The sequence below is a fragment of the Notechis scutatus genome, chromosome 1 (assembly GCF_049901735.1).
Source record: "Notechis scutatus isolate UNSWTSFEM ecotype Mainland chromosome 1, rNotScu1.2, whole genome shotgun sequence".
NCBI lineage: Eukaryota > Metazoa > Chordata > Lepidosauria > Squamata > Elapidae > Notechis > Notechis scutatus.
In genome coordinates, this window is record NC_142009.1 from 160,540,147 (window position 1) to 160,657,538 (window position 117,392).

A 117,392-nucleotide genomic window follows, 5' to 3' on the forward strand; every position below is an offset into this window, starting at 1 on the left:
GATATATTTTAGCTACAGTTGCCCATTTGATCCTCTTAAAATTAAAGATAGAATATTCTAACGTATATGTAAAGAACATCTCTTTTGGTTATTATAGGGCACTTGAAAAGATGAAAAAGGTATAGTTGAGAAAATAAATTTAAAATATTTTTAGAATTGAATATGATTTAAAATTCATTCCCAAATTTTAAATATATGCCATCCTAGATAATTTTTATTTCATGTTCTTTTCCTAGTCCTTTTAAAAGCATCTGTTTGGCTACAGCAGAGATAGCATACTTTATTTATAACATTAAATATGAATTTAAACTCTGCCATTTTAATATTCTGTCCTCTAATTTAGTTTTCAACAGTGTTAACACTTGTGATCTTCAAACACTACATAAATCTGAATGTGATCCTCAAAACAGATCTCCCTCCACTGCATGACTGGAAGTCTGGGAACATGTTTTGGGATTTAACTTATTCCATATCTTCAATAGCGTATTTATTGAACATTTCATTTATTACCTGTCAATATTAAAGTTTTTACAAACCATTCTTCACATTTTCTGAATGTAGGCTTTCAAAGTAGATTGTTGCTTGTGTACTCTCTAATAAAATCAGCTTTAAAAATCTGTAGAACTGCCTCAAAACCTTCAAATTACAATCATGATCTGGACAGTCACATCTTGATAAAACTGGTTTTACAGTTCCTCGATTGAGTAGGATACATCTAATTAGCTATTAAATCAAGGAGAGAAACAACAATTTAATAGAATAACAGTTGGAAGGGACCTTGGAGGTCTTCTAGTCCAACCCCCTGGTCAGGCCTAAAGACACATTTCCTGACAGAACAATCAGTAGAACAACTTGCCTCCAGAAGTTATAAATGCTCCAAATTTTAAAGAACAGATTGGACAACCATTTATCTAAAATGGTACAGGGCTTCCTGCCTGAGCAGGGTGTTGGATAGAAGACTTCCAAGGTCCCTTCCATGTGTATTCTGTTGTTACATCTCTTTTCAACAAGCTTTCAGGATGTAGATTCCAGCATTTTGTTCTTACCAGACTTATTAGAAAAAAAGGAGATTCAATTTTAAGATTTGTATTCATAAGGCCAAAATATAAACACTTAATCCTCTCCAGATTTGGAGTACAGCTACTTCATCAGATGACTATTTGCTGCATTCTGTATCTTGACTAAAGAACTGAGGCAAATTAGAAACAGACATTTCTCATTCTGAAAGAATAGATTCTGGGATGTTGTATACTACACCATGTTAGTTCTAAAACAGCCATTCCAGGATAATATAAGCAGTCCTCAACTTGTGACCATAATGGAGCCCAAAATTTCATTGTAAGTAATGGAAATTGAAAGGCATCCATGTGACTGATTCAATATTATGGCTTTTGGGGAGCAGTCATTAAATAATGCCATAGTTCTTCAGTGAACCCATTCCTAAAAGCATTTTTTGCTAGAAAAGGCTGAAAAGGCTGAAAACAGTAGAAAAAAAAGTACACTGCAGTCTTAGGACTGCAGAACACTGCAACCAGCCATAAAGGTGAGCTGGTTGCAAAGTTCCCAAAATGCAATCATGTGACCATGAGGAAGAGCCATCTTTGGTGTCCCAGAATTGTGTTGTAAGAAGCTTGGGGGAGGGAATCTGTTATAACTTTGAACGATCACTAAATGGCTAATTGTTAAGGGAGGACTACCTGTACAGAGATATATCAGTTAACTCTACTGGTTTGTTTGGAGAGCCAGTCTGGTCTAATTATTAAGTGCTGGTTTGTGAGTTCTAGTCCCACCTTAGGCATGAAAGCCAGCTAGGTAACTGGGCTAGGCAGTCACTCTTAACCCAATTCACCTCACAGGGTTATTATGAGAAAAATAGGAGGAGGAAGGAGTATTAGGTACATTTGCCACGAAAATAAAGGCAGGATATAAATAACATAAAAGTAAATATTAGCCAGAAAACAACATTATTCTCTAGAAAATTAATAAACCAAAAGATTTTAGAATTACTGTATATCACTGCTAGTTGTTCAACTATCTTCCTGCAACTAGCGTGGCTGCAGTTGACTGATAGGTATTATGATTTTCACAGTCCAGAAAGAGTCTCTTGGAGATTGATTGTGAGAGCATGGCTTTCAAGATAACCGAAAACTTTAAAAAATCAGTTCCTGGACACAGCCAATCTTTGATAAATGTAATTAACCTAAAAGAACAGCAATCATAATCATAAAAATATCTGTACATTTTCCTTCAAAGAACCTCATCCACATCTTTGGTATAGTTTTATCTTTTACTGCCATCCCATGGTTGTCTGGATGTTAGCTAAACAAATGAGGGAGCCTTATTTCTGTGTACAATAGTTGAAAATCTGAAAAAAAAAAAAAATAGTCCAGATGGTGCTTTGAGGGACCACCTCTCCCTAGGTATCTCTACCCATCCCACCAGGGCTGGGTTTCTACTGGTTCTGTCCACCTCTGTAGAACCGGTTGCTCCAAAGAGCAGCAGACATACATCCAGTTCTATGTCTGCTGCTGTTTTGGGCTCTTACCTGACCTTTATTTCCTGCTTTTTCAACTTCAGCTGCTTTGCACGACACAGCTGCGGTTGAAAAAGCAGGAAAACAGGGCTTTCCCAACCACTGCGCACTTGCATGCAGCACTGCTCAGCTGTCCGGGCAGCTTAGCAGGTTGTAAATTGCACTCGCACGACTTGCACATGCACGCATGACGCTAATAGACAGAGATTAGATTAGCCCTGATTCCTGGTTTGTAAGAATCTTTTGCAAGACCTTGAAGATGTGGCTGTGTTTCTGCATTGGGGGTTTGGAAACCAAGCCCACAAGGTGATTTAAGTTGATTGCTCTTTTATCTTGGCAGCTGATTATTGCTTTTTCAGTTTTTAACTGTTGTTAGCCACCCATAGTCACTGTGAAGAGATGGGCAGTTATATAAATTAAAATATATTTTAAACTGTTTGAACTGCAGCAATTAAGATCGTAATTTTATTAGGTGACAAATATCTCTTGGCAAGATTTTGAAAGCAATATTAAATCATGCAAAGAAGGAAAACCACACTTTGAGGATGCTAATATCACTATCATTAAATCAACAGAAATCCCTTAGGATCTACCAGTTTCCAAGGATGGATGGTCCTAATCCTCCATTTGCACTAAGTATGCAAATCTAAGTTTCAGTTTTAAAAAAAACGTCTTATCTTGGTATTTGGATCAGAGCAAATTTCTACACTTTCCCTTTTTATTGCAAACATAAACCCATAAGCCCACAGTCATATCTCAGGCATGGCTGTCCTATGGGGCAACCTCATGCCAGAGCATGAAGAATGAATTTATTTATCCAAGGCAAAAACGCCTTGTGATCCCCAACGTAGATTTTGAAATGGTCACATCATGGCTGTTGACCCATGGGATTCTTTAATAGGCTTCCGAATATTGCCATGTATCCCAATATGAGGGGCAAAGACTAATTCCATTTCCAACTCTATTGAATACTGTATTCATGGGGGAGGAAAAATGAAGTCTTACAAAATTTGTGGTTGAGCACAGCATTACTTGCAGTGAACGTTTTTAATTGTTGCTTTATATGGCAAACTAAACAACCAGAAACATCAAATATATTTGTTTAGCCACGGTTTCTTCAATAAGACAAAATTAGTCGGGTTCCTACCTTGGCGACAAGTGATCGCCCTCGACTTATAAGACACAACGACTAGATTCACCAAGTCTATATAACTGCTTCGCACTCTGCTGACCCCTCAAAGCCCACCGCCCGTCCCTTTAGGGCGGCTGCTAGCTAAGCTCTTCCCTGGGAGCCTCAGTGAACTCCAGACCACTTAGCGGACTTCGGCCGGGTTAAGAGGAAAACTGAGCAACTCCTTTCCCTTCAGCCTCTACTTTCCCGCTTATTCAGCCCGGCGCCAACCCTCCATTCCTGCGCCGCACGTGGGCAGCTGTCATTTCCGCTCAGAAAAGCGAGTGGAAGCCACCCTAGCAAAGCCCGGCTCAGCCTCCCGGCCACTGGCGCCTCGGAATACCTCTCTGCTCCAGCAACAGGCCGGGCGGCCGAGCGCATGCGCCGCCCTCCGCCGTTTCCCGTTTGTTTCGTCACTGAGCGTCTGCCTGCCCGTTCCGCCCCCCTCCCCTTTCGCGCGCGCGCGCTGTCGTCGCTGCTTCAGCCGAGAGCCGCTGCCGCTGCTGCCGCCGTCGCTGCCGCCGCCGTCGTCATGGCTGACAACGCCGCCGCCGGCCTGGAGAACCACCGCTTCAAGAGCTTCAAGAATAAGGGCCGCGACGTGGAGGTCTGTGCCGGCCTGGGACACTCCTTTTCCGTCTGGTGGGGGAGTGGCCGGGTTTTACTTTCTCAGCCCGCGGGAGGCTTGGTGGCTGTGCGCCCGGTGGTGGGACCGTGGAGGCAGACGCACCGACACACGCACCGCCTCCGCCATCTGCTCTTGGGCCCGGCCTGCTTCCCTCGGCTCACCTCGACCGGCCCGGCATGGGGGAATCCGGCCCTTAAGTGGGCGGGCGGGCCGGCAGCGGGGTTTCTCAGGCTCCCTTTGTGATTCGGCTCTTTCCCCAGCCCAGACGGTGGAAGGGAGCCCGGGCTGATCGGGCTGCCTTTCAATGCTTGTCCATGAGGCACAAATAATAATGCTGGCGGGGCGAGAGCCTGATGAATCCTATCAGTCTTGCCCACCTTCTGGTGGTGGGGAAGCAGGTCGTAATCTTTATTCTGACTCTTCACCAAGGACGCTGAAATGTGGGGCTTGGCCGATCTTCTTTGTCCTTTTTATCATTCCCCCAGAATAGTGTACATACTGGATGGATTCCGAATGAGATATTTAGGAGAGCTCTGACAGCCTATTTCTGTCACTTCTTTAGCTTCCTTATTAATAGTAAGGCTTTGGGAAGAGATTTACAATTTACTGTTTGCTTTCCTAATTACTTCTGATGAACCCGCTATACATCTCTGTGGAATTCCTATCAAATTTGATCTTGCTTTTAACTGTGTTGTAGCTCTGGATACATATATAGCCCATTGGGTTGGTTTGGGTCATTCTTATTTTCTGAAGAAAACGTAATTTTACCCCATAAACACATGCTTAATTCACAATATGAGCCACAGAACACCATTTTATGTTGGTGGTATCACTTGCTGCTTAACAAAAGTGAGCTTTTGTATTTTTTACCTGGCAGCAGTGCTTCACAGTTAATTACAAATGTAAGAAGAAAGAAAAAAATCAAGTTCCTTGTAAGTTCAATTTTCTGAGACTGTATTCTGATTTAAAGAATAGCTCGAGGAATATGCAATATGGTAATATAGTCATAGGCTGAGTTCTTTGGTTTTGACAGTTTATGCACAAATAACCAGTGCTTAATATATCGTAGTAGTCGCTGGTCAGTTGTGGCTTGTTTAAAAAAAATGGTTAAGCAAACCACAGCAGGAGCATTACACACATTCAGTTCTTTTCTTACACAAACATATTATGTATTTTTTATTTTATACTTTATCTTATGAACTAGCTACTTTGGAGATCACTGGTCCAATCCTTCAGAGATAATTATTTTTAAGGTCTCCTATTAGTAGATATTGATATTTCCCATATTTGTTGATTCTGAATCTTCCTGATTAGAAATTATAGATTCCTATAATAGTTAACAATTTTAGTATCAAAATAAGTAATGACATGACTCAGAGTTCAGAATACCCCTTTCCTTTCATTATTTGGTAACTTCAGATATAATATTGATTGATCAGTACTTTTCTCTGGGCTCTAATAATATATAAAGTTTCTATTTTTTTTCCAGTTATAGTTGTGGTGGCTAGCTAATCAAACCTTTAAAGAAATTATTGCATTTTCACATCTTAAAAAGAAGTAAAATTCTGCTTCATGCTTATATATATGTTTCCCAAGTTAATCAAATTTCACTAGGACAACTAGATGGTGCTATTCCATTTAGTGTTACAGTTTATGTGCTTAAAACATGTCCCCATTTCATTCAAAAAGCTTGACAGGGAAGATTAAAGGAGCAACTAGAAACGTTTATCCCTAAAATAGTTGAAGAATATTGGCATAAATAAAAGAAAGGTGTATCAGTAATGTTTCTAGTGTTGTAGAGACAGCAGTAAATGATATATTTTTATTGATAGTGTTTCATACTACTTAGGTATTTGGAAAATGTTTTTTTCTTATTGTATCAGTCTTATTTCGATTGATTCATACTTTGTGGGCTTAAAATGTAAAATGTTGATTCTTTTAACCCATTGAGATTTCTCCTCTCCCAAGATTTGGATTATATATCAGTGATGAGATTGTAATAGGCAATCCATGATAATTTTTTTAAAAATAGATAGCTTTAAACTCCAAACCAGTGTTAGGTAATGAAGTTAAAGAAAGCCTGAAACAAATCAAATTTTGCCTTGGAAGGAAAAAAAAGACAATTTGGAAGGATAGAAAATATAGAAATTAATTTCTTACTGCACTCTGGGCAGAGTGATTTAAATTATATAGTTTTCAGTAATGTTCATCATATAAGCACTTTATTTAATTTAAATACATTTGCTACAGCCACTCATTCCATTAGGCTCTAGGTGGCTTGCAAAATCCAGAAACAGTACTAATGTAACAGTACTAATACATAAACAGGCACAGTAAAACAACCAAAATAATAAACTATACAGATTATGACTGGGGACCACAAATATCTCAAACATATTAACCCAGTCCTAGGATCAGAGCTGAGTTTTAAGAGCTTTCCAAAACCCCAGGGAAGTAGATATTATTCATATTTTTCATATTTTAGGGAGTGGGAACACTGTTCCAGAAGTCAGGGGTACTGATAGGAGACATAGTTCCTTGATTCCAATAGTTGACAACATTTGATAAAGGGAACCTGGAATGCATCTAAAGGGCTTTATAGAAGATGACTTTCACCTTGAATTGCACCTGGAAGCCTACTGGCAATCCATGCAGCTCATCTAGTGCCTGTTATACTGTTCACACGACTGTAATTTGCAGCAGCTGTAGCTTCCAGGTGATCTCCAAGGGTAACATCATACATTGCAATAGTCCAATCATGAAGGAGTTGAGGGCATGAACAACTATCTGAAGGGCTTCTCAGTTGAGAATAAGACACAGTTGGTATATTTTCAAGCAGGAGTTGCTTACAAAGGAAGATCCCCGAGTTGCTATTTTGAATTGGAAAGTACAACCCATCCAAGACCAGTGATAAAAATATTCCCACCTCAATGAGATCGAATAGCTATAGTCTTGTCAGAATTGAGCCAGACTATTCTTCCCCATGTAAATCAGTACAGCCTGCAGAGACTGGGTCAGTACGTTGACAGCTTCATCTATGGAACCCATGGGTAAGATGTACAGCTGGATATCAACATACTGATGCCAAAGCCCAATAGTTTCATGTAGTTGTTAAACAGAAGAGGGAAGAGCATTGAGCCATCAGACACTCCACAAGTGATGGGACCAGGGCACAATCTCCTCTCCCCGATCAACACCAACTGAGACTGATCACTGAGGAGTAAGGCAAACCATTCAGTACGGTGTCTCCCTTTTCCAGCCCTTGCAACCAGTTCAGAAGGATACCATGGTCAATGGTATCAAAAGCCAACCCAATTTTCAGGAAACAGACCAAATATAAATTATTGCAACAAGAATATTGTTCATTGGAAAAAGCAAACTTAAGAAGTATCCTACTGGTGCTTCCAAGTTGTAAATAATTCTGTTTTGTCACTGTGTACGTGAAAAGTGATTTGGAATCTTTCTTATTGGTTCAGGAAGTCAGGTCATATTTTTAAATAAAGTAAATTTTTAAGAATATTGATGATACAACTGGGAAATGTTTATCAATTCCCCAGTGTATTCCCCTTTTGTCCTAATTATGATATAATAAACACTATTGGATAGGAAATTGGGGTACTGTTTATGTTCAGAAAAAGAAAAGCAGTGTATTAAATTAAAAAAATCCTAAGTATCTTGGCATTCACATTATATACATACATATATACAGTACCTATGTGGAAGATTAGTGTACAACAAGGAAGTTCATACTGTATAATAGAGATCCTTTAAGTATTTTTACTAACTTTTCTTCTGCATTCAGAATACTTAGTGTAAGGATATATTAACTCTGAAACCATCAGATTATTGGCTCATTTCACACATTTTGTCCAGTAATACCGTAGTTATCTGGAACCAGAGGCAGAGCTTTGTGGAATGATACCTACTGAAGATGCCAACAATCAGATGAGGATTCTTTTCCTAAATATCCTGTTTTTTTCTTCATCATGTATTTGCTTTTAGTACACAATTATTTAGGGGGAAGAGGGCTTTTGTAAATCAGTGACATTTCCTTGTTGCCCTAGTTAAGAGAAGAGTAGTACAGAGTGCTGCTTTTGAACTGATGAGAAAAGAAAGGTTGAAAAATACTTTTTCCTTTTCATCTTATCTCTTCTAGGGTAGATCACTTGTTAGTATAGTTCTTGCCTGAATATACCAAGAAACAATTAGCAGTACAGAGTGTAGTGCATTTAATTATAGAATTTCAATCCTAGTATTTCCCAAAAAAATGTTGTTTTTTTTGCATATTTTTGCCTTTTAATGTGAGTCCTAATGATATATGTAAAGGGAGTCTAAGTGGAAAAAAAATAGCACCAAATGTGTAGTTCTCATTGCATTTGTTTCATACTGAAGGTTAACAACATTTGTGAAAAAGTAGTCATCCTCTTAGTGCAGTTAAAGAGATAAGCAATCCCAGCTGGGTCAGTATTTCATTATTGTAAACAATCAGAATCATAACCTCGGTGACGCAGTGGTTAGAGTGCAGTACTGCAGGCTACTTCTGCTGATTGCCTGTTGCCTGCAATTTGTCACTTCAAATCCCACCAGGTTCAAGGTTGACTCTGCCTTCCATCCTTCCGAGGTGGGTAAAATGACCCAAATTGTTGGGGGCAATATGCTGACTTTGTAAACTGCTTAGAGAGGGATGTAAAGCGCTATAAAGTGGTCTATTAATTTAAGTGCTATTGCTATTTTGATAAGTCCTGCCCAAACTTTGGTTTTCCTCATCACAGTAAAGTTTTCATTGCAACATGCCTAATTATTCAGAAGGAATCTTTGAAAATCTCAATAAAATAGTCATTGATACATAAGGTGTTGGCCTCGAGACCAGGAGGCTGTGAGTCTCACCTTCGGCATGAAAGCCAACTGGGTGACTTGGAGCCAGTTGCTCCGTCTCAGCCCAACCCACCTCACAGGGTTGCTATTGGTAAAATGTTTGTTTGCTGCCTTGAGTTACTTATAAAAGTAATAAAAGTAGAATAAAAACAATCTAATAAATAAAGCAAGCAAGCAAGCAAGCTCTGATCCACAGTGGCAGTGTCTTGTAATAGGGAAAATTTGAGATAATAATGAGCAAAAGAGAAATACGAAAATATTGGCCTTCTCCCGTTTGGCCTCTAGATCTTTCATTTAGCTGCCATAGTTAAAATGACTGATTTATTGTCTAGGAATGTGTCCAGTCAAATTTAACTTGTCATCCTCATTAGCATCTTTTAATTACAATACATTACTTTGAATGTTATTATTTAATATAGTTCATTGGCAACTTCCACCCATATATAAATTTTAACAAACTTAGCAAACTCCTGAAGTTTGGCAGATGTGTTTTCATTACTTTGGACTTCTGATAATAGTTGGTTAGGGTTACGGTTTTAGCAACAATTTTCTTAATTATTTTTAAACTCCATTTTACTTATTCTGTTTCTCTTATACATATATACAAATATATACAAAACGATGTAATACTTCTTTTATTCAATATCTTGTCTGTATCTGGTCTCAGGGCTGTGATGAATAAATTTGAATTTGATATGTTTCAGAAGAGAGGAGAAAATATAAGCAAATGTAATTCATTATTACCATACTGCAAGTTGGAAGATCCTATGACTTGAAAAAGAAATGTATTATGATAGTTATGAACTGCAGGTTAGGTTCTGCAATATTGCTGCATTTTTTGTGAATATAGTGTATATGTGCATGTATAGGCATGCATGTGTATTTTATACTTATGCGTATAGCTTAATATGTATTAAGGTTCTATTGCAGCAAGCTGAAATTACAGTTTACAACATTTTCCAGTAACTACCCTTTGTTATGTCCGATAGATGGGTTAGGCTGATTCCCAACCAGCATAATATTTTGAAGTTGAAATCACAAAACGTCTCGAGAGTACCAGATTGAAAAAGATTGGCCCATTTATTTCCACATTGTGAATCAGGGTAGGAGAATAATACATAATAATTCCATTCCATAAGCATTTTCAATAGGAAATCCATCTTACTTCAGGATGCTTAATTTTTTTCTTCTGCAGCATCAAATTCTTGCATGCAGAAGGACTATGCTCCATTAATTATATCCCAACTGATTACACTCTTGGATGTTCAGAAATAATAACAATAAACATCTCCTCATATGGTTTCAGCTCTTGAAACTTAACCTCAGTTATTACAACTGCAGTGACAAAGATTGTTTTGCACATCATTAAATTGATACAACCTTCTTATTCACAAGAAAGAAGTCAACAGATATGCAGCATCCCAGAAGTTTGCATCTGTACCCTCCCAGCCAAAAATATTCTGTAATTCTGTATTTTGCTGTGGCTGAATGCATTCAAATTGAACAATAGAGTACAGAATAACAGAAGGGATCTTGGAGGTCTCCTAGGCCAACCCCCCTGCTCAAGCAAAAGAACCTATACCATTCCAGACAAATGGTTCTCCAATCGCTTAAAAACCTACAGTGATGGAGCACCACCTTCTGGTGGCAAGCTGTTCCTCTGATTAATCGTTCTCACTGACAGGAAATTTCTCATTCTGGATTGGATCTCACTTTGTTAAGCATTCATCTGTTACTTCTTGTCTTGCTCTCAGGTGCTTTGAAGAATACTTTGAGCCCTCTCCTCCCTGTCTTCAAATATTGGAAGACTGCTATCATGTCACCTGCGTTCATTCACTTCATTAGACTAGACATTCCCAATTCCCGCAACTGTTCGTCATACGGTTTAGCATCCAGTCCCCTAATCATGTTTGTTGCTCTTCTCTACACTCTTTGCAGAGTCTCAACATCTTTTTTGTATCATGACCAAAACTGGACTCAATATAAGAACTAGATCAAATGTATAGAAGTTGACTAATTGACTCAAAGAGGACTCTGAGATTTTGTTGTAAAACATATATACAAATGGTAATGCAATAAATACCGTAACATTTCACAAAACTGTACACTTTTTCATAAAATTAATTTTACACCATTTGTGACTAATTCAAGATCAAAATAAATATTTGCTTAGCTATTCGATAATAATATTGTAATATACTACTCATGCATTGCTATAAGTAGCAGTTTTTATTTTGTTTAAATGGTGGCCTCCATGCAAAGAGGAAAATCAAATCCATAGGACCTTTTGCCATAGAAGAACTTCAGGACAACTCAAAAAAAGCAGAGCATGTCTAGTTATCACAAAATGGTGACTTTTTTCTAGGGTAGAGGGAAATAAATGAAATTGGAATGCCATATTCAATAGAAGAGCACATTTATATTGCAACATATTGAGCTAGTGCATATTATTGGCTTTTGTGACAATGAATTTTGTAAATTAATTATGTGTTGGTAGAAGAATTACATCTTCTTGTCAATCAGGAACATAGTGTCATATAAATCTTATTTAATTCTAATATTGCAGGGTACAGAAGCCCCTTCAACATGCTGTTTTATAAAATACTACTAATATAAATGCATGTATATCTCTCTTTAGATATCTTTTCTTATTTGTAAGACAATCCCAAATATATCATCTTGACCTCTTGGCACTTTCATTGTTTATCGTAGTTATATACTAGAATTAATATTTATTTTTAACAAAATAAAAAAGTTCTCACAGCAGTTAACAATCTATATCAAAATAAATACAGAAAAAGTGGCATTGGGAAATTCATTGCAGATTATTTAAAAATTACAATCTATAAAAATGATCATTAAAGGAAGTCCTGTCAAAACAAGTCCTCATCATTTCTAGGTAATCATTGGCTCCACTATCAAGCTGTTTTTAGGATTTTTTTCTGGTATTTAGTTGGAACCATCTTTCCTGTTAACTGAAGTTCATTATTCTATACTGTAGGTCTTGGCTGCCATCTGTGTGATATTTCTTAATACTCTGCTGTTGTATGCCTTTTCTATATAACTCAATTCCTTTATCCAATACTTTTATATTTGTTCCAGTTTGTTTAAATTAAACTATGTATATACATGTTTCAAAGTGATTGTCCATTCCAAAGTGCATGAGAATGTTCAGGAATATGAACACAGGACATCTTTAAAGGAACCACAGAATTAATGTGATTCATTAAAACAGCAGCAAGCATGGAAAAGACGTGGCTCATTTAAAGAGCTCCTGCATAACATGTGTTCAGTGTGTGTTTCTGAGCTCTTATTGTCAATAGTTTATATTGAATCCTATGGGACTGGAGACAAAAACCTTGAAGAACTTCAAATAAATATTTTGTATTGTAGAAGAAAATAAGAGTAGCTATATGAAGTCTATTAAATCTCCCCAATGAAAAATTAAGAAAAAATATTGATTCAAAAAAGTAATGGTCTTCATGGTGTATATAATAGTGCTCAGAGTACAAGATGTTTTAGTACAAGAAAATAGATACTGTTTTAACACATACAAGGAGATCTGGTAGAATTATTACTACGACAGGAATACAGCAACTATAGTGTATTTCAAGGAAGAAGTATAACAATAGAAAGGGAGATGGAATCTACAATACATTGTTGTTAAAAGTATTTGGATTAAAATAAATAAAAGTACAAGTAGTACTTGTAATTGAGCTTGGCAATTATGTTCATGACAGTCGTAAAGCATCATGTGATTGAACTAGTTTTTACCTTTTTTGTGCGAGTCATTAATTGAACACATGGTTGTTAAGTGAACCCATTGTTTGCTATGGGCTAGGTTTTGCCAAAAAGAGAAGTATACACCTGTTTGTGGCAAAACCATCATAAATCATGGTCATGTGACTGTGAGCTGCTGCCAGTTCCCCAAAATGTAGTCAAACAACTGCCAGAGGCATCCAACATCAGAACTTCAAAACTGGGTTGTAAGTAGCCTTTTGGGGAGTCTGTCATAATTTTGAATGCTTGTTAAATCAAAGACAATCTGTATATTATCAACCCCCCCAATCAAGAAAAATATGGATGATGTATCTGATGATTTTTGGAAGAAAAATTTCAGGCATTTGGCAAGTGGCTTGCATTTATGACTGATTGCAGCATTCCAAAGTTACATGACCATGACTTGTAAAGTTTTTTGGCCAGATTCTGGTGGGGTTTTTGCCAGTTTCTCACAAAAATGGCAATTCAGTAGAATGCATTCATGTAACAACCACATGATTCATTGTTCAGTGAGGACAACCTATACCATAAAAAAAAATAGTAACTATGGGAATTTCAGAGGTAACATAAGACAGTAATGAAATATACAATGCCATTTTTAAAAAAAGAAATTGATGGCTTGGCATATCTGTATAATCAAAAACATGGCTTATTTTTCATTACTAAACTGAAACATACTGGCAACAAAAATGTAGTCTGCTTTACAAATGAATAGGAATGCATTCACGGTCAGCAAGAATCTCAGCTTATAATACGCAGAAACATTGTATCAAAATTATACTTCCATAATTTGTTTTGCTTCCCATTGAGTAGTCCAGTAGAAAATTATAAGCAAGACACAGGGCTACTAACCTTTTTTGCTATTTTTAAATTTTTTTATTTAATTTTTTTAATGTTTTGTTACTTTCAGTTTTTTTAAACGAATGAAATTTCTTTTGAAATGGATGAAAATCTTCTGATTTCTTGCAATTGCTCTGTAGCATTTCTTTTCTGTTATATAGGTATATTTTATGTTGTTTCCTGTAGTTGCATATATACTATTGATCTCAACTTAAAGTTGCACTGTCACAATGAGTGTTTAAAATACAGGCTGTTTCCATCAGGTTTTGTGCAGTAAGTACATGTCATTGCTTGAGTAGGACAGATACCAAGGCTTGCTTTGTACCTTTTTTTTTCTCAAAACAAGCTTTTTTATCTTTGTTAGGGAATCAAGTCTCCATGTATTGATTCTTTGTCAGAACAATTTTTTCTCAGGTTTCTGGAGAGAGAAGCATAGGTAGTTCTTGTCTTATGACTACTGTTGGGATCAGAATCTTGGTCATTCAGCAAAGCAGTTGTTAAGTGAGACTCTCACATGACTGTTTGCTCAACAACCTCAATGCCAGCACTCCTGATTGCGGTTGTTCAGCTATCTCCTTGGTGGACAGAATGAAAGAGTTGCCTGCCAGGTTCAACTCTCTTTCATGTGCAGAACCCGAACTCTTCTGAAGAGCTTCAGGCAAGGAGGTCAGATCTTGGGATCTGATTTCTACTTCTGCAGCTCAGTGGGCGGGCTCATTCGCTCTTGAAGGGCTCCCTGTGGGAAAGCAGAATCAGTTCAACTGGAGAACTGAGATTACCCCCTGGCTGAAATTTCCCCCCTCCTTTTTATTCCCAAAGAAATGCCTGTCCTGAGGGAATTTCACTTCTGTGGTAGGCAACGGCAGCTTGCCACCTTCCTTGCTCACTTATTGAATTTCTGGGGAAACCGACAGGGAAGATTGCCAATAGCAATCACACAATTGCGAGTCACTTGGCAACTGGTCATAAGTGAGAACAGGTTGCCAAGTACCCAGCTTACCTGCGTGTGACTATGGGGGTTGTACAGTAATTTGGCCAGAAGTGCTTTATGGGCTGTAAAGCACCCATTCCGTGACTGTCATAATTTTGGATTGTTGTTAAACAAGCAAAAGTCTGTATAGAGTAGAGCAAAGGTTTTGAAACTTCCAGACTGCAGAATCTGTTGTTAAAAGAATCCCAGAACCCACAATCAAGAAGGAAAACTGTACTGATTGAAAATAGGTTTAATTCTTATGGAGTCTTGTCAGGTTCTTGGGATACCTTAGAGTCCAATGGAACAGAGTTTGAAAAATCCTTGATTAAAGGATTTGCACTTTAAATCATTTTCCATTTCACCATTCAAGAAAATCAACATACCTATATACTATAGCATGTAGTTTGATCATATGTAGTGCAATTGTGAATTTTCTAACTTTTCCAAAGGATTACATTGAGTAATTTGTATCCTCTGAGTCTGAAGGATTACTTTAGACACTGGCCTTATGGAAGTTAATTCACCCAGAGCTGCTTCTGAGAGCTTTTGGAGAGTAAATAGCCTGTTGTATTATGATACAATTGTATTTTATCTTGATTTTAGTTTTTTAAAGTGTTTCATGTTTTTGTGATATAAATCACTAAGAGGCATTTTTCTATCTGATGTTTTTTTTTACCGTGCAATTGTGTTGAATTCTCAGAGACTGTGTGGCAAAGTTTTTTGGAAGTGATTTGCTCTTGCATACATTCTAGGGCCAAGAGAGAGGGACTGATCCAAGGTCACCCAAGCAGGCTTTGTGCCAAGCCAGGACTAGAACTCACAGTCTCACGGCCTGATGTCTTAACCACTATACCAAACTGACTCCCATCTGATGGTTTACAAATATAGCAAACATACAAGTGCCTTAATTTCTGTACTTCATGTTAGTGACTTTATTTTTCTTTTCCAGACCATGCGAAGACATAGAAATGAAGTGACAATTGAACTTAGGAAAGTAAGTATATAATAAATTCTACACTGGGTGCATTTTCATGTTATTGTGTTGTAGAAATATATCATTGTGTTGTAGAAATATTTCACAGATAGTGTTATTTTTTTCTAATCATGGATTATTTTCCACTTAGCTAAAATTGTTCACATAGCTCTAAATATTGGCAGAGCCTTAGCTGAACCTTTGAGGTTACTGGAGAAATAGGGTAAGGAAATGCCTTCATATTTTTCCCAGTGGTGCTAAGAACACTAATAGTGTCTCCTCAAAAAATAGTTTATTTTCCGTAGGTTTTAATTACAGCTTCTTCAGGAGTCAGTATTAGTACGTTTAACTGCAGCATTTCTTAACCCTTTATATGATAGTGTTGATGTTTATTCTAACTGTGTTTTTTACAAGTTATTAATGAGATCAATACCTAAAGTTTACAATACCAATCAGTCACTGTTCTGGTCACTCTTGGAGTTTGCTTTTTTCAATCTTTGTTTTTACACCACCACCATTTCTGCTAGGGAATTGCGAAAATTAGGTTCCTAATGCTAACTGTTTTCAAAGCTCTGGACTGAAACACATTATTTTTCTGAAAATTTTCTGAATAAAATTTGAACTGCTAACCTGACCTAAACATTAAATATTTTCTGAATAAAATTTGAACTGCTAACCTGACCTAAACATTAAATATGCTAACCTGACCTAATGGTGTTGGTGAACCTTTTCAGCACTGAGTGCCGAAACGGGACCATGCGTGGGTGGGAGTGCCGAAAACCAGAAGAGCTAGTCTTCATGCACATGGGAGCACCAAAAACTGGAACAGCAGCTCCCCCACACATGTGTGTGCTGGGAAGCTGAGCTTCCCGTTTCTGGCATGTGCATGCCTGGTGGCCAACTGGTCTTCTGGTTTCTGGCATGCATGCGCATGCAAAGACCAGCTGGCTGGCACACATGCGCATGCCAAAAACAAGAAACTCAGCTTCACGGCGTGCACATGCATGTTAGGGAGCTGCTCTTCCAGTTTCTGGCGTTCCTATACAACCAAAGATCAGCTAGCCAGGTTGCATGCACACGCCGGAACCCGAAAGAGCAACGGGCGACGGTTGGCGTGCTCAGAGAGATGGCTCTGCACGCCACTTCCAACATGTGTGCAATGTTCGCCATCATGGGCATAGATGAAATGCAGGTAAAAGCACTTTGTTAAACTAAGTAATTTAATGTCAAGAGTAGAAAAGGATGAGGTAGTATATGAATAATCTGATGACCTGATATTTGTTTGAACACAAAATAAATTAAGAAGGGAGCAGAACTGTAAGACAGCAACCATTTGTAAGTCAAAGCTATAACTAAGAGAATCAGAAAAGCTTAGGCCTAGATTGATCTTGCTTCCCAATATAAAACAGCTTGCAAGTTTAGTGCCAGTGGAGACAACACACTTGGTCATTCTCAGTTGAAACTGCATTGTTCTCCAGATTCATCTTAGAAGCCTTGAGAAAAACTTTGTGCATGAATTAACCCAGTAAAGCAACTCATGAATTTTATTTTGTACAGTGCTCCTTCTTCTATGCCAAAGACACACTTTTTAAAAACAGTTTGGTTATTTATTTATTTAGTGTATGGCACGTGTTAGCCAGGGATCACCGAGGTGGCTGGCTGCCTCTGTGAAAGGAATTTGGGGATGGCGATGTTATCTTTACCCGCGGGATGCCTGAATGCCAGTAGGCAATTGGGGGAGGCTCCTTTCTTGTCCTGCCGAAGTTTATTTTCTCACGGGAATCGAGCCACCGAGATGCCTACCTCAGCGGTACACAGGCCCAGTATGTTAGCACGTGAGTCACCACAGCCCCTAATACAGTTGGTAATTTTAGTGGAAGCACTAGAGTAGAGGAGAAAGGCGCCTTTTCCTAAATAAGTAAAAGGCAAAAAAATGCTGAGGAAGAATAGGAAAATTGACTCAATAGATTTGCCAGTTAGTCTGTACTAACAACCATTAGAAAGAAAAGGAACACAGGTCAGTTGAGAAAAGGGTTAATGAGACAGGGTTAGAGCAGCTACAGTTGGGCTACTTACCTCATTCATAACACCAGATTGGAAAAAAGCTTCTTCATCTGCTTTGTGGTGCTAAGATCAAATAGAAATAATAGAAGAAAGAGTGTGGAACTCTTTTTTAATTTTCTATGCATTGTTAAAATTTGAGATGAGAGAATTATACAAAGTATTAAACTAGCAATTGGTTCAATTACGCATATATACAGTCCCCACTTCAGCATTTTCAAGGATTATTTTCTTGCCATTATTTACTACTACTTGGTTTTTTTTATTTTGAACTGGGCAATTCTGTATAAATGCACTTGGAAGTAAACCCTATTGAAGTCACAGATACTTATTTCTAAGTAATGTATTTAGAGTTTAGTACAGAAATAGTGAAAAACACACAAAGTCCCCAAGTGCTGTTTTAAGTAGCAGCTGTTGCTTATACTCAGTATATTAAAAATATAAGTGTGTTAAAATATGTTTATAATTAAATAGAAGAACAAAACATTCAGAGTACAAACTATTCAGACACAAAACGGGTGTTTGTAGCCTCACTAAAACTATTCTAACCCTAATTAGAATGATTTTGATCTCAGAACAGTCCTGTAAGATCTGTTTGGCTATTTCAAGATTGGAACACTTCTGGTAAAGGTAGAATAGTGTTGAAACAGTTCTAGTGAGACTCAAAACTTTATTGGAGCTATGGACTATTTAGTCTTGAAATATAATTGTTTCTACAATAAATGCAAACTTAGCTTAGAAATGCTCCAATTTGTAAATTGATTTAAATCTATTGTAATCATTTCATTACTGTCTAAGAATGTTTAAAAAGATCTTGTTTTAACTGAATTTTTATCATCAACAAATGAAGACTCTTTATTAGCAAATCTGATAATAAAGGCAAACCTTTGGGTGCTTTAGCTCAGTGGTCGCCAACTGGTGGGCCACGGCCCACTGGTAGTCCGCGAGAAAATTTTGGTGGTCCGCAGAGAAATGTCCTCCCCAGAGCACCCCCCAAAGCAATTAATCCAGGCTGCATGGGAACACAAGGCTGCGCCGCCCACATGGCCCGCGGGAACCATCCCTGCCCACTCACTCCTTACCTGGCAAACTTGCCTGCTAAGTTGCTATTTTTCCTTTTTTCTTTTCTTCCGACCATCAGCTGTTCTGCTGTGCTGGGAGATTTAGATTAGCTGGAAAGCAGGAAACCAGAGGGAGGAGCTGGGGGGAGCCAGCTGCCGGAGCGTGCTGCAGCAGCTCCTCTTGGTTTTATTTTATTTTACAATTTTTAGTACTCCCACTGGATCCTTTTTATTTAAATAATATTTTCCGGAGAAGATAACAGCATAGACCATAACACAGACAAAAGTTTTTGTTTTACTGAGGACTAACAAGGCATGGGGAAAAGGAAGAAGCTCCATGGCACTAGCCCAGGATCTCTCCCACCAGTGAAGACTGCAAAACAACCAAGAATTGAGGAGCACTTTGCTGGCAAGAGATCTGTAAGTAAAAGTAACCCCCCTCCATTTCCAACAATCCTGAGAAGTTAGAATGGGACCTGCAAAGAGATCTGACAAAACAGCAGTATTAGACTTTCCCTATCTAGTGGGGGAGGAGCAAAATGACTGCCAGATTTTTTCACAAACAACTAAGCCAGTTACAGCTGATATGGAGACTGTGATAGAGACTAAAAAGATTAACAATAATCTAATTCAAAGTGAGGAGAGCTTACCCTGGGAGAATACAACAGAGTTTATGGCAAAACAATGCCTTCTCACAGCGCAAACTGTTGTCTCAATATTTGAACAATTAATGACCATCCAACACGATGTAGAGACACTAAGAAAAGATATCGCTGTCTTTCTGCAAGCACAGCATCGGGCTACACACCCCACCTCCAACGTGCTTATAGCAGACCTGGGTAAATCCCATACTCAGGATATGGAAGAAGAAAAAGAGCAAAGACTCAGGGAAACAGTTAAAAAACCTGTTAAAAAGTGGCAGCCCTCTCAAAAAAACAGCCCTTCTCCAGACAAGGCAACAAGAGGAGGAGGTATCAAGAGAGAAGTTTCATTGGAAGCCAGGAAAGCATCTCCCCTACAATCACATTGCTCATTGCAAACACAACAGATTGCTTTGAGAATCCATATGAACAGACTTAATTACAGATGCTGGATTACTAAGAGTGCTATACTAAATTCCCTAAGTCAGCTTCTTCACTGCCATCGGGGGCAGATTGATCTTTGTGCTGTGGGGTGGCTTCCTGAGGTCCCAAATTGGAAGCGGGTATTCTTGTCTTTCAAGCAGCCCACCATACCACTGATGCTGTTGAAGATGAAGGCGCATCTAGCCTCCTTCCAAATTTTTCCCATCAGAGTTTTCTGTGAAGAAAAGGTTAAACATTTAATTGTTAACATGCAAGCTCCCACCGGCTGCTGTCTCTTCTGCATTCTCAACCATGGAAAAAAGAGAGAAAGAAAGTGGGAGTCAGCCAGCCTTGGTCGGTGAAGATCTACTTAACAGTACAGAAACGGGCCTCATTAATGCTTTTGGGGTTCTCCCAAGAAAAGAACAAGATAACATATTATTCAAGCTAGAAAATTTAAAGAAATCTTTGTTGGTCACAGTGGACACTGCTGAACCGCTTATAGATCTGGTCTCCCCAATAATTGAACCTCTTCTCCCCCAGAGGGCAAGGGACTGCACAAATATGAGATGGAAAACAGAAGCCAAGATACACAGGGACCACTAGAGGCTCCAGTAGAGATGGAGATACTATCATCCTTATGTGAATATCCTATGACACCTTCAGCACCACAACAAGAGATTGGGAGAGGTCCCACGACAGTATCATCATCTTAAAGTCGAATGAAGCATGACCTAATAACCCCTTGCCCTATACCTAGAGAAGAAGCATAGGAACGGCAAGCTCTGCTAGCTGGTGCTAAAACCCCTTACTCCGAACAATTTTCTCAGGAGTCTACACAGGATTCAGATGGGTCTCCCTTCCTTTTAGAGAAAGCCAATTTCGTGCGCGATGACACCTCAGTCCATTGCAACAACCCTTCAACTTCCCTTTGTATAAATCAAATTTCCTGATGAGCAGCAAAAGATAATCCCCTCTCCATTATAACCTGGAATATAGCAGGCTGGACTGTCCCATCAAAAAACCAACTCTTTTTTTGACTATATATCACAATTTGACATCCTCTTACAGGAAACCTGGACCCACTCTATCCCGGCTGCCCCAAGTAAGGTGGGTGGGAGAGCTAAAGGAGGTATTGTGACACTAGTTAATACAGACCTGCAATTTAAATGTGTATCACTGCCACCTTTTCAGCCATGGGTTGTGACTACCTTACTTTTATATAAACAGGTGGAGATTTTGCTTTTTAATATCTATATTCCTCCACTCAATAAGAAGGATTTGATCAACAAGATTTGGGATGGCATAGAAGATTTTATCCTTGGTTGTTCAGACAAATACCCCACAACAGCAATAATTATTGGAGGGGACTTAAATGCTAGGATGGGTCCAAATGATCAAGCATTATTTAATCAATTTAAGATCCATTATGATGAGAATGTACCAGAAGAACCCCTGCATTCCAGACAGTTTAAAGACCCTAAAGCAAATTGGGCAGGTTTATGTGTAAGACAGATGACTTTACGTTTGGACCTTTCTATCCTTAATGGTTTCACAAAAGGCGACTACTCAGGTACCAATTCATGCCTGGGAAGAATATTTTAGAGAGCTATATACAGACCCTGACTATGTAACTAAGGAGAGCCAAATTAGTCTGGACCAAACTCCTTACTGGCCCCCTGTTACACCAGGAGAGATATCCCGGTTAATCGGAACCCTCAAGGCTAATAAGGCACCAGGTGCTGATAACGTCCTGCCAGAAATAATAAAAAAGAATGCGATTTGGTGGGCTCTACTCATCTCTGTTTACATTTATAGATAAAACGGGCCGTATGCCAAGAGATTGGGGATTAGCAATTATTATACCAATTTATTAAAAAGGTAATAGAAATGACCCAGGTAATTATAGACCTATTAGCCTTCTGAGTGTTATTAGTAAATTGTAGGCCAAACACCTAAACTATAAACTTCAGGATTGGCTAATTTCCGGGGGGATAATCAAAGATGAGCAAGCTGGTTTTAGAGAAGGAAGATCTATGGTGAATCATATCTTGGTACTTCACCATCTGGTTCAAAAATACATGAACAAAAAAAAAATCCTCTCTTTTCGTGACCTTCCTTGATTTTAAGCAGACCTTTGATTCAATATCCAGGAACACCCTCTGGGAGAAATTAAAACGCACTACCATCGATAAACGCCTCCTTTTCCTCATATAAAAATTGTATGCTAATTCCACCTTGAAAGTGAGGTGCAATCCTCAAGGGACTTTAACGGGCCCAATAAGGGTACAAAAAGGGGTATGGCAGGGTTGCATCCTATCCCCCTCCCTTTTTAACTTCTACATTAACCCTCTGATCAACCTCTTACAGAACCCTGATTTACATCCTCCTAACATAGCACAATGTAAAATTCCGATTCTCCTATATGCCGACGATGCTGCTATAATTTCACAAACTCCAATAGGACTGAAGAGAGCAATTACGGCAACACTTGAATTTTGTAAACAGAATAAGCTGGTGCTTAACTTTGATAAATCAAAAGTCTTAGTTTTTGCTAAAAGACCTAGACAACACTCCTGGAAAATAGAAGGGTATAGTTCAGAACAGGTTAGGACATTCAGATATCTTGGGGTGGGTTTCCACTCACGAGGGACATGGAAGGCACACCTGGATCCCACATTGCAAATAGCCTATAGGTCCTCAAATGCAATGAAAAAAAAATTTTACACCGGTGGAAGGCAGTTAGTACCTGCAGCCTTAAAACTTTTTGAGGCCAAAACATGGGCACAAAATTCTATATGGGGCACAAACAAAAATCCTTGCAAAAAAAGACTTGCTAGAACCTATACAAACCAAATTCCTGTGAGCCATCTTAGCTGCACCCAAAGGAACTCCAAATGTCCAGGTAAGAATTGAGACAGGCATGCCTCAAATTCAGGTAAGGGCCTGGAAGATGATGATCATTCATTGGTTAAAAATGCATTTCTTCCCAGAGGACTGACCTCTCTAGTACTGACTGATAACTACCCCTCCCTCTGGAAACAGGCAATAGACCACAAACTGGGCTTTTATGGGCTCTCATCAGTGTTCTTAATGTCCCTAGGCTTTGACCAAGCAAAGCAAGTAGTAATCAATAGAATGAAGGACATGGAGTTCCAAGAAGAATTAAATGGGTTGGCTCGCCACAGCAGGGACAGAATTAAACAGGGAGTATGGGAATCAGCAAGATATCTAAATGGTCTGATCTTCCCAAAACAAAGAATAGAATTCTTCAGAGCCAGATTTAATATTCTCCCATCAGCACTGCTTCAGGGCAGGTATAAGAAAACACCAATAGCAGAACGGGTATGTATATGTGGTAAAGGAGAAGTTGAAGATAACTCACATGTTTTATTGTACTGTGAGTTATACAGAATTTATAGGTCATTGTATATTCTCTAACTAGAGAGATTGCCAAGGAGGACAGAAAATTTTTATTTGATTTTCTCCTCCAGGATTCAAACCCAGCTATTACGCGTGCAGTGGCAAAATTCCATGTTGCTGCAATGTCTACCAGAAAAAAATTGGTTACAGAATTATAGCTGTCAGTTTGTGACAATTTTTGGAGATAGAACAAACTTTGGAAAATGATATTTACACACATACTTTTTGGCTGTCCACTCATATAAACTAGGGCGTGCCCCTAACTGTTTGAGAACATGTATTTTCTTAACATATGTTTTTATCCACTATTAATGTATTATAATGTGTCAGTATTTTTTATATATATTAATAGTGATGTCTATTGCTGGTCTAAGACCGTAATAAAGTTCTGTTCTATTCTATTCTATTCTATTCTATTCTATTCTATTCTATTCTATTCTATTCTATTCTACTCTACTCTCTACTCTACTCTACTCTACTCTACTCTACTCTACTCTGTTCTTGCTTGCTAGCTAATCTTTAGATTTTCGGCTCTGCTTTTAAGCAGAGCCTAACCTTCCTTAGGACTGAAGCTTCTATTATTCAGTGCAGGCTCAGGTAGCTGATGGCAGAAAGATAGATCTCTGAATGAATCTGTGATTCTGTGAGCAACTCAATCTGCCTGTATTTAAGATATTTACATACAAGTCATGCCCAACCAGTCACATAACTACCAAGCCACACTTACAAATTAGGCCATGCCCACATGTTAAGAAATTTGAATCCCACACCTGCCTCTGTATGTTTGTGTGTGTGTGTGTGTGAGAGAGAGAGAGAGAGAGTTAGATCTGGTTGAGGCTGGTTGTGGCCATGCATAGTTACTATAGTAATGTGGCCCCACAATATAAATACATACATTCTCTCCCTCTCTCCCCCCTCCCAATGTCAGCAAGCCACCATCAGTCAAAATTCATATTAGTGGATTTAACATTATGAGTTTGATGGTCCCTGAGGTCCAAAATTTGGCAACCCCTGTTTTAGCTTGTCAGCAAAGGTCAAAAGAGAGGAGTAAACAACAACCTTATTTCTTATCACTTTGAGTAGTAACAACTTTTACATAAAACAGTGAGAATCTTTACCTTCTGTCATTAACTTTTACAGTGACCAAAAGTGAAAAATCTTGTCTTTTTCATTTTTACACACTTGTGATGGCTTCTCCAGATGTGGACTGAAACATGTGCTTTATCATCATTTCATCCAATATATTGCTGAATTAGTTTTGATAACATTAATGTAGGACTTGATCATCATTTTCTGTTCAGTTATAGCTCTTGCAGTAATGTAATGCAATTTTTTGAGTTCTTCTCTCTCCACTCAGAGCTACTAATTGAGTACTGAATTGTATTAAATTCAAAAAATATCCCAGACTGTCTAGATTTTTCCTACCTGCTTGTATGAAAGTACACAGAAGGTAACATCTTAAGCATCTGCTAATATAAGTTCTTCTCCAGAATATTTGTCAAGAAATATGCTGCGAGCCAGCCCTTGATAAAGCAGCCATGAAGGCTTTGGAAATTAGATATAAGTACATTCTATACTCTACCTATAAAAATCAGAAAAGTACAAGTAATGGTATTCTATGTTATACTCAATTAAAGTGAAAGATGGACATTGAAAATGCAGGCTAGGAAGACTATTGACACTTTTGTGTCAATAGTCTTCGAACTTTTGTCTTGTGTCAATAGTCTTTGAACTATTGAACTTTGAACTTGTGTCAATAGTCTTTGAACTTTTGTCTTGGAGAAGACTCTTGAGAATATTGTGGACAGTCAAGAAAACTAACAAATGTGTATGCATGCTCGCCTACCGTTTCCACAGCCCAGTTGTAAACACCTCACAGCCCACTGAGGAACCATGGCCCAGAGGTTGGGGACTCCTGGTCTAAGCTACAGTGGGAATAGGTACACCATTGAAAGACCTCAAGGACAACATTAGGAACAAATTGTCATGGAGGAGATCTCTTTATGTTGTTGCTAAGAATTGAAATCACCCTTGATGGCACATAATCAATCAATGCACCCATTCACAATACTTGTTTATATATTTCACATTACTTACATAGGTAACTTTTCAGTCATAGATATAAATATATAATCCTTTGTATTTAAAGGATTTATCAACTACAAAACTTTTCATGACTAATATTAACGCATGCAAAGCTTATTTAAAATTTACTTTGAAGAATACATAAACATTAAAAAGGATTAAAATATTCATTCATTACAGAACAAAAGAGATGAACATCTGTTAAAAAAAAGAAATGTGCCCCAAGAAGAAAGTTTAGAAGATTCAGATGTTGATGCTGACTTCAAAGCAGTAAGTTATTTAATTAATGGAAACACTATTTCTAATTGTCCTTCCTTTACTCTTTCAAACTGGTCTTGATGGATTTCCTTTTGCTTATTTCAATTATATAATCAATCAATCATACAATTATATTAACAAGTTAATTCTATTAAATGAATCACTGCCTCTTTTCCATGGTGTCCAGTGCTTCATAAAGTTTAATTCATTATACCCCCACAGTCACATGATTATGATTTGAGTGCTTGCCAACTAGTTCGTATTTATAGTTGCAGTTCCTTGCAGTCACGATTGTAATTTGTAACTTTCCCCAACTGGCTTCTGACAGGCAAAAACAATGGGGAAATCAAATTTGCTTAATGACTGTGATTCACTTAATGACTATAGTTTGCTTAAATCACCATGGTAAAAATGGTCAAAAAATGGTTCTGGTTATGTGAAATTTGCTTAAAAACCACATCTCTTAGCAAGCAAAAGTCTCAATTGTGATAGTAAATCAAGGACTATCTATTTTCCACTCCCAGATTTTATCCCCTTTTGACTATATTTCACAATATTATAACATTGTTTATCATGCTGGCCAATCATGAATAATATTCTCTTCAATCCAGTTTCTCTCACTGAGAGAAGGATGCTGTAATCTTCCTAGAATAAAGAACACTTTTTGAAACCTATAAAGGAAAGGGGAGAAATATGTGGAAGACTCACTAAAGACCACATTGGTAATATTTCCTTTCTCCTTTTTTCCTTCATAAGTTATATACTGAGCTTATATTTCTTATTTTGTTAATTTAGATTGAAATAGAGTGACAAAATACCTGCTAGATGTTTTGGACAACCCTCTGAATTCTCACAATTGGACACATAAAACGTATAGTGGTTGTCATCCAGAATGATCAGCAAGGCCACATTTTGTATATCTGAGTCTAGATTATATTGCCATTAATACTTACATTGTATTGACGTTATTTCTTTTTATGTTTCATTCATTTTTGATATGATTAATAAGGAAAATGGAAACATTCATTCTGGGGTCTTGAGATACCGGTAACATTAAAATTAAACATTAACATTAAAATTAAACATTAACATTAAAATTAAACATTAACATTAAAATTCATGGGCTGGTTATTTTTCTAAGAATACTGAATTCTAATGAAAGTTGGAACTAAACAATTTCTTTCTCTTTTTTAAGCAAAATGTTACACTAGAAACTATATTACAGGTAAGTTGATAACAATTATTATTAATTTCAGCTGGATTTGTTTAATACTTGATCTAATTTTTTGAAATCTGTTTGTTGCTATAGAATGCTACTAGTGATAACCCTATTATCCAGCTGAGTGCTGTTCAGGCTGCAAGGTAGGCATTTATTTTATTTGAAAGATTTAAAGCATTATTAAACTTTTCCTCATATTTTATTTTTATTGATTAGCTTTGTTTTAATTTCACAGAAAATTATTATCAAGTGATAGAAATCCTCCTATTGATGATTTAATAAAATCTGGAATTTTACCAATATTGGTTAAATGTCTAGAAAGGGATGACAAGTAAGTAGTGCTTTTTTCTGAATGTTTATAATATAAATTGAAGGGTTTTTTTTCTTGAAGGATTGTAGTTAAGAATCCTAAAACATTACTCTTCCTAATTTATTTTTTATTTTGAACAATTGTCTGTATTAGTAATAATATTATTTCACTTGTTTAAACACATCTTAACATTAATACATTTAAAGATTATGATGGTTGTTTTTATTTGTTACATTACACAGTCATTCTACAAATTCTGTACAAATTGTGCTCTTTCAGCACAGTCTACATGTAGTTATAAATATCTGTATTCTTTTCTCAGTATTTTCTTTTTATTCTTGTCAGTTTTTGTTTCATGTAATAGGGCTGTCCTAATTCTAGTAGGTAAAAGTGCCTTTGGCTTCTTTTTCTCTTTGATTTATATTCTTGGAATACTGTTTTTTTTCCTCAGTATAATCCTTTGTCAAGACTGCGTGTTTGTGATAGACTGTTTGACATTCTTGCAGGGTTGGTTTTGGCATTCTTACATCTTTCAGTCTTGGAGAATTCAATTTACCTTTCTTGGAGAGGGGAAAGGCAGGTTGAACATTCACAACCAGTATGTCAACTATGGGCCTAGATGATCATGTTCTAACTTATTTAATAAACAAGAATGCCCTCCTCCTAGGTCCCACCATACTGCCCTGTCCACATACTGTGGTATCTAGAGCAGTGGTCGCCAACTGGTGGTCGGCAGCCCACTGGTGGTCCATGAGAAAATTTTGGTGGTCTGCAGAGTACCCCCAAAGCAATTAATCCAGGCTGCATGGGATCACAAGGCTGCGCCACCCACATGGCCTGCAGGAACCCTCTCCGCCCACTCACCTGGCAAACTTGCCTGCTAAGTTGTTATTTTTCCTTTTTTTCCTGACCATCAGCTGTTCTGCTGTTCCAGGAGATTTAGATTAGCTAGAAAGCAAGAAACCGTTGGATTTCTTGCTTTCTAGCTAATCTTTAGATCTTTGGCTCTGCTTTTAAGCAGAGCCGAACCTTCCTTAGGACTGAAGCTTCTATTATTCAGTGCAGGTAGCCGATGGCAGAATCATAGATCTCTAAGTGAATCTGTGATTCTGTGAGCAACTCAATCTACCTGCCTGCTTTGCCTGATTTTTAATAGTAAATTTTTAATAGTAAAATTTAATTATAGAGAAATGAATTAATGCTTTCATAATAACCAAGCACCTCTTTGTTGCATTTTGTAGATGTCATTGCTACTATGTTGTATTTTTGTCTTTTTATAAACAGTCCTTCCTTACAGTTTGAAGCTGCTTGGGCCTTGACTAACATAGCATCAGGCACTTCTTTACAGACTCAAGCTGTTGTACAGTCTAGTAAGTGTTTTAAATATTTAATATTCAGATGAAGTACCTTTTAGCAATATAATAAACATATATAATTTCCTCTTCATCTGCATATGTAGCACATACTGTATGCAAACTTTGCATGCCATATACTGTATAACTTGTATATATTTAAGTTATCTGGGAGTAGTTTATTGGTTCTGGTGGAAAGAATCCTTGGAGTTGTGGACTGAACCATCTGTGTTTTTGATCCATATTGTCTTGGTTAGTTAAGGCCTCCTGGGAGGTACCATTTATTGGGTCCATGAAATCATTATTATTTCTTTGGAAAATGGGATGCTGCTGCCTGTTTTAAACAATTTCAGATCTGATTATGTTAAAGAGCTCCATCATTTATGAAACCTGCCTATATCTTTATATCTTAATTATTGTGTTTCTTTATATTTGCTCCCATAATGTTTAGATTTGATTGGGAAAATGAATCCTACTCCCACCATGGCAGTAGTCACAATGGTAGTTATTATTTGAGGCCATTCCTGTGAATTAAGGCATATCTCAGTGCTCAGGTTGACATTGCCTTGCAGAAATGTTGATTATGAATGATTTTATCTATTACCCCAACCAAGAAAATGTTAATACAAATATGAATAAATGTTCACACAACCTTGAAATTAGCTCCTGCGTTAGGTGAAACCGAAATATTTTAAATGCACAATTCCCATGTAGTGACAGAAAATGAAAACGTGTATAGTCAGTTAGAAATTATTGTTCCAAGAAGATTGCAAATGTTTATATTATCCTTCGGTCCATTTCAAGGAAAGGAGTTTGGGAACTATCCTCTATAAATAAATAAATTCTTTTTTTGCAAAGCATAATTTCTTGTGTTATAGAGCAAATAGTTATTTCTGGATGGTTAAAATAGCTTATATCTTACTATAAAAATTCACTCATTTTCCTCCTGAAATAGCATGGAATCTAGTTCCCAGTTAACATTAGATGAATTTCAACTACCAGTATTACTTTTGTGTTATTTTTGTTTCTGTTAAGTACCAAAATGCAATATGTGTCTTGAAGATCACATTTCACTGAAGCATTCCTCTGTTACAGATGCAGTACCTCTCTTCTTAAGATTGCTCCATTCACCGCATCAAAATGTTTGTGAACAAGCTGTTTGGGCCCTTGGGAATATTATTGGTAAGTAATAGTATTTTAAAAAATAAATTCATAGGCATTGAAGGCTTTAAACTCTAATCTTATACATTGGCATTACCTAATGATACTATGTTTCTCCAAGTTTTATTTTTTGTTTTCTACTGCTGCAGCAGAAGAAAGCATGTTTTGGAGAATTGAGCTTCACTTGTCATAAATAAATGCAAAATTGTGCAATAAGATTTTTGCTGAGCAGTTTCTAATGGAGAAACATAGAATCTGTGTCACAGAACATCAGTGCCCATACATGTCACTGCATACATTCCAAGAATTTGCCATTATGAATATAATTTTCTTTAAATTTTCACTTCTATAGGTGATGGTCCTCAGTGTAGAGATTATGTCATATCACTGGGAGTTGTCAAACCGCTTCTATCCTTCATCAACCCCTCCATTCCCATCACTTTTCTCCGGAACGTCACATGGGTCATTGTAAATCTCTGCAGGAATAAGGATCCCCCACCACCTATGGAGACAGTTCAGGAGGTAAATAAAGAACTACCACTGTGTACTTTTGCAGCCCAGCTGCACTGCAAGTCACTTTCCCCATAATATATGATACATTGTCTTAAGGCCTATTCATCTGAGCCTTGTTTCAATAACTAGTTATTCATTAGGTTTGTTTTCTATTTTATGTAACTGACTTCCAAGACTAATTTTGTTAATGAAGGAAATACTGACTGCTAAGGCATATTCAGGGAAATTTCTGCAATTACTTGAGGAAATTTTCAAGCTTTGAATCCAGAGCTGTCTGGACCTAAGATAGAAGTGTGAAAACTGTGCCTCTAAAAATTGAATCCACTGCTGTGTACTTTCTATATTATTTGAGAAATGTCCTTAACCACAGTAAGTAAGATAACCTCACTAACTTGGCCTTTGGAGATTATATAGATAGTCTCCAACTTATGGCCACAATTGAACCCAAAATTTCTATTGCTTAACGAGACACTTGTTAGGTGAGTTTTGCCCCATTTTATGACTTTTATTGCCACAGGTGTTAAGTGAAGTTTGTAACACAGGTGTTAAGTGAATCTGGCTTCCCCATTGACTTTGCTTATCAGAAGGTCACAAAAGACGATCACATGACCCCAGGACACTGCAACTATCATAAATACATGCCAGTTGCCAAGCATCTGAACTTTGGTCACATGACCAAGAGGATGCTACAAATATTGTAAGTGTGAAAAACGGTCATAAGTCTCTTTTTTCAGTACCGTTGTAACTTCAAATGGTCACTAAACGAGTGGGTGTAGGTCAAGGACTGTGTATAGTATTTTTGCTTTCCAAATATTAATTGCCCTTGGTAATCCTTTTTTCTCAACAGATTTTACCAGCCTTGTGTGTTCTAATATACCATACAGATATAAATGTAAGTAACTCTTAAAGGAATATTCTTTCTCCTGGAGATTACTATTTATTAAGCGAATAGCTGTATTCCTTACATTTTGCCTAATTGCTGCTGTAAAAAATTACTTGCCAAACATGTTTACTTTTTCATAAATATTGCAACCTGCAGACACTTACCTAGAAATCAGTGGCAATGTGCAGGGATGCATGTGAGTCTATTTATATGTTAATTTTCTGTTGCTGGTGATCTATAAGTGGTCCTTAAATGATAGAAGCTATGATGTAGTCAAATGACTTGTACATAAAATAACATACCATACTGATTCCTGCTGTGGGTGATGCTTTTTGTATTGCTTTTGTTCGGTTCATACAATACTTATTAGTCAGAAATTCAGCTTGTAGTCATGTGTTTGGGATTACTGAGCTGTTAGCACAGTTTGGTTTCATGCAAAAGTAGGGGTCAAAATTAGGAAAAATAAATTTGTAGTGGATAGACTAAATATTTTCTCTTTGCTTGATTTCATTTAAATGCTAGTAAAATCGCCATCACTTCAAATGTTTTGGGGGTATTTCGGATAGAATTTTTTAATATTCCTTGATGAATAGAAAAAACAGCAAAGAAAATCATAGAAAGCAATTTAGAGAATACAAATAAAATCTGTACTAAATGTGAAGCTCTTGAGCATAGAAAATCTGATTCAGAAGTTAATTCTCATCTTACATTAATATATAACCTGTCCTTCTTGCACAGATTCTTGTGGACACTGTTTGGGCTTTGTCCTATCTCACAGATGGTGGGAATGAACAAATACAGATGGTGATAGATTCAGGTGTAGTACCATTTTTAGTCCCCTTGCTGAGCCATCAGGAAGTAAAAGTTCAGGTAAGCTTGGAGTATTGTACAATGTGATATGTCATTACAAAAATATATTATTATGTCAGTGACAAAAAAATTAGACATCTTTATTGGATAACATCTCTGTTTATTTGTATGTTAAATCCACTTATTTAAAGGCAAATATATTAAATAAACATTGAAGAGTGTTTTGAATATACTTCCTCAATAAACATCATCATCATCATCTCCTTTTAACAACCCATTAATTGCTTGCAGGGTGCAATCTGGGCAACTGAATGGAGCTGAGTGTTTACTGGCCGGATGCCCTTCCTGTCACCAATGCGTAGTTATATTCAACAGATACATACTCAACGTGCCCAGAGAGAGAAATATCTGACTCTACCTAGGATCGAACTCACAGCCTCCTGATTGTGAGGCGAGAGCTCCACCACTAGGCCACCGTACCACTCATCTTCCTTTTTTATAAACATTTTGTTTGTTTCACTTGAAATAAAGCATGTTTATTGACTTCCTCAATAAACATGCTTCATTTCAATTGAAACAAACAAAATGTTAAAAAATTATGATATTTGTGTAGTTACTTATCAAGTACATCTAAATCAGGGGTCTCAAACTCGCAGCCCGCAGGCCAATTGCGGCCCGCAGGACGATATCCTGTAGCCCCCACTGTGATATGAAAGTATAATATTAGTGCGGCCCGCAGGGGGAATGGACCTCTGAAGGAAGTCCCGCCCGCCGTTCCTCATCGTGGCTTCTTCTCCACCCTGAACTTTAACAAGTCCAAGTACAGGTCCAGACTTACTGATGATCATCTTCAAGCCATACTGAGGGTCTCAAGTGCCTCCTCTCTCAAGCCAAATGTGGCTCAGATATGTGAGAGGAAGCGTTGTCAAGTCTCTGGCAGCAAGGAGTAAGCTGGAGAAGCCATGTTCTGAGGAACTGTTCATGATCTTCATTCAATCTTCCATTCATGTGTTCAGGACAGTTCATGTATTGGAGAAATCATTAACTGTTGATGACATTTGAGGATATTTTTTTAACAACGTTTTTTGTGGAATCCCTTATGTGGCCCAGCCTCACTCAGACTCTGCCTCCAGCGGCCCCCAGGTAAACTGAGTTTGAGACCCCTGATCTAAATTATATTAAAGTAACCAAAATATCTTAATAATCCCCAAGGCATGTCAGCACCTTTGACCACCCCTAATATTTGAAAAATTTGACATGCCCTAAATATGCTCTTGACTTAAGCTCAATTTCTGCTGTCCCTTAGACACATTCATGCAGTGTTTCATGGCAATAATCTTCTTCCAGGATAGTTTTACTTCCTGGTAATCAGTATTGCTCTGGGATGACCTGGTGGTTTCTCATCCCAATGCTAATCAGGTTTAACCCTGTTTAGTTTCTGAGCCCAAATCAAGGTCAGCCAGGTGCTGAGAAAGTATTTAATGCTGATTTACATATACTTTTTCAAACTTAACAGTTTAATGTATGCTTATTAAAGTTATACTCCATCTTTTAGACAAATAATTTTCTTAAGGCATAAGTGTTTTCTGATTACGTATTACATAATTTATGGATTGTGTTGGTACAAAACTGAGTAATTGTATGGTTGTTCCAAATGAAAGAAGATACAAAGTTATGTCCACAAAAGCTTGTTAGCAAATTACTATAGTCATTCCTTATTTAGTAACTACCTCAACTAGCAACTATTCACAAATAGGGTGGTAATAAACAATAATTTTAAAAAAATCATTTGGGACTAATCCATACATTTACAACAAATTTTGTGTGCTGAAAACAGTGCATGCTGGAGCCAGCATAGCTGGTGTAGTTATGTGAGAAAACTTCATCTGAATGAAACAGCAGCAATTATTGTTGTTCCCTGCATATATACATACATACATACATACATACATACATACATACATACATACATGTATCCCCCCGCCCTCTCTCTCTCACACACACACACACACACATTCGTCCAGTTAGAGACTATTTTGCTTAAGGACCTGATTGTCGGAACAGAATTCAATCACTAAATGAGGAGTGGGTGTATTGATATAACAACAATAATATTAAGTATTTTCCTATTCTGCTTGTGTACCTTTTTCTTGATTCAAAAAAGTAGCAGTAGTTTTATCAGCTGTATACCTCAAGTGCTTTCTGTAGCTTCTATCAGCTTCAAAAAAGTTTCAGACTCTTACTGTATAAATGTTTAAGTTTTAGAGTCTCTCATAGTCTGATCAAGAATACTGAAATAGCAGAATAGAGAGCTTAACAGGTCCCTAAGAAGCACAAAAGTTGCAATTTCTGAACAAAAGAAGCGCAGGCATTTTAGTGTAATGTTTATACTAAGGCAAAACAAAATCACTTGAATACCATGATGTTTGTAGAACTACACAAATTAACTGAAAGATTGCATTCATGAGTATTTCTTGGTTTATTGCAGATTTTTAAAAATACATATGAAACACATATTAATGTTATTAATTAGCTAAGATTTTAATAAGGTTTCTGTAATTGGGAAAAGAAATATACATGACTGTAATAAGCTGTGGGAGCTATAATTTTTTATCCATTCCTACACAGAGCAAGCTTGTTTAGCAAATTTATCAACTGAAACAAACAGATGGCAGATATCCAATCTCTTTAGGCTTTGAAAGAAATTACAGTAGACATTCAAAAATGACTGCCATTAAGGTTGCAAAATGAGTACAATGGACTGAATTTACACTGTGATAAAATTACAGGTATTCTTCGACTTACAGCAGTTCATTTAGTGACTGTTCAAAGTTACGGCACTAAAACGTGACATGACCATTTTTCACACTTATGACCATTGCAGCATCCATCTGGTTATGTGATTTACACTGGGACGCTTAACAATTGGTTCATATTTATGATGGTTGCACTGTTATGATCCCCTTTTGAGATCTTCTGACAAGTAAAGTCAATGGGGAAGCCAGATTCACTTAACAACCATTTTCCTAACTTAACAATTAAAGTGATTCACTTAACAAGTGTAGCAAGAAAAGTTGCAAAATAGGGCAAAATTCACTTAACAAATGTTTCACTTAGCAACATAAATGATGGACTCAATTGTCATAACGCAAGTTCCTTTGTTAGTTTCTTCTCTGAATTTGTACCAGATTAGCTTCTTAATCCTAAATCTGTATTTCTGAAACTTCTAAGAATTGTAATTTATTGGACCAAAAAATATAAATACAAACGTGTATTTCTTAGTGGTGGTACACTAAAATAATTTGAGCCTTATCTAGTTCATTGTAGGATTTGTTACTTTTTTAATTATATTGCTAGGTGTCTTTCACCATTACTTCTGCCTGCGCTCAGTCAATAATTGTAGCTTCCATGAAAATGGTTGTCACAATTCAGTAAGATGCCTGTGTGTGGACATAGAATGTTTTTAAATTAAATACCACATTTTTCATTGGCATAAAGCCTAAGATTAGGTATTTTAATAGCATATTTCTTGAGCAATCTGTTCTTGTATTGATTTGACATTGTACATATGATTTGAATTTGGCATTGATTATGATTACTAACAAATCCGAAACTAACATTTTAAAAAGAGAGGGGCAGTTCTTATATGAGCATAGAGCCAGTCAATGTTCTTTGCGAGCTTGAGGAAGGGCATGTATTTTTGAGTATCTCTGTAGTCCAATGTATGTTCAACCTGTATGCATGTAGCACATTTGAACTAGCTCTTAAGAATGAAATAAGACCCTTTAAAGTACAGAGAATGTTAATTGTATCATTTCTTTAATTAAAGACTGCAGCACTAAGAGCAGTTGGCAATATAGTAACGGGTACTGATGAACAGACACAAGTTGTTCTCAATTGTGATGTCCTCTCCCATTTCCCAAATCTTTTGACACATCCTAAAGAGAAGATAAATAAGGTTAGTGCTCAATTTTTTTTTGTTAATCTTGTTTCATTTTTTTAAAATTTTAATGGTATGATTTATTTCCCTAATGCTAAAAGAAGTGCAAAGATTTCACACCTAGAGTAGTCCAATATTGTGCTTCTAGTCAATTTCTAACTTTGATTAGAGAAATAGTGGTATGTATTATGTAAAAAAATTAACTGTGTAAGGATTGCATTTTATTTTTAGCTTGAGCAAGACAAGTACTATTTATATATTCACAAATTATAAGTTTGGTCTTCATTATTAACATCTAATAAGAGTGGATTTATTTACTGGATCCAAATGATTAATACCTATTTTTAAGAGGAAAGTCCTAACAACCTTGAAGAAACCATCATACATTAACTCTTTAAAATGCATCTTTGGAGTGTAGATAGAGTCTCAGCCAATTATGAATATCCTGTTGATAAGATGGTAGGACAGGTGTTAACTGAGCAGAATCCCCAGGATTATTGTTAGACCTATTTCAATTTTCTTTTGGTATGAAATCCTCTTGATCCTCATAAGAAAAAGAAACAAAACTACTCCTAGCTATCAGTGGCTTTTGATGCCTTTCTTCATTGTAGTCTCTTGGACTTAGCTTTGTAAAAGAGATACAGTGGGTTCACCTCTATTGGTATGAGCAATCCCACAGGGTAATTGAGAAATTTCAGTTGTCTCTTTTAACGTCCTAGGAGGCATTATCTAGGTTTTTATAATTAAGTAGTATACAGTGAGGCAAAAAGATGTAAAGCACAGAATATTGCTGAAATATTTTGTATTTCATTTTTTTTCTAGTTCACAGTAAACTAAGTTAAAGCTAGGAAAGACCCTATACCTGGATGGAAGTGATCCAAGTTCCAAAGATCAGCCTATGACATATTTTGGTCCATCTAAGTTAGTTTCAAATATTTTAAGCAACTTTTGTTTTCATTGTAGGAAGCTGTTTGGTTCCTATCCAATATTACTGCAGGAAATCAGCAACAGGTTCAAGCTGTAATTGATGCTGGACTTATCCCTATGATAATTCACCAATTGGCTAAGGTCAGTCAAATACCAGATTTCCCTATTTTTATGTTTTGTTAAGCTAACATAAGATGTTAAGTTGCTAATGCAAATCATTTTTATATTGTTTAGGGTGACTTTGGCACTCAGAAAGAAGCTGCTTGGGCAATTAGTAATTTAACGATAAGTGGTAGAAAAGATCAGGTTTGTCTATCTTACGAAATTCATACAGATTTTTTTTAGAATGATTTATATCTAATGCCACAAATAATTGTAAATATCTTTTGCATTGCTCAGGTTGAATATCTTGTACAGCAGAATGTAATCCCACCATTCTGTAACTTGCTGTCAGTGAAAGATTCCCAAGTAGTGCAGGTGGTTCTGGATGGCCTAAAAAATATTCTAATAATGGCTGGTGATGAGGCAAGCACAATAGCAGAAATTATAGAAGAAAGTGGAGGTAAGGTTTCATTTGGTAAGATGAACTTTGACCCCCTATCTAGCGGCAGTCTCACATCTGTCATAATTGACTTATTGTGATATTTAATTGATATTGTTATTCTGATGAAAATATTGTGAGTGGAGAGTAGAGATGTACTTTTTAAATTTAATCTTTTTTTTTATTTGCATGTCATGGTTAGATCACTTTTTCTGATTACTGGATCCTCTAAAATAGAATAAAAATCCTTCAGGGATTGCTCAAATGTCAGCATGTCTGACATTTCTCCATTGTTCTGTATGTTCTGCAGGTACTTAAGATTCTAGATATAATTGTTACTGTAAAAACCAGATCCTCGTCTATTGGTTCTGTTTCACTTCTCAGTTTAGAATACAGCATCAGTCTTGGTGATGACTGGACTAGTATCTCACCTTTTCTGAAAGACTCCTGGATTGACAATTTATGAGAAAGTACTGTATGTGAAAACATGATATGGAAATTTTGGCTTATCTTGGTAAGCTTATGCTAGGTAGCCCTCAGAGAGCCCTCAGAGTTCAAAGCCTACAATATTTCAGAGGATCCCATTTTGTCCCAAGAATTTACATCCCAAGAATTTACATTTAAAAGTGATCTTTTCAAAGTTGCTGTGTATTGTGCAGAGTATAGCCTAGTCATGATTGTATCTGTATACTATTAAAACTGCCAGTGTCATGACTTTAACTGGGCAAAAAGGTGCATCACAGGGCAACAGTTTTGAACCAAGGTATGTCAGATGAGCTAACTTACAGAATGCATCAAAAATCCAGGACTCGGGACTGCCAAGGGAATCAAATTTGAAAAAGTTATGGTTGCCACAGTGCGATTGGCAGCTGCTACACTGCTGCTATGGTCACCTAACCTTCATTTTGAGCAAACCATGATAATTTTCAAATTTTAGAGTTTCTGTAAAATTTTACAGGTTTTACACATTTTTACAGGTTTTTTAAATTTTACCTCAATCTCTTACTCCCGCCCCCACTCTGCAACAGCCACTCCACCTGTCTGCAGGAAAGGAAGAGAGGAAGCGCTCCCTGACCTTGCTGGTCCCCAGCCTATGTAGCTTTCCCAACCTATGTAGCGCCTCTTGCACAACCTCACACACTGTTCTTGATCAGCACCGCTCCCCCATGCAGTACTTCCTGTACAATCCCATGCACCCTGGGCCCTAATGGGGTGCAATATGTTGGAGGTAGTGGGTTGGTGGAAAACCTCCCCCCCCCCCCAATCACTCTTGGCTTTTAGTCTTTAATTAATTGTTAGCTTTTATATTTATGATTTTATGGGATTGTGAACCATTTAAAGTCATGTTGGATAGTGAGATGGGCAGCATATAAATGTAATAAATAATAAAGAATGAAGTGGATAGGAGGGGAAAGGGGAAAGGAAGTTCCCAGCCAGCTTCCCACAAGGAAACTCAATGGGGAAGTCAGCAGGAAGTCAGAAGACACTCCCGCTTTCTTGCCCACCTGTGATCATTCTGTTTCTCTGTTTAGGTAAGGAAATATCTCTAACAATTACCTAACAGGTCATGGGTTGTCTAATAATAAAGGTAAAAATGTTACAGAGTTGGACTCAAAGAAAATGTGTGGGTCATTGAAGTACACACATACTATTTGCACACACTGATCCAGTGAGCCCTAAAGAAAACTAGGCCAGTCTGAGATATTTTCTCAAATTCCATTCCTGCTTCGAACTCGGATTGCTCTTATCGGACCATTGCCTTGGCTATGACTTTTCTCCTCTTCCATAAAAGCTTTGCTCAGTAGTGCATTACTCCACATTTCTACTGCTTTTTAAAATGGATTTTATTCATTTGAGGGGCAATCTTAAACACTCTTAGATCAGGGTCAGCCCAGGTTGAATTTCACTACTGTGTAAATACATGCATTTGTGTGTGTGTGTGTGTGTGTAGGGGTCAAAATAAGAAAAGCAATGTCATGCCAGGAGCCATACTCACTTGTTACAGGTATTACAAGGTTGCTTATATGCATACACAAAAGGGGTGGTGCTGCAGTGTGACCAAAGCATTTCATCATTTGACCAAAGCAGCAAGATACAATGGATACCTATATTTGCATTCAAAATATTCAAACTGTCTTAGGGCATGTGCCAAAACCACATGAATTGAAAATAGTAATTTGTAAAGCTAATTGTATTTTCATTTCCTTTGCTAGGTTTAGAAAAAATAGAGGCACTGCAACAACATGAGAATGAAGACATTTATAAACTAGCATTTGAGATAATAGATCAGTATTTTTCTGGTGATGATGTAAGTATCTCTGACACTTCAGAATATTATAAAATAGTATGATTATAAAAAGTTTTGCATAATATTCTGTGCCAAAATCAAGTCCTTTTATTCCCATTGAAGATACGTTAACTTTCCATATACTGCATCTAGGGCTGAGCTAGGGCACTTAGTCAGTCAGTGCAGAAGTAATCTGGCCACCTACAAAAGCAAAATATATGGCTGAGAACTGCAAATCCCAGTCATTGTGAGATGACTGCTACTTGCAAGTCAGATCCCTGTCCTCCTCATGTTTTTCAAGAGCCTTTAAAATGCCTGAATGACACTGTGGAACAGATACATCAACTTGGACATGTGCAGAGAGTTGCTGGAAAAACTCTTTCTTACTGGATGGTGTATGCCTGTTACTAGAGGGTAGTTCTTGTCTTTATAACAAGCCTTCTTGTTAGTTTATAGGGCAAGAATATTTTCAATAGAAAATAGGGTGTTTTTTTTTAAAAAAAAAATGAAACGTATGGAGCTTGTTTTGTCTTTTTTATTTCTCACTTTATCCTCTTCTTCCATACATCTCGCAGAATTACTTATTTAACGTAAGGGAAAATTGTCATTGTAGCTTTTCAAACGCTATGGCAACATTTCAACACTTAATATGTTTGAAGACTGACTGTAATGCCCAGATCTGAGTGAAGTTGGACCAGATGTTAGATCAGCATGTTTTCCTACTTGTATAGTGAAGATTATTACAATTACTCTAGGCTGTACTTTCTTTGCAGATTGACGAGGACCCCAGCCTCATTCCTGAAGCAACACAAGGAGGTACTTACAATTTTGATCCAACGGCCAATCTTCAAACAAAAGAATTTAATTTTTAAGCTCACGACAATGCAGCTTGACTACCCTGCATCAGTAAAATACACAACCAGATATCTACCATTGGAAAAACAGGCTCCAAGCACATGCCCCTTTGTCTGATGCTTCTAAAAGCAAGTTGTATATCAGTCATTTTGCAGTTGCCAAAAGTACCTGTCACATGGACTGTAAATGCATATGCATGGTCTCGTACACTGTTCAATTTTTTTAACAGTTTCTGCTACCTTTCCCCTGATTTTTTTTCCTTTTCCCATGAGGCCACAAGCTGATAACTGCAGTCTACAGTTTTAAGAATACCTTTTCGTGGTGGCACATTGACTCCCCACACAAGAATAGCTTTCTATGGAAATAGCGTGCTATGGATCAAGACTCTTTAGTATGATTTTGGAAGACTTCTGAGAGGCCCACTCTATTTTAATTTTTTTTGAGCCTCAACTGTTGTCCTCTACAAACATATTTTCATATATTTAATGTGGAAGATAAATAAAGGAAAAGCAAGTCAAATTATTTTCATTGGTGATACTGACATTTAAAAAAACTTCTTAAAAACTTGGTAATTAATTGGTTTAAAAACAGACTACATATATCAGTAATTGTGTTCATTACTGCCTTAGAAGCTTGGGCTTGAAGAATGAACATTGTATTTGGACTAATAAAAAGGTGACCATTATTCCTAATTTCTAAGAACAGCAAGCTGTACTTGACCACTCTTCAGCCTGTGTGTTCGTGCTTTTTTTGAAATAATGAAATGCTGTGCATGGTATTTTACCTGAGCTACCACCTATTATGGACTTGAACTTTTGTTTTTAAGCTGAAAGCAAGAGTCCAGCATTAAAGTAACAAAGCTATTCCAAATCAGCATTGGTTGACAAGAATCTTGCTTTCATCTTTCAGTAGTCAATATATTTTGGGTTTAAATTGATAACTGAATAATGTTGATTTATATTGGTTTAAACTGTGGAGCTTTCATGTTTACTGTAATTTAGTCTTAAACTATTTTTTTACTTACCAGTGCTTACGATGACGTGGTTGGCAACAAACTAGCAACTATTTTAGAAGCACCATAATAGCTTCTTTTTGGAGTATTTGGAAGAGTTATAGAAAAAAATAGTCTATAAACTTATTCATATAGTTAAAATACATACTAGTTGTGTGAGGCTTTGTGGAAGCTGCAATTATTCAGCATAAGCATACATGTACAGCTCACAATGAAGACATTTACTTGAGCTGGTAATTTGGAAGTAATGGGGAAATTATCCATCCTGGCTCTAAAGAGGATTTAGGATTGCTGTGGGTAAACATGAAATTTAAACTGTGTAACTATCAGACAAACTGATATTGTTGCTGTTGTTCACTGGATGTACTTTGCTCCCAATGCCTTGATGTGAAGGGATACAAAACGTAAAAGTAACGTAGTTATTGGATGTGGGTTGTATTTACTGTGATGAAGATAACAGACAGATGCCATGAAGAAAGTTTGTTGATCAGCTGTTTTTCCACAATTAAGCAAGACATTGCAGGTGTTCATTCTTTTACTATATCTGCCAAGGTAGAGCCACTTTAAAGAGTGATCTTGTATCGCAAAGGATACAAGTATGTGTTTTAAAGTGCAAGATTTTTACTTGCTAGATAATCTGTTTTAATACAGTGTTTTGGCCTCTATTTATAGATTTTATAAATTTTAAAATCAATTTCTCTTTAAGGTGGCTCAGACTTTTCAACTCCTGTGCACATAAAATTGAGTTGAAATTCATTGTGCCTTTTTTCTTTACCCAGACATTAAATTAATTTGGTAACTGTATCCTATTAACATTATAGTCTAAAATCCTGAAATTGTGCTGTTTTTGCTGAAAACTAAGTAAAAAGAAAATCAAAATTAGATTTTTGTCAATTTTGGGAATTTCAAAGCAGATATGCAGTTAATAATGTGAACAAATCTCTTTGTAAACAGTATCCTCTATGCCTATAATCTTGTCTTAGATACTTCACTCAAAATAAGACTGATGATTTTTCACTACTGTGAATAATGATTTTATTTCTTGCACTCAGTGCATCAACTTATAAACATAGGAAAATCAATTTAGAACAGTAACTTGCCTTTTTCTCAGTTCATTATCACCTTATCAGCTCTTGATAGAGATTCAACCATTTTGTATTTTTCAAAAAGGGATAAAGGCTTGGATTTAATTATCCTGCTGCACAAGAGCAGAAGTTACTTGAAACTGTGTTGAGACAATTGCTGTTTTTATTTTCACTTGTTCTTTCCCCTCTCCTTCCATCTACACTCCCCAGAAAGTGGTTGCTGGAGGGGCCGGAGACCCTCCAAAGCCGCTTTTGATAGGAGATGTCAGTAGTGGGAATGGGCAATACGATCTTTAACCCCATGTGTGAGTTTCTTCCATTTATGCCATGAAATGGGGTCTTTATATTCAAGCTAAAATATATTGCTGCACTTTTAAGTTTTCAGAAGTGTTAAAATTGCATTGTGTTTTTTTTAACTCTCAGTTAACAGAGTAAATTGTTCCTTCAACAGAGGCATCTAAATGTGTTCTTAATTTTGTATTTGGGCTTAGGTTTTATAACCAATAAAAAGCTGCTATCGAATATTATAAATATGGAAGATCTTATTTTGAAAACAGTGAAAATTCATCACTGTTTAGTCTGTTGAAGGGTTTCATTTCTTTGACAATGCAGTATTTGAGTTAAAAGATGCCTTCAATGACCTGATACGATCTTTTAATTTTTTTAAATTAGTAGTTGAAGTGAGCATTTGTTTTGAATGTTCATCACAAAGAACGTTTCATATTTGATCCAGATCTTTGCTCAGTGTCGTCTTAAGATTATGAGTCCATTGATGGAAACAAAATATTATGTGATGTTTATAAAACATATCATTTTTGATGCATTATAAATTACTTAAGCCTCAGAGTTGATTTTAGAATGACAATAGCAGATACTTTTTTAAAAATTTTCCTTATATTAATATTGTTTTCATTTTGCCCTACAAGTTTATAAATTATAGTAAGATTTAAATTTAATTAATTTAACGGAGTTGCCTTGGGCTGCATGTAAAATATATAACGTAGGCAAGGTATATAAATAACAACTTTACTATACAGACAGTCCTCAACTTACAACAACAGTTGAGTCCAAAATTTATGTTGCTAAATTAAACATTTGTTAATTGAATTTTGCTCCATTTTACAACCTTTCTTGCCACAGTTGTTAAGTGAATCACTGCAGTTATTAGGTTAGTAACATGATTGTTAAATGAATCTGCCTTCCCCATTGACTTTGCTTGTCAGAAGGTTGCAAAAGATGATCAATCACAACAGGACATTGCAACCATCATAAATATGAACCAATTGCCAAGTATCTGAAATCTGATCATATGGCCATGGGGATGCTGCAACCGTCATAAGTGTGAAAAATGGTCATAAGTCACTCTTCAGTGGTGTAATTAATGAACTGTTGTAAGTTATGGACTATTTACACACACAGAGAGAGAGGAGAGAGAGAGAGAGAATATGTATGTATGTATGTATGTATGTATGTATGTATGTATGTATGTATTTATATTGTGGGGCCACATTACTACAGTAGCTATGCATGGCCACAACCAGCCTGTGGGCTGGATGTGCCTCCTCTAGGCCAGTGGCCCCCAACCTTTTGGGCACCAGGGATTAGTTCCATGAAGAGAGGTTTTTCCGTGGATCTGAGGCGGCATGATTTCACGTGCTGCCTGCATCCCGTTACTGGGGCTTCACTTGTTTGCATGGCGCAGCTTCTGGCACGCCACGGCCCAGTGCTGGTCAGTGGAACAGGGGTTAGGGACCCCTGCTCTGGGTAGTTTAGCTCACATAAAACATATCATAAAATTAAGCCCTGAATAAAAAATGTGCTAATTAAAACAACCATTATCAGATAATTATGAAACCAGCTGTCAGAAAGTTCAAACACACATCAAAATAACTGCTTTACCTACTTTACTAAAGCTCAAGAGGATGCTTCCAGCAATAGAGCAGGCTTGCCTGCAGGCTCCTGGCTTCTCACCTCACCTCAAATAGGGTGGGAACTAGAACATTTCCTCCCGGAAGAACACACCAGACATAGTCCTGAAACTAAAATTAAATAAAGCCACAGAGGACTGATTAATATCAGATTAATACCAGAAGTTTGACTTGCTAACACCTTGGAAGATAGACTTAAGATTCAGAAGATTCTTGACAGATTTGAGCACTGGCCCTTATCCAACAAGTTGCAGTTCAATGATAAGAAAAATAAGATCTTGCATTTAGGCAGGAAAAATCAAATGCACAGATACAGAATAGGCAGTAGCTAGCTCAACAATAGTAACTGAGAGAGGGGTCAGGGTCTTGAGTGAATCACCACTTAAGTGTGAGCCAGCAGTGTCAAAGTAGCTGCCAAAAAAGCCAATGCAGTTCTAGGCTACCTCAACAGAGGGATAGCATCAACATCACAGGAAGTGATAATCCAGCTTTATGTTGCACTGGTAAAACCACACTTGGAATACTGTGTACTGATTCAAAAACGATGCTGAGGCCCTAGAAAGAGTGCAGAAAAGAACAACAAAGAATATAAGAGATCTGGAGGCTATATCATACAATAAACCGCTAAAGGAACTAGGTATGTTTAGCCTATTGAAAAGAAAGCTCATGAGAGAATGGTAGCTGTCTTCTGATACTTAAAGAGCTGTCACAGGAAAAAGGAATTTATTCTCCATAGCACCTGATAGACAAGAAACAATGGGTGGAAGCTTGCCACAGGAAGATAAAAGAAGAATTTCCTGACAGTAACAATGGAGCCCAACAAAAATTAATCACATTAGGAAGGAAAAAAGAAGCATGGTGGCTCAATGGCTTAATGACACTGGAGATGGTCTAAGTTCCAGCGGTTTGAATCCTAGCATTGTGTTGGCGGAGTGAGCTCCCATCACTTGCCTCAGCTTCTGCCCATTTAGTAGTTCAAAAGCATGTTCTATGCAAGTACCTGTGAACGTGTGGACGATTAGAATCCTGCTGGCACCGGACCTTCCCAGTTATGACACCCATTTGTAAGGTTGCTTTGGTGGAGGCAGAAGGCCTCAGATGACACTGCAGAAAAGCCTTTTTGTCTTTCTTGCACTGAGTAGCTCTCCTTCCTATGGCGCAACTTAGGAAGCACACAAGCATGTACCAAACAGCTAGTAAACACAGCCAAACTGCTACTATGCATTAAGCGTCGTAGTTTCCTGGCTGATATAATATCACCATACACTAAAAAAAGCCTTGAAGGAATCTCAATAGGAACAGGTGTGAAATCATCGTGATTGTTAATCTGAGCTCTATTGAAATCACTACAAGATACAGAACAAGTTTTCTTACGTTTGCTCTAGTTTTAAAATAAGTTGATATTAAGTAAAAATCACCTTCAAGAGTTGTTCTGGTGACATGTAGATATAGCCCATTAAATTTTCTTCTGATGTGGAGTTTGTCATTAACACTTGGGTTTAGTTTTGTTTATAGCGTAGTGTAGTCCATTAAACTTTCTATTTTAGCTTATTTGCTTACTGAAAATCTGAAGGACTGGAAAGAAAGAAAATACAATTTAATATAAGAAGAACCTGAATTGATGGTCTCTGAAATTGTAAGTACCAACGTCCCCCTCCAGATTCCACCAGAATGATTGTCTTTGCAGTATCAAGGCTTCGACCACAGCTTTCAATTTTCTTTTTTATTAGCCCCCATCCCCACCCCAGTATTTTCACAACACTTATGTTCTTTAAGGGAAATTATTCCTTTTGAAAATGGTTCTTTGTTTAAAACAAAGTGATCATAGAACATTTCAAGCAGCAAATTATTTTGTTTTGCTTGGATCCTCTGGAATATTAAATGAGTAAAAGGAAGAAAATGGGGAAAGAACAACAAGTGAGCCCTTGGTTGGGGAGGAGGAATGAGCTCTTTTTAAACTGATAATTTTTGAACATAATAGCAACTATCCAGCTGTTGCAAAGAAAGTGGTATTTGTATTAGTAGGCTTGGATTTGTCAACAAGTGTTGCACTGATCAGATTTTATATATATTTGATAAACCTATTATACCATACCACATACTATGAAACCAAGTGTTAATGCAGGATTAGTCTCTCTTAAAACATAAAGGACTATGAAATGGGTAAGCAAAGAACAGAGGAACATTTTTATGAGCAAGACCTATGAAATTTATACGGTGTACTAATAAAAAGGTACTTTTAAGCCAAATAGTATGGAATTGCAAGTAGATAAGACTAAATAAAACCTCAGTATTGGAAATTTTTTTAAACTTTTTTCAAATGCTAAAAAAAATCATCTTGCTCTGACAATTATTTCTATTCTACCTTAAATATGTTACGCTTAATATGTTAGCTCAATCAGTTCAGGGACAAAAGCCCAAATGAGCATCTGAGCAGTATCTTCTTTCCAGTTCAGGAATTGGAAAGCGGAAGAGATGGTTGCAGCAAGGGAACTTGCTCAGTGGTGGGATTCAAATAATTTAACAACTGGTTCAGTGGTGGGTTTCAAATAATTTTACCGCTGGTTCTGTGGGTGTGGCTTAGTGGGCGCTCTTTGCGCATGAGCAGAGGGTTTGCTTCTAACTTTCTCCTGCAATCCTGTACTCTCCCTGTGTCTTCAACAGCTGATGCGTGGCAATCCGCTGTGCTGCGCGAAGCAGCTGAGGCTGAAAAGCAGGAAATAAAGGTCAGTATAGAGCCGGGACCGGTGGGAGGGCCCAGCAGCTGATCGTCAGAGCGAACCGTTTCGTTCACAGATGATTGTTGGAGCTACCGGTTCAGCTGAACTGGGCCGAAATGGTAGAATACCCCCACTGAACTGATTTTCTGCCCTGATGATTTCTTCCAACAACCAGTTCACCAAACTGCTCAGAAAGTTAACAACTGGTTCTCCCGAAGTGGTGCAAACTGGCTGGATCCCACCACTGGAACTGCTCACAGCCTTCCTCTTCACTCATTACTCAACTGGCAACTTTTGTACAATGCAGGAGCCATAATTCTAGGTTTGTTTGTTTTTTAAAGAAACTAGCAGGCATTCTGCATCATCTCGCAAAAACACAAAGCTCTTCTGAATTTGATTATGAGATTTTAGCTGTAAAGTTTTAAATAATTCATTTAAAAGTGAGATTCAAGAGGCTCTTTGTCTAACATACCGGTAGCACCCAAAATCTGTTTTCTGTTATAGAAACTGACATGTTTTTATTCTTTTACATCATCTGCTTCTTAAGGCCAGATGCTCATCTACAAAAGGTAAAAGACAGTTCTTATCTATTAAAAAATTAGAGCCGCTTCATTGCCTTCATGTTTTCAACTATGAATCCAATCTGTTGTAAAAGTGAGACTGTGAAAGAGCAAAGTTGGGGGAGGATAGTCAAACTCTCCTGAAATAAATGCTCAAATGTGTGGATGGAATATAAAAATAATCCAACCAATTCCAACTCAGGAATTATAGAACAACAGAATTGGAAGTAACCTTGGAAGTCGTCTACTCCAACCCCCTACTCAAGCAGGAGATCTTATAATTTTCTGGACCAATGGCTGTCCAATCTCTTCTTAAAAGCCTCCAATGATGGAGCACCCACTACTTCTGAAGGCAAGCCATTCCACTAGTTAATTGTTCTCACTGTCAGAAAATTTCTCCTTAGTTTAAGGTTGAATCTCTTTGATAATTTTCCATCACTGCTTTCAGGTGCTTTCAATTCCATCAGTGGACTGAAGCACAATGCAGAAATAAAAAGTAGTCTGACACCTGCCCTAGTAGATATTATTCCCACCAGCTTCCACTACTGTACAGTGCAAAAGACTGCTACCTACTCTTAGGAGAACTGCTTAACAGAAATAATAGTGGCAACTGTGACTGTTGGTCTCTGCAAACAGAAGTAGACAGGCCTGTGCTCTGATCCAGCATCATTCTTGTTTTTATTGAGTGAAGGTAGGGTGTAAATTTGTGTTATGACTTAGTTAAAGCTTACTGCTGAGACAGGAAACAAGATTATAATGTCTTATGGACCTCGTTTTCTTTGCTTGATCTAGCAGTCCATTCAGGACAATCCAAAATGTTAAGACAGAGTTTTTGCTACTTATTCAGCCTTCTGGTGGCTGTCTGGAGATCTGAGCACAGACTCACTGCATATAGCTGAAGAATGCAAACTAGTGTATTACAATTATTTTGGTTCTTAATTTAGTTTTAAAATGCTAAAAGACATTTTAATAAAGTGCAATATTTGATTGTAAGAAGTTGCAATGATTCTATAAACTAGCAAACTATTGCTTATGATCAACGAGTAAACATTGAAGAAATTTATTAATCACATTATACAGTAGGGTTTTCCTTTGAGTAATAAGTTTTTGAAGGACAAAATATTGCTTTCTATTTTTATAAACCTTTGTTTCTTCAACCAAATGATTTTTGTGATAATTTACACTTTATCTTTGTACATTTCCTCTTTAAGTTGAGTCCTAAACACAAAGATTTGAAACTCAATGCAAAAAGTAGTATTCTTTTAGTAATTCCTTTCTTAAAAAGATATGGCTTATGGAACAGGAAGGGGGTAATTTTCCCCCTTCTTGAAACTTTATTTTTCCATCCATTTACTCCAAAAACATGGGGCATCTTCTGGAAAAGATTCCCTCTTTCCTATTCTGTTGAAGAAAATCTTGCATCTGCTGGGGAAATTAGTTCAATTTTATCTAAACAGCAATTGTGTATAATGCTAATTTAAGCTTTCTTGAATTATGTTTCCTACAGAAAAAAAAATCAGGTAATGAACCACAAATGTGCTTCTGATAGCTTTCGATTAAGACTAACAATAAAATAAAAATCTTGAACTGATTTAGTAATCTCAGGAAATTAATGCATTGGTTGATACACCATGCCTATTTTTAGTAAATCAAGTGCTGATCATGGGAAATAATAATTTCATTTAAAAGTTATCCATTCCATTTGTTTGGACAAGATAGCAAAATTACAACTCTTAGGTAGGTCGACAAGTGCTTAAACAATTAATCTTCGCAACTGTGAAATAAATGGCTCTGCATCAGCTTGGCAGGACAACTGAGTAAACCTCCTGGGCTTTGTCCAGGAGCTTCTGCTGCTCCGTGTCATGAAAAAGATGAGACTGCAAAAGTGGGTTTGTTGCTCTGGGGATTCATCAAACCTAGAAGGGGTGGAAAAATCCAAAGAAGGCAAAGTCAGGCTTCAAAAACCTTAAAAAATGAGGGTGGGCCAAAACTAACCATGTTAGATTTAACATAAATGAACTCTTGGATTTACATACCCAGGAATTAAAAAAAAAAACAGGTATAAGAGTACAAAAACCTGATTTCGGGGCAGAACAGGCAAAAAGGATTTAAGCATGGAGAAGAAACTGAAATGAGCCAGTAGATTTTTAAGACACATACCAAGAAACAGTCAGATCATAGGAAGTGATTTTTCCCCCCTTCTTGTATTTATCAGGTTTTAGGCACCACAACTTAAGTACATTGTCAACTAGAACCTGTTTAGAGGAGAAATGGCACATGCCTAGAAGTGCTACATTCTGAAGAAGGATTTCATGGTCGTCAAAAGACTTGGTTACTGGAAATGACCACCTTTCCGTTTTTTAATGAGCAGTTTTGCTCAGCAAGTCTTTGTCTATGATACTTTAGTTTTGTTTCATTTTTCCTGCCTTCAAGCAGGGGTGGGATTCTACCAGTTCACACCTATTCGCTAGAATCAGTTGTTAACATTCTAAGCAATTCGGAGAACCGATTGTTAGAAGAAATTATTGGCCTAATCCTGTAAGGAAGGCAGGAAGGAAACATTCTGGTGTTGCTTACAGAAACTGCCTCTCCGTTAACCCTGATTACATTCTTGGCAGGATTAGACTTCCTGTCTCTGGAACTTCTCTGGAGTTTGTTTCCCCTCCTTTGCTGGTACTTTGCTTGTGTGGAGTAACCATTCAAAGTTACAATGGCACTGAAAAAAGTGACTTATAACCATTTTTCACACTTATGACTATTGCATCATCCCCACAGTCATGAGAGGCCAGGCAAGGAGATGCGTGCCTCGATGTGAGTGATGTTGAGTTGGTCATGCCCAGCCAGTCACATTACCACCAAGCCATGCCCACCAACTAAGCCATGCCCACAGAACCGGTTATTAAAAAAATTGAATCCCACCCCTGCCTTCAAGTCAGGTTTGACTCCTCACAATTGCCCGCAGTTTTCCTGAGAAAGTTTTTGGGAAATGGTTTGCCCCACTCCCCTTTAAGGCTAATTAGCCTAAGGTCACCCAGCCAGTTTTCATACCTAGGGCAGGACTAAAAGTCGTGGTCTCCCTTTTTCTAGCCTTTACCACTGCACTACTAAACTGGATCTCACAATACCATATGCCTCCCCATTAAATTATCTCAACTATTTTTTCTTCCAGTTAGGATTTTTGAGTCAATACTTTATCATAATCCAAGACAATAAAGAAGATTATTTGGTTGCAGCATTGCCCTTTTCACTTGGCTTGGATCCTGTCTCTGCTTCTCAACTTGGAGAGGCAGGAAGCCAATTCTGCCAGGACCTGTAAGTGAATCAACTCTTCCCCTATACAAGGATGGGAGGGTGATACTCTTGTGTCTGTCCTATCACACAATTTCACTTGACTGGAGCCAGCTAGGTCTGGCCATGGCATGATTACCATGTTGGAGATGGCAAAACCATTGCAAGGGACCAACCAATGCCTTGTTTGGACATCAATGGTGGCAGCTTTAGAGTGACAGGTCACAGCTGGATCTGTCCAATGAGTATCGAGACAATTCCCTGAAGTGAGTCATTTGCTTAATATGATTAAACAAGTTATTTAGGAAATGCACAGGATTTGTGTATGTGTGTGTGTGTGCATGTACAACTTTAAAAAGCAGCAAGAAAGTAATCCTAGCAGAAGATCCAGGAAATTCAGGAGATGTAAGAACAGATCTTGCTACCCTGACTTCTTACAAATCCCTGAGTGTTTCATTTTTTTACAGTAAAGACAGAAAATAATGGAAAGACTTCAATTCCCACAACTGGATCAAGGAAGTGAATTAAGTCACTCAGAGACTATTGTCAGACCATTGTTTAAATCAATGTATTCAGTATATTGTATTAGCAATATATTAAATATAATGCATTAAGTATTATAAAGCTATAAAACAATCTAAAGTTGACCTTAAACAGTGCGATAAATATAAAAATGATAAAAGGTCAAGATAGAGAATGACACAAATAAGAACTACAGATAAACATACTATGATATATAGTATATTTCCTTACCTAACACTTGTACATCCTCCCCAACCATGTTGTGACTCTCAGGCATCCTCACGTACCCATGCACACCATCCGCAACCAGAGCCACACCCCCACACAATCTCCTTGACCTGCCCAGCTCCTCTTAGTGAACCCCCATCCACTCTTCCCAACCAGTGTGGCACCTCTCATGCACTCTTGACCAACCCACATGGAAAACCTCCCCCGACCAGCCTGATGCCTCTTATTGGAGGACACACAAGATGCCAGGATGTGCTATAAAGATTGGAGAGACTGCAAGGGAGTACAGTGTGGGTCAGGAAGTGTGCATGAATGTGCACAAGAGGATGCCATGTTGGTTAGGGAAAGTATGTGGTGGTGTGCCAGAGGTGCTATGTGGATTGCAGAGGGTGCATAAAAGTGAGCACGTGGCAACTACTAGGAAGCTGTCAGGGAGCATTGGAAATCTTGATCAACTTTCAACTTTCTGCTGGCTTCTCCACTGACTTGCAGGAAGGCATCTGGAAATTTTGGAAATAATTATCATGTGGCACTGAAGCAAGAGCAATGCAGCATTGCTGAAGCTGCCACAACTTTCCCAAATTTAATTCCATGGGAGTCATGGTTCATGGCATTTTGTAAGTGAGCCTATTTGAGGTGTCTTGGTTCAAAAATTGTTGCCCTGTGACATACGATTTCATCCAATTCAAGGTTACAAATTAACAGGACTTCCGGTTTGCAGGGCTTTGGCGGCAGGCAGGAATCCACGATCGTGTGCGGTTTCTGCCTGGGCTCGCCGCTGGAGCGTCCTGAGCCAGTCTGGCTTCGGGGCTAAGCCACCCTGTAGAGGTGGCAAAGAGGGGGGAGATCCCAGCAGGGTCGAGGAAAGCCGCATCTTTCCTCTCCAGCTGGCTAAACTCCCTTTCCTGAAGGTGAACGAGCGGCGGTCAGAAATGGCCGCCTCAAAGAAGCACTCATCCGGAAAAGAAAGTGCAGGAGGAAGTTAAGAAGTGAAAGTTTTGGCTGACCGGGATAAGAAGCAACAACCAAGGTATCCTGGAATTTAAATCTTAAAAAAGATACATCGCTCCCAAAGAAGATTCGGAAGCAGCGAATGAAAGTGAAAAGGGAAAGTTTTTTTTCTTTCACTCTCCTTCCTTACGTTGACAGCGAATAGAGATGAATGAGAAATCGGAAAAACCCGCTTTGGCATCAAGAGGTAATTAAACTGGATAATTAAATGTCAAGGGGACAATAAGGATTTCTGAATATTAAAAAAATAATATTTTTTTTTCTGTAAGTGGGAAGGGAGAGGAAAAGAATAAGAGTAGGATTTGGAAGGAGAAGACTGCCTGGAATTTAAAAGAATCTGATTAAATTCTAATAAGACTTCTAAAAGATACATCTTAACTGGAACTTTGTAACTAAATAGTAACCCCAGGAAGAGAAAGTGAAAAAAGAAGAAAGTGTTAAAAGAAACAGCTTGTGTGTATTTGGATTGCTTGGTGACTTTGGGACTTTTGGAAATTATATTTGAATGACTAAAAACACTTGGGTGGTTGTTTGAATTTTTTTTTACAATGGCATCACTTGTGGATGAACTGAAAATGGAATTTAAAAAATATAAAGAAGAACAAGAAGGGAAGGGCTCTCTTGGCTCCATTTTTCAATTCTTAGAAATGGTGATTTGTACCTATGAGAAACTACAAGAAAAGACTGTGCAACTAGAAGATTGGGACAAAGAAGAAGCCATCTTTGATGAACAAGTAACTTTACTTAGGGAAGAAGGGGGAAAGGGGGGAAAGAGAATAGAGACTTTAAGACCCAAAAAAACAACCAAAAAAGGGAAAAATAAGGTGAAAAGTGGATATAATGTTAGAAAGCAACAGAAAATGGGAACACAGAAGAGGGAAATGGAGGTGGAGAGACAAGGGGGTAAAAAGGACAGAGAGAAGAAGCAAGGAAGGAAGAAAGGGAAGAGAAGCTACAGAGGTGTGGAGCAAGATGTAAAGAAACAGGACTTATTTAGAGATAATGGGTAAAAATTTAACTGAAAAAGTGATTCTGCAAAGGTACATAAGATTGTATTGTTATATTTGTATTAGAAATAATGTTAGAAAATTGGAAACAACATATGATTAAAAAGTGGGATAAAATACTCAGTGTAATTTAGTGAAACTTTTGTGAACAAAATAAATGAAATAAATGAGAGAATTGAACTAGGAAGGAATGGGAACATTTTAATGATATAATGTTTTAAAATATGACTGAAGTGGGGGGGAAGTAATTATGGAAAGTTTATAAGTGTTCCCATAGAAGTATGATACTTATTTGAAAAGTAATGTGTAAAATGTTTAAGATTTAAATGAATACTAATATTAACAATAGATTTGAATTGGTATGGATTGTTGTTTTAATTATATTATATATTTATAATTTTTTATCTTTTTAAAATATAGTGTGTAACTTTAGAACGTACTAAGCAGAATCCGAATGGAAGTTATGCATTATACTAAGTGTTATAAATTTAGGGGAAAGATATAAAGGCGTCATACTCCAATCAGTGATTACAGGAGAAATTTTGTTTAATGAGAAAAAATAATAGACAGCTGGAAACAGGACAAAGAATATAAGTATAATGATCTGAATTAAGATGAAATAAATAAAATAAAATTAAGAAAGTTAAAGAGGGGAGAAGCTATATAGAAAATGCAGAATGGTAATAAGATATGGAATGGTATATAAAATGAACATGAATTTGAATTTGTGTCTGTACGAAGAGATGTAACCGGATCAAGCTGCTTTCAAAAATATGTTTTATGTTTTGTTTGTTTATGTTTGTTTTAAAATCAATAAAAATTTTATTTAAAAAAGGATCAAGCTGACAAAATAGTTTAGAAGCAGAGGTGGTATTCAGCGGGTTCTGACCAGTTCTGGAGAACCAGTAACAGAAATTTTGGGTAGTTCGGAGAACTGGCAAATACCACCTCTGACTGGCCCCACCCCCATCTATTCTCTGCCTCCCGAGTCCCAGCTGATTGGCTGAGTCTTCTTCTGTGTTGCCCTACACAGGAGAACGAAACTGGAAAGCAGGTTAGCGGGATATGGAGGGAATGGGAGTTTGCAGTATCCTTCCCCTGCCACGCCCACTATGCCATGCCCACCAAGCCACGCCCACAGAACCGGTAGTAAAAATTTTTGAATCCAAGTACTGTTTAGAAGAATATAAATATACTATATCTCTGTAATAAATAGCAATTAAATAATTAGATTCTAAAACTTCAACTGTTATTTTTAATATGCCTAGGAAAATACAAAAATGTTTCCTTGGTTTGAAAAGAGCATAATGCAGGTATGGTAGTGGTATAAGAGAAAACATCCTTTCTCAAATTTTACTCTTTTGCCACAATGGATAGGTGCAGAAATACATGATTAGAGAAATACATGTTTCTCTAGAGAGAAACATTGAGAAATGCATGTTTTAAATAGTCATTTATCCTACCATTTTACTGATTTATGAGATTATTAATCAAAACATCAAGTATATATTTAAAACAAAAGCATTAAAAAAGCAAAGCATGCCAGTTCTGCAGAAGCAGCATAACAACACAGAGGCAGAAACAAAATTAATCACTGTAATTTGAAATCACTGGGCGAAGAAACTATTATTTACACTGGGCAGCCAGAAAGTTCTCAACGTGATATCAAGCAAGCCTTTTAAGAAAATGTTTTATTAGTACAACAACCATTGAAAATGTCTTTCCAGCATCTTCAAATGAAAGGAAAGACTAGAGGATGAGGATGATTAATAGAATGAGCAGGCAGTGGAGATAGGTAGTTTTTGGATAGTTGCTCCTAAATGCCCAAAGTTCAGGGCATGTTTGCTGCCAACAACAGCGCTGGGTTGTTATTAACGGGCTAACAAGAATCTCTTCTTTCCACTCCAATCTGCAGGTATGCCCTATGATTAAAATAAAAGAGCTGCCTGTGAAATATTACTATGATGCTCTCCTAGGAAATGAAAGAGTGGGCAGAGTATGCTTATTCAGGACAACTTTTTAAATCTACTATCCTACATAAGCCAGCCAAGTGTCCTTGATTCAACAAGCCACGATTCAAGCTAGGTTTTTCCAGTGCATTGTGAGAAACTAAAGTATTTTTTTCCTCTCTCTCTCTAAAATGAGTTAACAAATAACAGATAATCAGAGTTGGAAGGGACCTTATAGGTCATCTAGTCCAACCCCCTGCCCAAGCGGGAGACCCTGCACCATTTCTGACAAATGGCAGTCCAATCTCTTCTTGAAAGTCTCAAGTGATGGCGCTCCCACAACTTCCCAGGGCAAGCTGTTCCATTCATTGATTGTTCTGTCAGAAAGTTCCTCCTTATTTCCAGGTTAAATCTCTCCTTGTTCAGTTTCCATCCATTATTCCTTGTCTGGCCTACAGGAGATTTAGAAAATAGCTTGACCCCTTCCTCCCTGTAGCAGCCCCTCAAATATTGGAAGACCGCTATCATGTCTCCCCTGGTCCTTCTCTTCACTAGACTAGCCAAGCCCAGTTCCTGCAACCGTTCGTTGTATGTTTTAGCCTCCAGTCCCCTAATCATCCTGGTTGCTCTTCTCTGTACTTTTTCTAGAGTCTCAACATCTTTTTTATAATGTGGTGACCAAAACTGGATGCAGTACGCTAGGTGTGGTCTTACTAAAGCTTTATAGACTGATATTAGTACCTCACTTGATCTCGATTGTATCCCTGTTAATACAATTTAGGATTGCATTAGCTTTTTTGGCTGCTGCTACACACTGCTGGCTCATATTTAGCTGGTTGTCCAGTTGGAGTTCTATGACAGAGATGGTTCTTTGGACTTTGTGGACCTTTTGCATTATTTTTCTTCGATCAGAGCACAAAGAACAGAACAGGCCAACGATTGGAGAGCAGCTGTTGCCTTCTGCCGTGGATTCCCCCCAAAATGATGAAAAACCGAGGCGAGACAGGGGCGGGGCGACGGGAAAGATCTGGACTGCAAAGCCCCAGGCAACTGCTGGATGACAGCATTGTAAAGATACAAAAGCTTCATCTTTTCTTTTCTTTTTGGCCAATTGGCGCTGTCTGCAACATTGTAGCCCAGATTTACTAGTGGTAACAAGGACCTACTTTGCTTTAAATAATAATATAGTGTAGTATAGTATAGTATAGTATTAGTATTAGTATTAGTATAGTATTAGTATAGCATAATATAATAAATATAATATAATATAATAAATATAATATAATAAATATAATATAATATAATAAAATATAATAAAATAAAATAATAAAATAAAATAAAAAATATATAAAGAAAGAAAGAAAGAAAGAAAGAAAGAAAGAAAGAAAGAAAGAAAGAATGAGGAAAACCAAAAGCACGAAAATAGCTTCTTCTTGCCCCGTCTTTCTCGCTCATAGCGTCACCAGAGCGAATCGGAAGAGGGCAATACAGCAAGACGCACAAAGAAGACAAAGCCGCCGGCATTGTAAATCTCACGCGTAGCCCGCGGCGCATGCGCCCCTGGGTGTGGGTCAGTGCCTTTGCTTCTCCGCTTCCTGCCGGCCCCCGGGGCAGCTCGGTGGAGTCGGCGCTTTGCAAAAACCGGCCACAGGTGAGGAGAGGCGGGAGGGTCGGCTGGGCGGGGCTCCGCTCCCGGTTTAAAAGAGGCGCCGAAGGAGCATCCGCCTTCTTCTTCCCTCCCTACCTGGCGAAGCGCCCCTTGCTTTTTGGGCCACCCTGCGCTAAGCTGGTTCCGACTATTTTCTTGCCTGCAAGCAGTCGGGAAGTGGGAGGGAGGGGTGCCTTCTCAGACTGTGGCAGCTGCACACCCCCCACCCACCCCCCGTTTCTCTTCGGTGACTTCCTGCAGAAAGAACGGGCTGGCCTCTTTTTCTCCTATCCTGTCACGCATGTAAGTGGAGGAATAGCGGAAACGTCTGGCTCTGGCGTATAATGGGAAAAGCGAGGAGGAAGGAGGGGAGGAGGATCCGTTTGGCTGCAGTTTTGGGAAATAATCACACGCCTCGGGTTCTTCCGGGTTGGCTCGAGTCTTCGGGGAGGGGTGGAAATCTTGGAAATCAGGAGGTCCGGGACACGGGCACCAGCTGGGTTTTCTTTTAAAAAAAATCCAAGATTTCGTTCTCAAGTAAAGCCAGGTTCTACACAAAAGACCCAGATTTTTTTTAAAAAAAAACACAAAACCACAATCAGTTTTGAACTAAATTATTTTACCTATTTAATACGTACTATATAATGTAAATAGAGAACAGCTTACAGTTTTAAAGTTAAAAAACAAAACCTAGAAACCCAGACAGGCATTGAAAGCCTCAGATCCGGGTTTTAAAAAAAACCAGCATTGGCAACCCTGTCCCGGAGCCACGGACTGGGGCGCCTTCCCTGAACTTTACGAGGGAGTGGAACGTCTGTGAACTGAGAAAAAAGATCGCATCGTGGTTAATAGCTTGTTCAGAAATCTAAGGAAGAACATATGTGTTTATATGTTTCCTGGACTTGCTTTCCTGTATAAGCAAGGGTAGTATGCTGGGATTGATGTGAGTTACTGAATGAGAAATACACCTCTCATCAACAGTGTTGTACCTTATGATTCTTGACGAATGTATCTTTTCTTTTATGTATACTGAGAGCATCTACACCAAGACACTTGGCCAATAAAGAATTCTATTCTATTCTATCTTCTAAGCACAAGCCTTACTTGCTATAGTACCGTAACTTTCTGAAAGGGAAAAAAACTCCTGCAAGGTTTTTTGCTGATGTCCTGATGCATTTATTTGTGCATCCTGAGTTTGGAGCATCTCATACTTCATCCCTTCAAATAATTAAATGAGACTTAAGCTTTCCCAGGGACTCAATTGTTTAATATGCTGATACGTTTTATTCATGTTACTCTGCACAATATTTGCAGATTGTGAATGTGCTGAGAAATTATTTCTGACTGTCATGCTAAGCATTCAGAAACCTCTAATATTGATCCTCTATTCTGTTATGTCTAGCTTTTTTATATTCGTATTTATCTATTTTGTTCTTTAATGCTTTTGTAATAGGTTTATTATGACTTATATTAGCACTTAAGATGCTGGAAAGATTCAATAGTGTTAAGAGATTTATGTAGGACTGTAATGCTTTTTAGAATGTAGCTTGAAAAAATGCTGGTACCAAGAAGGTCTATGAGAATAATGCATTGATAGTTATGAGTTCCTGTTTTCCTGCAAGTGATATGAGCAGCCTTGCTCTTTTTTCAGATAATTGTATATACATGCAGCAAATATAAGGAAAAAAATTAAGCCCCAAAATAAATTGTGGGAAAAATACACTGCTCAAAAAAATAAAGGGAACACTTAAACAACACAATGTAACTCCAAGTCAATCACACTTCTGTGAAATCAAACTGTCCACTTAGGTAGCAACACTGATTGACAATCAATTTCACATGCTGTTGTGCAAATGGAATAGACAACAGGTGGAAAGCATAGGCAGTTAGCAAGACATCCCCAATAAAGGAGTGGTTCTGCAGGTGGTGACCACAGACCACTTCTCAGTTTCTATGCTTTCTGGCTGATGGTTTGGTCACTTTTGAATGCTGGCGGTGCTTTCACTCTAGTGGTAGCATGAGACGGAGTCTACAACCCACACAAGTGGCTCAGGTAGTGCAGCTCATCCAGGATGGCACATCAATGCGAGCTGTGGCAAGAAGGTTTGCTGTGTCTGTCAGCGTAGTGTCCAGAGCATGGAGGCGCTACCAGGAGACAGGCCAGTACATCAGGAGACATGGAGGAGGCCGTAGGAGGGCAACAACCCAGCATCAGGACTTCTACCTCCGCCTTTGTGCAAGGAGGGACAGGAGGTGCAGGGCCAGAGCCCTGCAAAATGAACTCCAGCGGGCCACAAATGTGCATGTGGCTGCTCAAACGGTCAGAAACGGACTCCATGAGGGTGGTATGAGGCCCTGACGTCCACAGGTGGGGGTTGTGCTTACAGCCCAACACCATGCAGGACATTTGGCATTTGCCAGAGAACACCAAGATTGGCAAATTCGCCACTGCCGCCCTATGCTCTTCACAGATGAAAGCAGGTTCACACTGACCACATGTGACAGACGTGACAGGGTTTGGAAACACCATGGAGAACCTTCTGCTGCCTGCAACATCCTCCAGCATGACCGGTTTGGCAGTGGGTCAGTAATGGTGTGGGGTGGTATTTCTTTAGGGGGCCGCACAGCCCTCCATGTGCTCTCCAGAAGTAGCCTGACTGCCATTAGGTACCGAGATGAGATCCTCAGACCCCTTGTGAGACCATATGCTGGTGCGGTTGGTCCTGGGTTCCTCCTAATGCAAGACAATGCTAGACCTCATGTGGCTGGAGTGTGTCAGCAGTTCCTGAAAGACGAAGGCATTGATGCTATGGACTGGCCCTCCCGTTCCCCAGACCTCAATCCAATTGAGCACATCTGGGACATCATGTCTCGCTCCATCCACCAATGCCAGGTTCCACCACAGACTGTCCAGGAGTTGGGGGATGCTTTAGTCCAAGTGTGGGAGGAGATCCTCAGGAGACCATCCGCCACCTCATCAGGAGCATGTCCAGGTGTTGTAGGGAGGTCATACAGGCACTTGGAGGCCATACATACCAATGAGTCTCATTTTGACTTGTTTTAAGGATATTGCATCAAAGTTGGATCAGCCTGTAGTGTTTTTTTCCACTTTAATTTTGAGTGTAACTCCAAATCCAGACCTTCATGGGTTGCTAAATTTTATTTCCATTGATAATTTTTGTGTGATTTTGTTGTCAGCGCATTCAACTATGTAATGAACAAAATATTTAATAAGAATATTTCATTCATTCAGATCTAGGATGTCTTATTTTTGTGTTCCCTTTATTTTTTTGAGCAGTGTAAATTAGTTCAAGTTGAATACTAAGGGTACTGCATGGGTGCTTTCTCTGAGAGAGGGGTATTGTTAATAATAGGTTCTTGTAGTATTACAGAAGGGTAATGATGTAAATTGGCCAAGAAATCTTCAGACCAGGAAAAAGGACCTAATTTAGAACACCTCCCCCCCCTTATCACACCCCACTCCTTCCACCTGTTGGAAAGAAATTGTAACAAGAATCATTTTTGTTAAAAATCTTGGTGCTTTAAAAGAATCCTTGACCTTTTTTTCAGGGCAAGCAGAATAAACATGGATGCTACTTATCAAAATAAATGTCCTAATTTGTATTATTCTTTGTAATCACATGTATACAAGTATACTTTTTGACAAATTCATTGAGGTGTCATGTAGCATTACACAGCACTTTTATCCTGGCAAAATTCCCAGTTATAATCCATTTCCTTTTGTGAGTAGTTTTCAGTGAATCTCAGGTAAGGCAGGTTGTGTGGCTACTTGTTTCCTTGTCTAGATCAAAATGCTTCAGGAGATGAAGTTAAACACAAGGGAGGTACCAAGTCAGTAGGATCAGGGAAGAGGATACAGTACTTGCATTTACCCAAACAGAATCAAAATTTGGTCCAGATTTTTTGCCTGACAGCGAGTTTCATGCACTGTTCTACCACATTCACTGATTTTCTGTAGCTTATACATTTAACATTTCCCCCATCAAATGGGGATATGTTTAGAGTCATAGGTATTGATGAGTAGTTGACAGTTACCTTGGTGAATTTATGTACCTATACTGTAATCACAAGGATATTGCACCAATAATGCAAAATGTGGTAGGCAAAAACTTTTCAGGCATGAGACTTTAACACTAGTGGCAAACAAAACAACAACAACAACAACAACAAAAAGCAAGAGCCCAGCTGGCATTTGGCAGAAAGTGACCTGCAGCAATTTCCAAGGATAGAGATATTTCTGTGTCTCTCTTACGAACTTGGCAGTGCTCTCCAGTTTTGGGAGCTGCAACTTGGATTTATTATTTAGCTATTTAATACTTAATATTTATATTAATATTTAATACCATTTTGTATAACTTTTTGGTGTCGTACATTTTGAATCTTCCTTAAAAAACACTTCTTTCCTTCCAAATTTTTTTTAAAAAAGATTCCTTGAATTTCCAGTTTTCATGTCTTGTAAAAATGGATAGTAAAGTTATTTACACATTTATTTTAATTATTTTGCCCTTCCCTCTTTGGATCATCTTGCTAATAACATTTGGAGCAGCCCTAAGATCATCATGACACCCATGAAAGATCCCACCACAGAAATAGACTTTATTCATACTTGAATAAGAATGGATTCTCTTTTTTCCCCCCAGAGAATACTATAAGACATTTTAAATGACAGATAAAATAACATATTCATAACTCCAGCAAAGCTATGATGGAGGTCGGGAAGTGGCCTATATTTACATTGCTTTCACCTCAAGAAATGGCAACAATTAAAAAAGCATGTGTATTTGGAACATCTGCCAATGAAGCTATATACATCACCCACAGCGATGAGGTAAGATTATAGTACTTACATAGGTGTGTTCACTTTCTTTGCCTATAACATTGTTTGGATATCTAGTGGGTAATATAAAAATAGCAAACTTTTGTTTTAAGATTGTAATAGCGTGCATGTACAATTAATATTTAAAACAAAAATTGCAGGGTTTAAAAAAAGATGAATATTGCAGTTTCTTTGTTACAGCTAAAATTAATATTTGTGACCCGCTGAAAAATAAAACTGAGCCTAGAGTACTTTCCACTGATCAAATATGTATTGTGTCTCTTGCCTCAGAAAAAAAAGATTTTATAAAAACGGTAGTCATAAATAGAATTCACTTCCTGCTTTACTCTTTCAAATACCCTGTATATAATTACAGAACACATATTTTGTAATCCCAAAACAAAACCCTTTTTTTCAAGAAGAATGTCCTGTGCTCCTATCTACATGGAGGGCTTCATCAGGGAGTAGACAATAGGACTCCATTCTGAATCTGAAGCCAAGGGGAATCCAAGCAATGAATTCTTCCCATGAATTCAGTCCAGATTCTTAGTCTTTCTTTGCTGCACATCTCCATTTCTGCTTTTCTTTTCTTTTTTTTAAGTACTGTAGCTGGGACATATCAAGAAGAAATTGGGCTTGGGAAGGCTGCTCTGTGGTTTTTACTTTTGGATTTCCTGTCTATGTAATTTACCGTATTTTTTGCGCTATAAAACGCTCCAGACTATAAGATGTACATTAGCAGGAGGAAAACAAGAATAAAAAAAATCTGCCTCCCAGCGTCCTTGCAGCAAACAGCCTGGCCAGCTTCAGCACATTATTGCAGCCCCAGCACATGGCTCATCAGGGTTCCTCTCTGTTGCACCCACCACTGGTCAACTGAGCTGAGCGGCTGCCGCCGGCAGGGAACACTGGAGCCTTCGCTGCCAAGCAGCTGATTGGCGGTTGGATCGGTCTCCTGGAATACTGCCGATCAGCTATTCTAGACAGCAGGGATAGCCACCTCCACCTATTGCTGCCTGTTAGCCACCACCCATTCGCTGCCTGCCCATTCATGGCTGCTGTTCGCTGCCGCTGCCGCCCAGCAGCAGCAAACGGGCAGTGGCAAATGGGCAGGCAGCAAACGGGCAGCAGTGGCGATCCCCGCCACCTAGAACACCTGATCTGTGGTATTCCACTACCAATCAGCTGCAATATTTGCTCCATAAGACGTACCCACTTTTGCGGGGGGAGAGTGCGTCTTATAGTGCGAAAAATACGGTACTTGCATAGAAGTTCAGTGCTTTGGATCTGCAAATGGTCCAATAGATTTAACGTTCTGGAAATTAATTTGATGCCTTCTATCTCTGAACGATCGGATATCCAAGAATTTCACGTGAAATAACCAATTTCCTCACTTTCCATTCAGCAGAAATCTAGCAGGAAATCACAAGATGAAACTGCTGTGTTACGGAAGCCCTCTTTTGATCTCATTCCAGAACACAGTTGAGTTGCTTTGGTTTCTGAGTTGACTTGCCTTTTTGCAAAAATCCTAAAGTGTCATTGGTCCCCTAGCCTAGAAAACTAATGAAGGGCCACTAATGTCAGTGGTTGTAAGCTTTGAGCCCCTGTTTAATGCTTGACTTGTGTGGCATTTCTTATTTAGAGGTGGGATGGAGGAGTGAAGTAGCTTGTTCTAAACAGCTCGATTCCAGGCATCCATGAAGTTTGAAGCAAACAGGAGGTCTAGAGAAAGATAGGCTTTGAACAAGGGAGGGTGATTCAGAGCATTTAAAAAGGTATGCATGCGGAGTGCGGAGCTAGGCTGCCCTGCAGGGGCAGCTGAAGGTAGGGGATCCGGAGAAGGGACTGGGGGTGTTGCAGACCCCCTCCCTGGCCGGCAGAACCCCCTTTTCCCAGGACGGTGCAGCGGCGGTCCGTAATGGCCGCCACAAAGAAGCTGGCAGCCGGGTAAGAATGCGCAGGAGGAAGTGGAGAAAGTGATTGAGAGGAGAAAGTTTTCTTGGCTCCTAGGACTCTAAGACATATTTAATAAAATTCCTGAAAAGTATGACTTTCTGAATAATACCTGCCAGAAGAGGAAAAAAGCGGCTGCTTGAAGGTGCTGAAAGGATAGCTTTCCCTCTTTTCCTACGGAATAAATAACTGGATATTAAGAAACCTATTTTTAGGTGGAAATTGGTTTTAAGCGATGAGTGGGAAGAGAGAGGATTAAAAGAAAATATTTGTATGCTAAGATTTGTTGGAGCAGATGCCTTAAGGATTTGAAGACTAGAATATATTGTAACAAGATTTTAAACAGATTTGGACTTTCTTTCTCTTTGATTGATATCACCCCAGAAGGAGAAAGTGAGAACTCTGCCTTGGTTTGGACTGATTGATAACTTTGGGACTGTTTTATCTTTTTTATTTTCTTTTGAACATTCTGGTTGTTGTAAGAAGAAAGAAGGAGAAAAGAAAAGAAAAGATTTATAATGGCTCTTTCTGTTGAGGAACTAAGAAATGGTGTGGAAGAAGCTTTCCTTTTCTTAGAAATGGCGCTTACTAATTATCAACAAAAATTACAACAGATGAAGACAGCAGAGGAACAAGAAAGAAAGGAAGGAGCCATCTTTAATGAATCTCAGAATTTGATCCAGAAAAAGGAAGAGAGAAAGAAAAGAAAAGAAGAGAAAAGAAGAAAACTAAAGGATTTAAGGACTTAAGATCTAAAAAAACATTTAAGAAAGGAAAAATAAAGTGCAAAACCAATATGATGATTGCAAACAAAGGGAAAAGAAATACGACAGAGAAGGGAAGCCGGTAAGGCAGAGGCTAGAAGAAGGGGGTAGAAAGGTTTGTTGGGAAAAGAAAGAAAGGGAAAAGGTGGAGAAAAGCTACAATGTTTTGAAATTAAATGGAAAAAGGAATTTTTATGGATAATGGATAAAGTATAATTTTTTTTAAAAAAAAAAAAAGATTTTGCAAGGTACATAAGATGAGATGGTAGTATTGCAATGGTTTAAGAGTTGATAAGAGATTAAAATGTTAAAATGTTTAAAAATGATTGGTTTTAAAACTTAATAATAGGAGAGGTTTAGAATATTGTTTTAATTAAAGCGTTTAATAAAATTATGGTATTGATGTTATTATAAAATTTTTATTATAGTATTTCTTTTTAATATTTGGATTTATTCTCTAATTATGCACTTAATTGTGTTGGATGTATTAGTTAGATAGAATGTACCAAGCAAAATCTGATTGGGTATTAGATATTATTTTAAAGATTAATTTGATTAACTTAGGGGGGAGATAGAAAGGCATCATACTCTGATTAATGATTTCAGGAGAAACTGATTTTCTTTTTTTCATAAGGGATGAGACAAAGGGATGATAAAAAATGGACAAAAGATACAAATATAATGATTTAAACTAAGATGATTAATTAAGGTAGAATTAAGAAGTGTGAAATATGTGGAGAAGTTAATATAGAAGGCTTAGAATGGTAAATAAAATAAGTAATGATATGTAAGATGAGCATGAATATAATTGAAGTCCATGAAAAGAGAGACACCTGGGTCCAAGTTACTTTCCAAAAGATATTTTTATGTTTTGTGTGTTGTGTGTATATGTCTTTTTGGGGGAGAATTGGTAAAAACTTGTAGAAATATAGAATGAGAATAATGGTAACTAAGTCAGAAAGAATCAGATGAAATAATAATAATGATATTGAATAAGAGTAAAGAGAAGTAAAGAGAAATTGAATAAGAGGTTTTGGTATATTATATGGAAATGGTTTAAAACAGAATCATAATTTATCTGACTTGTTAAATTTACAATGGAAAAAGGTTTAAACATGTAATGAATAATGATAATTTGTGTGTTTTAAAAATTAATAAAACTTGTTTTAAAAAATAAATAAAAAGGTATGCATGCATGGAGGAACTCTAAAGAAGGAAGCTAGAGTCTGTTCAGGTTCGGGAGAATTGAGAAACACTAGAAAATTAATGACTTGGTAGAAGAAAAAAGGAGGGGAAGGAAAAGGAGAGAAAGAGAAAATCCCAGTCCCAAACATGGATGTATCTTCAGCTGCCTTATTCGTTGCTATGGAAGAGTGGACCAATGCACAGATCTTTTTCTGTGCTTTTTCTTAAAGGCATCTTTAAATTTTGAATAATAGGCCAGGTATCACATAGGAAAAGGAGTGGAACAAAAAAGTGTCTAGTTTTATTTAGATGATAATTCAATACACTTAATATGATTGTTTTTTAATAGAAAAAGTATTTTCCCTTTATTAAATAAGGAGATTATAAATGATGAAGTAAAATTTATATATGTATAACAAGGATGAGTTGGATGTATTGTGTTGTATTCTTATAATTAAAATTAAAAATAATTTTAAAAAAAATTTCCCCCCCCAAAAGGATTACAGTTTTTAACAACTTGGGTTATTTATTTGAAAGCCAAATTTGGATATTATTGTGGCCAAACCTTCATATTGCACATTTTTATTGTCTTCCACCACCACATTTGGTGTCCACCTTTCAAGGTGGCCAAATCAGGCGGGACTGCTCCAGAGTGATCAATCTCTACTTTATTGAGATAGGCAATGGCAAACCGAATCTTGAAAAGCCTGATTGTGTTGACTTTTCCCTCCCTCTTATACCCAAAGGAGTTAAGGATAAGTTCAGCTTAAGTTTCTTTTCAACCTTTCTCTTTCTGTTTTGGGCTTGAAGCATGTTGCTGATTGTTGCATTATTTCTCCAAGGTCACCTACATCTAAACAAGAACAAGTTGCTTTACAAGTTAGAGCAGGGGTCTCCAACCTTGGCTACTTTAAGACTTGTGGACTTCAACTCACAGAATTCCTCAGCTGGCTACAAATCTGGAGTACAAATCACACAGGCATAGATGTCCTCTTAACAGATGGAAATATCTATATGGGGACTGTTATTACTATCCACATCAGGTGTTAGATAAAATATATTTTGGTCACTCCTTCATATATGAAGGGAAACTTTACAAGATCTGATTGGTTTCAAACCAGAAACCAGCCAGGAACTCGGCAAGTTGAAATAAATAACAATTTAAAATAAATAATTACCCAAGTGTTATGAAACACTGCAGATTAAGAAAGTACTTCAAACTCTGCTATAGGAAGCTAATTTGCTACTCTGTACAAAAGTAGCTACATATTCTTGTGTTTTCACATAGCAAAGATTAATTAGAGATTTTGATGGCAAACCCAATCAGTTAAATGAAAATCTCACTCATGCACAGTTTGCTGGATGTTGAATGTTATTTGGGGTCCATGTTATGTCAAAAAACGTATTTTTCCAAGCATGGTGCCCAATATTGAGCTAATCCTTTTAAAGATATGTTGCAGCTACACTGAAGATTGAAGGTGACATCTTAGAAGGTGACATCTTAGTACAAGTGTTGTTGTTTTTTTAAGCTCCTTTCAAACAGCAATGAAATACTTTGGATGGAAGGTTTGATCTTTAAACAAACCCATCAAAGAACTGGGCCTTTTAAACATACTCTTATTAACATACTCTTATTTTTTCATTCAATGTATCACCAGTTTAGCTTAATTCCTGATGGGCAAGTCCGTGTGATTTTTGCCAACAGTCCTCTTCTTCCCTCCATAGCTTTAGCATTCCTGTTGGTCTTGCCTTCAAATATTGAACGTGAAATATATGCTGAGGTTTTTGACATCAGCCAGTTGAATGGATGCTACTCTTACCTTTATTGATTTCAGTGAAATCTTATTTTAGCATACTGTATTAATTGTGGGAAGGGATGTCGATATTTTTTGTAAATATCCACTGGGCTTGGGAGGTGCTACAATGCGGGCCTGAGCCTGCGCTAGGTCTCCCAAGCCTCCCTCATTTCGGAGGCATCTTGTGCTCCACTTAACAACTGCAGTGGGAAGAGCAGGGATTGGGGTTGTTAAGTAAGGCGATTACATGGGCACCTCATTTAACAGCCATCATGGTTTGTGACCATAGTGGGTAGGCTCCATTATGGTTGTAAGTCGAGGACTACCTGTATTTAGAATAAAGAAAAGAGGAAAAAAAGAAGAAAAAGGCAGAAAAAGAAGTGAAATAGAAAGAAGTTAGTTTCTGATTTTCTTAATAGCAGTTGTAGATAAAGATTCTTTTACGCTATGATTACAGCATGACTTACATTTTTTTGTATAATCTATTTTCTAATCATTTTATTTTCATGAAAAAATATTTATATTTATAATCAGCATTAAGTTTAGATAATATATTTTCTCTGATCGAAGCTGTCAATTTGGTCACATCAGAAGTCCCATCTATCCATTCCTCTACTGTGGATAATGTTGATTCCCCCCCAACCCCTTGGTGGATATAATCTCCCTGCAGGTATCATTTATAAGAAACAGTTCCATGGCTTTTTCTCAAATGTTTATTGATCAGTCCCAAAACCAAAGTGTCTAGTTTTAATTATATAGTAATCTTTAAAATCTTCTGGATTAATACATGTAGTTCAGTCCAATTTTTTTTTAAATTGTACATCCGTCAAGCATAATAAAATGTATCCTCTTGTTTACATTTCCAACATAAATTTCAAGTACCTTTATATATTCTAGACCAGGGTCCCCAACCACGTCCGTGGACGGACGTCCGCAGAACAGTCCCTACCGGGCGCTGGTTGCTGGCGCCGCCATCTTTTTGATGAAAAAGTGCTTCCGGTGAGCTTTTCGGGTAAGCTCACGGAGCTTTCATCAAAGCGGCATCTCGATGAGCTTTCCGGGTAAGCCATTTCTACCTGGAAAAGCTCACCGGCATGGCGCCGCCATCTTTTTGATGAAAAGTGCTTCGGTGGTCACGGGCGCCTCATCAAATAGCGGCCCAGCATGCCGGTCGGGCGCGGCGCCAGCTGATGCGGTACCGGGCGCGGCGCCAGCTGATGCGGTACCGGGCGCGGCATAAAAGGTTGGGGATCACTGTTCTAGACAATGTTTCCAGTGACATATACCAACGATTTATCATTTTATAAAAATTATCTTTAAGATTATAACATAATGTAAATTTCAGTCTTTTCAACCACAAAGCATTTCACTTTGAGGGGATAGAATATTGATGGTTCCTGGGTTGAATAGGAAGATCATAAAAATTCAGACCCACTTACATCATTATGGATCTATCCATCATTATTCAAAGTAAAACAGAGAAAATGTAATCTGGTAACTTGGAAGCATTTTTAGCTTGAAACTGTTTCAAGCCCAAAACACTTCCAAATAGCCTGTCTTAATTTGAAATGATGTATAGACTCTTAAACCTGATTTATCTTCTAACCGTCCCTTATTCCATATTTATTATAAATCTCAGTTTCATTGCAAATCTGTTATATACCGCAAAATCAATTTAGAATTTTTTTAACGTGCCATAAATAAACATATCCATGTTAGCTCATTGGTTTTGCTTTTTTTTTTTTTTTTCCAGGTTTTTGTATTTGGACTAAATTGCAGTAACTGTCTGGGAACTGGAGATAATCAGAGTACTATTGTACCCAAAAAACTTGAGAGTTTATGCGGAAAGAGGATCTGCAGTCTTAGCTATGGAAGTGGGCCGCATGTGATCCTTAGTACAGAAGGTGGGGAACTTTTACTGAGCAGTATTAGAGGCACCTGATTCTTACTTAGGGAATTGGAGCATGCAAAAATGGTTGTAATGAGGAAATTTGCTTCTGTCAGTGGGGCCCATCATCTTGGTGTGAATTGCATCTTGTCACTTTTCTTCCCCTCAGCTAGGCAGTACAGATCTTTTGCAGCCATCTTTTTTGGTGAGTTTCTCTCAGTGACTGAGAGTCATAGGATGATGGCAGCATAATTACATCTCCACAGAAGACAGAAATTGAATGTGCACTCCTTTTTATTTTTATTATTTTAATACTGTATGTTGAAACAGCATTCCTTGTGTCAACAAGTATTTAAAAGTTAGGTTTTTAAAAACTAAAGTAAGTGCATGTTTAAAGTCTGTTGAAAGTTTAATTTGCCATCATGCTGGATAGCATGCTCATTTATGTTCCTTTAGTTGATAAATTATATCCCATCAAGTTGCTGTCAACTCTTTTCAACCAATAGATTTTCTGCAAGACAATTTTTCTCCCACCCAGCTCCAGATCTTCCAACCATGCACCCATTGTTGTAACTAAGTTCAGCCATCAATTTTGCTTCTGGTCATCCTCTTTCTTCTTCTCTTCATTTTTCCCAGCATTATAAACTTCTCAAGAGAGTCAGATCTTTGCATAATGAAGTTCCTTAGTTAAAATAGCTGTAATGTTTAACATGGATAAATATAGGTGATAAGCTTTAAAGATGGAGAGTATATAATTTCCATTCTCTACGCTAATCTCCATTCTCTAGCTACAGAAAGAATGTGTATGTTTAATTTTAGCTAATTGTTGTTTAACTTTTTCCCAGTCAAGCAATGCCATTTCATTCAAGTTCTCCAGTATCTCTAGAGGCCTTATTGTCCCATAAAACAAGTCATTAGAGAAATGACCATAATAACCATCATAATAAGTAGATAAAGAAGCCAAACCCAATCTACACAACTGACTGGCTATGTGACCAAGCATAATGATAGTGATTATTGAAATGCAATAATCTTGTTTTGTGTGAGTAGGTGTACAAATGTTGTTGCCTAATTGCATTTTTCACTGTCCTTGCTTTGTTTATTTTTGGGTAGATGGTGAAGTTTATGCCTGGGGACATAATGGATATAGTCAGCTTGGGAATGGGACAACCAACCAGGGTGTGACGCCTATTCAGATTTCTACTAATTTGCTTGTTAAGAAAATAACCGAAGTAGCTTGTGGTTCCCACCATTCTCTTGCATTATCATCTGATGGAGATGTAAGTTCTGTTTTTCTAACTAGCTATTCAGGTTTTTGCTGTTAAGAATGTATTTTTGTTTGGTAAATGTTTGAACATTGTCCTTGAAGAAGGGGTATTGATACTATGATTAATCTGTGTTTTCTTGGTGAAATATTTCAGATTTTATCTTAACAATAAAATTTTGTATATTTATAGAGGAAATAAGCTACTCTTGGCAATCTGATTTCATGGGGGTTTTATATGTTGTACAAGTATTCAGTAGCAATCATAAAAAAACAAGATTTCAGGTATAAAAATAGAGGTTGAATGGGCTTTATCTGATTCAGTGCCCAGTGAGACAGTGACTTATTTTCTTTTGATCTAGTGGAAGCTTTCTGATTCAAAAATGAAACTTGGAATAATGATGCTTGAATTTCCCCTTTGCTTGGGAAATTGTAAGTGCTGAAATTTCTAAATTTTTCAGCTGGATAGAATACATTTTATGGATATACTATACCTTTTTTAGTAAGAAGAGGACCAGTTTCAGAAAAATAGATGCAGAAATTTGGAACTTGGCTCTTTTAAATTGTGTGGGTATGTGTTTAAGGAATGCGTCTGACTCTGGGAGAACATTTGGAGGCATTGTGGTTTCTTCTGTGAAACTCAGCCTATTTAATTTCATATCTGTCAGGTACTAGAGTTTATTTGTTTTGCATGAAGGAGATAATGTTCCATTTCAAGTCTTGAAAGTTACAGTTAAGTTTTGAAGACATTAGATATAATCCTTTGAAAATTGCCTAGTATGAAAGTGCCTAGTATGAAACCTTCGCCAAGGAGATAATTTTTGATATGTAGATCCTGTTGCTAGTTTACCTTTTATCATTGTTCATGAGTTGAAGGCTGTTTTTTGAGTTGACCCTTCCTTCCTTCCTTCCTTCCTTCTTTCCTTCCTTCCTTCCTTCCTTCCTTCCTTCCTTCCTTCCTTCCTTCCTTCCTTCCTTCCTTCCTCATGCATCATAGTGTTGTAGCATTCTTCTTCCTCCTCTAGTAATGAGGATTGGGCCACCTAACCGTAATGAGCACCCAGGCTTGCACTGTCAGATTTTTTTTTCTTAGAGGAAGAATTAGGAAGAAGAGAGACCACCCTCATATTGCTGTAAGCATACTTGGGGCTTTGTTTAAGGTAGAATACAGTTATCTTTTTTCCTTCATTTCTATGTGACTTTTTTTCCCTTTTGAAAAATGCAGAAAAGACTTGGTGGATAGAAGACAACCCACCTTTAATGCATGGGCCCTACTTTAGAATGAAAAGAAGTCAGGAAAAATCAGAGGAGAAAGATTGTGTTGTCCATCCTCTACCAGTGAATGCTGGAAGCTGAGAAAAATGCAGTTGGACACTGGAGGAAGGCAAACAAATCAAAGTTGATGGCTGCCTTTTCCTTTATCCAGTGAATCTGGGCCATTCCTTCATTCAGGGCTGAACATTCACATTTAACTTGTAAAACTGTGTTTAAACTGTCTGTCCTGGGGGTGGGGGTGGGGAGAGTAGTAACAGGCATTGATTCCAAACGGGATCCTTCTTGACTGGGTTCCTGCTCTAGTTTCCTGCAGAAAAATGTTCACTTTCTAACTGAAGGTTTTGCCTGGATGTTACAAGGTAAAATGCACACACTCTTTCATTAGCCAAGAGTGATTTGCATGATTTCTTCTGTCCATCACATTACGGCTAGCAAAGGACTTAAATTGGAGGTCTTCTAGTCCAGGGGTCCCCAACCACCGGTCCGCGGACCGGTACCGATCCGTGGAACAAGTCCTACCCGGGCCGCTGGCTTGCTGGCGCCGCCATCTTTTTGATGAAAAGTGCTTCCGGTGAGCTTTTCGGGTAGAAAGCTCACGGAAGCACTTTTCATCAAAAAGATGGCGGCGCCATATATACGTACCGGGCCGTGCCATAAAAAAGGTTGGGGATACCGGGCGCGGCGTAAGAAAGGTTGGGGATCACTGTTCTAGTCCAGCTCCCTCCTAGACTTTGACAATACTCCTTCATATGAATTATTTGCACTTACTTCAAATTACCTCCCCGTTCCACTTATATAGACTTTTTGGTGGACTCATTGATGAGAAATTAAGTGAAAACTCTTCCCCTACTCCAAGCAGTTACTTCTTTTTCAAGTGGGTCCTTCTATGTGAAGTATGTTAGAAGAGGCTTTATGTTGCCAGCAATTAGAATGTTAATCACATCAGTACTTTGAAGTATATCATAAATGACCATGCTATTTGTCTGTGGCTTGTAAAACGAGTTACTTTGGTACCTTGCACTGTTAAACAGTATATGCTTTGGAGAAATGTTTCTGTTCACCTAGTAAAGTTTGTGGTATGCTTTCTTGCTGCCTCTCCCTCTTTTCCTTTGTTAAAAGGTATACGCCTGGGGCTATAACAACTGTGGGCAAGTTGGGTCAGGATCAACTGCAAACCAGCCAACTCCTCGCAGAGTCTCCAATTGTTTACAGGCTAAGGTAGCAGTCAGCATTGCCTGCGGTCAAACTTCTTCCGTTGTGGTCATAGATAATGGGGAGGTAAGCCTCTGGTGGCCTTCCACATTTGCCTCTGTTTCTGCAAACAGAAGTGTTCCTGTATAAGTATTTCATGGAAAATGCACAACAATGTTGTTTAGTTATTGGGTTGTTGTTGTTTTTTTTAAATGCATCTACTTGTTCTGCAGGTCAAGATTACATTTTACTTTCTTGCACAAGGATGTTTTCATTGTTTCTGAAGATAATTGTGGAGGATTTTCTGGTGGTAGTGAAAATGGCATATATTGGTGAAGTGGGGAGCAATTTTCAGTCACTTTCCCTCCCTTGCATTTTTAAAAAATTATCTGGAGGATATGAACTAGCCCAAAATTTATAAATAAGCCAAACCCTCAAAAATTTTCCAATTCAATTTGGAAAAATGCTTAACAAGAGAATATTTTTCAAATAAAATAGAAAATTATGAAAAGTTTTAAAGTAGCACGTGTCTATCTCTATTCAGCGAGAAAATCTTCTGTCTCAAAGCCTTGAAATTCAGCCAATTGCATGAGAAGGGTAATATTTGAAGTGAACCCAAAAATAAAATAGAAATGTGTGATGTGGGGAGATGAGGTAAGGAGATGCAGAATGAAGACAAACCTTGTTCTTGCGCTTCTGGAGACTGGCTTAATTCAAAGGAAGAATTACCCTTTTGTTCTCTTTAAACACATGTCTAATGAAAATAAATTCAGAAGTAGATATGAGCAATTCAGATAAATTCTCTGAAATTCTGCAGCCTTGGTAATACCTGGGAAAAGATGGCTAGTCTTCAATCCGTGAGACCTTTTGATTTACATCTCTTATCATTCTTTACAGCTTTATTATCCAGAGATCCCAGGGCTGTTTTCCAAATAGTACAGGCCTTTAATACCCATTTAAGGATTGTTGGTACCGGATCTAGGATTCAGTGACAATAAGCTCAAACCTGTGTGAATGCCAACAGGTTTTACTGGAATAAACTAGAGAGTTACAGATGAAAAGGAAATAGACCAGTTTGTGTTTCTTTGGTTTGTCAGAAACTTCCAGAATGATAGGGGCAAGTTGCCTGGAACTGGCTGCAAGCTGCATAGCATCTTCCTGGGTCATAACTTAGCCAGCTGATCGACTGCCCAAGATACTTTAAGTGTAAGGTATGGTCACTGGACTACAACACCTAGAGTCAGCCCAATGACATTTCTTGTCAATGGCAGGTAGCCTTTCTTCCAGGTATCTTAAGTGAAGTATTGTCTTTAACGACTAAAATGCTGGTATTCATCCCCCTCTCTGCAGGTGCTGAATTAGGGAGTTCATGCTAATTCTCTTTATCTTAATTGTTACTAGTAGTGATAGAGATAAAAGGCTCAGAAACGGGTGATTGCATAAAAAGTGCAGTCACTTCTGAAGTACCGTAACTGTTACAAGCATAGGTATAGAATATCGGACTTATATGTGCCAATAGAAAGCAGATCATACTATTACACTTTATCTTCCACAATGGAGAGTAGCATTGATCCAATCCTTCTGTTTCATAGGAAATCCAGACTTGTATCCCTCCCAAATAATCTGTAAACTATGGAAGACATTTTCTACCTCTGTAAAAAAAAAACCCTTAATATAAAATTAAGATTTCTCCTCTGAAATAATAAAAGTATATTTATGAACATAGGTAATGAGAAAGGAAATAGTACAGAATTTAAAATAAGGTCTCTTTTTGAACTTCTACTAGTTTAGCACTTCTATTCTCCCAGAACAGGAGATGTTTGGGTAGAAATAAAGTATATGGCTAATTAACCTCCTCCTCACTCCAGGTCTATGGCTGGGGTTACAATGGCAATGGACAACTTGGTCTGGGAAATAATGGCAACCAGTTAACTCCATGCCGAGTGGCAGCGCTTCAAGGTGTATGTGTGATGCAGGTGAGTATAGAGATCTGTGTTTTCTGTTACTTGAATGATTGTTGGGAAATTGTCCCTAATCTGGGGAAGATTCATTGTTAAGGTGATAAGGGAAGTGTAAACACAACCCCGCTAATCTCTTCCAATTCTCGTTTTTTAATAAGTGGATAGGAAATCACATGCCTTTAAAGCGTGCAGACAGCTGCATTCTTAGATGTTCCTAGAGAATGACTTTGGGATATTTAGAGCAAATGAAACAAAAAGTTTCCTGAAAGCTTGAGCGAAATCAAGTGTAGCCAAATCAGTTTTAGTCCCTTGGCCTTTATCTTTTGCCCTTCATAGTTAATAAGCAATCTTGTCCTTTTTCTTCAGTACATTATAGATAGCTCGGTTGAATTTCTACAGCTTAAGTATGCCATTTGTGGACAAGAACTGAGAGGCACCAGAGGGGGTGATAGCATAGATTGGTCTGTGCTGTTGCCTGGCACAGTAATTGCTTTCACGACATTTGGAATCTGCATAATATACAACATGTAATATCTGAAGTGCAAAGTCAGAGCTGTGGTACAGGCATTCAGTTGTACACATTCTTGAACATTTTGTGTTTCAGCTTTCCCAGCATGTTTGATGTCTTGGCTTCTGTAATAGCAGGCACTAGCAGGAACAATTAAAGAGTACAGGTGGTCCTTGACTTATCACCACAACTGAGCCAGAAATTCTGGCCGTGAGTCATCGCAGCTCTAAGTTGAGTTACCATATATGACCAGACTCAATTGTACAACTATTTTTACAACGTTAAGCGACTTACTGCATCACAGTCATAAGTTTTTATCCCGCTTATCCAATGGTGCCTTTGCTAGAAAACAACAAAAAATGTTGCAAAATGTGATCACATGATTGCTGGATGCTGCAAACAGCTATAAATGCAAGCCCACTGCCAAGCACCCAAAACGCAAATACATGAGTGCAAGGGTAGTGCAGCAGTCATAACTTCATGGACGGGTTATAACTAACCTTTTTCAAGTTTGTTATAAATTTGAGCTATCATTTAGCTGCGGTTCTAAATCAAGAACTACCTGTATATGCTTCAGATGTCCTGTGAATACCTCACCTCTGCTCTTCATTAAAGCAGCCCACATTTTCCAGACTTGGAGATTATAAAAGGAAGCTGCTACCTAAGGGAACCCACCCATTATAATTAAGGTGACTTATAAACCATAATTATCCTTTTTCAGTTTTGTGTGGGAGCCTGGAAAAGATTGATCTTATTTCATGAAGAGCAGAAAGATGCTATGTTTGCTAGAGGTCGTTGTTTCCCCCTAATAATTGTGGAAGTGTGCACAGCCCTAGCAGGGGTATAGATTTGGGATTGAAGAATTACCAATCAGTTTTTAGAGACTAGCCCAATTGATATGGTATAAATATGGTATAAAACTGTTAATAATAACTGAAGTTTTTATGCCTTCTGTAAGGGTTTCTCTTCTAGCATATCAAGCATGCAGCTTGTATTATGCTTCAGTGATAAACCCCTTTCACTGCTATCCTGGAGTGGTATGTGTACTAACTCCTGCCTTCTTTACAAACTTATTTGCAGATTGTCTGTGGCTATGCACACACGCTAGCACTAACAGATGAGGGTTTACTGTATGCCTGGGGAGCAAACACTTATGGGCAGTTGGGGACTGGCAACAAAAGCAACCATCTCAGCCCAGTGCAAATCATGATGGAAAAGGAGAGGTAAATGCCACTGCAGCTAATGCTTGGTGAGCTGGGAATAGGGTTGTATCAGCAACCTCCAATTCATGGCTCTGGAAAACAGATTCATGCATGCATTTTGTTAATGAGGATTTTGGGTTCGGGGGAATAATCCAATATATAGTACAAAAAGGCTCTTCCTGATTTTCCTCTCTGTGGCTCCAAGAATCCAGAGAGAGTGGGTAGGCTCGAACCCTCGGCCTATTGGACTGAGTCTGCACATTGATTGAAGCTCTGCCCTGCACCGTGGCCACACCCCAGTTTTCGACCCAGTCCAGCCAGGACGGACATGAATTCTGGGGCTCCACTTTGCATTGCAAGTGGAGGCCTTTTTCTGCATTAAAAGAGTTTTAAAAGTGAAAGAACAGCAATTTGGAGAACAGCCAGGAGAGAGGTTTTTTTTTACCCGCTCCCAGTCTTGGTGGGAACGCTTAGGGTGACTGCCCTATAAACCATGACTGTGTGGGAGCGGTTGGAGCAGCTTCCAGCAATTGGCCCAATAAAGGCCTTAGCTATTTGGCGTGGCGGCGCAGCAGCAGCACGGGTGATCGTCCTATTTGAAATCAGCTGCAAAGCGCGGTAGCGCAGCAGCAAGCGACAGAGCGGGCGATCGGCCCGATAAAAAAGAGGAGCGCTTCGCAGCAGTGCAGCAGCAGTCCACTTCATTTGGCAGTCGGCCCCCCAGCTGGGTGGCGCAACTGTGTGGCAGTGTTTGGCGTGGAAGAGAGAGGATTCATGAAGGCCCAGCTGGTGGTGCAGTTTTGGCCATGTTGCCAGTGCTGGGTCACATCACTGAGGGTTTGCATGGTGTGCCAGTAGACCTGTACACAGGTCCTTTCCTTGCTTGTGGTTGACCGGCAGGGCGTGGCTGCAGCCCAGCAATAGGCCTCTCCAGGCCTGCGTCACCGGTTCAGAGGTTAGAGGAACTGTTTTATTCTGGATGGGGCCAAGAGGGCAAGGTAAGAAGTTACATGTGAAAGTAACTCTTCATCCTCTCCCCCACCAAGAACCAACCTCTCCCTCTGGCAGTTCTACAGCCCCTAACCCACCAGCTAAGATAGCGGATACAGAACAGGAAGGTGGCCATAGCCCCTCTACATCTAGGGGTAGCTCTAGAGGCAAGCAAAAGAAAAAGGCTCCTGAACCTAAAAAGCCTTCCAGGATAGAAGAGAAGACAAAAAGCACTAGAAAAACAGGTTGAGAAAAGCCAGCATACGACTGGGAGGAGGAGCCTCAGATCACCACCCCCAGATGAGTCAGCTTCAGCCCCCAGTTTTACAGATGGAGCCTGGGCCTACTACTACTACATATAAGCCTCGTTTACAGACCTGGTCCCCTGATGGCTCATCTGCATCTGCTGAGCCTCAGCTTCTAGAAGGAGCCAGGAATTACAAAAGGGATCCTCACACAGCCTTCCAGGATGATTCTTGGGAACCTTCTCCTAAGAGACTTAGACCAGGAATGGAGGCAACTTTTATGCCCACGGCTGCAGGCCTGCATGACCCTGAGGGGGCAGAACAAGAATTGCCTACTCACATGGAGGAAATTATCTCAAAAGCAATTAGGCAGGGAATTGTGGAAAGCCTTAAAGCAATGAGAAGGCCTGAATCTGTGGCGTCTGAATATTCAGACCTGGAGCCTTCCATCCATTCTAGAAGCAGATAATCCTTGAGGGACAGGGCTTCTCCTGACCCATCCATCCATAGCCTCCCAGCTAGAGCACCAGAGGAAGACGAGAGAATCTGACTTCTCTGAGGATGAAGACATGGCCTCTGAGAGACCGGCCTTCTTTGGTCTCTTTGAATCCCATAAGTTCCGTGTCTTATTGTTCAAGGCTAGGAAGACGGCCCAGTTGAGGCCAGAGGCTGATGGGGACATAGAGGGTGATACAACAGCTCTTCCAAACCAATTCTTTGCTGAACCAACTGTAAGCCCTGAAATGGTTCCAGCCCCAAGATTATTTTTAAATGTAATTTTAAAAAAGCTGGACTCTCCTGGCACTTTGGCCATATTGGTTAACGAATGCTGCTACTTCAATATGGTGCCTGAACTTACTAGCTCATTGCAGGAGCCATCAGTGGATAGTCCGATTGCAGCCTTGGTATCATCTTCATCGAACCCTGCAGATCTAGAGGAAGCATTGAAGGTGGAGGATAAAAGAATTGAACAGTCCCTCCAGCGTACACATCAGGCGGCTGCCTGGGCGGTCAGTGGAGAGCTATTCTTGACCTTAAAAGGCTCAATAAATATTTGTGTTATAAGTGTTTCAGGATGCATTCGCTACAATCTATTCTGGAGAGTGTCAGGGAGGGTGGCTTCCTCACCTCAATTGATCTGACAGAGACTTACCTGCATATCAGTATTTGCCAGGAGCACAGGGGGTTTCTACGCTTCAGCTACACTGGGAGAGACTTTCAATATAGGACTATGTCCTTTGGTCTATCTTCTGTCCTGAGAGTTTTCACTAAGATTCCAGCTGCTTTGGCATCTCACTTAAGAACCATCCCGGTAAGGGTGCAGTGTTACCTGGATGATATCTTAATTCAGTCATCCTCACAGGACTGGGCCTTGAAGGACTGGGCCCTCCAGGTGACAGTTTCCCTTTTGCAAGACCATGGTTTCTCAATTAACCACAAGAAGGGTCATTTCATACCAACCAGATGTTTATTACATCTTGGCGCAAACATTAATACTGTGTCTTGTAAGCTGTTCCTTTCACAGGAGTGCAAGGATAGTCTTCAAAAACTTGTGGGGGAGATCATAAGGGCAGATAAGACCCCTTTGGCACTTCTTTCCCAACTCTTAGGCAAGATCGTCTCTTGCATATCCATCGTGCCTTGGACTAGGTTGCATTCTAGAAAATTACAGTGGTTCCTCTTGCTCTACCAAAAGGCAGGCAAGAGCCATTTGTCATTTAAAATCATAGTCCCCAGGTCAGTCAATCAGTCATTGCTAGGGTGGTCTTCCCAGGCAATAAATGCACGTCACTTATTCAAAGAGCCGCCTCACCTGATCACCTCCACTGATACCAGTCTCTGGCTGGGGGGCTCATCTGCAGTCACAGTTGGCTCAAGGCCAGTAGTCTGTTTTGGAGAAAGGAAAAAATATCAATTGGTTAGAGTTGAGAGCGGTAAGATGGGCTCTCAAGAAATTCAGAAGCACTACACAGAATGCACATATCCTCATTTTGACTTATAATGTCACCACTAAGGCACATTAACAGGTAGGGTGGCGCCAGATCCAGGGCTTTAATGTTGGACGCAGAATGTCTGGGTCTATGGGCAGAGAGGAATCTCTTATCCATCAGAGCAGAATATATTTCTGGGATAGAAAATGTACAAGCGGACTGACTTAGCAGGGCCAGAATTGACCCCTCGGAGTGGAGTATCCCCCCTCTTTTATTTCAGGAGCTGACACAACAGTTTGGACTACCGGTTGTGGACCTGTTCGCTACAAACAATGCCAGACTCCCCAGTTTTTTCACCAGGTTTGCGACACAGGGCAGAAAGGATCAATGCCCTCAGGAGCAGGTAGCCTCAAGGTCTCCTGTATGCCTTCCCTCCTCTTCTGCTTCCACCTGCGGTCATCAGAAAGGTACTGGAGGAGAAGGCGGAGGTCATACTTCTGGCTCCTTACTGGCCCAGATGTCCCTGGTTTGCGGATCTGGTGAATCTCTCAATCATCCAGCCATGGAGGATTCCTCCTCACAAAGTTTCGTTACACCAAGGGGAGATAACTCATCCAGAGCCTCAGTGGTTCCAACTGACCGCATGGTAGTTGAGCGGAGAGTTCTGAGGAAACAAAACATATCAGAAAGAGTCATCCACACTATATTAGCAGCTAGGAGACCATCAGCCAACCGCATTTATGAAACCACATGGAGGGTTTTCTGTCAGTGGTGCAGTAAGACCGGGATCACTCCCACTTCTGCTTCAGTAGCCAAAATATTGGAATTTCTACAGGAAGGGCTTGACCAAGGGCTGTCTGCCAACACACTACATGGGCAGGTGGCTGCCCTCTCCTCTGTCTTGTATATTCATAGGAAGGGGTCCTTGTCTTAACCAAACTATCAGTTGGTTCCTGAAAGGAGCTTCAAACCTTAGATCACCAGTGATCCATAGGTTACCCACTTGGGATCTCTCTAAAGTGTTAAAGGTGTTAGTGATCCATTTGAGCCTCTCAGATCCATCAGTTTACATCTGCTATCACTTAAGGTAGCCTTTCTAGTAGCCATCATTTCAGCTAGAAGAATCTCCAAGATGGCTGCTCTTTCAGTCAGAGAGGATCTCTGTATTTTCCACCCAGATAGGGTTGTGTTGAGATTAGACCCCTCTTTCATCCCCAAGATCAATTCAAGGTTTCACAGAGCCCAAAAACTTATATTGCCAAATTTCTGTCCCAATCTTTCGCATAATTTGGAACGAGTGTGGCATACTCTGGAGCATTAAAAATATAGATCTGGAGAACATGCCCAATCCGTAAGACAGAGGCACTTTTTGTGTCCTTTCGGCCGGGCACATTAGGTTTAAAGGACTCTGTCTACAGTGTGTAGATGGATTCAAGCTTGCATATCTAAGGCCTATCAGATCTCTTCCTATGCCTCAAGGGGTGACTGCCCACTCTACCAGAAGTGTGACAACGACGGCAGCATGGGCCACTCAAGCACCCATTGAAGAAATCTGTTGAGCGGCTACATGGTCATCACCATTTATCAGACGTTACTGATTGGATGCCTTTGTGTTGGCTGATGCAGCCTTTGGCAGGAGGGTTCTATAGAGCGTTCATATGAGCCAATGTGAATAGGACCAGACTCAAGCCCTCCCAGGGACAGTCCAGCTTTGGTATGTCCCACTCTCTCTGGACTCTCGAAGCCACAGGGAGGAAAATGAACATTGGCTGACCTGAATGTTCCTTTTCTCCTGTGGCGTAGTCCAGTCCCACCCTTATTCGTCTGGTCTGGGTGTGGGTTGGGAGGAGCGATAATATATGTCCATTTTTATCTTGCAACTATAGAATCACGTCCAGTCTGCCAAGTGCTTCGTCGAAAGCTGGGGCCTGGCCACAGTGCAGGGCGGAGCTTCAGTTTTAATGCAGACTCAGTCCAATAGGCCGAGGACTCGAGCCTACTCACTCTCTCTGGACTCTCTACGCCACAGGAGAAAAGGAACATTCAGGTAAGCCAATGTTCATTCCCTTCCCCTGTTTATTAACAAAGAAAGTCAGGTTTCTTGGTTTTCTTTTCATACCTGTGAAATAATGTATGCAGTATTCTGTTAAGGCAGTTAATGCATAGTACCTATCTTCCACCCATACCTTCGTCCCTTCTCTGCTTCAGCTAAATAGGAATAGGAATGTAAACAGTTTCTTTGCATGTAATATGGTTAGTTTTTTTCCCCTACAACCGCCTTCATAGAGTTGAACAAGGGTGTTCATTATGCCAGCAGTCATTTTTCTCTTGGGCTGCCAGCACCAGATTTCCTTTGCCCCAAGGCTGTCTCTCCCTTGCAGCCAACTCTCATCTTCCCTGGACTGCAGTCAGGGCCTACCCAGGGGTATTTCAAGAGTCTTGTCCCAGGATCATCTGGAAAGCACAGATCTTCAACACTTCAGAGTGCCTAGAATCACCGGCCATCATTTCCCAGTCTTCAAATCTTTCTCACCGGCTTCTTTCTTTCTTTCTTGTGAGAAAAGGTTGCCCCCTTAGAAACAGTTTCTTTTCTCCAAAGTTATTCATCATCTGCCTTGTGCTTCTTGGGTGACCCTGGGAAACTCGCAACAGTCAAAACAATTTGCCATCAAATCAAATCAAAGATAAAGATAAAAGATGGCAAGCACAATGAAACTAAGCCCCCTTAGTTATTTTATATCCTACGTGTCCAAAGCTATATGGGGCCTCAGAACTTTTTATCAGTCACCTGTTGCTTAACTAAATTTCAGATAGCTGGATGAGGAAATCAATTTCCATAGCTGCCCAACTCAACCAAGTGACTCTGTTTATGGGTTGTTTGTAAGCACAAACATTAGCACGCACACATAGGAAAAAATGTTTTGTCTGAATCTGAAGAGGAAAGGGTTAAGAGGGCAAAGGAGAGTCAGGTCCTTAACTGAGTTCTTCACAATATAGAATCATAGGGTTATAAGGGACCTTGGAGGTTATCTAGTTCAACCCCTTGCTCAAGGCAAGAGCCTTATAGCATCCAAGTCAAATGGGTGTCCTATCTTTCTCTTGAAAAATGATGAAGCATCCACAACACCGGACGGCAAGCTGTTCTCACTGTCAGGAAGTTTCTTGTTAGATCCAGGTTGGATCTCTCTTAAGGAGCTTCTACCCATTGCTTTTTATCAGGTGTTTTGGGAAAAAAGTTGACCCTCCCCACACTTCTCCATGACAGCCCTTCAAGTGTTGGAAGACAGCTATCATGTCACCCCAAGCCTTCTGTTTGTTAGGCTAAACATACCTATTTCCCTTAACTGTTCATCAATTTAGCCTCCATGCCCCTTATCATCATTGTTGCTCTTCTTTGCATACTTTCTAGGGTCTCAGCATCTTTTTTGTATCATGGTGACCAGAATTGGACACAGAATTGTACATTCCTGCCTACAAGAGCTCACAGATCAGTTACATATTCTATTCTTTTCTGTTTTATTTTATCTCATCTTTATCTTCATTTTCTTTACTCAGTAAGTCTATTATCTATAGGATGTACCGAACCTTTAAGACTGTAGATTGAGTTTTGGAACAAAATGATAGTGAAAGCAAAATCAGCCACCAAGAGATCGGCCAACATAAGAACAACAGGACAAGGGTGACATCTCTGGCACTGAATACTTGTGGTCTGCTTTTATCCTTGTGTAGGGTTGTCGAGGTTGCTGCTTGCCATTCTACTCACACATCTGCTGCCAAAGCACAGAGTGGCTTAGTGTACATGTGGGGTCAGTGTCGGGGGCAGTCGGTGGTCCTGCCCCATGTTACCCACTTTTCCTGCGTAGATGATGTGTTTGCTTGCTTTTCCACTCCTGCTGTGATGTGGCGTCTCCTGTCAGTAGGTGAGAACTAGTTTCATTCTATGTCTGATGCAGAAGTGAAAATTTCTCATACTCATGGATGGTTGCATAGGAGAGGCCTGTAATGGGCTGTGACAATAACCTTGAGAGTAAAGAAGAGCTGCAGTCTAGACAGAAGGGGTTTTTGGGGGGTGGGATAATAAACAAAATCTGAGCTTCAACCATGAATGGAGTTTGAGAAAGCATCTTAGAATTGACCCTCCCTTCTTCTCCAGTATATAAAGGCTGGGAAGAAGGGAAGTGCTTTCAGACTTGCAAAAGGCTGTGATCTTACAATAAAAGTAATATTAGTACTCATGGTTTTGGCTTTCAATAGCAACTTTCCCCCACAATGCTCAACTCCCAAAGCCATTTTGAGAGTTCTTGGACAGATGTGGGAGATGCCTATAAGCCATTGTGACTTATAATTTTATAATTTATAATTTACATATAATGTTTTATGTTTTGAGGTTTTATACATTCATGATCAGGAAATAATGTTCACAGAATACTCATCCAATTATCCTGTTTGTGGAGCTGGAATACAGTGAGCGTAACTCACATAACATAAAATTAAAGTGATGGCTTTTATAAGAAATGGGAATGGAAGCATTGTGAAAGCGTCAAGGAAGCTTTTCGCATGGTGCTGGTGTTTGTTCCTGTACAGGCAGTTTGGAAAATTAGAAAGTATGACAAATCGGATTTATTTACCTAAATACCAAAATACTGATAGCTAAAAAAAAACATGAATCGTGGCATCTGATGAGAACCATAGTACCCCAAATATTGGTTGTGTTAGAATTTAAGGTGCCGTACTATTCTGTTTTAATAACTCCTTTCTAGAATCAGACTTGTTTCATATTTCAGATCTGCCCAGTTACATGGGACACATTTTTTTGATAAGAATGATATATTTCCTTGTCATGTAGAAATCTAAATGAAGTAGCGTGTTGATAAAATCTGTACTCCATACAGTTGTGGATCATTGATCACCTTTGCCTCCCGAGGTGGTGCTGAATTTCACCCCTGATACAGTACAGGAATGCTTTTGTAAAGCTAACAAAAACTTTTGTGTGTAAAACTGTTGAATTCTGGCATGAATTGACTCTATGTTCTTTTGGTGTTATAATTGTTTTTACAGAGCATGAGGAATTTTTAACAGTGACGGAGTCTCTGAAGAGAGAATTTGATAGTCCTGAAACATCAGATCTAAAGTTTAGAGTAGATGGAAAATTCATTTATGTACATAAAGCTGTTTTAAAAATCAGGTAATATTTATAACTAATCATCCAGATGGTTAGCAAATGCCTAAATCATCTTACCAATTTAGCTACTGTATTTTATTTTGCTTCTTTAATGAACTTGCTATTTTACATCTTTTTTAATTGCCTAATATATTATTGATATTGAAATAAAATAAGATTAAGAATAGGTTAATACTTCAATAGATACTTTAAATTTGATTAAAATTAAAAGCACTGGGTAATCTTTCATTTTGAGGCTACAGTTTTTGTGGAATACTAAATAAAAAAATATAGCTTTAATTACTCAGGTGAAAATAGCTATTAGGAAGAATCAGGATCTTAACTGTTTGTTGTGAATATGTCTGAACTAGTATTTTCAAAAGATATGTGTGTTTTTAGTACTGAATAACTGATCCAAATTAATATTCATAAAAATCAAATTTTAGGCTGATTGAAAAGTCAGTATGTAGAAAAAAAGTTAAAGGTAGACCAAGCTAAATCTAAAAACTCTTAAGAAATTTCTGGAAGCTTGGCATTCGGACAAATCAGCCGTCAATAGACAAATAAAAATAAATCATATTTATACACCATTCAAAAGAGACAACAATAAGCTAAGAAGGAAACAAACAGTCAAAAACATGTCCTCTCCAGCAGCTAACACTGGGATTATCATCAGACAAACAAACACAAAACAATATCCTAATCGGGGAACTACTAGGGAGAAAACCACATCCCTACCAAAAACTGACAGGGCAAACTACTGTATATAAACAAAGAGCAAATCCCACATTCACTTGCACTGATGATGATAACTAGTTGGGTAATGAAATGACTGCAAGCAAACAACCAAACTCATAGAACACCAAAGGCTCCACAGAAAAAAGACATTTTTGAAGCTTAAGCTACCGTATTCGTTTTAATATATAAGATGCCGACACTTCTTTTGTGGTGTACAGGTGGTCCTCAACTTACAATCACAGTTGGGACAGAACTTCTGTTGTTCAGCAATATTGTTAAGTCACGTCCAGTTTTGCGACTTTTTGCAATGGTGGTTAAACAGTCATGAAGTGAATCACTGTTAAGTGAATCTGGATTTCCCCATTGACTTGGCTTGTCGGAGGTCCTGAGGAAGCTCGTAAATGGTGATCCAAATGACTCTGGGATGCTCATAAATAATTACATGCCAGTTGCCAAATGCCTGAATTTGACCATGGGGATATACTACATCAGTCATATGTGTGAGGATACCTTTTTTGTGAGATGCTTTTTTCAGCACTACCTGAAAAAGGCTGTTAAATGGTCATGTCAAAGACTTACCTATATCATAAAACAGATCATCTTTTCCATAACTTGATATTTTCCGGAAATGTTGGAACGACAACTTGGCATGACTGAAAGTTAGGGATCCTGGCTACGCTGGAGGGGAATAACAGGTTGGATTTTGGACTAATAGAAAAATCCTAGGATTGTTCACAATGGCAAAAATGCTGCTGGGGAATGAAAGCCGACCATTTTGAAGGAATTATGTGCGGCTTATATTTCTTCTGTAATGTGCAAAATTTGAGGAGCTTTACAATGTTTTTTTCTTGCAGATGTGAGCACTTCCGTACTATGTTCCAGTCCTATTGGAATGAAGACGAGAAGGAAGTGATAGACGTAGATCAGTTTTCCTATCCAGTGTATCGTGCTTTTCTTGAGTACCTATACACCGACAATATTGACTTGCCACCCGAAGATGCTATAGGTAGCAGTGGAATATTTGGCAAAATTATGTTGGGAAATTAAGGAAATGGGATAATTTTTTGTTTTCATTTTTCCATGGGAGAAGGTGATGATGTCATCTTACTAGATGTCAGCCTGGACTGTCCATCTTGCCTTTTCAGATTGCAGTTCTGTTCTGTCTTGAACTGATGCGGAAAGAATGTTCAAGCAAGCCAATCTAGGTTCTGGAATATGCTAGGTTAAAAGTGGCATCTCTGTAAGGTACCTGCCTCAGCTACCTTCTCAAGAAAGTAAAACTCTTGAAACAGTTATCATTACTCCGAGGCTGGATGGTGCAAAGAGGTCTTCCTTGGGGCATCACAGCCTTGAATATATGGCTGGAACCTGCAGAGAGGGAGTCAGTGGCCCTGTCTCCCCGCCCCCAGATCCCCCAAGCAATTACAGCAAAAGTGAAAGCATGCAAACCATTCCATCCATGGTGTCTCCCCTCCCCCCTTTCCAGAATGGCAGCGTTCCCATAGGGACCTGACAACCTCTTTAAATGGCGAATGTACATATATGACACCAAAGCGCCGTTAGTTTGCTGAATTTGTGTCTGTACCTTGCTGATTAGATATTAGGTTCCGTTGCACCTCAGGACTTACAGCAAGACTGGTATCTTCTTTGGATTCAGGCCTTCCATTGGGAATTAAACTCATAGGCCTTTTGCACATTAGCTGACTGTATACAGTGTATTTGTTATAGGAGACGTCCACATCCTGGCATGCAGCAGTTACAGGAAGGGATCAAGGTATCAGTCAGGCATCTCCAGTCTACCTTCCCTTAAGCTGCCGGAGCCCAATGAGAAGGGACAATGGACTGAATATGCCTTTCTCTGTTTAACAGCCTTTTCTGGTGAACTCTGCCTCCTAAGATGTGTAAAGATTTTACATTTTCAGTACAACTTTTTATCTTTTATGACCAATGTGCAGGAGATTCTGCATCATTTAATTAAAATCTTAATTTCAGGGCTTCTGGACTTGGCTACATCGTACTGCGAAAACCGATTGAAAAAATTATGTCAACATCTCATCAAAAGAGGAATCACAGTGGAGAATGCTTTCTCGCTGCTCTCTGCAGCGGTGCGCTATGATGCAGAGGTAAATCAGCTGTCCCCTGAAATCTGCCCTCTCCAGTGCCCCTTGGGGAATTGCTAGGGAAACAGTGAAGCAGCTGGGCACAAACATGACTTTAAGAGGGGAGGTGGAAGTCAGAAGACGGTGTGTGTGTGTTCGCATATACACTGGATGAATAGTGGTGGCAAATTGGAGTACTGTCTTGGGAGTGTTTGAGTGATATGTCTTGGGGTGACATATATGAAGACATATTTGGAGAGTCGTCTTGAGTGATAGAAATGAGCAACAAAATGTCTTAGAATGACAAAGATGGGTTTATTGGCAATTTATATCTTCATCAGTTTGCATTCTGTGAATTTCCAGGTGTATGAAGTCAGACATGATTTAGCATTTGAGACTCATAGTCAATTTAGTGTGTAGCCAAATTATTAGTGCTTTCTGACCAGTTGGACCTTATCTCAGCTGCAGTAACATTATTCAGGACTAAGGGACTAAGGGATTGAGCCTTGGGTTCTGCATAATGCAGTCCTGTATTTACAACAATAACGTAAGAGCCTGAAGTGCAGCTCCTTGGAGTCATGCTGGACATCTCAAAACTCTTTTGAAGGGCTCACTCCACAACACCCTGGAGATGCGTGTGTATCTCATTGCCAAAGTACAGGGTTTTTTTCCTTTGTCTTACACATGGTAAAATACCATTAGAGGCCATCACAGTTCTCTTCATGCATTTTAGTGGTGAAAATGAAGAGAAGAGCTAGAACAGACACATCTGCCCGAAGAATTCTTTCCAGAGTTATGGCAAATTGCTCCAAGTGTGTTATGAGAGAACATGTGAAGTTTTAGGGATGATTTACCTGTTAAAAGGGTGGGATTTTTTTTTTGCTGCATTAAGAATGTGAAACAATTTGTCCCATCATAATACTTTTATTCTGTTTTAATACCAAATACATGTTTCTTGGTAAGTTTTTGTTCAATCCAGATATTCCACCTTGAAGTAGTTTATAATTCAAAGTTATCTAATATAACCTGGAAATAAAATATTTAAAAGTGGTATCTTAATGCTACTATACCTATTCAAATTGCATTTTTACATACATGGAAAAAGATTTTAAGACAGGTAAAATGAAAATATTTCCTTTTTCTATTGTGGTTAAAACAAGTGGCAGAATGACCTAGTTGAAAATAACAAATGTTGTGTATGCTGTTAATACTTTATTCAATAAAATTTATTTTTTAAAAATACTTTCTTCAGCATTAGTATTATTGAATGTTTCAATTTAAAACTTGTTTTGAATGAATTTAAATTTTTTTTGTTTTCTATTTAGGATTTAGAAGAATTCTGCTTTAAGTTTTGTATCAATCATTTGACTGAAGTCACCCAGACAACTGCCTTCTGGCAAATAGATGGTTCTTTGCTAAAGGAATTCATTGCTAAAGCCAGTAAATATGGAGCCTTTAAGAACTGAGAGGTGTGTTTGTTTTGGACTGTTATCTCCACAGCTTTCATGCCTTTTTCTCATAAGTCCAATTAATTATATCGCCTACAATATAAAACCACAATGCCCAACAGCTGTACTCTCAAAGAGATTCCAAATTAAATAGCAAGCATTTTACTTGGGTTTTGTTACTCCAAAGAATTGGATCTATTTACTGTTTTAAGTAACTCTTGAGAAAATCAGAACAGATGGAGTGGGTAGAAGTAGCTAAAATAATGTCAGAGATTGTTCTTTGCAGATGATTTGTTAATTTTTTGTAATCACATTGTGGTACCTCATTCTTTGGAAGCACTCTGATGGCAACTGGAAGCAAACTATTTTACATGGATAAGGGGCGTTTTGAGAAAGGAATCAATATATATGAAGGAAACTTACACTCCAGTCATTTGAAAAATTGTGAAAAATGCTGCATTCCTCTATACATCTTTCTAGGAATAAGGCTCACTGAATTCAGTGGGATGTAATAAATTTGCACTGTAAGTACATTGAGTTATATAATAACTTGAAATGTTCAAGAATCAACTTGTTTTTCCTAATCAAATTGGAATTTGTGTTTTTGTATTTCCTTTGAAGTTTATTATGTTTGAAAAAGAATTACATATTGTTCTGTTTTGTGGACATAAATCATTCAAAGTAAATGACTGTTAGAAAGCTGTTTTGCATTGCGATTATGTATAAACTATATAATAAAATGGATGCCTGCCTATTGTGAATTTTAAACTTTATTAAAATTATGCACTAAATCATCTTTATGTGAGGATTGGTATTCTGGATGGATTCCTTTTTTCACCCCAAAAGTCGGAATGAAGTTAGGAAGTTAATTATTTGTGCAGCATTTCTAAAATGTGATTGAGAAAAGCTATTAAGTCTTTTGGAGTATTTGCTATAGAAAAGTTTGATCTTTCAATTATGCTTCTTTCTCCTTGGAGTGACTGATGCTTGACTCTGACTTGGTGCTGCTCATTTATTGGTGGCTTACTGAAATCAGTTCTTGGATGACTAAGGTTTTCCCCCATAGTCCTCTTATCTTGCCAGAATCAGGTGAGCTGAAAAGACCCATGCGTAAAAGGGGACTGGAGGCTAAAACATACAATGAATGGTTGCAGGAACTGGGCATGGCTAGTCTAGTGAAGACAAGGACCAGGGTAGACATGATAGCAGTGTTCCAATATTTTGAGGGGCTGGCACAGGAAGGAAGGGGTCAAGCTATTTTCTAAAGCACCTGAAGGCCAGAAAAGGAGTAATGGGTGGAAACTGAACCGAGAAATAAGGAGAACTTTCCTGATAGAACAATCAACCAGTGGAATAGCTTGCCTTCGGAAGTTGAGAGCTTCATCACTGGAGGCTTTCAAGAAGAGACTGGACTGCCATTCTGTCAGAATGTGTTAAACTCACAGCGTCACGTCATGTTGTGATGTTTTTCCCTTCATGGATCTAGGGTGGGTGTGGCCTGCACACAATATATCTCGCCTGCAGGCGCCAGTTTGACACCCCTCGTATAGAGTCTCCTGCTTGGGTGGGGAGGGGGGGGTTGGACTAGATGACCTACAAGGTCCCTTCCAACTGTTAATCTGAAATCCCTAATATGGTGTCACTCAGCCTCTTAATCTTGTTTACATGAGATTTAATGCTTCCTTGTTTGTAGGAGGAAATATGTATTTCTTGTACTACTTCTGTAGGACAATAGTTCTTCACGGAACTTACCCTGATTTGTCCATGTTAAAACTACAGTATGCAGAACTGGCTCATGTGTAAGGGCCTGTCTCTCAACTTCTAACTCAAGAAAGTAAAAACTCTTGAAACTAAGAATTTAAAAAGGAACCTTTTATTGAGCAGAAGTGAAAACAGGGCAAAAAGCAAATCAGACTCTAAAACCCCTTAGGCATTACAGTTAGACTTAAGGCATTACAAACCCCTCCCTCCAGTCCAATGTGGATTCAGCCAATCCACAGGTGTGAAGATGTTATTGTAACTGCTGTCCTGAGAATCAGATAAGCAGGCATTCCAAGGATCATCTTCCTCCAGTTTTCAGAGTGAAACAACCCACATGGCCCTTCCCCCCTAATACATTCCCCAAAAGGTGAAAAAATCTCAGGGCTCTCAGGTGCCAGGATAAAGGTTATAAAATAGCACTTGTCAGAATCAATATGAAAGAATCACATTCAAGGTCTCAATTGAATGGCAGTATCACTTTAGGGATCTTCAGAAGTTGAATTAAAGTCAAATGGCTACCACTTTCTCTATTGAAGCAGTTCAATAGTTTATTTTTTAAACCACTGCACTGCTGTCTTACAATTATTTAATAAAACCTGAGAAAAGATGGATGATGGAGGGATGGGCTATGTACTGGCAGGCTTTGAGTCACCTGTTGCTCAGTCCACTGAAATTGGCCACTCTGGATGGTTATGCCACCTAAGTGTCAGTGAACTGGATGCTGAACCATAGCAAAGTTGCTATCTGGAGAAATTCTCAAAAGCAATATTCTCCTCAGTCACTGATAAAAATGATACCAGAAAAGTAAAGGTTGAGAAGCAAGTCTGCTCAGAGCTAGACAAAAGCATAATGGGAAGGGAAGGAGGTATGTTACCTCCTACTTTAGACCTTGTTGCAAATTTATCTAAAGTGTTTTGGCTCATAATTCATGTTTATTTTCAAAATGATCCAATCTTAAAATTCTGCAAAGGGTATGTAAATGCATGAATACAAATGTATAAATTTAAATAGCTATACATTATTAGAAAATATTTTTACTAAACTACTGCTTGCAATTAAGCAATTAAACAATTCAGAATGTTCTTTAAGACTCTAAAGTTTTTGTGTGGCAGATTTGCTGAAATGTTTTTTTACTTGATGTGAAACAATTGAAATTTATATAAATTGGCCTCATTAGCACAGTTAACCACTATCTAAATATGGGTATAAGTACCGTATTTGCCGGCGTATAAGACGACTTTTTTGCCCTGAAAACATGCCTCCAAGTGGGGGTCGTCTTATACGCCGGGAGGACTCCGACTCCCACTTCGAGCTTGAGTTGCAGCCGGGAGGGAGGCTGGGGGCGGTGTGTGTGTGTGTGTGTGGCGGGTGTCACTCGCCACGCGCTGCGCAACCTTTCCCCCTCTTCCTTCCTTAGCGGTGTGGGGAGGAGAGGATTCGAAGATCCTCACGTGCGGCGATACTTTTCTTTTTCTTTTTTTCTTTTTGCACGCAGGTTTTGCATGCGGGCGGCTGTAGGTTAAGGATGGGGAGCCCCCGGGTGGGTTATCAGGTTTTACGGTGCTTCCAACGTGTGTGAACGGTGGGAGAGCGGAGAAGAGAGAGAGAGAGAGCGCCCCGCTGTGTGAAATCTTGCCGTCAAAGCAACACTGGGGAGGCAGGGTATAAATTTACCAGGTTAATGTAGCAATGGTGATTAATGCCCAGAACATTGTTTGCGGGTATTGGGGTGTGTGTGTGTGTGTGGTGGTGGTGAGGAGAGGTTGTCCTTTGAATGCGGAAAAGTAGGTGTGACCTTGTGTAGGAAAATAAAGAGATCCTTTTAGCGTGTTTGGCTTCTTTGCCTCCCCTCGTTCGTTTTGACGTGGAGATAATGGCCTTCGGGCGGGAGGGAAGAAAATGGTAGCTGGATCATTTCAAATTTCACTTACTCTCCTGCCTCACTTCAATATGTCTGAGCGACTCCAGATACTGGAAGACTTTTTGAATGAAAGTGTTACCTCCATTTTTTTTTTAAAGAGGACCACTTGGGGAAAAAAAAAAGATTCTAAGGAATTCCTTGTTTCTTGATTAAAGAGAAGGCATTGAATATACTGTTCCTTGGCAGCCTTTTCAGTGTCCGGGTTTTGGTGTGTGTGTGTGTGTGGAGAGAGAGAGAGAGAGAGAGAGATCAGCTGTATTGAGAAGAGAACGTTTCCTGTGTTCTCATTTTATTTACAACATATTTTACGCTTAATGGTAAGCAATGAAAAATATTTTTAAAACTCATTTCTAAACTCCATAGCTATTTGCATATTCTTGGTTCAAAATTGGATTAGCTCATTTCAAAATTGTCCAAAGCAGAAAAGTGCGTCAAAAAAAAAAAAAAGTGCAAAAGTGGAAGGTGTGTGGAAGAGGGGTAGTCTTATACTGCGAGTATATAACAAACTCTATATTTTGAGTGGAAATGTTGGGGGTTGTCTTATACACCCAGTCGTCTTATACGCCGGCAAATACGGTATATCTTTCTCGTAAAACTTGAAGCAGGAAGAGCAGTTTCTTTGGGAAATTAAGTGAGTGTATATGATAAGAGATACTGAGTCTGAATTGCAAAAACCTTGAATGACCATTAAGTGGCAGGAAAGTATCGGGTATTTGTCTTTCTTTTTGCCTTCTAGTGATCATCTTAACCTGTATCTAATAGCTCTGTAAGATAACCGTAAACCAAACCAGAGTGATTTACAATAGTATGTTAATAATTTCATCTGCAGATAAAGTGCATATCATGAATTCACTCATTTTCTTCCATCAATTTTCATCTACGGTAATAGAAGGCATTTGAAGCCTCTTGGAAGTATACACTCTAATTTAAAACTAATGGTAGATTATTGGCTAGATCAAAAAGGTCTCAACTGTAAAATTGGGAAAACAACAGTTACCCACGTATAAAATGTGGGGGGGGGGGCAGTGAACATTTTAAAGATGGTGGGTTATTCAAAGATACCACTTGAGGTATTATCTGTGTCTTCTGAGACAGGAAATATTGTTTCTTTTAAATCTCTAAAAAGTTCAATCTGAGCATCCAGTTTTTCCCGTGTATTCATTAGTTCTTGAATTTTTCCCTCTGTTCCTGTATAAATTAAAACCAGTACTTAAGATTAGCAACATATGCAGAGATATATTAAAAAGTATTATTTATGCCAGGCAAATTACTATTAAAGTATATAGATTTAGAAGAGCAATGCCAGGAGGGGAAGAAGGTTGGGGAAACAGAAGGGCCACAGTCCTTCAGGGAGAATGTGAAACTTTGCATCTTAGGTGATGGGGACCATCCATTACTTTTGCCAGCCCTTCTCATCTATAATTGCCTCTCCCCTCCTCTCGTTCTTTTCTTTCCCTTTTCCATCTTCCCCCCCAAAACAAAAAAACCCACAAACTTGTTTGTGAAAAATTGTCAAAGTATAACTGGTATGTAAATCTCAAAGAATAGCAACTAGAGAAGCTGCATACCAAGAGCTTTCTCCCTATTCGAGAATGGCAGAGCCAGGAACAGCAGCAATCAAAAGTATTGTTCCACAAAGTCACACACGTAAATTTAAGAGTGCAACTGAAGTAAACGAGGTAGAATTATAGCACAAAGCACCAATATTGATTTGCAATAAAACAGTCGCCATCCTTTGTAAGGGAGACAAAGCAATATCATTAAACTTTGTTTTACTAGATCATTTAGATCAGGGGTCCCCAAACTTGGCAACTTTAAGACTTGTGGACTTCAACTCCCAGAATTCTTCAGCCAGCTATGTCCACAAGTCTTAAAGTTGCCAAGTTTGGAGACCTCTGATTTAGATGGATAAGGTATCCATTAACTCCAAACGTCTATACAAATTATGTAAGTGGGCCAATTTGCATCATTTGTATTTATTTCCATTATACAAATGACTAAATGATGCAATTTGTATTATTTGCATCATTTATATAATATCATCATAAAAATGCTCCAAATTGCCACTGAAGCCATACAGTTAAAATAATGCTTCGTTGTTTTGTGGAGAGGAAAAATTGATTTGTACAATAGCATCTGAAGCCTGCTAAATGGAGGTTTCACTGTGTTGCCTGGATGTATTATTTGCTGAGTTTTTTTTCTAGATCAAATGACTGACATGATCAAAGGAACACAGTACTAAAAATAATACTGCATTCTTATCTGTATTTATTTGTATTCTTAACTAGTTTAAAAGGAATAGCTTTGGTTCTACAAACTATAAGAATTGTTACATTTTGTTTCATACATACCTGAATGAGCTCTTCTAAGAATATTTTCAAAGAGATCACAATCAAAAAGTGATATGACTATTTTTTCATACTCTAAGGATAGAAAGAACATGCTGATACTTCTTCAAAAACACAAACTTCTTTTAAAATATGCATAATGATAATGATCAGAAGTATTTTTAAAAATCACCTTTTCATCAATAACCATACCCGAAGTTGCATCTAAATTCAAAACATTAACTGTAGAGCAAGAGATTTCTAAAGATGTTTATATATATTTATTGAGAATTTACATTGTAAGCAATTGAGGAAAGTAGACTAGACAATTCATTAAGTTCATTAAAGAAAAACATTTTTCTTTAAGGCAACTCAAATAAGAAAAACAATTTTAATGAAACATGCAACATTAAACACGTTAAAAACGGCAACAAGAAAGAATCAAATCCAGGCCAATAATCCTTAAATTGGAATAATGTTTTTAAGGCGGGTAGATTCTAACATAAAATGGTAACATTTAGAGAGCAGAAACAAAGCACTGCAATATATTGTCTAAATGAAAATCTCTTAAAGAGGCATATAGGACCTTCCACAAAATTTGTGACAATACTCTTCAGAACGTAAAGGAAAGTAGGGTAGAACAAACTCAGGAGAACAAGTACTTAGGCAATTTGCTGACATCTTAATGTATGTTTGGGACCAGATAGCTTGAGGAATGATCTACTCATAAACTTATTCACACTTCCATCAGCTATACAGACATGGCATCAGCCAATAGAATATTTTCGATTGGCTAATGTCGAGAATAGCTTGTTCTATATCTTTATTTTCTGAATAATATTATCACAATTGCCAGGCAAGGGTCTTCCACAAAATTGGTGACAGCAAACGAAGAAGGAAAAGAAGGTATACGAGAATAAACTAATCTCAATTTGGCCATTAGCTAATAGAAAATACTTAGTTGAAGAACTGGAAATTGAGATCATGGTCTTTGATTTGAGGATATAATACATTTTCACTTCAAAAAAAAAGAAATTTAAGTTTACAGTAGGAGAAGATGAGAAATAAAAAGATTAGTGGAAAACACTGAAATAATTCTGGTGACATGGCAGTGGAAAAAGCCAACAGGGCTATAGAAACCCCTTAATGAAAGCCTGAAAACAAAAATTACGTAGGAAACAAAAGGAGGGACTGGTGACCAAGAAATACAACCAGGTAGATAGCTAGCTTTGTATATAGAAAAAACAAGCTGAAGTGTAGAAAGCCTAGAACAACAGGAAGGACACTAAATGAATTGCTCTATAAATTGTTCAAAGAAGATGCAAAATGATAAAGAGTTTACTAAGAAGAGAGAGAACCACAGGTCCTCACTTAACAGCCATAACAGGGACAAGTAGTGTTACTAAGTCAAGTGGTTGTTAAGTGAAACATCTATGTGACCATTCTGTTTAGTGTGATAGTTCCAGACCAATGAAAAATAAAACAGAACTATTTACTCCTGTGATTTGCAAAATATAATTATTTTGATGCAAATTAACATTCCATTTGCATTTTTAAGCCATGTCATTCCACTGATTTATATTTAGTTTGCAGTCAACCACTGTTTTAAGATCTTTCTCACACGCATGATTAGCAGATAAACTGCAAGAATTATTTAGACCAAACTGGGATGCATTCAGGGGAGAAAGATGATAGAGGACTGGAAACTCCAAAAGAACCAGGAACATTTAGCTCTGAGAAGTGAAGACCATGAGGTGACACAACAGTACTCTTGGGATCAAACCTCTCAGATAGGAGATCTCAGACAATTGAGAATTCCATATTCTTTATAATACCTGCTTCTGGAGTATTGTCCTCCATCAGCTTTTCCTGTGCCAGGAGAAGAGTATTTGACATTTCCTCAAAGATTTCACTCAGAAGCCCAGCCTGCTTACACTTCTTTAAAAATTCTATTCTTTCTGTGGAGAGAGAAATACAATGATGTGCACTTTATATTTTTAATTTCATGTTCATCTGGCACAATGAAGCACTGTCCAATGACAATTATTTTCAAGGCATAAAGGCGGAAGATATTATGAGTAAAAGGTGTGGTGTGGTGATGGACAAGCATCAGGAATGTTCCTCTCAGAGAGATCAACAGATTGGTTTCTCATTGAAACAGCCAAAAGACAACGCCTGATCTTCTTATTCTATTTCATTATTTTGTTTGATTTTATTTTTCTCATTCAATGAATGAATGTATAAATGAAACAAAAAAGGATTCTGGGTGACTAACAGAAAATTAAAAAGATAAAAGATTATTAAATAGGTAACCAATATAGATGCTGAGATTTAAAAAAATCAAGCAACACCATCAACTAAAACAAGGTACAAGCTCAACTGTACAACCCAGTCTCCAAGCTAGCCAACCAACCCAGGTTTTTAAAATTTGCAGAAAGCAAGAAAGGTTGGGGCAGGTACAAACCTCCGGGGAATGACATCATAACATCCTCCGAGAAAACCCAGATCACTGTCCCTTGTAGACAGACGTGAAGCATGCCTTTTAAGATTTTAGAGGTTTGGGATTTTATTACAAGGAGGCAATGCAGTCCGATCTACTGTAAGCATAGTAAAAAATTGTCTGCTACAATGTTTTGCCTGTCAACGACTTCTTCAGCTTCAACTACAATAATACACGGCAAACAATTGATGCAAACTCAAGGTAAACCACTTCAAACTCAATTGCAGAAAATACGACTTCAGCAACAGAGTGGTCAACGCCTGGAATGCTCTACCCGACTCCGACTCCGTTATTACAGCCTCAAACCCTCACAGCTTCAATTTCAAATTGCCTACTGTGGACCTCACCCTATTCTTAAGAGGTCCTTAAAGGAGGCGTGCGTAAGTATAACAGCATGCCTACCGTCCCTGTCTTACTGTCCCCATTTATCTGTATTTACTTCCTTTGTTCATGTTTATGTTCATACCTATACTTGTTATCTTGTACATGTTTGACAAACAAATAAAGTAAACTTAATAAATAAATAAGTTAGGAAGAGAAGATAATTAAGTTGAAACTATTAACTGAATCCAGCAAAATCTTCCCAAATGCAAATTCCCCTTCCATTAACAGGTGGCTTTTGAGCTATTAACCAATAGGCCATAAAAGCTGGACCAGCCCAGTGTGTTTAGACATGCTTCTTCAAGAGAAACAAAATAACACATTTCCACTTCATCTTGTTTGAGCCAAATAGTTCAACTCTTTCATGTTACAGATTTCTATGCAGGAATGAAGAACATCATCTTTATAATTCTCCATTAATGGAGAATTGAAGAATCGCCTCTAAGAAAGGAGATGCGATTTATAACTATATTTGTAATTGGAAAGTAAGAAAGTTGCATAAACTGCCTTAGGACAGAAATAAATAACAACCATCACCCCTATATTAGGAATTCTAACAATTGACAAATATAACCCATGTTTTACCTTTGTGTTGGTCATGTTTTTCACTGAAGACTTCCATGTTCTCTTCCTCAACTGTCTCATCAGTCTGCCAATATTTTATTTGAAATAGCACTGTTATAAATGGCCCAGATTAGTGATATAACTCATATCGCTGTATATTCATTTTTAATAAAGTCAGTCTTAAAGTACATTCTTCCCAAATGGTCTAAAATTATATTTACATATCTCATTTATTAGTAAAATAATTACAATAAATCTTTATAGAGGACTTTTACAAGTTTTTTTTAAAAGTTTTGTTCCTAAATTGTTTTGATGATTTGATGACTTTTATACTAAAAATCCCCCAGAAGTGCTCACATAGCAAAACAGAAAATTCTAAAACCTATAACACAGGATGGCAGTACCAGCATACAGATTACCAAGAATAAAACAAAAAGTCACTGTAGTAGCAATATACTTCCAAGTAAAAAAAGTAGAGATATAAACTATTAAATTTTCAGAATCTGACAGCTCAGATTATCGGCTTCTCTTAGATTGAGAGTAAGGGTTGAAATGCATCATTCACTCGTGTTCTCAGATTAATTGGAAAAGACATTCCTCTCTCAAAAATTCAGAAACAAAAAAGAATTCATCAGACAAACAGCATTTAGTGGGTGGGTATCTAGTAGTAGGCTTAACAGCTCTACATTCAACAAGGATATCAGTGTCTAGCGATGTTACAGCAGTGGCAGTTATCAGTCAGAAAATGACACAGGTCAAAATAAAAACAAAATAAAATTGAGATGCTTTAAGAATCTGAAATTCTGCCTCTACCAGGTGAGGCCATGTGAGCCTGAGTCACAACGGAAGGAGGTGAAGAAGTGTGGCCTCCTAAAAGTTTTAGAAATGTCTCACTGAGACACCGAAAAGCAACTTCATTACCATTTGGGTGGTAGTGGAGGAAGATTCCACTACGAGCACGGGCATTGCCTTCTCAGTGTTTTTATCTAGAAAATAAAGTAACGAAATATTTTATCACACAATTTCCTGCAATACTTCAAGAGAAAAAAAAACCAGAAAGAAATCCCAGCAGATTCATGAGATCTCAGGAATTTAACTCTTGAAGTTCTAACTGATGTAAGCACATTGGAATTATGTTTGTTAAGGTTGTCATCCTATGACTCCCTTGACAATCATCTTCCCAAAAATGACTGCTCAAGGCATGGAAAAAGAGACTAAATCAAGAAGCCAGGAGAGTACCTGCAAGTTATAATATCTAAGAATCCAGGCAAAAGGCAGTTTTCTGTGTGTGTAAACAGAATGAAAATCTAAAATATTGGGATAAAAATAAATGTAAATGGGCCCGGTTGATATTACTGAAAGTCACAAGCAGTAACCGCTGTCAATAATGGTTTCAGTCAGGACTTTAGTTAGCTATCCAGGCCCTGCTCTACAGAATTAGGAGGATGGTCTCCAGAGCTTCTTACATTATATGTTAACAATAAATAATATATGGAGTCAATTAAAGCAGATTGGGGAATAAGACTATTATTAGTAGTAGTATTAATTATGCCAGAGTCAGACTGTTAGATAACCATATGAGAATAATACTCTTTATATATTTTCCTGCCATTTTATTCTTTGTTTTTTATCTTAATTCAACTTCATTGTTTTAATGGTTTTAGATACTTGATTATAACTATGTATATTGCCCAGACTCACTGTGTAAGATTGGCAGCTGTACAAATGTGATTGAACAAATAAAGAAATTAAGCTCATATTCAAACCACCACCACCTAAGTGCCCTGGGTCTTTTTTGTGGAAGAGTGGCAAGGAGTGTTGCAACAATGCTATATTTTTTTCTAAAATATACTTCAGAACCCTTGCTAAGACAGAAACAGATTTGAACAAATTCACTAAATACATACCGCAAGAACTGGATTTCTGGCTGTGTTTTTGGCAGAACAAACTAGTAGAGAAACAGAAAAATAAATAAACTTATAGAAGCAAATATTTTCATTTTTATAAAGATTTAGCAAAGACAGATGAGTAATCAGGAATTTTTTTGTAAATAAATAAATAAGCAGACAATCAGCATTCACACCAGAAGAATAACACGTTCCTATCCTATCAGTTGAGGATGCGTACAGTATATCCTTTCTACAATGCTACTAGGCTCAAGGAAGAACTTGAAAAATGGATGGTCAGTTATGCCAAAACAAAAGCAGTAGCTTTTTTGTATTGTAATTACTGCTGGAAGATAAACGGTAAAGATAGAAAGAGTAAGCTAAGCCCTTTAAAAACTTGGAATCATATCTCCATCATTTTTATTTATTTATTTATTGAATTTATATTGCCGCCTAATTCACCCATGGTGACTTGAGGCAGCTTACAGAATGTAAAACCATATTTAAAATAAAAATAAAAACTAACAAGAATCAAATAAATTAATAAAGTACAATAGAACAAAATCTGGAAAAAAAAAATCACAAACCCCAACCCCAACAACATCAGATCACACAAACTATTTGATAGGCTCTACCCCACTCTGGGTTCCCCAGGCCCGCTGGCAGAACCAGGTCTTCAATGCCTTCTGGAAGAGTATTAGAGAGGGGGCCATTCTAATCTCTGGGGGAATGATGTTCCAGAGGCCCTTCTTCTTGGTCCCACCAGGTGTATCTCCCTCAGCATTCCCTGCCTCACATCTACCCAATGGGTTGGGTAGATGTGACCGGCAAGAGACATTCCCTCAGATAACCTGGTCCCAAGCCATGAAGAGCTTTAAAGGTGACAACCAGCACCTTGAATTGCACCCGGAAGCAAACCGGCAACCAATGCAGCTCCCACAGGAGAGGTGAAACATGTGCACAGCGGGGTCTGCACAAAACCATGTGGGCCACTGCATTTTGCACCAACTGGAGCTTCCAAATGTTCTTCAAGGGCAGCCCCATGTAGAGGGTGTTGCAATAATCAAGATGGGAAGTGACTAGGCCATGAGTGCCTGTGAGTAGGGACCACTGGTCCAGGAAAGGGTGTAACTGCTGCACAACCCACAGTTGCGCAAAGGACCTCCTAGCCACGACTGCCACCTGCTCTTTGAGCAGGAGTCATGAGTCCAGGAAAACCCTAGATTACACACAGGGTCTGTTTGGGGTACTGCCACCCCATCCAGAACCAAAGGTGGCAATTCTCCCTGAGCCAATTTTTTTTACTGTGAAAGGAACAAATTAAAGCTGTGAACATTACAAACATAGGACAATTTATTTTATTTCTAAATACATGATCTTTAGAAATAATATCATGTACATTTATAAGAGGAATTCTGGTTCCCCAGTGTGTCTCAAACTCCGTTTGTGAATGAAATTGAAATTTATTTCTATTGAAATTTCAGATCAGTCCTTCTGATCCAGATAGAAAAATTTAGCATCCTATGAAAAGACACAGAATTAGATCCTAAATATCCCATTTGGGACAGAGAATACTTTTCTGAAGTTAAATCAATGTATTTTTAGTGCTCATCTCCATTCCCCATTGCTATAATGAAGGTCTGACCAGAAGACTTTTTATCCTAGCTTTATTAATAATATATGTGTGCACTGTGCCTGAGGAAACCTCTCTTTAGCCAGATTTGATACCTTCCCACCAATGCTTATTGAGGCAAGATATAATAAATCTCCAGTTCAAGATTGCCCATTTGAAGAACCTGAGCCATGCGCATTTCACAGAGCTGATTTAATAATGCTTTTGATATCTAACCATCCTTGTAGGTCAGATGAAGAGAATGTACTTTTCTACTGGCTGATTTATTCCCTGGAAATCTGCAGATGGATGGTTAAATTCTGTTCTACTGATATTGCTGAATGTGGGCTTTGGAAATAGCTATGCTTTGCTGATTTACAGACTGGATTACTTAATGTAGTACATTGTTTGAGCAGTTTTGTATTTCTTTATCCTTCACCACTCGTATCTGTTTGTTATGTTTTCATAATAGCCTATTCAATCCTTTGAATTGGGTCTTTTACTACAAATAAAATTTAGTTACCTCTCAGTTATTTTCGTTAGATAAATGAAATTCTACTTATCAAGTATTTCCTTTTTTCTATGAGTCACTGTGGGCCCTCCTCAAGTCTTTTGGAGTAGACATATGTGGTGGAAGCCCACCTGCATTCACTGTACTGGGATTTAATAACCAATCCCAGCTTTTCCTTACCAGGCTAGAAGTTCTCACACTCTGAATTCATTTTTCTGTATATATAAATGCTCACTTTGGCTGTTACAAAAAGCCAGCTTCATCCTAGCCTAAAGAATACATATTCAGAACTAAGGTAGAGCTCAAAATATTATAGATAACATCTTGATAGTTCAATAGTTTCTAGCTTTTCCTGCCAGAATCCTAGAAATCCCAAACTTAAGGGAAAATATGAATGATATAGCAATATTTTCCCCCTCAACTCCGATTATTGACTACTTATACTTCTATAGCATACAGAGCTAGTCCTTTCTGTATTTCTAAGCATTGTAGATAATACAACTTATTGATTTTGCCATCATGTTGCTGAATTCAATAGCTGGAACAAATAGCTTTTCTAAAAATGGGAGATTATAGTGGGTCAGATTCTAATTTTAAAGAGAACATTTTTTTTACTGGTTTTCCAGGCTAAGATATTCTGAGACATTTGGATTCATGGGGAATAAACACCCATTAGATAAAGCCTTTTTTTGCCATTCAGGTAATTTCAAAACATAAATATACTATATAGGATTTTCTTGAAAAGGTTTTAGAAAACATCTGATTATATACCGGTACAGGCCTTCGTTTTCATCTGTTTCTACTGAAGCATCATCACACAAGGCACAAAAATAATGGTAACTTCTGCGACAGTGTTTGATCTCACAGCCAATGGTCGCCCCGCTCTTGTGACAGAAATGGCACAGCTGTATGGAAACAAATTGAAACCACTTTTTAAACTGCAGTTTATAAAACCAGGAAGTGGCATTAGACCAGAGGTGGTATTCAGCAGGTTCAGATCAGTTCTGGAGAACCGGTAGCGGAAATTTTGAGTAGTTCAGAGAACTGGCAAATACCACCTCTGACTGGAGATTTTACAGTATCCTTTTCCTGCCACGCCCATCAAGTCACGCCCACAGAACCGGTAGTAAAAAAATTTGAATCCCACCACTGCATTAGACCCATTTACTTCTCCTTCACTCATCACATGCTGGCTTCTATGCTGTGATCGTGTTTAAACTAAACCATTTAGAATAGGCGGGATGTGTCATGTGCTTGCCATGCCCCTGCTCAGTTTAGTGAAGGAGGAAAAGTCCTGATAAGTCATGTGACAACACTGTGACGTGAGTTTGATACCTCTGATTTAGAGTAAAGTGTAATCTCTGTTTTGTAACAAGAATATGAAACCACATGGGAGTTGTATTTACTAATATCTTGACCTGAAATGGATTAAATAAGAAAAAGTATTTGCCTCGCCGCTTTCAGACAGCCAATGGTTGTTATTGGACAGGGGCTGTTAAGCTTATTTTGTTTAATTGCTACTCATGATGACAGCCTATGTAACTAGGGTTCCATAAAGATTTGTGTTTTCTAGTTCAGTTAAATAACACTGCTCCACTGCAGGAAGGTGTTAACTGATGAAACCATGTTATTTTTATTCATTTTTCTCTGTCAGTTTCCCCCTACACAAACCAATTTACACTCCCAGTGTTTTAAAATGGGGGGAAAAACAGCAGTAGCATCAACATTTCTATCAATGAGACAGGGGGACTACTAGACTATTGGTTCGTATTATAATCTTTAGGTCTCCAAAGTGGATATTCCAAATGCTTAATGTGAAAATAAATTATTTTAAGTAATTCTGATACAGAATTTTAAAACAGGAAAAATGTCTTACCAGTTTCTTTCCTCTCTTTATTTCCTTCATTACTGAAACCACGTCAAATCTTTTATCAAGATCCTCTGTGTTCTGTTCTTCCACTTCCACAAATGCTGAAGAAAATAACTAGAAATGAAATTAAAAAATAAGATTTAAAACAAGAGGACACGACAAAATAAAATGTTAAAAATAGCAGCAAGAATTGGCTGGGGATCAGTGCTACCTCATAAATTTATGAAGTTTTAGCAATTTCTTCTGTCAGTTTACTCATCCACAAAAATAACCATTATCACTCTGGATGCTCCATGGTCTCATACTTAATATAGGGGAGGAATCCTAAGTGATGTTAAGAAAAATTTCAGCAAAATGGTAAAAAAATGAATGAAAAAAGCATGTGCCAAAATGATAGAAAAAAATATATATCAGTGTCCCTATGCCTGCCTGATTAGGAAGCATATAACTCTTAGCATTTAACCACTGGAGCTGTTCTTCCTATCTCATACACTTTCCCTAGTTTCCTTGAAAACACTCAACAGATTTTATGAAGAAAAAAATGTTAAAACCTTCTAAGATATTTAATATAAGGTCCTGTCACCCCAAACAGCCATTGCTGAGAGCTATAGATATTGGTACTGTGCAGCTTCACCTCTGACATAATGAAGTTACAAGTTTGCAGATAAAATAATATAGCCAGATTATGAAGAATAGCAGTTAATTACTAGCATATAGGTAACAACCTTCATATCCTCAAATGGGAATTCAAGAACATTGAGAATACAGTTTGGGGGTAGTACAAAACATTAATGAAAATCTTCTGGCTGGCAGAAGCAGCTTTTGTACAGAGTACAGTGTTGTCCCTCTGTCTCTTACTCATAAACTCCCACTCATTTCTACTGACTAATCCAGAGAAGAATATGTTCAGCAATTATTCTCTTGAGCAATATCTTGCTGAGAAGATGGAAAGCAGCATCTGTGGCTGCAGAGAACTTACTTAGAAGAACAATACTGGTAAGTATTAAGAAACTAACTGTTTTGAATTTTGAAAACATATTTTGGGTGTTCTCTTAAACAGTTGCTGGGGGAACAGCATGCCCAATCACAGAACGGCTATTCTTCCATTCACCCTTCCATAGAACACCATTCTTCTTCCTTCCCTTTCACCTTTTTCCAGACAAGGAGGCATATTTCAGAGCAAAAGGTTTCATCTACTCATGTTATCTGTTTTCCAAGCAAGCCTATGGTCCATATTAATTTTTTTCCAATGTGAAAAGACAGAGGGAGAAAGGAATTTGTTGAGAAGCAAGGAAAGTCTTTACAATCATAAGGAACCCCAGACAGTGAGTCAGGAGGTTTGGAGAAAACGGGTATTGGAGAAGACACGGTTCAAGGAGGAGGTATTCCAAGAAAAACTGTTCAAACTCCTAAATTTTGATACCTAATTATAAGAAGTTTACCACTTTGCTTGAAAATCATTCAGAAGAAGTTTTGTGAAAATATCATCTCCAAATTCCCCATCTCTAAATCCAACTGCAGAATGGATTGAATATATTTTTTCTTTTCTGGTCCTATTCTCTCACTTCTACTTCTGCCAATGTGAGGACTGCGATTCCAGTCCTCCAGTCCTTCCATAGGAAGATTTTTGAATTAAAAAAAAAAAGCAGAATATAAAATATAAGCATTATCCAAGCTTAGAATAAATACACAGTATTATAAAGCCTAACTTGTTTCCATGTGATTCTTTTTTTCTTCAGAGTATATTTAGAAAACCTTGATATATATACCTCTCAAACTTTTAGCCTGGATACCCAAAACTTTCAAAACCCCTTTCTGAGCCCCTCTCGATTCAGCTAGACTACAAAGCTGTCCATGGCATGTTCTCTTCCTCTCCCTGGGACTCTAGTCACAATTCACTTTTTCATCAGGAAGGGACAAATCAGTTTCTCCGGGAGCCATCACTTTTCCCAATGGAGAAGTAAAAAGAGAAGCAAAGCCAGCACACTAGAAGCTATAGATTCAGGGGAAGCGGGATGCCTTGAAAATCCTGCTCTCTGGGCCTTGATCCTCAAGGAGAAAAGTGAGGGGAAAAGGCTCCCTCCCTCTCATTGTCTATCAATAAAAGGATGCATATACACAAGGCAAGAAACTGGGAGTTCTTAGTCCTATTTTAGCCATGAAAGTCAGCTGGGTGATTTTGAGCCAGCCACTCTCTCTCAGCTCAACACACCTAACAGGGTTGTTGTTGTGGGGACAATAGGAGGGAGGAATATTAGATATGTTAGACACCTTAAGTTATTCACAGAAATAATAAAGGCAGGATATTAATTAATTAGTTAACATACAGTTCATGTAATCTGCAAAATATGGATTACATGAACATAAAGAAAGGCATAAGGAAAGGGACAAATAGAGGAATGGACTCATGATTTATTATAGCAATTGCCTGAACTGGTCATTTATGCTCCTAAATAATCTCTGCTGTATTTTAACATACCACTATAAAAATATTATTTTTATAGAATTATCAGAATTATAGTACTTCTGACCTTCCAAAATAATGGTCTTCTTGTACTCCAACCAGGAAAGTATTTACATTTTAACTCTTGATATTGTAGTGCATACCTATAAAACTATAGGACATGTGGTATAAAAGAAATAGGTGTATCAATTATGAATTGTGCTTCAGGTCTTTTTTCAGGTCTTTTTCATTTTCCCATCAGTAAACACAGTTTGAATGTCACTAGCAAACCTCACCAAACAGTCCTGATGAACTGCAAGATTCTGCTCTTCAGCGACGTACATAATCGCACATGGTTCACCGTTTGGACAAAGCGCACACTTCCTTCTCATCATCTTTGCCATTACTGGAGTCACCTTAGAAAAATATTTTACAGATTAAAACAATATTAACCCATCACCCCAAGGCTCTAAAGTCTAAACAGTACATTTTTAAAAACCCACTACTGCATTTCACAAGCTAGTATCCTCTAGCGCTACTGATATTTTGCTTTGAATGTCTTGACATGGGGCTCAAAAATATTTAATTAGAAAAATGCTTAAATCTGTCTGTGAACTTCTACCAGGTCCTCTAAAAAACTTTAAGATATTTTTCAAGAAGAGCAAAGAATCTTTATGTGCGGTTTCATAAGATGAGAGACCATTACTTGGTTATAGGGGTAAAAAAACATTTTTCCTTGCATATTCAAGATGCACTTTCTAGCATTTTCAGTTGTAAACTCCTACATAGTATTTTTGGTCTAATACCTTGGAAGGTTGCTCTCAGTTCTGTTTGTGAAACGGGTACTGTACATGAGTTAAAACACAAATATAAAGGTAACGAGAACAAAGCTAGAAATTAAAATGAGTAGCCTGTTTCACAGGATAAATTCAAATTTGACACACACAGACACCATAATTTCATAACAGTAATAATATTAATTTTGGAAATGAAGAAGATCAGATCAATCCATTACCTGCCAAATACACAGAGTTGTCTCAAGGGGAACTTTGGATGTCAGATAATACCCAATTTATCATATCCTCAGTACAGCCAGCCAATCTCGTTTTAAATTTGGCAATACAAAACTGGTGGGCAACATTGTCCAATTCTAAACTGCTTCCAGCCAATTTAGATAAGCTTTTCAAAGAAGCACCTGGGCACTTATTGCCATGCAGTTTTCATTCTGTAGATTTCTACTTTATACTCCTAAAAGCAGAGTTTTTGCAATAATTAGACAGAATCTGACATCAGTGAGGCAGAGGAACAGGGGGAGCCTGTTCCCAGTGTATGCTTGCGCAGAGCTGCCAGAAGGCAAGAACAGTTAAGACAAAAGGGGCGACTCAGGAGTAAGGCTTGGAGATGATTGGCCCCTCCCATAAGACATAAAGGTGGAGCAAAGGTACAGGAGCTTTTGCAGGAAGCAACTTTGTTCCTTCTGGTTGGTTTAAAATCTGAAGCTCCGTGTTGACTTTGTACTTCATTTGGCCTTGTGCAATTAGTGGCAAAATCAAATTCACCATGGAAACGGAAACAAACAAACAATTACCATTCCTAGATGTAGGAAAAAACAGATGGCACACTAGGACACACCATATACCAGAAGAAAACACACACCAACCGCTACCTCAACGCCCAATCCCACCACCACCCAGCACAGATAAACTCCGTGGCCAAAACACTAATTGCAGAACCAAATGCCTGGCAGACAAGACACACATTAAGACTGAACTATGCACCCTGACTAAAGTACTGACAGCCAACTGCTTCCACAAAAGCAAAATCACCGGCTTGATCCACAAAAACACACTGAGACATAATAGAGACCCAGAAGATGAACAGACCTATGGAACAGCTGTCCTGCCCTACATAAGAGGTACTACAGACAAAATCAGCAAGATACTACACAGACATCACATCAAGACTGCCTTCAAAACAGACAGAAAAATAGCAGCCATCCTTAGAAACCCCAAAGATAAAATTGACCTGGAAAACCAAGGCATATACGAAGTCACCTGTGCATCATGCCCGGCCACATACATTGGACAGACCAATAGAAGAATAAGTACCCGCCTGGATGAACACAAAAATGCAGTCAAAAAGCTGGAACACACTTCCTCACTAGTCCAACACATGGAAGCCACAGGTCATAGCATCAACTTCAATGGCACCAAAACCCTGGCCACTATGGAAAACCCTAGCCACAGAGTCATCAGAGAAGCCATAGAGATTGAAAAAAGACCAGAAAGCATGAATAGAAGAGATGATTCCACCAGGCTGTCAATCATTTGGAAGCCTGCACTCACAAACAAAAAAATCTCCACACCACTAGCCAGGCAAACACCTGGACACAAACAGATCCCCCCTGATACCTCCAGCTCAAACACACCCCAACCAGGCACCCAGATGAAACCTAGTTTCCTAACAAATGATAGCCATCCATTTACCCGGAGCCAAGCTGCACAAAAGGCCTCCAATAAAGGAACACAATGTTGCCAGCCAATCAAGACACAAAAAGAGCCACAAAACAGACAGAAGATATTAGAAACACCAATCAAGCAGAACACAGCAAACTCCAAGACCAATAAACACAGACCAAGATTCCCAACCAATCAGGATGAAGAAAAGACCATTCTGGCACAGCAATAGGCTGCCCCAAATTTAAAACTGAAACAACTGTGGGGGCCTGACTCACAGACGGACACAATACAGAAGCCTGATGATGGCAGGTGAGATTCTGCCGAAACGTCGCTACAACTTTAAAAGCACAACTACTATGACGTGGGAAAATACCCGAACAAAGCTGAATGCCATATATACATATACATATACATATACATATACATATACATATACATATACATATACATATATATATTTGTTTTCTTAAGTTTTCGCGGGTACTTACATGTATGGCATTCAGCTTTGTTCGGGTATTTTCCCATGTCATAGTAGTGGTGCTTTTAAAGTTGTAGCAACGTTTCAGCAGAATCTCATCTGCCATCATCAGGCTTTTGTATAGTGTTTGTCTGTGAGTTAGACTTTACAGTGGTTTCAGATTTAAATTTGGGGCAGCCTATTGCTGTGCCAGAATGGTTTTTTCTTCATCCTGATTGGTTGAGAGTCTTGGTCTGTGTTTATTGGTCTTGGAGTTTGCTGTGTTCTGCTTCTAATATCTTCTGTCTGTTTTTTTTGGCTCTTTTTGTATCTTGATTGGCTGGCAACATTGTGTTACTTTATTGGAGGCCTTTAGTGCAGCTTGGCTTCGGGTAAATGGACGGCTATCATTAGTTAGGAAGCTGGGTTTCATCTGGGTGCCTGGTTGGGGTGTGTTTGAGCTGGAGGTATCAGGGGGATCTGTTTGTGCCCAGGTGTTTGCCTGGCTTGTGGTGTGGAGATTTTTTGTTTGTGAGTGCAGGCTTCCAAATGATTGACAGCCTGGTGGAATCATCTCTTCTGTTCATGCTTTCTGGTCTTTTTTCAATCTCTATGGCTTCTCTGATGACTCTGTGGCTGGGATTTTCTATAGTGGCTAGGGTTTTGGTGCCATTAAAGTTGATTCTATGACCTGTGGCTTCCATGTGTTGGACTAGTGAGGAAGTGTGTTCCAGCTTTTTGACTGCATTTTTGTGTTCATCCAGGCGGGTGCTTATTCTTCTATTGGTCTGTCCAATGTATGTGGCCGGGCATGATGCACAGGGGACTTCGTATATGCCTTGGTTTTCCAGGTCAATTTTGTCTTTGGGGTTTCTGAGGATGGCTGCTATTTTTCTGTCTGTTTTGAAGGCAGTCTTGATGTGGTGTCTGTATAGTATCTTACTAATTTTGTCTGTAGTGCCTCTTATGTAGGGCAGGACAGCTGTTCCATGGGTCTGTTCATCTTCTGGGTCTCTATTATGTCTCAGTGTGTTTTTGTGGATCAAGTTGGTGATTTTGCTTTTGTGGAAGCCGTTGACTGTCAATATTTTAGTCAGGGTGCATAGTTCAGTCTTAATGTGTGTCTTGTCTGCCAGGCGTTTGGTTCTAGTAATTAGTGTTTTAGCCACGGAGTTTATCTGTGCTGGGTGGTGGTGGGACTGGGCGTTGAGGTAGCGGTTGGTGTGTGTTTTCTTCTGGTATATGGTGTGTCCTAGTGTGCCATCTGTTTTTTTGTAGATTAGTACATCTAGGAATGGTAGTTGTTTGTTTGTTTCTGTTTCCATGGTGAACTTGATTTTGGGGTGTGCGCTGTTTAGGTGTGTTAGGAAATTGTTTAGGTTTTCTTGTCCATGGGGCCAAATCATGAATGTGTCATCGATGTATCTTAACCATAGTTTGGGTTTGAGGATGGCATTGGCATTCTGCACAAACAGAAAAATATCCACCATCCTAAGAAACCCTAAAGACAAAATCGAGTTAGAAAACCAAGGAGTATACGAAATCCCTTGCACCGCCTGCCCCACCACATACATTGGACAAACTAACAGAAGAATAAGTGCACGCGTTGAAGAACATAAGAACTCAATCAAAAAAGAAGAACCGACCTCTTCCCTGGTCCAACACCTCAAAGCCACAGGACATGAGATTGACTTTAAAAATACTAGAACTATCGCCAAAACCGAACACTTCAACAACAGAATAATCAGAGAAGCCATAGAGATAGAAAAACGCCCACACAGCATGAATAAAAGAGATGACACCTCCCGCCTACCAGCTATTTGGAAACCCGCCCTCATGAACAGACGAGTACCTAACATGAAGAATGACACCAGACCCACACCCACGAGGGCCACACAAGATGCCACCACCACACTTCCACGTAAAAAGCAGACTCACACCCATACAGAAGATGAGACATGACCACAGACCAGAAGCCGCACTGCAGCTGCATCACTACCCACTTCAAACCCCTCTGAGCCATACATGAAGCGAACTGACCCCCACCATGAAGATGCAGCACGACCACAAACTCAAAGCCAAACAGCAAGATCACAGCTCACCAGCTCAAATTCCCCCAGCAACTAAGACTAACCTGAGCACAACCAAGCCCCCACCTGAACAGAACACACCTCCAGCCAATCAGAACACGGCCAACCCCAACCCCACAGCCAAACCCCAATCAGAACACAGCCAAGCCCCCACCCAATCAAGTCACACCCCCACTAGCAGTTAAAAGGAAGAAGCAGCTGCAAGCTCACATCACTCTGAGAAGCACAGAGCTGAAGACACAAGCCTGAAGATGATGAAGAGACTTCATCGAAACGTTGCCTAGATACTTCCAATCTTACACGGGAGAAAACCCAAATAACCAAAGATCTATATCTATATCTATATCTATATCTATACACACACACACACACACACACATACATGCATACATACATAAATACAAAATAGATATATTCCCTAAATAATGTTTAAAAAACATGTGGGTGCAAATTTAAGATACATTGATATTCCAAGCCATCATCTAATGCCTTAGAATTAATGCTGTTGGAAAAATATGGAATCCATTCATTTATACCTCACATTTTCCTTGTTTCTCGTGTGTGTGTGTGTGTGTGTAGATCTTTCATGCGGTTTACTCACGAAATGATGAAAGCTCAGCAGTATTATTGTGGACAAATCTGTAGCCTGAAGTGTACTTTGGAAATGATAGACATTGTGTTTTGTTATCTCTGTTCAGCAAATCATAGTTTGGTTTAAGGCCATTGTTGATTGGTTTAAGTTTATTATTTCTTTTTATGATGTAAACATTTGTATTTGCTTTTTTTTTTAAAGCAGCTATTTATAGTGGCCCTTTGTGTTACACAATTCTCTCAAATAAAACAAACATATTAAACCTAACGTGCTGTAAGGTCTTGCCTCTCCAATCTTCCCAAGAAAGCAGGATTCATGGAACTGCAGTTCTAAAAGGAGCTTTCATTGAAAGGCGTGATAGCAAGAGGTCTAGGCAGGAACTAAATGTTCCCACTTAAAAAACAGCAATTTAAAACAATGCAAATAAAACCCCTCCCACAATACAGCAATGCAGGAAACAGAATCTCACAGCACAGAAATGCAGGAAACAGAATCTCACAGCACAGCAATGCAGGAAACAGAATCTCACAGCACGGCAATGCAGGAAACAGAAACAGAAACTTCATAGAGAGATCCCTCCAATCCTCCCCCCTCCCACCAGAATGCCAGCGTCCCAATAGAAATATATGGGACCTGACACATGCCATGGTTTGCATGAAGAGTATTTCATAATTATACAAAAGTTAGGTCAATTAAAAAACTTAAGGAAATTTGAAAAGTATTCCTATATACATTCTTATGTTGCTCCAGTGATGATCTTACGTCACTACATATTTACGAGAGTTCTGAGCCACCAATTCATTTTAGATTCTAGACAATTTATATCCAATGGCATAAAACAACACAATTAAAATTTCTTTACAAGCATTTAAAAATTATCCTGTCCCAACCACTCGTTCAATGAATATTCGGAGTTGTGATGGCACTGAAACAAGTGAGACTTATGTTGAAAGGTGCCAAAATGCCTTTCTTTCGAGGATTCGATTTTCCCACTGGGAGAGCTCCGGCACAAGGATACGGACAACTGCTTGAAAGCTGGATCTTTTTATTTTTCAGGAAGGCGGGGAACAGCGAGAAGTCTGCGTTCCTGGGCTAGCTAGCTTCTTATGGTAAGTCCCTGGTTTTTTATACCCTTTTCTCCCTTTGTAAGTTGATTTTGTGCGAATGTTTGTATTTGTGCTTAATGTTTCAAATCCTGTTTGAGTTTGTCTTTATTCCCGCCAGATGGCAAACTCCGCGGGGTGCGGAAGGCAAACTCCGCAGGGTGGCTAGATTGTATTATTGGTTTTCTCTAATCTCTTTTAGCTTTAAGATAGTTTTTCATATTTGTTCTGTGGCAATCTCCTGTCTGTCCCTTTTGTAATTTATATTTTGTGTCTTTTGTCTGTTTGTTTTGCTTATTTGGTATGTCCTCTGTTTGTAAGGGTTTTCTAAATTATCTTTTTGTTTCCTTTTCTTATTTGTCTAGTTTTCTTAATTACTTAGGCTTTTGTCTATAGGAATTCTTTAATACCTTTTTTATTTGATTCCTTTTCCTATGTGAGTTTGTTTTATGGCTGACCTGATGTTTCCCTTGGGCTTTTCCTGTTTTTGTGACACTACTGTCTTCGTGAAGTTCCCTTTCCACACTTATAACCAGCATGTGTAGCTCTGGCTGCCCTAGCATCCCTGTTGTCAAGTGATCATGATCTGGGTGCCTGGCAACTGTCTAGTACTTACAGTGGTTGCAGCATTCTATGATTGGCCTTTGGCAACCTTCCCTTCTAATTTTCCCACAAGCTAAGTCAAGTTGGCAGAGAAGGTCACAAGTCACTCCTGCCAATTTTTCTCCAAGCAACCCACTACGTAGGGCCTTGTATTCTATAGATGTATATGCCCACAGCAGCCCCCTGCCCACACTCCATAGTCTGCAAGCACAGAACTGCATTTATGCAGCACTGCAGTGTCCTTTCCTGCACTTGCCCTGTGTTGTCCCTTCCCCACTACCCAGTCTTGTGGTGCTGCAGCACCCACTACCCCAACCCAGTTCTATCCCATAGCACTCATTTGCCTGCCTGCTTCTTGGGGCTTGCAACTTTCTGCTGGCTTTCCTGTTGACTTTGCTTGGAAGCCAGTGGTAAGTCACAAGTCATGATCATGGGTGGTCCTCACTTAACAATCCACGATCTCCACTTAACCATAGCAACTGAGACTGTTGGGGTTGCTGTTTGCTAAGCGATGTGATCACCTGATATTGCACTTTATGCCTGTGTCACTTAGGGACAGAAATTCTGATCCCCAGAATTGTCATTAAGCAAGGACTACCTGTAGATAAGTAACTGTTGTGCTGGGTAAACTGTTCCACAGCAACGCAAGTACAATTAAAAAGATCTCCTTCTGGAATCCCACCTAGTTCACATCTGGAAAGGAGAAATCTATAGCATATATTGGACAGGTATATTTTACAAGGAACATATGGGCCCTGAAGCAATGAGGACTCAAATTATATAGGACTTTACAGGTGACCACCAGCACTAGAAGCCCACTGGCAACCAATGCAGCTTCTGCAAGGCCGCTTTTTCTTGTCCCAGTCAGCTTTCACCTGTCAGCATGCAGCATTTTATACCAACTGCGCTTCCAAAGTATCTTCCAGGTAGCTTTCAAGTTAAGCAGACAACAGATGATCTGAATTCTTATTGATAGTGCCTCCTGATCCTGGAAAAGAATCCCACTGGATGACACAGCTTTAATTGGGTAATTGCTCTCCTGGGCTGGCCGGTGCCTATTGAATTAGCATGCACTAAAAGGAACAGTAGCATCCTACCTGAAGCTAAAGATGGTGCTATCCTGAGATCTGATGATTTCTGCAAAAACAGCACCTCCAGTTTTTCCAGATTCAGCCTAAGCTGGTTCCGTACCAACCACTTTCTCAGATCCTTCAGGCACCAATTCAAGCCTTCCACAGCCTATTCTCTAGGGCAGGGCCCCCAAACTTGGCAACTTTAAGACTTGTGGACTTCAACTCCCAGAATTCCTCAGCCAGCTTTGCCAGTTGAGGAATTCTGGGAGTTGAAGTCCACAAGTCTTAAAGTTGCCAAGTTTGGAGACCTCTGCTCTATGGCTTGAAATAAAAGATGTAGAAATTTTGATTTTACACTCGATGATTTGTTCATGTTTATGTTCATACCTATACTTGTTATCTTGTACATGTTTGACAAACAAACAAACAAGTACCAAGAGAAATTTTCTCTTCCTGCTAACTAGTGTACTGCTGAGGCATTTTCTTTGGGTGGGAGTCCCCCCCCCCCCCAAATCTCTGCTGTCCAGCAGGCTTAACTTCTTTCTTGCAGCACCCATAGATTTACTTGTTTTCAGTTTCCTTTTTATAAAACAAACTCTCCAACTGTCTTAATCTTCCTTCCCAAATAGCCCAAAAAACTCTGGAGCCCAGGAGGGATGAAATATCCGCTCCCCTTCACGTGGGGAGCTCGCTCTTTCCAAAGGTCTCGTTCTTTTCTTTCCCAGCAATACTATGCTGACACAAAGCCAGGAGCGGAACGGTTAAACGGACCTTCCCAAAGACCCGCACAAGGCTAGGAAGCGAGATTTAAGCCTTTTTTTCCCCCAGCGCCAGGGGAGGAGAGGAAACCAATGGTCTGTGAAGAGACGCCCAGACTGCCGCCTTATTTCCCGGCCCCTTACCGTTAGGCTCAGAGAGCCGAAGCAGGAGAAGGGAGCAGCTGTTGGGGAAACCTCTCCGTTTACGCGGCGACCCCGGCCGGAGGATCCGCACCTTCGCTCCGAGGAGAAGAGCTGCTTCCGAGGGAAAACAGCCCCAGGCCCTGGCTTCTTTCGCTTCTCCGTGACAGCCCGTGCCTTCGAGCGCCTGGAAGAGAAAGTGGGCAGGCACCACTGCGACCTTAAGCAACACTCAGCCTTCCAGGAAGCGTGGGTTGGATCGGTGCCGCTGTTTCACATTTAATATGTGAGAGCAGCAAAATCGCACAAACCGATTGCAAAGACACACCACCGAGTTGCTAAATTAATCCACTGGTGTCAGGAAGGGAGCCTTCTCTGACATGGCCTCCCGTAGCACATTCTTTATTTATTTATTTTATTTAT

The 117,392-nt window shown here is 38.6% G+C and overlaps 3 protein-coding genes across 6 annotated transcripts; 2 read left to right on the forward strand and 1 right to left on the reverse strand.

The window, feature by feature from the left end:
• Positions 1–4,181: 4,181 nt before the first annotated feature.
• KPNA3 (karyopherin subunit alpha 3) lies at positions 4,182–43,151 on the forward strand. Of its 2 annotated transcripts, XM_087949235.1 has the most exons (18): positions 4,182–4,311; positions 15,750–15,794; positions 19,199–19,315; positions 25,648–25,737; positions 26,921–26,950; positions 27,035–27,087; positions 27,180–27,275; positions 28,539–28,624; positions 29,702–29,788; positions 30,120–30,289; positions 31,128–31,172; positions 31,902–32,033; positions 35,803–35,931; positions 36,877–36,981; positions 37,075–37,146; positions 37,240–37,402; positions 39,595–39,689; positions 40,442–43,151. In XM_087949235.1, the coding sequence occupies exons 3-18, from the start codon at positions 19,211–19,213 to the stop codon at positions 40,538–40,540; spliced, it is 1,557 nt and encodes a 518-aa protein (XP_087805361.1). In that variant the 5' UTR covers positions 4,182–4,311; positions 15,750–15,794; positions 19,199–19,210; the 3' UTR covers positions 40,541–43,151. The 2 variants fall into 2 exon arrangements, with proteins under 2 accessions (XP_087805361.1, XP_026534859.1); XM_026679074.2 differs by lacking the exon at positions 19,199–19,315.
• Positions 43,152–57,362: 14,211 nt separating this feature from the next.
• Positions 57,363–90,669, forward strand: RCBTB1 (RCC1 and BTB domain containing protein 1). Of its 2 annotated transcripts, none has more exons than XM_026679069.2 (12): positions 57,363–57,484; positions 62,143–62,330; positions 69,770–69,920; positions 71,018–71,184; positions 73,563–73,721; positions 75,503–75,610; positions 77,184–77,326; positions 84,201–84,391; positions 85,530–85,656; positions 87,225–87,376; positions 88,363–88,493; positions 89,795–90,669. In XM_026679069.2, the coding sequence occupies exons 2-12, from the start codon at positions 62,205–62,207 to the stop codon at positions 89,933–89,935; spliced, it is 1,596 nt and encodes a 531-aa protein (XP_026534854.1). In that variant the 5' UTR covers positions 57,363–57,484; positions 62,143–62,204; the 3' UTR covers positions 89,936–90,669. The 2 variants fall into 2 exon arrangements, with proteins under 2 accessions (XP_026534854.1, XP_026534853.1); XM_026679068.2 differs by having other exon boundaries at positions 57,431–57,784.
• Positions 90,670–94,616: 3,947 nt separating this feature from the next.
• On the reverse strand, positions 94,617–117,191 carry PHF11 (PHD finger protein 11). Of its 2 annotated transcripts, none has more exons than XM_026679072.2 (10): positions 116,973–117,191; positions 107,990–108,109; positions 105,257–105,364; positions 104,152–104,285; positions 101,279–101,319; positions 100,293–100,357; positions 99,393–99,456; positions 97,762–97,884; positions 95,951–96,022; positions 94,617–94,787 (listed from the first exon to the last, which is right to left on the reverse strand). In XM_026679072.2, the coding sequence occupies exons 2-10, from the start codon at positions 108,095–108,097 to the stop codon at positions 94,648–94,650; spliced, it is 855 nt and encodes a 284-aa protein (XP_026534857.2). In that variant the 5' UTR covers positions 108,098–108,109; positions 116,973–117,191; the 3' UTR covers positions 94,617–94,647. The 2 variants fall into 2 exon arrangements, with proteins under 2 accessions (XP_026534857.2, XP_087805363.1); XM_087949237.1 differs by having other exon boundaries at positions 117,064–117,184.
• Positions 117,192–117,392: the final 201 nt, after the last annotated feature.

Bases quoted from the DNA above. Each gene is read 5' to 3' on its own strand.
- KPNA3 (XM_026679074.2), top strand. From the start codon at position 4,237: ATGGCTGACAACGCCGCCGCCGGCCTGGAGAACCACCGCTTCAAGAGC. The intron at 15,795-25,647 runs GTAAGTATATAA...CATTCATTACAG, and splicing joins TGACAATTGAACTTAGGAAA to AACAAAAGAGATGAACATCT. The intron at 32,034-35,802 runs GTAAGCTTGGAG...CTTTAATTAAAG, and splicing joins ATCAGGAAGTAAAAGTTCAG to ACTGCAGCACTAAGAGCAGT.
- RCBTB1 (XM_026679069.2), top strand. From the start codon at position 62,205: ATGATGGAGGTCGGGAAGTGGCCTATATTTACATTGCTTTCACCTCAA. The intron at 75,611-77,183 runs GTGAGTATAGAG...ACTTATTTGCAG, and splicing joins AAGGTGTATGTGTGATGCAG to ATTGTCTGTGGCTATGCACA. The intron at 84,392-85,529 runs GTGAGAACTAGT...TTGTTTTTACAG, and splicing joins GTGGCGTCTCCTGTCAGTAG to AGCATGAGGAATTTTTAACA.
- PHF11 (XM_026679072.2), bottom strand. From the start codon at position 108,097: ATGGCAAAGATGATGAGAAGGAAGTGTGCGCTTTGTCCAAACGGTGAA. The intron at 97,885-99,392 runs GTAAAACATGGG...CTCTCTCCACAG, and splicing joins AAAACATGACCAACACAAAG to AAAGAATAGAATTTTTAAAG. The intron at 96,023-97,761 runs GTATTATAAAGA...TTCTATCCTTAG, and splicing joins GGACAATACTCCAGAAGCAG to AGTATGAAAAAATAGTCATA.